The sequence below is a fragment of the Mustelus asterias genome, chromosome 8 (assembly GCF_964213995.1).
Source record: "Mustelus asterias chromosome 8, sMusAst1.hap1.1, whole genome shotgun sequence".
Classification (NCBI taxonomy): Eukaryota; Metazoa; Chordata; class Chondrichthyes; order Carcharhiniformes; family Triakidae; genus Mustelus; species Mustelus asterias.
In genome coordinates this window covers 50,187,163-50,312,063 of record NC_135808.1, presented here as the reverse complement: position 1 = coordinate 50,312,063, position 124,901 = coordinate 50,187,163, and the positions used below count along the sequence as shown (strand labels likewise).

Sequence of the window (124,901 nt, the reverse complement as noted above, 5' to 3'; positions counted from 1 at the left end):
ATGCACGACTGTAAAATTTCAACTGGGGAGAATAGTTTATTAAACATTGATCTGCGATACCCTCTTCCACCACATGTGGCTCTCGATCGCACACTTTCACCCCTCTCTCTCTCTTTCCCTTGTCAAGAGAGAGAGAAACTCTCAGCCTGCTGGTGTTTAACCCTTTACTCCCCTCTTAACTGTTTTGTTGTCCATTACATGTTTTCCGATTGGTGCCAGTGTATTCTTTCAACTGGGTCCAGTGTTTCCAGACGCCTCTGCCTTGCATATCTATACAGGCACAGGTGTATCCACTAATGATAACCTCATAGGGGCCTTTCCCTTCGGGGGCGAATCCAGGTTTTTCGGGTAAGGTTTTTACCGTAACCTTGCTGCCCGCCGGGGGTATCTCCGGAGTCTGTTCTAGTTCATTGTACTCATCGACCGCTATTTGTTTGTCCCGTACTTTTTTCCGCATATCTTTTAATTGGGAGCTTAATTCGAATACATATCGTCTAATCTTGTCCCGTAATGGGCCTACATCTGTCCCTCCGGTAATGATGGACTCGGGCAGTTGCATAGCCCTTCCGGTCATTAGCTCATATGGTATCAGCCCAGTGGTCTGATTTGTGGTGGCTCTGAGTTCCATTAATATGGCGGGTAATACTTCTGTCCATCTCTTTCCTGATTCCTGCATTGCCTTTGCCTAGGAGATCGTAAGTGTCCGATTCATACGTTCCACCATCCCCGAGCTTTGAGGGTGGTAGGGTATGTGAAATATCTGTCTTATCCCCATCAGTTGACATGTGGTTTTTACAACCTTCCCCGTAAAGTGCGTGCCTTGATCGGAGTCTATTTGCAAAGGCACCCCCCATCTTGGGATAACTTCCTCAGCTAGTATTCTGGCCACTGTAGTGGCAGTACAGTTTTTCATCGGGAATGCTTCTACCCATCTGGTGAATTGGTCAATAATTACCAAGCAGCAGGTTCTCCCGTGTGACTGCGGGAGAGGTCCTGTAAAGTCAACTTGCAGGTGTTCCCAGGGACCCTTAGGGCGAGGCTGGTGCCCCATCTTGATTTTTACGGGTCTTCCAGGGTTATACTGTGCACAGGTTATGCACCGGTGACAATATCGGGCAATGTCCCGTCCCATTCCTTTCCACCACCATTCCTTCCCCACACTGGTCACCGTGGCATCCCTCCCCACATGTGACAGCCCATGATGTAACCGCATCAGAGTATGCTGGATACATTCCGGGGCTCGGACTTTATCATTTAATCTCCATACCCCCCCCCCCCCCCCGTGCCGCTCTATCGGCTGCCTGGTTTCCCTTAAACATATACCACTCAGGACTTTGCTTATCTGGTTCCTTGTGGTGTGCTTTTACCTTCAATACTGCGGCTTCCGATGGGAGCTCGCTGGCTCCCAATAAGGTTGTTATTATCTGGCCATGTTTAATTGGAGTGCCTCCCATTGTGATAAATCCCCTTCTCCCCCAAACTGTCATATAGTCATGTATAACTCCAAACGCATATCTACTATCGGTGTGAATGTTGACCCTTTTCCCCGCAGCCTCTGTAAAATCCTGAGTCAAGGCTACCAGTTCCGCTACTTGCGCTGACATGCCTCCCTCTATTCTTCCTGCTTGAACAATTTGTAAATCCGCATTCACTGCCGCCCATCCTGTTCGTGGTGACCCATCTACATATTTCCGTGATCCATCCACAAATAGGACCATATCTGGTGCCTCCAGGGACACATCTTTTATTCTACCTTCGTCTACCTCCTCATCTACGTCCCCACAGTTGTGTGGGTCCCCTTCACCTAACATTCCTTCTGCGGGGTTCGTTCCCATGTCTCGTACAATGGTGATGGACTTAGTGGGTGGGAGAAGCACTGCCTCCCACTTTGCCCTTCTCACATTTGAGACAGACCGCAATTTTCCTGTGTTCAGCATTTCCACTAAGGTGTGTTTGGTGAGCAAAACAATATTCCCCGTCATTATGATGGGCTCACTGACCCTTACTGCCCATGCCTCTCAATCCAGTGCGGCTATACATCTGGGCAACCCGGCTACTACGGGGCCCTCCGCTGTGGAATAATAACCCACTGGCCGCTACTTGTCCCCATGGACCTGTGTAACTACTGCTGAATAAAACCCCCCCTCATTATTACAATAGATGTGAAAATCTTTATTAGCATTGGGCAGTCCAAGTCCCGGAGCTGTCATTAGTTCTGCTTTTAGTTTACGAGGTGCCTCTTCCTGTTCTGATCCCCACTCTATAACCTCAAGCGTGGGTTTCCCCCCTTTTACTAGCCTTTGTATTGGTTCGGCTAGCCTGGCAAATTCCAGTATAAAGTTGCAACTTTAGTTAAACAGTTCCAAAACCTTCCTGACCCCTCGGACGGTTACTGGTCTTGGCATTTGCTGAATGGCCGTTTTCCTGTCCAATGGCATTTCTTTGGTCCCCTGGGATATCAGGTGTCCCAAATATAACACCCGCTCTTTCCCTATTTGGGCTTTCCTGGGGCTCGCCTTTAGTCCCTGTTCTTCTAAGTGTTTCAAGACTGAGTATAGCACCGTCTGATGTTCTGCTCTAGTTTCGGAGGCTATTAAGATATCATCTACATACTGCAGAATTGTGCTCCCTTTTGGGACTTCCACCTGTTCTAATACCTTACTCATTACCCGGTGAAATATAGCCGGGCTGTTATGGAAGCCTTGCGGGAGCCTAGTCCATGTGCACTGCTTATCGCCCACGGTAAATGCAAATTTATCTTGCGAATTAGGGTCCAGGGGAATGGACGACAAACCGTTGGCGATATCCAATCCCGTGAAGATTCCATGGGATGGTGACAACCCGTTTAAAATGGTGGAGGGGCGAGGCCACGATGGGGTGTAGCTTGGGGGTCACTTTATTTGAAGCTGTATAATCAATGGTTAATCTATAGCTCCCGTCCGGTTTAGGCACCGGGCCAGGTGGGGGAGTTGGTGGTACGAGTGGTTTCCCGTAGGATCCCTCTCTTTACCAATCCCGTCGCAATTTCCTCCACTGCCTTTTTGGCTTTGGGCTTAATCGGGTTTTGCCGATGTGGTTTATGTTCTGGCCCTACCACTATTATAGGGTCAATTTTGACGAATCCAGTATCCAGTCTCGTTTCCGCCCACACACCGGGGACGGAGGCGCAGATGGCGCCAAATCCAGTACCTTCTAACTGCCAGTCACGTCCCGTTGCAGATGCTGCATGGATGGTCCCTAAATGGTTTACATATGTTCCTACCCTGTCTTTTCTCCCATCGGGGCGGGGCCAAATCAATTCACCTTTCCCACAATCTATTCAGACTTTGTATTCCTTCATTAGGTCATTTCCCTTAATAGTTCCTTCATTATTTCTACATACGTAAAATCGCATAGGTATATACAGGTTATTAATTTCTACTAGGGTGGTTTCACTTAAGTAGGCAGGGGTCTTCTGTCCGTTAACACCCCTTATATAGATCATTTTATTGGTGGTGGGCAAGGGTAGATCAGTGATAGATATGGAGGCTCCCGTGTCCACCAGCATTTCACATTGCCTTCCCCCTACTAGTGCAGACACGTAGATTCTACCCTCTTTTGTGCCCAGGCTTGTGGGGGCTGCCTCCCGTCAATTCCCTCCCTCGTCAATGAGGGGAGGGCGAAGCAGTTGACTCGGTCTGCCGTGCTTGCTCCAACAGGTGGCCTCAGTGTGGCCAACCTTATTACAAAACAGGCAGGTAGGGGCTTTTCCACTGCCCCCCTTTGGAGCTCTACAGCCTCTGGCAAAGTGACCCGGTTTCCCACAATTATAGCACGCACCCTTGGGTTTAGCCCCTCCACTGTTTGCACTAACTGTTTCCTGTTTTATTCGTGGGTATGGTTTCTCATCTGGTCCATCTCTAATTCCAGATGCCCATTCTACTAATTCACAGCTCCAGGGTCCTGGGTTCGATTCCCGGCTCGGGTCACTGTCTGTGTGGAGTTTGCACATTCTCCTCATGTCTGCGTGGGTTTCCTCCGGGTGCTCCGGTTTCCTCCCACAGTCCAAAGATGTGCGGGTTAGGTTGATTGGCCAGGTTAAAAATTGTCCCTGAGATGTGTAGTTAGAGGGATTAGCGGGTAAAATATGTGGGGGTAGGGCCTGGGTGGGAATGTGGTCGGTGCAGACTCGATGGGCCGAATGGCCTCCTTCTGCACTGTAGGGTTTCTATCATAAGCCTGGGTATTGAGAACTCCCATTTTAAGGATTTTCTGGTGAGCTGGCGATAGCCCATCTTTTAATGCTTGGAAAAAGGCTCTATCTGTTCGGGTATTCCCGAACGTTCTTGGTATACTCTACAGAGTCGTTCCCCAAATTCGGAGGCTCCTTCACCCCTTTGTTGTTTAATATTGGTAAGTCTGGACCAATTGGTTGGTGCATTACCCAAGACTCATTGGACTTCCGCCTTAAACCGAGTAAATGGCTCAATCATTGCCTCGATCTCGGCGGTTGTCTCTGTCGCGTACGTCCACCTTCCGCCTCGGTAATCCAACCGAGCTTGGTCAGCGACATTAGCCTGGACCCCACCGTCACCCAATAGTCTCCACTTATCCCACGGGCAAACAGCCCGTACCAACTCAGGGATCTGTTTTGGGGCCACTGCTGTTTGTAATATTTATTAATGATCTGGATGAGGGTATAGTTGGGTGGATTAGCAAATTTGCTGATGACACCAAAGTCGGTGGTGTGGTAGACAGTGAGGAAGGGTGTCGTAGTTTGCAGGAAGACTTAGACAGGTTGCAAAGTTGGGCCGAGAGGTGGCGGATGGAGTTTAATGCGGAGAAGTGTGAGGTAATTCACTTTGGTAGGAATAACAGATGTGTTGAGTATAGGGCTAACGGGAGGACTTTGAATAGTGTGGAGGAGCAGAGGGATCTAGGTGTATGTGTGCATAGATCCCTGAAAGTTGGGAATCAAGTAGATAAGGTTGTTAAGAAGGCATATGGTGTCTTGGCGTTTATTGGTAGGGGGATTGAATTTAGGAGTCGTAGCGTTATGTTGCAACTGTACACAACTCTGGTGCGGCCGCACTTGGAGTACTGTGTGCAGTTCTGGTCCCCACATTACAGGAAGGATGTGGAGGCTTTGGAGAGGGTGCAGAGGAGGTTTACCAGGATGTTGCCTGGTATGGAGGGGAGATCCTATGAGGAGAGGCTGAGGGATTTGGGATTGTTTTCGCTGGAAAGGCGGCGGCTAAGAGGGGATCTTATTGAAACATACAAGATGATTAGAGGTTTAGATAGGGTGGATAGTGATAGCCTTTTTCCTCTGATGGAGAAATCCAGCACGAGGGGGCATGGCTTTAAATTGAGGGGGGGTAGTTATAGAACCGATGTCAGGGGTAGGTTCTTTACCCAGAGGGTGGTGAGGGATTGGAATGCCCTGCCAGCATCAGTAGTAAATGCGCCTAGTTTGGGGGCGTTTAAGAGATCCGTAGATAGGTTCATGGACGAAAAGAAATTGGTTTAGGTTGGAGGGTCACAGTTTTTTTTTTTAAACTGGTCGGTGCAACATCGTGGGCCGAAGGGCCTGTTCTGCGCTGTAATGTTCTATGTTCTATGTTCTATGTTCTAACTGGTGTATATCCCGCAAATGTAACTGGTGTCCAACCCAAAGGGTGTCCAGTTCTGCCCAAAATTTGCGATTGTTACTCCGGGGCTGGAGCCTTCCCAGGGGTGCCAAAAATCTGTTGTCGTTCACCTGGGGTAAAGGGTTTATATCGGGCAGTGGGATGCTGTAACGTCCCGGTCCGAGTTATGGGAGCGAGATCATGGACCTCTTCCTCATCAGGGTCTCCCACTGGTGCCGTGGGTTGTACGGCCGGCCCATAGGGAAGCAAGAATCCCCCGGCAGGGTCCTCTAAAAGTTGGTTCCGCTTCTCTAATTTGCTATCGCGTGTTTCCAACATTTTAATTTTTGCTTTGTCGTCAGCCCATTTCTTACTCGAGACTGAGACCTGTCCAATTAATCCAGCCAATTGGTGAACTAAGAGAACCCCAATTTTCTTAGTTCTATCTTTCCTTTCTTTTTCCAACCACTTTCATTATTGGTCTAGCGGGTGGTCTAAATCCGATCCCCCTTTTATCATCTGTTTAATGAGTTTGTCCCTCTTAATTATATATTCAGGTATCAGGGACCCCGGGCCCCACTGTCCTTGTCCCGCCATATCATTGATAAGGTCATACTCACCACCTTGGAGTCTTCTCATCTCCTTTCTCGCTCTCTCCCTCCCAGGTTTCTCTTATCTGAGTTCGGTGATACCTGTCAGGGGTGATCAGATCCCTCCGTACCACCACTTACACAATATTTTTATTCAGCTGGCTTTCACATGAAGGCTTTTCCTTCCACTCCGGGACCACTCAGACAGTCTCTATCTATCACTCATCACTCACGTCTGAACATCACACCTCAGGCAACCCTGACACCCATTTCAAATCCGAACATCAGTGTGGGAGATTCCTGCTCTTAACAGTCAGTTTACGGCAGGGTGTCAGAGCCAATTGCCTCCTTGTCCGTATGTGCTCAGTTCAGACGTCTTTCATCAGTTCAGACACTCTCTCATCACAGATGGTCACCCAATGTATTTTGACCCACTTCATCAAGTTCAGTAACTATTCCGGTCTCCCATTCGTGGCCATTCGACTGGTCCCGTAAAGAGTCCCGGGTTTCGGCACCATTCGTCGCAGGTAAAGATACCTCTGAGTCTATTCGTAGGTCAAAATACATTGGTTTATTTGCACAATTGTGGGAGACCGTCCGATGCCTAACATGGCCTCAGATGTCTCAGCAAATACAGGCTAAACACATACATTTATGCCCCACCTTGCAAGTCCGCAGTTTCCCAGGCTCACAGGTTCCCAGGCGGTTGCACATCTTCCTGTGTGAACCTTGCTGCCTTGGTGTTTTCTTCACGGTTATCCCAAGGCCGTGAGTGTTGTTGTTCTCTGTGAGCACAGGTGGGGTATCTTACTAATGTACAAAGTTACAGTCTTCGCACAAACAAGTTAATTGGCATACAACAATTTATATACGTTCGTAGGTACTTGTATAATGTATATCGGTACAGGTTATGATGAATATATATGAAGGTATCATAATACGTCACAAAAGGCAGAGATATAGGCGTCCATTGTTACACAGCAATACATAATTAAAGAATACAAAATGGCGGATTAGCCACATTCTTGAACAGAAAAACATACAACAGCTGTGCTCTTATCTGTTCTGGAAACATGAGCATGGAAGCCCTAACGTAAACATGAGTTCTACAGTATTTCTCACACAAGCTCTAAATATCACAGAGGTCACTGTGACACTTCGAGTATTGAAGTTCATTAACCCATTCCCGACTTCATCATTGACCAGATACTGAACTGGGTGAGCCATAGGAAAACCGTGGCTACAAGAACAGGTCAGAGACTAGGAATCCTGCAGTGAGACGCTCACCTCCTGACCCCCAAGGCCTGTCCACCATCTACAAGACACAAGTGTGATGGAATACTCTCCACTTGCCTGGATGAATGCAGCTCCAACAACATTCAAGAAACTAGACACCATCAGGACAAAGCAGCCTGCTTGATTGTTACCCCTTCCACAAACCCTCCACCACCAATGAACAGTGACAGCCGTGTGTACCATCTACAAGATACACTGCAGGAACTCACCAAGTCTCCTTCAACAGCACCTTCCAAACACACAAGCACTACCACCTAGAAGGACAAGGGCAGCAGACACCTGGGACACCATCACCTGGAGATTCCCCACTGATGCGCGTTATCACACACGAGGCTTGATGCTCAGGAAATAAAGGCTTTTATTTGCTGTAACAAGGCAGCTACTAATTATATACACGATCCCAGACTGAGGGGTCCCAGACAGAGCAGAGACCTTTATACCTCTCCCAGGAGGCGGAGCCCGACTGGGATGTACCACAATAACTATAATGCAAGGTGTAACAGCCCAACCCTAACCCCTACAGCAACAAGTAGAACAACCCATCCCTAACCCCAACAGCAACATATATACATACTTGTAGTACTGGCCAGACCCTGGCTCAGTACTATCTAGTGGGAACCAATGATGGTTCACCACATTCACCCCTCCTTTGAAGACAAAGGCCGGCGGGGTACAAAAAAACAGAATAATTTGTCATCAGTCTATAAGTTCAGACGGTCAGGGGGACCGCACCGTTGTTGCGACCTCCTCAATACCGGCGATGACACCGGAGTAGGCACTTGCAGTGGCGTTCTCCTCAAGGCGACGTCCAACTGTTCCTCCACAGACTCACGGGCCGGTTGACCCTGAGTTGATGGTAATCCATGGAGTTCCGACACGCCCTGAAGTGGCGACCGTCCTCTGGACTCAGGCAAGCTGTACACGGGAGTAAAAGGGTTAAGTAATGGTCCCGATGCTGCCCGCGCCGTGTCCGGTGGGGAAACAAGAGTTATGGGGGTTGTAACAGGGGGTATGGGAGCGACAGGGGTTTCCACGTCCCCTGCTGGCGCCAGGTCTCGGATCGAGACCGTGTCCTCTCGCCCGTCAGGGTATGCCACATAGGCATACTGAGGGTTGGCGTGGAGGAGATGGACCTGTTCGACCAAAGGGTCGGACTTGCGGGCCCTTACATGTCGCCGCAGGAGGACAGGTCCTGAGTACGTCAACCAAGACGGTAATGAGGTCCCAGAGGAAGACTTCCGAGGGAATGAAAACATCCTCTCATGGGGAGTAGCATTGGTTGCCGTACACAGGAGTGAGCGTATGGAATGGAGCGCATCAGGGAGCACCTCTTGCCAACGGGAGACTGGAAGGCTTTTTGACTTCAACGCCAGTAAGACAGCCTTCCAGACTGTAGCATTCTCCCGTTCCACCTGTCCGTTACCCCTAGGGTTGTAGCTCGTGGTTCTACTAGAGGCAATCCCGTATGAGAGCAGGTATTGCCTCAAGTCATCGCTCATGAACGACGAGCCCCTGTCGCTGTGAATGTAGCTGGGGTACCCGAACAGGGTAAAAAGATCACGGAATGCCTTGATAACCGTGGCAGCGGATGTATCAGAGCAGGGAACAACAAAAGGGAACCTCGAGTACTCATCAATGATGTTGAGGAAGTACACATTTCGATCTGTTGAGGGCCCTTAAAATCGACACTCAGTCTCTCGAAGGGACGAGTGGCCTTGACTAATTGTGCCCGGTCAGGTCGGTAAAAGTGCGGTTTGCATTCCGCGCAAACCCGACAGCTTCTTGTTACGGACCTGATGTCCTCCACCGAGTAGGGCAGATTGCGGCCTTTTATAAAGTGGTAGAGCCGAGTGACCCCAGGATGGCATAGGTCATTATGGAGAGCCTGCAAACGATCCTCCTGTATACTGGCGCATGTTCCACGTGAGAGGGCATCCAAGGGCTCATTGAGTTTCCCTGGACGATACATGATGTCATAGATATAGGTGGAGAGTTCAATTCTCCACCGCAAGATCTTGTCGTTCCTGATCTTGCCCCTCAGCGTGTTATTAAACATGAACGCCACGGACCGCTGGTCCGTGATCAGGGTGAACCGTTTTCCCGCCAAGTAATGGCGCCAGTGCCTAACGGCCTCCACAATGGCCTGGGCCTCCTTTTCCACCGCGGAGTGCCGAATTTCGGGGCCTTGGAGGGTGCGGGAAAAAAAGGCGACGGGCCTGCCCGCCTGGTTAAGTGTGGCGGCCAGGGCGAAATCAGATGCATTGCTCTCCACCTGAAAGGGGATGGACTCATCAACAGCGTGCATCGTAGCTTTCGCGATGTCGGCTTTTAATTTATCAAAGGCCAATCGGGCCTCTGGTGTTAGGGGAAAAGAAGTGGACTTGATGAGCGGACAGGCTATGTCCGCGTAATTGGGAACTCACTGTGCATAATAAGAGAAGAAGCCTAAGCAACTTCTCAGTGCTTTTGCACTAGTGGGCAGGGGAAGTTCAGAGAGGGGGCGCATACGGTCTGGATCAGGGCCAATGACCCCGTTTTCCACTACGTATCCGAGGATGGCTAAACGGCGCGTACGAAACACACACTTCTCCCTGTTGTAGGTCAGATTCAGGCGAGATGCAGTGCATAGGAAATTCAGGAGATTTGTGCCGTGGTCCTGCTGGTCATAGCCGCAGATGGTGACGTTATCCAGGTACGGGAAGGTAGCCCGCAGCCCGTTCTGGTCCACCATTCGGTCCATAGCACGCTGGAAGACCGAGACCCCATTGGTGACACCAATGGGAACCCTGAGAAAGTGATACAAGCGACCATCCGCCTCAAAAGCCGTGTATTGTCGGTCCTCTGGGCGAATGGGGAGTTGGTGGCAGGCAGACTTGAGGTCTATGGTGGAGAACACCCGGTACTGCGCAATCTGATTGACCATGTCAGATATGCGCGGGAGGGGATACGCATCCAGCTGCGTGTATCTATTAATGGTCTGACTATAGTCAATGACCATCCGGGGTTTGTTCCCACTCTTGACCACCACGACCTGCGCTCTCCACGGACTAGCGCTAGGTTGTATGATCCTTTCCTTGAGGAGCCGCTGAACTTCAGATCGAATGAAGATCCGATCCTCAGCGCTGTAACACCTACTCTTAGTCGCAATGGGCTTGCAGCCTGGCACCAGATTCTGGAACAGGGAGGGTGTGGTAATCTTCAGCGTCGAGAGGCTACAGGGCACTTTGGAGGCTGCTGTTCTCCCACTGAAAGCGAAGGGAGTGACCCACCGTACTGTAGGGTTACACTCCTCAGGTGGACCATGAAGTTTAGTCCGAGAAGTATTGGCGCGCAAAGGTGCGGCAACACCAGGAGCTTGAAACGCTCGTAAACTGTGCCTTGCACCGTTAAAGTTACCACGCAACTCCCTAGCACGGTGACAGACCGGGACCTTGATGCCATAGAAATTGTCTGTTTGACAGGTTGAATCCGGAGTCCACACCGCTTCACAGCGTCTGGGTGGATAAAACTCTCAGTGCTCCCGCTGTCAAACAGACAATAAATCAAGTGGTCGTTTACCTGAATGTCCATCATAGATTTGTCAAGTCTATGAGGCTTGGCCTGGTCCAGGATGATCAACGCCACCGTTGGTTCATGAGCGCCACTGCAGGCAGCTGAAATCGACGAGGATGACCCCTGCTGGTCGTTCGCGGTCGGTGCCGACCAACATGGCCGCTCCCATAGGTCACACGTGGGTGATGGCGCCAAACTCAGCGACCCCTGGTGGTCACACATCTCCGACTCCGTCGACTGTAATGGCGTCGTCCTGGCCTCGCACGTGGACGAAACCCTCGACGATGTCGACGACGAAGAACCGGGCTCTGAGGAATCGCAGGCCGCACTGCTGTTCCGAGAAGCAGATTTAGATCGGCACGCTTTCGAATAGTGCCCCTTCTTACCGCAGGCGGAGCACAACACAACTTTAGCGGGACACCGTTGCCGAGTATGCTTCGCTCCCCCACAGAAGTAACACCGCGGGCCGCCCGGAGCTGCTGCCGTCGTCTGGCCCGAGTGTGAGCACGCCATTACGCAGCATTTCGAACCCGAGGGACGAGGAGGGATTGGCGACTGCTCCTGCCACGTTGTCTCCACGTGGTCTTCAGGATACAGTACTAGGCTTTTGGAGGCCGTCTCCAGCATCTCCGCTAGCTCGATTGCCTGGGTAAGGTCAAGGTTACCTTTCTCCAGTAGTTTGAGTCGGATGTACGATGATCCGACTCCCGCCACAAACGCATCTCGAGCGAGGTCGTTCATATTCTGCTCTGCCGACACTGCTTTGCAGTTACAGACCCTGGCTAGCTGTAGGAGCTCGTTCGCGTATTCCTCCATCGTTTCGCCAGACTACCGTCGTCGAGTGGCGAAGAGGTAACGAGCGTGTATTTCGTTGGACGGTTTAATATAATGCTTCTTAAGAAGCTCGAGGGCCTTTGTGTAGTCGGTGGCCGCACGGATCGCGAGGTAGACGGTGTCGCTTACCCTCGCATGGAGGACCCGGAGTCTGTCATCATCTGTGGTGACCGCTGCGGAGGCTGCCAGGTAGTCCTCAAAACATTTCAAACAGTGGTCGAAGGTGTTAGAGGCGCCCACCGCACGTGGATCTAGTGTAAGGCGTTCAGGCTTCAGTATCTGCTCCATACTCTCTTTTTTTTTCTTCGACGAGAGTTTATTTACAGCAAATAAAATTGATGCGCGTTAACACACACGAGGCTTGATGCTCAGGAAATAAAGGCTTTTATTTGCTGTAACAAGGCAGCTACTAATTATATACACGATCCCAGACTGAGGGGTCCCAGACAGAGCAGAGACCTTTATACCTCTCCCAGGAGGCGGAGCCCGACTGGGATGTACCACAATAACTATAATACAAGGTGTAACAGCCCAACCCTAACTCCAACAGCAACAAGTAGAACAACCCATCCCTAACCCCAACAGCAACATATATACATACTTGTAGTACTGGCCAGACCCTGGCTCAGTACTATCTAGTGGGAACCAAAGATGGTTCACCACACCAACCAACTCATTCACCATCCTGACTTGGAAATATATCGCCGTTTCTTCACTGTCACTGGGTCAAAATCCTCAAACTCCCTCCCTAACAGCATTGCGGATATACCTACAACTCATGGACTGCAGCGGTTCAAGAAGGCAGCTCACGGGCAAATAGGGATGGGTAATAAATGTTGGCCAAGCCAGCGATCCCCACATCCTGTAAAAATGAATTAAAAAGGGAAGGTCCGGAAATCTGAGCTTTGCGCACTTGAAATGGGAGACAGCGTGACTGAGGCAGCCAGAGTGGGATTGAAACTTGGCCATTTGGAACAGTGCGGTAATTCAGTGCAGAGTGGGAGGAGATGCTGTTTTCCCTTTTTGTTTTGTTTTCTTTCTTCTTGCTTCGTAACTCTTATTCTGCAGGGAGAAATCCAGAGAGTATCCTGGGAAAGTAAGTGATATGAAGACCAACCTCATGTGAGAAGTGAAGGTCAGAGTTGAATAAATTTTCTTCAATAATTTAATTGGTGATAGAAATGTCGGTCAAATGCTGGCACTTGGGAGATGTGGGAGATCCGAGAGGCTTCCAGCGTCTCGGATGACTACATCTGCAGGAAGTGCACCCAATTGCAGCTCCTCACAGACCACATGGATAGGTTGGAGCAGCAGTTGGATGCACTTAGGAGCATGAAGATGGCGGAAAGCATCATAGGCAGGAGTTTTAATGATGTGGTGACACCCAAGGTGCAGGCAGATAGATGGGTGACCGCTAGAAGGGGCAGGCATTCAGTGCAGGAATTCCCTGTGGTCGATCCCCTCTCTAACAAGTCTACCATTTTGGACATTGTTGGGGGGATGGCCTATCAGGGATAACAGCAGCAGCAGCCAGAGCAGTGGCACCATGGCTGGCTCTGTTGCTAAGCAGGGAGGGATAAAGAGCACGAGAGCAATAGTTATCGGGGACGCTATAGTTAGGGGTACGGATAGGCAATTCTGTGGACGTAAAAGAGACTCCAGGATGGTATGTTGCCTCCCTGGTGCCAGGGTCAGGATATCTTTGAACGGGCAGAGAGCATTCTGAAGGGAGAGGCTGAACAACCAGAGGTCATGGTACATATTGGTACTAACGACATAAGTAGAAAGAGTGATGAGGTCCTGCAGCAGCAGTTTAGGGAGTTAGGTAGAAAGTTAAAAAGCAGGGTCCCGAGGGTTGTAATCTCAGGATTACTCCCTGTGCCATGTGCCAGTGAAGCTAGAAATAGGAAGATAGTACAGCTCAACACGTAGAACATAGCACATAGAACATTACAGCGCAGTACAGGCCCTTCGGCCCTCGATGTTGCGCCGACCAATGAAACCAATCTAAAGCCCATCTAACCTACACTATTCCAATATCATCCATATGTTTATCCAATGACCATTTAAATGCCCTTAATGTTGGCAAGTCCACTACTGCTGCAGGCAGGGCATTCCATGCCCTTACTACTCTCTGAGTAAAGAACCTACCTCTGACATCTGTCCTATATCTATCACCCCTCAATTTAAAGCTATGTCCCCTCATGCTAGCCATCACCATCCGAGGAAAAAGGCTCTCACTATCCACCCTATCTAATCCTCTGATCATCTTGTATGCCTCTATTAAGTCACCTCTTAACCTTCTTCTCTCTAACGAGAACAACCTCTAGTCCTTCAGCCTTTCCTCATAAGACCTTCCCACCATACCAGGCAACATCCTCGTAAATCTCCTCTGCATCCTTTCCAATGCTTCCACATCCTTCCTATAATGCGGTGACCAGAACTGTACGCAATACTCCAAGTGCGGCCGCACTAGAGTTTTGTACAACTGCAACATGACCTCCTGGCTCTGAAACTCAATCCCTCTACCAATAAAAGCTAACACTCCGTACGCCTTCTTAACAACCCTATCAACCTGCGTGCCAACTTTCAGGGATCTATGCACATGGACACCCAGATCTCTCTGTTCATCCACACTACCAAGTATCTTACCATTAGCCCAGTACTCTGTAATCCTGTTACTCCTTTCAAAGTGAATCACCTCACACTTTTCCGCATTGAACTCCATTTGCCACCTCTCAGCACAGCACTGCAGCTTATCTATGTCCCTCTGTAACCTGCAACAACCTTCCGCACTGTCCACAACTCCACCAACTTTAGTGTCGTCCACAAATTTACTAACCCATCCCTCATCCAGGTCATTTATAAAAATGACAAACAGCAGTGGCCCCAAAACAGATCCTTGCGGTACACCACTAGTAACTGAACTCCAGGATGAACATTTTCCATCAACCACCACCCTCCGTCTTCTTACAGCTAGCCAATTCCTGATCCAAACCGCTAAATCACCCTCAATCCCATGCCTCCGTATCTTCTGCAATAGCTTACCGTGGGGAACCTTATCAAATGCTTTACTGAAATCCATATACACCACATCAACTGCTTTACCCTCATCCACCTCTTTGGTCACCTTCTCAAAGAACTCAACAAGGTTTGTGAGGCACGACCTATCCTTCACAAAACCGTGCTGACTATCCCTAATCAAATTATTCCTTTCTAGATAATTATAAATCCTATCTCTTATAATCCTTTCCAAAACTTTGCCCACAACAGAAGTAAGGCACTTATCTATAATTACCAGGTTTGTCTCTACTCCCCTTCTTGAACAAGGGGAAAACATTTGCTATCCTCCAGTCTTCTGGCACTATTCCTGTTGACAATGACGACATAAAGATCAAAGCCAAAGGCTCTGCAATCTCCTCCCGAGCCTCCCAGAGAATCCTGGGATAAATCCCATCCGGCGCAGGGGACTTATCTATTTTCACACTTTCCAGAATTGCTAACACCTCCTCCTTATTAACCTCAATCCCGTCCAGTCCAACAGCCTGTATCTCAGTATTCTCCTCGACAACATTGTCTTTTTCCTGCGTGAATACTGATGAAAAATATTCATTTAGCGCCTCTCCTATCTCTTCAGGCTCCACGCAGCTGAACAGCTGGTGTAGGAGGGAGAGTTTCAGATATCTGGACCATTGGGATCTCTTCCAGGACAGGTGGGACCAGTAAAAGAAGGACGGGTTGCGTCTAAACTGGAGGGGTGTAAATATTCTGGCCGGTAGGTTTGCGAGTGCCACGCGGGAGGGGGGGTGGGCGGGGGAGGGGGGGTGGGGGGGGGTGGGTGCTACTAAAACAAAGGTGAATTGACCGAAGGGGAATGAGAGAGTCGGGCCAGTAAGACTCAGTGAAAGAGGAGGCAAGGTGGGGTTGCTGATCAAAGAGGGTCTGGTGAACTGAAGAGCATTTGTTTCAATGCGAGAAGTGTAATGGGTAAGGCAGATGAACTTAGAGCTTGGATTGGAGAACCGTGGTTTGTTCTCATTGGAACGACAGAGGTTGAGGGCGACCTGATAGACGTCTACAAGATTGTGAGGGGCATGGCCAGAATGATTAGTCAGAAGCTTTTTCCCAGGGTGGAAGTGTCAATTACTCGGGGGCATAGGTTTAAGGTGCAAGGTGCAAGGTTTAAAGGAGATGTACGAGGCAACTTTTTTAAACAGAGGGTGGTGGGTGCCTGGAAATCGCTACTGGGGGATGGAGTGGAAGCAGATACGATAGTGACTTTTAAGGGTCTTGACAAATACATGAATAGAATGTGAATAGAGGGATATGGTCCCAAGAAGGGGAGGGGGTTTTAGTTCAGACGGCAGCATGGTCGGTGCAGGCTTGGAGGGCCGAAGAGTCTGTTCCTGTGCTGTAATTTTCTTTTGTTCTTTGTTCTAAATCCGGGCAGTGGATTGGGAAATAAGGCCAGGATGGGAAAGACCAGGAAGCTCACTGTAAGTTCTGAAACAGAAAGAGGTCGTGATCCCAGGAAAAGATCATGAACTTGGAATCAGGAATCTGATCACATGTGGGAAAGATGATTTGACCCATAGTCATAGTGACTATGTCACTACCTATGTCGTCAGTTACAATATGTACCACGACCTCTGGTTGTTCAGCCTCCTCCTTCAGAATGCTCCCTGCCCATTCAAAGATATCCTGGACCCTGGCACCAGGGAGGCAACATACCATCCTGGAGTCTCTTTCGCATCCACAGAATTGCCTATATGTGCCAGATAGAGAGAGGGGAAGAGTAGAGGTCAGAGCATGATAAGAAAAGGAACTGTGGGACAAGGTAGATTGTCACTAGAAGCAGAAGCCTTCCGTGTGGAAAGGTATCAATAGACGCTAATCAATTGAAAGATAAGTTGATAAAAGAAGCAAAACAAAAAGAGTTGGAGAAAATTTGAAGTTTCCACTAAAATATCAGATAGGAGACAGTCAGACTTGACTCACAGTGGATATGTACAGAAACATCTCTCCCTAACAGCACTTGAAAGGCTAAAGCTAGACTGGGAACTCGGGAATTTGAGGAGAGACTTGGGGAACAAGTTCTCAGGGTGGAATCCCCACCTGTCGGGAAAGTAAGCTTGAAGATATTTTTCGCCACTTTAGTGACATACTCCTGGAAGTGCAGATTGATATGGGACTGTGGGACATTGGTTTGCACTGGTGCCTCACAGCGCCAGGGACCTGGGTTCCATTCCGGTCTTGGGTCACCCTCTGTGCGAAGTTTGCACGTTCTTCCCATGTCTGCGTGGATTTCCCCCGGATGCTCTGGTTTCCTCCCACAGTCCGAAAATATGCAGGTTTGGTGGATTGGTCATGCTAAATTGCCCTTGGTGTCCAAAGATGTGCAGGTTTGGTCGATTAGCCATAGTAAATGTATGGGGTTATGGGGATAGGGTTAGAGGGGTGGGCCTGGATAAGATGCTCTTTCGGAGAGTCAGTGCAGACTCAATGGGCTGAATGGCCTCTTTCTGCACTGTAGGGATTCTAAGATATAAATGTGGCATTTTTGTGGGGTGAGAAATTTCAAAGGGAAATATTTTGAAGCATCTAAAGAAGCCTGTGAACTAGAAAGAAAATTGTGAAATTAAACAGGTGTTTATGGATTGAATGATGTATTATGAATAGGGGATTATGAACTATCCGCAAATCCACCAACCTTTGTGTTGTCCGCATTATGAATATGAAATGGCAGTTGGAGTTTAATCCGGACAAATGTGAGGTAATGCATTTTGGAAGGTCCAATACAGATAGGAAATATACAGTAAATGGCAGAACCCTGAAGAGTATTGATAGGCAAAGGGATCTGGGTGTACAGGTACACAGGTCACTGAAAGTGGCAATGCAGGTGGAGAAGGTAATCAAGAAGGCATACGGCATGCTGGCCTTCATCGGCTGGGGCATTGAGTTTAAAAATTGGCAAGTCATGTTGCAGCTTTATAGAACCTTAGTGAGGTCGCACTTGGAATTTCATGTTTAATTCTGGTTGCCACACTACCAGAAGGATGTGGAGGCTTTGGAGAGGGTACAGAAAAGATTTACCAGGATGTTGCCTGGTATGAAGGGCATTAGCTATGAGGAGAGGTTGGAGAAACTTGGTTTGTTCTCAGTGGAGCGACGGAGGTTGAGGGGAGACCTGATAGAAGTCTACAAGATTATGAGAGGCATGGACAGAGTTGATATTCAGAAGGTTTTTCCCAGGGTAAAAGAGTAAAATACTCGGGGGCATAGGCTTAAAGTGCGAGGGGCAAGGTTTAAAGGAGATGTACAAGGCAGATTTATTACACAGAGAGTAGTGGGTGCCTGGAACTCGTTGCCGGGGGAGGGAGTGGAAGCGGATATGGTAGTGACTTTTAAGGGGCGTCTTGACAAGTACATGAATAGGATGGGAATAGAGGGATATGGTCCCTGGAAGGGGAGGGGTTTTAGTTAAGTCGGGCGGCATGGTCGGTGCAGGCTTGGAGGGCCGAAGGGCCTGGTCCTGTGATGTAATTTTCTTTGTTCTTGGTATTTCTCTCTGAGGTTGGCCCTGTTGAAAATGGGTTGTTTCCAGATAAAAGCAGACTCTGCGATGTTAGACCATAAGACATAGGAGCGGAAGTACGGCCATTCGGCCCATCGAGTCCACTCCACCATTCAATCATGGTTGATTTCAACTCCATTTACCCGCTCTCTCCCCATAGCCCTTAATTCCTCGAGAAATCAAGAATTTATCAGTTTCTGTCTTGAAGACGCTCAACGTCTCGGCCTCCACAGCCCTCTGTGGCAATGAATTCCACAGACCCACCACTCTCTGGCTGAAGAAATTTCTCCTCATCTCTGTTCTAAAGTGACTCCCTTTTATTCTAAGGCTGTGCCCCCGCGTCCTAGTCTCCCCTGTTAATGGAAACAACTTCCCTACGTCCATCCTATCTAAGCCGTTCATTGTTCAATTGGTGTCACAAGGAGAGAGCAGCAGGAATCTTTATCATCAATGTGGGTGATTTTCTGTGGGGAGGTTTTGTTGAATTTGATCAATGGATGATCAATGAAATCAAGAAGGAATTCCAGGTTGGAAGCCAGGCTTCAGGAGCTTTTAAACACATCGGTTAAAACATGAAGCAAAAGAAGTCAGGTGTGACATTGAACCGACAATCATTTGGGAAATGTTAATCCCATCCAATAAATCGGGTCAGATCCTCACAAAAAGAGAATCCAGTGTCCAAGGAAGAAACGGATCCTTGGAGAAGTTTGATTGGACAGTTGACCTGGTTGTGTACTCAGACCAGACCTGATGCCAGTTGTGAGGTGTTGGAGCAGAGTACATGATGAAGCAGGCCAGGAGAGAGGGGAAGCTCTGAGAGCAAACAAAACATTGAAGGAACTAAACTTGGAGAAATGCACACTCAAGTTCCCAGCCCTGGGTGAACCAGATGATATGAGATTGGTAAGGAAGGATATAACCGATGTTGGGGGTGTCTAGAACCAGGGCTTACAGCCTGTGGATTAAGGACGGAGTGTTTAGGACAGAGATGAGGAGAAATTTCTTCACCCAGAGCGTGGTCAGCCTGTGGAATTTGCTACCACAGAAAGCAGTTGAGGCCAAAACGTTGTATGCTTTCAAGAAGCAGTCTGTAACTGGTGTTAACCTGGTGTTGTTAAAACTCTTACTGGTGGTCTTGAACAGGGATTAGTGCTGGGACTTCTATTGTTTGTAATATATACAAGTGACTTGGAAGAAAATATAGTTGGTCTGATTAAAAAGTTTGCAGATGATATTAAGATTGCTGGAGTTGCGGATAGTGATGAAGATTGTCAGAGAATACAGCAGGATACAGATAGGCTGGAAAATTGGGTGGAGAATTGACAGGTAGAATTTAATCCAGCCAAATGCAAGATGATGCATTTTGGTAGATGCAATTCAGGTGGGAGCTATAAAATAAATGGCAGAACCATCAGGAGCAGAGACAAACAGAGATCTGGGAGGACAGGTCCACAGATCCTTAAAAGTGGCAGCACAGGTGGAAATCTGATGAAGAAAGCATATGACGTGCTTGCCTTCATCGCCTGGAGCATCAAGGATAAAAGTTGGCAAATTATGTTCCAGTTATAGAAAACGTTGGTTAGGTCACATTGGGAATACTGTGTTCAATTCTGGTCGCCACACTACTAGAAGAACGTGGTGGCTTTCGAGGGAGGACAGACAAGGTTTACCAGTATGTTGCCTGGTACGGAGGGCATTAGCTTTGAGGTGAGATTGAATAAACTGGGACTGTTCTCCCAGGAAAGATGGAGGTTGAGGGGGACCTGATAGAAGTTTATACAATAATGAGGGGCATAGATAAGGTGAAGAGTTGGAAGCTTTTTCCCAGGGTAGAAATGACAATTACAAGGGGCACAAGTTCAGGGTCAGGGGGGAAAGGTTCAGTAGAGATGTGCAGGGGAAGTTTTTTTACACAGAGGGTGGTAGTGGCCTGGAATGCACTGCCAAGTGAGATGGTTAAGGCTGTTACATTATCCTTTGATATTTATATTGTTCATCCAATTAGATTGATGAAGACAAGTGATGATCATTGGCTCAATGATCAATGGACACAGCTGGAAGAGTTGGGTGTGGAGAAACAAAGGGGTTTTCTCTCTGCTCAGCTGGTCTGAGAATAAACTGGCTTCTGGTAAAATGAAATTTAAGATAGATGGGATTTGGAAAGTGCGGTTGTAAGTGAATTGGGGAATAGGTTTTTGAAGGGATGGATACAGAAGGGGGTAGGGTTGGGGGTGTGGAAGGAGGATGTGGCTGGGGAGTGATACAAGGAAGTGATCAGAGATGGTCTTATCTCTGATTGAAACTATGGGAGCAGTGAGACCACGTGAGATGGTTAAGGTCAAGAGGGAGGTGGTGAATATGGGGTGGAGAATTGTGATTGTGATGGTTTAATCCCAGCAACTTTCAGTTTCTTCTCTGTTTTCAATCTTGTCACTCAAGAGATTCCAGATCAAACTGATCATTTTCAAATGAATGATCATTGGCTTTGAATCCAATCTTCTGCTGATGTGTCATTGATTGACAGGCCAAGCAGCCAATCAGGACAATCACTTGGTGAAATGCAGCCAATCAGCTGATGGGGAGGTGGGACATTTCCAAAGCACTCACCAGACAGAAACTGAATATTCTTAATGTTTATTACCTTTTACACATTGACATTGACAGAAAAAACAGCCCAGCCAGAGGAAGCTGGAGAAATTCACAGGGAGAATGGAGGTTTATTAAAACACTTGTGGAGATTTTCTCAATAACATGAGAATCCTGTCCCTTTAAACAGTGACTAAAGCTTCAATTGTAACTGCAGGGTGAGCAGGAAGGAGGTCTGGTTTACTGAAGCAGACACTTCACAGGGTCACATTATTATTGTACAGCTGACACTCTTCAGCATCTTCCAGAGGTTGTACTTGTTATCACGAGTCTGCACTGTCCCCATCAAACAGTCCCAGAACAGGAACAGAGTAAAACTCCCTCTACACAGTCCCTATCAAACAGTCCCAAGCCAGGTACAGCATGAGGTTAGATACAGAGTAAAGCTCCCTCTGCATTGCTCCAATAATGTGCTTTAACCCCTGACCCTCAGAAGTGTCTCTAACCCAGTCCCGAGAAAGAAGAGAGTTGTAATTCAATGCTGACAGTGACCTTTGCCCTCCCAGCTCACCCCTGTTCTATTCCAAGTTGTGTCTCCTCTGTGGACTGTCTCTAACACTCTAGGCACATTCTGATCTCCTGACGCTCTTGCTGAGGGGCGAGGAGAGGCTGACGTGGGTGAGGGCACAGGAGAAGCGGGCGTTGGACTCCCAGTCGGAGCCAGAGAGGGTCAGCAGGCTGCTGACGCTGTAGGTGTTGTCTGAAGCTCGCAGGTAGTTGCTGGTCTGAATCCCGTTGGAAATGGCTGCACCGTCCTTCTTCCACTTCACCTCCACCTCATCGGGATAGAAGTGATTGGCAAGGCACACCAGGGTGGCAGTGCCCTTGGTCTTGACCTCCTCCGGGGAGGGGGGCAGCAGGGTCAGCGTGGGTTGTGAATTCTCACGGGCTGAAAGAGAAGAGAAGGAATTTTAATCACTGCCATTTTCAGGGTTTTCAACTTCCCGAATATTGACTGGGATCAAATCAGTGTCAATGTTTCAACATTGCACAATTCCGAAAATCTATTCCAGGGAAATTTTTTAACCAGTACGGAACAATCCCAACAAGAGAAGGGGCAGTTTTGGGTAATTTTAGAGAACAAATCTGGGTAGCTGGAAGGTGTATGAGTGGGGGAACATTTGGGTAATAATGATCATCATAAAGTTAACGATTTCGAGTAGCTATGGAAAAGAGGAAAGATCGATCAAGGGTAAATGTTTTAACTTGGGGAAAGGCCAATTTCACTCAACTGGAATTTGGCAAAATGAACCGGAAACAGCGACTTGAAGGTAAATCAGTGTCAGAGCAGTGGGAGGATATTCGAGCTGGAGATAGAGTTCAGAACAAATATGTTCAAACAAAGCAATAGCGTGGGACATTGCAAAGAGGATAACTAAGGAATGAATAGGGCTGATTAGAGAGCAACAAGGTAACTTGTGTGTGGAGGGGGAAGGCACAGAGATGGTTCTGAACGAATAATTTACATTCGATATCACAAATGAGAGGGACAAAGCTGACATTGTACTTCAGGAGGAGAGAGATTGTGAAATAATTAATGGGATAATGATAGTGTGGGAGGAGATATTAATGTTCTTATCATCTTTGAAAGTGGAAAAATTCCCAAGCCCAGGTGAAATGTATCCCAGGATGCGAAGGGAAGCAAGGGAAGAAAAAGCAGAGACTCTGACCATTATTTCCCAATCCTCTCTGGCTACAGGTGTGGTGTGGGAGGACTGGAGGACGGATAATGCTGTACCATTGTTTAAAATTAAAAGCTGATGGGGTCCGAGGGAAAGTGACAAGTTGGATTTCAAAGTAGTTCAGTGTCTGGGGGTAAAGGTTTGATTTGAAGCTGGTTGAATCATTTTGCAATGTTACTGAAACATTTGTAAAGAAGGTTACTACAAATTCAGCACTGAAATGGTTAATAGTGAGAGTATTTAAAGACACAGTGTCCCTTTAAGAGACTGTTAACCAGTCAGGAAGCTGGAACTATTGTTCAGTCTGTCTGGGGGAAACAGGTTGAGCATCAACAAACCACAGATCACACACAGATCAGGAGAACTTTATCCCAGAACATTGCAGCAGACTTGGATCAACACAGTTCACACAGGATTCTGATTGGCTGTCAGTGTAGAAGCTTCTAGATTTCATTGCAAACCTTACCGCACAGCACTTGGCTGAGTTTAAGGGTGAGGCTAGAATTAGTCCCAGTGTCCGGGGATCAGTCAGGGTCACTGTTCCAAAAGCCCCCATGAACCCTGGAGGCTGCGAGTGTGTGGACAATGGGCAAGGATCAGGAATCCACAAGCTCGAAGACAGAAATACATTTGTATAGCATCTGCCACCACCATCTCAGGAGTGGGATTTGAAGCATCATTCCGTTTCTGTGGATTCTCTGCTGCTTTCAGTTCAATGAAGAGTGCAGGAGGACATGGCAGGAGCAACAGCAGATGTACTGAAAAATGAGGTGTTAACCTGGTGAAGCTACAACACAGGACTGTGTGTCAAACAGCAGAAGCAGCAAGTGATAGACAGAGCTAAACCATCCCACAACCAATGGATCAGATCAAAGCTCTGCAGTCCTGCCATATCCAGTGAATGGTGGTGGACAATTAAACAACTCACTGGAGGAGGAGGCAACACAAATATCCCCATCCTCAATGATGGAGGAGCCCAGCCCATCAGTACAAAAGATAAGGTTGAAGCATTCACAGTAATCTTTAGCCGGAAGTGCCGAGTAGATGATCCAGCTCGACCTCCTCCGGAAGTCCTGCAGACTAGTGCTCCAGAACATTCCATGCCCCGAGCCAAGCTGTTCCAGTGCAGGTACAACACTGGCATCAACCCGGCAATGTGGAAAATTGCCTGGTTATGAATTGTCCACATCAAACAGGACAAATCCAATCCACACAATAACCATCCCATCAGTCTAATCTTGATTATTCACAATGTTATTGCTGTTACTGCTGTTTGTGATTGATATAAATGATCTGGAAGAAGGTGTAACTGGGGTGATCAGTAAGTTTGCGGACGACACGAAAATGGCTGGACTTGCAGATAGTGAGGAACATTGTCAGAGGCTACAGAAGGATATAGATAGGCTGGAAATTTGGGCAAAGAAATGGCAGATGGAGTTCAATCCAGATAAATGCGAAGTGATGCATTTTGGTAGAACTAACGTAGGGGGGAGCTATATGATAAATGGCAGAACCATAAAGGGTGTAGATATGCAGAGGGACCTGGGTGTGCAAGTCCACAGATCCTAGAAGGTGACGTCACAGGTGGAGAAGGTAGTGAATAAGGCATATGGCATGCTTGCCTTTATAGGACGGGGCATAGAGTATAAAAGTTGGGATCTGATGTTGCAGTTGTATAGAATGTTGGTTTGGCCGCATTTGTAATACTGCGCCCAGTTCTGGTCACCACACACTACCAGAAGGACATGGAGGCTTTAGAGAGAGTGCAGAGGAGGTTTACCAGGATGTTGCCTGGTATGGAAGGGCTTAGTTATGAGGAGAGATTGGGTAAACTGGGGTTGTTCTCACTGGAAAGACGGAGGATGAGGGGTGACCTAATAGAGGTGTATAAAATTATGAAAGGCACAGATAGGGTGAACGGTGGGAAGCTTTTTCCCAGATGGTTCAAACGTGGACAAAAGAGCTGAACTCCAAAGGTGAGGTGAGAGTGACTGCCCTTGACATCAAGGCAGGATTTGACCAAGTGTGGCATCAAGGAGTCCATGCAAAACTGGAGTCAATGGGAATCAGGGGGGAAAACTCTGTGCTGGCTGGAGTTATACCCAGCACATAGGAAGATGGTTGTTGTTTGGGGTTTAACTCTACAATCTATATTAATGAGCTGGATGAAGGGAATGAGAGGATTGTCGCTAAATTTGCTGATGGTAAAATGATTAGTAGGAAAGCAAGTTGTGAGGTGAATACAGAGTCTGAAAAGGGATAGAGGTAGATTCAGTGAGTGGGAAAACATTGACTGATGGAGTATAATGTGGGAAATTGTGAGGTTGTCCACTTTGGCAAGAGGATAGAGCAGAATACTAGTAAACTGGAGAGATTCTATCGAGTGATCTGTGTGTCTTTGCATCCAGGAACAGCAAAAAATTAGGAAGGCAAATGGAATGTTGTTCTTCATTCCAATGAGGATGAGTATAGAAGTAGGGATGTCTTACTCCAGCTGTACAGCACGTTGGGAAGATCACACCTGGAATATTGTGGACACTTTTGGTCTCCATTCCCAAGTAAGGATATAGTAGCATTGGAAAGAGTTCAGAGAAGATTCACGAGGCTGATTCCACTGAGTAATGGATTGTCTTATGAGGAAAGCTTGAGCAGGTTGGGCCAATACTCATTGGAGTAGAACTTATTCCACCACCTCAGCACCATCTTCACCAGGGCAATTAGGGATGGGTAATAAATGCTGGTCTGCATAGAATCACAGAAAATAGGAGATGGAGGAGGCCACTCAGCCCTTCATGCCTGCCCCATTATTCACCATGATCATGGCTGATTATCCAATCAGTATCCAGATCCTGCTTTACCTCTAAATCCTTTGATCCCATTCACCCCAAGACCTAAATCTAACTCCTTCTTGAAAACATACAATATTTTAGCCTCAACTGCTTTCTGTGGTAGTGAATTCCACAGGTTTACGCCTCTCTGGGTGAAGGAATTTCTCCTCACCTCAGTCCTAAAAGGTTTACTCCGTATCCTCAGACTGTGACCCCTGGAACCCACCACGGAACCCACCACGGACAATCCCACCATTGGGAACATCCTTCCTGCAACTACCATGTCTAGTCCTGTTACAATTTTATAGGTTTCTATGTGATTCCCCTCATCCTTCTGAACTGCAGCAAATATGATCTTAACCAAAACAATCTCTCCTCCTACATCAGTCCATTATCCCGGGAATCAGTCTGGTAAACCTTTGCTGTGCTCCCTCCGTTGCAAAAACATCCTTCCTCAAATAAGGAGACCAAAACTGCAAACAATATTCCCAGTGTGGCCTCACCAAGGCCCTGGATAACTGCAGCGATGATGTGGCGATGCCGGCATTGGACACCCCAGTCCAACGCCGGCATCTCCATATCATGGCTACCATCGACACCGCAACTGGGGCTCCAAGTGGAGAGAATCTCCAAGGAGATCGCGCATATCGACATCTTACTATAACTGCAGCAAGACAGATACGAGGAACCATTTCCCTTCATTATAGAGGCAGCAGATTTTGAGAGTCTTGAGGGAAATCTTTTCACCCAGAGGGTGTTGGGAATCTGGAACTCACTGCCTGAAAGGGTGGTGGAGGTGGGAACCCTCACAACATTTAAGATGCATTTAGATAAATTCCAAAGCAAACAAGGCAACGGACCAAGGGCTGGAAAATGGGATTGGAATAGATAGGTGCTTGGTGGCCGGCACAGACATGGACAATAGAATCCCTAAAGTGCAGGCGGAGTCCATTTGGTCAATCGAGTCTGCATCGACTCTTACCCCATAACCCCATGTATTTACCTCACTAATCCCCCGAACCTTTTAGAGCTTTATAGGTTTCTCTGAGTTCCCCCCTCATTCTTCTGAACTCCAGTGAATATAAACTTTAACTAATTCAATCTCTCCTCATACGTCAGTCCCACTATCGCAGGAATCAGTCTGGTAAACCTGGTCTGCGCTCCATGTAGAGCAAGAACATCCTTCCTCAGATAAGGAGAACAAAACTGTGCACAATATTCCCAGTGTGGCCTCACCAAGGCCCTGTATAACTGCAGCAAGACAGAATTATGAAAACGTAGAAACATAGACACAGAAACACAGAAGATAGGAGCAGGAGGAGGCCATTTGGCCCTTTGAGCCTGCTCCACTATTCATTACGATTATGGCTGATCATCCAACTCAATAGCCTAATTCTGCCTTTTCCCCATAACTTTAGATCCCATTCACCCCAAGTGCTATATCTAGCCGCCTCCTGAATACATTCAATGTTTTGGCATCAACTGCTTCCTGTGGCAATGAATTCCACAGGCTCACCACTTTTTGGGTGAAGAAATGTCTCCTCACCTCCATCCTAAATGGTCTAGCCTGAATCCTCAGACTGCGACTGGTTCTGGACTCTCCAACATCGGGAACATCCTCCCTGTATCTATCCTGTCTCATCCCGCTAGAATTTTATAAGTCTCTATGAGATACCCCCTCATTCGTCTGAACTCCAGCGAAAACAATCCTAACCTAGTCAACCTCTCCTCATACTTTTCATTTCTAGTCAGTGCGAGAGTGTGTGCGTTTCACATGTTGATTATTTTCTCAGGTATTTAGTAACTAATAAACGTATTCAAGAAAACCTGGTTAAAATAATTCCTTCTAAAAAATTAAAAGAGCGGCGGCATGTTGACACAGTGATTAGCACTGCCGCCTCACAGCCAGGGACCTGGGTTCAATTCAGGCCTCGGGTCACTGCCTGTGTAGAGTTTGCATGTTAACCTGATGTCTGTGTAGGTTTCCTCCGAGTGCTCCAGTTTCCTCCCAAAATTCAATACAGGTTAGATGGATTGGCCATGCTAAAATGCCCCGAGTGTGTTCTTTAAGTGGATTAGCAATGGTAAATGCGCAGGGTTACAGGGATAGGGTGGGGAGCCTGGGTAAGAAGCTCTTTCAGAGAGTTGGTACAGATTCGATGGACTGAACAGCCTCCTTCTGCACTGTAGAGATTCAAAGGCGAATAAAGGATTACGTGGACTGTGTAAGGTTTCCACGGGTGAAGGGATCCATTTTAAATGAACCTTGTTGTGACCAATCGAGGGCGGGGTTGAATAAAGTCAGGGATCCAGCTGATTACTCCTCACCCAGGAGCAAAACAAAATTGGGATCGGGTTCAGGAAGTTAACAAATGAGGGACCTTGTCTGAGGATTGGTCACAACGTGTACACAGCAAGATCCCACACACAGCAATGAGAACAATCAGCATTTTCAGTGATGTTGGATCCGGGATAAATATCGGACTGAACTCGTCCCAAAGAGAAAGTAACTGAGAGTCTCCCCAAAAGCCTGGAACACTGAAGCCACTGGATTGTGGGCCCTGCTGTAGCTGTTTGTCATCAGAACTTTAGCAAGAGATAAGCAGGGAGTGGAGAGAGCAGAGTGAAAGCTGGGGGAGGTGGCACCTCGGTGTCTCACTGTGCTGGTGCTGTGATCAGTTATACCAGAGAGTGTGACAGGGAGTCCGACTTCACATCAAACTCTGCCTGTGTGTGTCACACTGAGACTGACAGGAGTCTAGAGAGTGATTTCACTCCATGCTGCAGGAATGTGAGCACAGTCTGCAAACGTCCAGATCTCCTCCACACGGTGGGTAAAAGCTGCTTACTTATATCTTGCTGCTTAAAGGGGGAAATGGAAGGAAAGAAATACAGCTGGGCTCCCTGTTCCACACAATGTTCTTCAATCAACCATTTCATTGACTGCAGCTTCCTCACCAACACCTTCAACTATTCAGCATTTGTGTTTGAGAAAGTTTCAGCATTGAAAGGGTTAATAACGGAGGATTGGGCTTTACTTACTCAGTCTGAGTTTGGTTCCTTTACCGAACGTAAGGCACACTGACAGCTTCCAGTGCAGGAGCTGTACAAAAACCTCTGCTCTCTGCCTCACTCACTCACTCACTCATCTCTTCTCTCTCACTCTTTCTCTCTCACTCTTTCTCTCTCACTCTTTCTCTCTCTCTGTTTCTCTCTCTCTGTTTCTCTCAATGTCTCAGTGTTTTGTCGGGAGAGTTGAGAATTCTAATTTGAGATGATAAATCTTTCAGCTGCTCTTCATATGTGGACATGGAGAGTAAGAGGGAAACTCGAGGCCTTCAGCGAGCGGTGGACACCACAGGGACTGGAGTGTGTAGTGGACAGTGCAAATAATTTGTCCAGTTTCCTTTCTTGTCTTTATTATATATTATATAAAACTGTGGGATGTGTCAGTACAGGAGGTGGGACTGTGTGTCCTTTATTATATATTATATAAAACTGTGGGATGTGTCAGTACAGGAGGTGGGACTGTGTGTCCATTATTATATATTATATAAAACTGTGGGATGTGTCAGTACAGGAGGTGGTGCTGTGTGTCCATTATTATATATTATATAAAACTGTGGGATGTGTCAGTACAGGAGGTGGGACTGTGTGTCCATTATTATATATTATATAAAACTGTGGGATGTGTCAGTACAGGAGGTGGGACTGTGTGTCCATTATTATATATTATATAAAACTGTGGGATGTGTCAGTACAGGAGGTGGGACTGTGTGTCCATTATTATATATTATATAAAACTGTGGGATGTGTCAGTACAGGAGGTGGGACTGTGTGTCCATTATTATATATTATATAAAACTGTGGGATGTGTCAGTACAGGAGGTGGGACTGTGTGTCCATTATTATATATTATATAAAACTGTGGGATGTGTCAGTACAGGAGGTGGGACTGTGTGTCCATTATTATATATTATATAAAACTGTGGGATGTGTCAGTACAGGAGGTGGTACAATGAGATATTGTTGGAGACACTGACTGTTCCTCTCCTTTCAGCATTTTCCCTTCAATCACAAGTCAGGAGAATTGGATTGAAATGGAGAGCAGGAAAATATTCAAGGTGGAAGGAGAGAGATTTGTACCTGCGATGCAGAATGCCTGAGGCCAGAGCAGCTGGATGGCTGAAATCATGGTGTGTGGTCGTGTCCCTGTGCCTGGTTACTGATAAACTCTCCCTTCACTGGGCTCTGCTTTATAAAGCTGCAGCCTGTCAGAGTCTCACTGCCTGTTCCTCAGTTTGTAAATGGTCTGACCCAGAGAAACCACGTCAGCACCTTTCACTTCCTCTTCTTCTCTCTCCCTCCCTCAGTCTCTGTCCCTCAGTCTCTGTCCCTCAGTCTCTGCTCCCGCTCTCTCTATTCACCCTTCTCTGTTCCCCCTCTCTCTGTTCCCCCTCTCTCGGTCTCTCTCTCTTGTTGTTCCTGTCTTATTCTCCTTCTTTGCCCTCTCCTTCACTCATTCTTTCTCTCTTATCATTCTCTCCCTCTCTCTTCCTCAGTTCAGCTCTCCTTCTCCATCACTTTCTCTCCAGCACTTCTATCCATCTGTCCACTCATCTCACTCTGCCCCAGAAGAGACACCACCCTCCTGGTATCCACTCTGTCAGTCCCCTCACAACCTGATATGTTTCAATAAGATCACCTCTCATTCTTCTAAACTCCAATGGGTTCAGGCCCAGCCTGTCCAACTTTTCTTCATAAGATAACCCCTCACCCCAGGAATGTGTCGGGTGAATCTTCTCTGAACTGCTTCGAACACAATGATATCCTTTTCCAAATAAGGAGACCAAAATGTACAGTATTCCAGATGTGGTCTCACCGAGACACTGTACAGCTGCAGTAAAACTTCCCTATTTTTATATTCCATTCTCCTTGTAATAAACACCAACATTCCATTTGTCTTCCTAATCACTTGCTGTAGCTGCAGACTAACTTGTTGTGATTCATGTCCCAGGACAGCCAGATCCCTCTGTAGCACCGAGTTGTGCAATCTCTCTCCATTTCAATAGTTTCCTGCTGTTCTATTCTTCCTGCCAAAGTGGACACCTTCACATTTACGCAGTTATATTCCAAATGTTTAGCCACTCACTTCCCTTGTTTCCATCTGTTTGCAGACTCTCTATCTCCTCTTGATAACTTACTTTCCCCAACTATCTTAGTGTCAAAAAACAAAGAAAATTACAGCACAGGAACAGGCCCTTCGACCCTCTAAGCCTGCACTGACCATGCTGCTGTCATTGGGACATCAGCTCCATTCACTCCCTTCATCCAAGTCATTGATCTGGATTGTGAATAGTTGTGGTCCCAGCACTGATTGTTCCAGAATTCCACTAATTACAGCTTCCCAACCCCAAAACAATCATTTACCCCTCTCTCTGGTCTCTGTTCGCTAACCAATCCTCTATTAATGCTAATATGTTACCCACACACCATCAGCTTGTATCTTGTGTAGCAAGATTTGATGTGGCAATTTATCAAATACCTTTTGGAATTCCCTAAATATCACATCTACAAGTTCCCTTCACCCACTTTGTGAATTCCTCAAAAGTGAACAATCACACATTTATAACATAAAGAAACTGCTCCACATCGACCATGGTGTCCATGTCCTACTGGAGCCTCCAATAGGGACCAGTAAACGTGGGCTTCCTCCCCACTGAACCCTCCAATAGGGACCAGTAAACATGGGCTTCCTCCCCACTGAACCCTCCAATAGGGACCAGTAAACATGGGCTTCCTCCCCACTGAACCCTCCAATAGGGACCAGTAAACATGGGCTTCCTCCCCACTGAACCCTCCAATAGGGACCAGTAAACATGGGCCTCCTTCCCACTGGAGCATCCAATAGGGACCAGTAAACATGGGCCTCCTTCCCACTGAACCCTCCAATAGGGACCAGTAAACATGGGCTTCCTCCCCACTGGAGCCTCCAATAGGGACCAGTAGACATGGGCCTCCTTCCCACTGGAGCCTCCAGTAGCTGAGCTTCAAACTTCACATCCTCTCCATCATGTAGGCCTCTTATTTCCATCTCTACAACATTGTCCGTCTCTACACTACATCAGCCCCATGAGCGCAGAGACTCTTATCCCTGCTTCTCACTCCTCCTAACTCTATTATTCCGATATCCTCTCCCGGCTCCCTTCATCCACACTCCATAAACCCGAACTTGTCCCAAACGCAGTGAGTCCGGACCCTGTCTCACACCAAGTGTCGTTCCAACACTACCTCTGACCTCACTGACCCATCACCCCTGACCTCACTGACATGTTACCCTTGACCTCAGTGACATAGGAATATAGAATCTTGAAGCAAGAGTAGGCCATTCGGCCCTTCAAGCCTTCTTTACCATTCATTTTGATCATGGCTGATCATCGAATTTAATATCCTGATCCGGCCCCTTCCTCTCATATCCCTTGATCCCTTTCGTCCCAAGAGCTATATCTAATTTCTTCTTGAAATCAGACAAAGTTTTGGCCTCAACCCCATTCTGTCAAAGTGAATTCCACACATTCTCCACCCTCTGGGTGAAGAAATTTCTCCTCACCTCAGTTCTAAAAGGTTTACCCTTTATCCTCAAACTTCAGTGAATATAATCCTAACTAACTTAATCTCTCCTGTTACCCCTGACCTCACTGCCCTCCAATTCCCTCCATGGCCTCACTCCTCCCTACCTCTGCAGACTCACATTCCCTCCCTCACCTTCCATCTTCTAACTCTGTTCTCCTGCCCATCGCTGCTTCCTTCATCCCACCATTGACAGCAGAGCCTTCAGACGCCCAGGCCCTACTCTCTGACCTCCCACCCTTAATCCCTCCCCCTCTCCATGTCTCTCTCCCCATCAAACTCTATCCTTTCACCCAAGTCTTCAATCTCTCCTCTTAACGTTCCTCCACCCCCACCCCCTCCCACCCCTATTCCTTACTGCAGCTCTGTGAAACATCTTGGGCTGTGTTGTACACTAAGGTGCTATATAAATTCAGGTTCTGTGTGGATTTCAGTTGGGGTGAGAATTGGACACTGGTGAAGGCTCCTGCAGTCAAATATCCTGCCGACAGGTTCCAGAGTTCAACACACAGAATGGGACATTGTGTAATGTAGAACTTTTTAATAATTTATTCATTCACGGGAAGTTGGTGTCACTGGCTACACCAGCATTTATTGCCCATCCTTAATTACCCTGAGGAGATGGTGGTGAGCTGCCTTCTTGAACCGCTGCAGTCCATGAGGTGTAGGCACAACCACAGTGCTGTTAGGGAGGCAGTTCCAGGATTTTGACCCAGCGACAGTGAAGGAATGGCACTATATTTCCAAGTCAGGATGGTGAGGGACTTGGAGGGGAATCTCCGGGTGGTTGTGTTCCCAGGGATCTGCATCTTTCCAGTTAGTAGTGGTTGTGGGTTTGGAAGGTGCTGCCTCAGGAACCTTGGTGAGTTCATGCAGGGCATCTTGTAGATGGTACACACGGTTGCCACTGTTCAATAGTGCTGGAGGAATTGAATGTTAGTGGAAGGGGAATCAATCAAGCGAGGTTGCTTTGTCCTGAATGATGTTGAGCTTCTTGAGTGTTGTTGGAGCTGCACTCATCCTGGGAAGTCCAGAGTATTCCATCACACTCCTGACTTGTGCTCTGTAGATGGTGGGCAGGCTTTGGGGAGCCATGAGGTGAGTTGCTCTCCACAGAATTCCTAACCACTGACCTGCTCTTGTAACCACAGTATTTATATGGCTTTTCCTGTTCAGCTTTTGGTCAATCATAACAACCAGGATGTTAATAGTGGGGGATTCAGCGATGGTAATGACAGTTAATGTCAAGGGGAGATGTTAAAATTCTCTCTTGTTGGAGATGGTCCTTGCCTGGCACTTGCGAGGTGTGATTGTTACTTTCCACTTGTCACCCCAAGCCTGGATATTGTCCAGATCTTGCTGCATTTGGACATAGACTGCTTCAGGATCTGAGGAGTTGTGAATGGTGCTGAACATTGTGCAGTCATCAGCGAACATCCCCACTTCTGACCTTATGATGGAGGGAAGGTCATTGATGAAGCAGCTGAAGATGGTTGGGCCGAGGACACTACCCTGAGGAGCTCCTGCAGTGATGTCCTGGGGCAATCTCAGATTGAAATCCTAGAACCACAACCATCTACCATTGTGCTGGGTGTGACTCCAACCAGTGGAGTTTTCCCCTGATTTCCATGGGTTCCAGTTTTACGAGGGCTCCTTGATGCCACACTCGGTCAAATGCTGCCTTGATGTCAAGGGCAGTCACTCTCACCTCACCTCTGGGGTTCAGCTCTTTTGTCCATGTTTGAACCAAGGCTGTAATGAGGTCAGGAGCTGAGTGACCCTGGTGGAGCCCAGACTGAGTGTCACTGAGCAGGTTATTGCTGATTACAGCTGTTAGAATGTGTCATCGACAGTTCTATCAATCTCTTTGCTGATGATGCAGAGTAGACTGATGGGGCGGGAATTGGCCAGAATAGATTTGTCCTGTTTTTTGGTATACAGATCATACCTGTACAATTTTCCACATTTCCGGATAGATGCCAGTGTTGTAGCTGTACTGGAACAGCTTGGCTGGGGACAAGGGAAGTTCTGGAGCACAAGTCTTCAGGACTATTGCTGGATTATTATCGGGACCCAGAGTCATTGCAGTATCAGCCTTATCTTTTCCACTAATGTGCTGGGTTCCGCCATCATTGAGGATGGGGATATTTGTGGAGCCTCCTCCTCCAGTGAGTTGTTGAATTGTCCACCACCATTCACGGCTGGATATGGCAGGACTACAGAGTTTAGATCTGATCCATTGGTTATGGGATGGTTTAGCTCTGTCTATCACTTGCTGCTTCTGCTGTTTGACACACAGTCCTGTGTTGTAGCTTCACCAGGTTAACACCTCATTTTTCAGTACATCTGCTGTTGCTCCTGCCATGTCCTCCTGCACTCTTCATTGAACCAGGGTTGATCCCCAGGCTGGGTGGTAATGGTAGAGTGGGGGATATGCCGGGCCATGAGGTTACAGATTGTGGTTGAGTACAATTCTGCTGCTGCTGATGGCCCACAGTGCCTCATGGATGCCCAGTTTTGAGTTGCTAGATCTGTTTGAAATCTATCCCATTTAGCACGGTGGCAGTGCCACACAACACGATGGAGGGGATCCTCAATGTGAAGATGGGATTTTATCTCCACAAGGACTGTGCGGTGGTCACTCCTACCGATACTGTCATGGACAGATGCATCTGCGGCAGGCAGGTTGGTGAGGATGAGGTCGAGTATGTTTCTCCCTCTTGTTGGTTCCCTCACCACCTGCCGCAGTCCCAGTCTAGCAGCTATGTCCTTTAGGACCCGGCCAGCTCGGTGTGTGGTGGTGCTACCGAGTAACTCTTGGTGATGGACATTGAAGTCCCCACCCAGAGTACACTCTGTGCCCGAGCCACCCTCAGTGCTTCATCCAAGTGCTGTTCAACATGGAGGAGAACTGATTCATCAGCTGAGGGGGTTACGGTATTTAGTTTCCTTGTCCATGTTTGACATGTTACTGAGAGATTACATGGAGTCTGGAATGTTGTTGAGGATTCCCAGGATAACTCCCTCCTGACTGTATCCCACTGTGCCTTCTGTGCTGGGAGATTGGAGGTAGTGGACACGGTTCACCATTTTCTCCCGACTCAGTAACAAACATCCAGCTGCTCTGAGCTCCTTCTTTCACTTCCTCTGTTGGTTACGTTTCAATCTTCCGATCTGACAGTCTTTGCAGTTATTTTTGACATTGGGGATTTGTGCTGTGGCCTGAATCTCTAACAATAACTGTCCAATCAGTGAAAAGAACAGCAGCTCAGAGCAGTCAGGACTGAGGAGCCAGGCTCACTGGGAAACACATTGGGAAGATCAAAGCCATTGGTCTTCAGCTCCCGATACAAACTCCATCCCTCCCCCTGAGCACTGTCTGCTGCTCAACCAGACTCTCTACAACATTGGCCTCATCTTTGACCCCGATCTGACCTCCCCCAAATCCTCCACATCACAAAGACCAGCCTCTTCCCCCGGGAATCGGAATGAGCTGACTACACAGGAGAGTTTTCACAAACAGTGAGAGAAGAGGCAAAGACTTGGGGATAGTAGAGACAGATGGAGGAAGCTCAGTTTGAACATTTTCAATTGGCTCCCCCGCAGCCTCAACAGCTTTTTTTCAGGGAGAAAGTTCCAGATTTCCACCAGTCTCCAAGTGACGAAGTGTTTCCTGATCTCACCCCTGAAGGGCTGGGCTGGGATTTGAAGATTCAGTGACCTTGTTCATTCCAATAACATTGGCTCAATTTCCCATCATGCCTTCATCTCTACATTTGTCCATTCTCTAGCTAATAATGAATGTTTTAACTTCAATCTCAGTCAAATCATTTCATTCACCCCATTTCAGGTGTAGTGAGAGACACAGTGCAGTAAAACAGTATTGACCGTTTCCTAGTGACAGGTGTAGTGAGTGACACAGTGCAGTAAAACAGTATTGACCGTTTCCTAGTGACAGGTGTAGTGAGAGACATAGTGCAGTAAAACAGTATTGACCGTTTCCTAGTGACAGGTGTAGTGAGAGACACGGTGCAGTAAAACAGTATTGACCGTTTCCTAGTGACAGGTGTAGTGAGTGACACAGTGCAGTAAAACAGTATTGACCGTTTCCTAGTGACAGGTGTAGTGAGTGACACAGTGCAGTAAAACAGTATTGACCGTTTCCTAGTGACAGGTGTAGTGAGTGACACGGTGCAGTAAAACAGTATTGACCGTTTCCTAGTGACAGGTGTAGTGAGTGACACAGTGCAGTAAAACAGTATCGACCGTTTCCTAGTGACAGGTGTAGTGAGAGACACAGTGCAGTAAAACAGTATTGACAGTTTCCTAGTGACAGCTGTAGTGAGTGACACAGTGCAGTAAAACAGTATTGACAGTTTCCTAGTGACAGCTGTAGTGAGTGACACAGTGCAGTAAAACAGTATTGACAGTTTCCTAGTGACAGCTGTAGTGAGTGACACAGTGCAGTAAAACAGTATCGACCGTTTCCTAGTGACAGGTGTAGTGAGAGACACGGTGCAGTAAAACAGTATTGACCGTTTCCTAGTGACAGGTGTAGTGAGTGACACAGTGCAGTAAAATGGTATTAACCGTTTCCTGGTGTCAAGTGTAGTGAGTGAGAGGGAAAAATGTAGATTGGGGACTCAAAATGTCACTCACTGAATTGTTTCAAACAATTAAAAAGGTGAAAATGAATTCATTTGCTGCAAATCGCTAAAGCTTTAATCCAGGAGAGAGAGAGAGAGAGATCGTGAGAGACACAGAGAGAGAGAGAGGGAGCGAGAGCATGAGAGAGGGCAAGTGAGTGACAGACCGAGAGGGTTCCCCTCGGGGCGTTCTTGAGCAGTGACAGGCAGGGACTGAGGAAATGGGAGCTTCGGCTGTTTAGATTGTTCCTGTCGGTGGAAGTCTCCAAGATTCCTCCCACCCCCTCCACTACTACTTGTAGCTTTGTTTTGAGTCGGAAAGTTTAATGTTGTTCATATAATTGTTATCAGAATGGAAATATACATATCTTTCTATGTGTGTGTGTTTGTGTACAATGAAGAATTTGTGTGTGTGAGCTTTCATGTGTTTCCTTCCCTAATTTCTCATTTGTGTGTGAAGTTTCAGCAATTTGAAGCTTCACAATGTGGATAATGAGTTGGATTCAAGGACAATATAATGAAACAAAGCAAAGTTTGAAGTTATGAGGTTTGAGTTGAGATTTCTGTCCAGAAAGCAGAGTTTGATTGTTCTCTAAAGATACACCAGCTTTTCTCTGTGTTGAAAATGAAGCAGCTTTGCAGCAGCCTCTTGCAGACGAACACAGAGTGAACTCTTTGCAACAACTGCTTAAACTTTCAGATTGCTGAATCCATTCCCCTGAGCAGAATGGACCTTGTGTCTTTATTTTCAGAGAACCACAAATGGAACAAGATTGCCGACAGCATTAAGACTCTGAGAATTGATCTGAAGATTTTTATTCCCACAGCATGGTCATGGTTTAGAACCAGGTGGCACAGTGGGACCTGGGTTTGATTCCCGGTTTGGGTCACTGTCTGTGTGGAGTTTGCACATTGGTTTAGAACCTTTACTTTATGTTGAAAGAAAATGATTTAACCCCTTCAGGGCCAATGGTATCTTTTGCTTGGGGACAAGAGGTCTGATATGGACACACTGATCAAGGGTCTTATATAGCTGCATCATTATCCCCGGACTCCTAAACTCAGTCCCTCGATTGATGAAGGTCAGCACACTATATGCCTTCTTAACCACCTCCTCTACCTGTGAGGCCGATTTAAGAGTCCAATGGACCCGGACCCCAAGGTCCTTCTGATCCTCTACACTGCTCAGAGTCTTACCCTTGATATTATACTCCTTCATCCCATTTGACCTGCCAAAATGGATCACTACACATTTATCCGGGTTGAAGTCCATCTGCCACTTCTCCGCCCAGTCTTGCATCCTATCTATGTCACGCTGCAGCTTCTGACATCCCTCCAAACTATCCACAACACCACCAACATGTGTTGATAAACATGTGGGATTTTCAATCTGGATACAAAGTCACACACATCAAGAAAAGGGAGTTTCAGTTTTGAAAGTGGAAATTATAATTCTTACAAAGTTTAAAGATTTGAGCTTTGGGTCCTGATCGAGTTCTCAACAGGAAATGTTTATTTTAAAAGGTTTGACAACAATTGACACAAATCCAGATGCTGAAAGCTTCTGTGCTGAAGGAAGAGTTTAAAATGTGTTTGTCTCTTCCCAAAATATAAACCCGAAAGCTTGAAGTTTGTCAGAAATGTAACTTGTATCAGAGTTAAAGCAGGCAGCTCAACAACAAAACTATTCAGATCTGGAATCATTTTAAAATGTAAACATCACCAGCAACAATCTCCAGAGTTACTTTCCAGAGAAGAGAATGTTGTTTGAGGTGTTAAGAACCGCGCTGATGTTAAATGTGAGAGGATCTCAAAGCTCAGAATGGGAACATGGAACATTGGTTCTTAGTGGTGTCGATTTTCACTCTGGTATCCTGTGAGGAAAAGTGTGTGAACCAGGGAGAAATAGTCCAGTCTTTGTGTGAACAATTAATACAGAATATTCATCCAGGTAAAAGAAAAAAAACACACAAGCTCTATAATACACGACAATATATTTAACTACACTGAGGGCTAGACACACACACTATTACATGAAGCTACCCCTTTGTTCTCAATCACCTACATTTCCTGAACACTGAGATGTCCCTTTGTTCCAAAACAACATCCAATATTATGTAACTCTGTGAGCTAAATCCAGTGAATAATTACCACACACAGGTTATGTGTCAGCGTTCGGGAAAATTGTCTTCAGTTTCGTGAAGGTGAAACCTGCTGCTTCTTTTCAGGAGACTGTTTCTGCAGCTGAGTGTGTGCTGATGTTAGCTGTGTCTGTGTCTGTCTCCCCTTTTCCCCAGTCACTGTGCTATGGATATATCATTCTTTCCCTTTGATGTTACCCACCCTGTGGAATCGGCTTTGGGCATTTCCGTGTCGATTTCCTTATCCTTCCACTTTGAAGTTATCTTTTCTAAACCCCATTGCTTTCCTCAGGTACCTCAGTAAACACTTGCTTTTCTCACTGAGATGCCAATTCACATCTCAACATCTCTTCAGACATCTCCCTGATTTATTTTCTTTTATCCCAATGTCATTTGTTTATTTTCATTTTCCCCAATTCTTAACAGAGGGGAAGGTGATAAAGACACAAAACATGTTAATGTCTGGACTTCCTCAGAGTCGTGTCCTCGGCCCAACAATCTTCAGCTGCTTCATCAATGAACTTCACTCCATCATAAGGTCAGAAGTGGGGATGTTTGCTGATGACTGCACAATGTTCAGCACCATTCGCGACTCCTCAGATACTGAAGCAGTCCATGTTCAAATGCAGTAAGACCCGGACAATATCCAGGCTTGGGCTGACAAGTGGCAAGTAACATTCACGCCACACAAATGCCAGGCAATGACCATCACCAATAAGAGACACTCTAATGCCCTTTGACATTCAATGGTGTTACCATCACTGAATCCCCCACTGTCAACATCCTTGGGGTCACCATTGACCAGAAACTCAATTGGACTCACCAGATAAACACAGTGGCTACAAGAGCAGGTCAGAGGCTAGGAATACTGCGGTGAGTAACTCATCTCCTGACTCCCCAAAGCCTATTCACCATCTACAAGTCAGGAGTGTGATGGAACACTCCCCACTTGCCTGGATGGGTGCAGCTCCAACAACAATCAAGAAGGTTGACAATCCCGGACAAAGCAGCCCACTTGATTGGCACCACATCTACAAACATTCAATCCCTCCAGCACCGACACTCGGTAGCAGCAGTGTGTACTATCTACAAGATGCACTGCAGCAATACACCAAAAATCCTGAGACAGCACCTTCCAAATCCACGACCACTTCCATCTAGAAGGACAAGGGCAGCAGATACATGGGAATACCACCACCTGCAAGTTCATCTCCAAACCACTCACTGTCCTGACTTGGAAATATATCACCGTTCCTTCACAGTTGCTGGGTTAAAATCCCGGAATTCCCTCCCTAGTGGCATTGTGGGTCAACCCACAGCCCGTGGGCTGCAGTGATTCAAGAAGGCAGCTCAGCACCACCTTCTCAAGGGCAACTAGGGATGGGCAATAACTGCTGGCCAGCCAGCAATGCCATGTCCCATGAATGAATGAAAAAAAGTCAAATCGGCCTGATTTCTATTTTTAAAATATTCTGAGTGTAGGCCTGATGCCTGCTGCTGCCACTAACTTTTACAGTTTTGTATTTTACATTTTATTTCTGCCCTGCTCTGATTTTTAATATTTGAACTCATTTTGTATTTTCTCATTTGATCCACATGGATCTTAACCCAGCTGTGATTGTGCTCGGATTCATTCAGAAGAAGAATCAGGGGTGAGCTGTTTTTCCAGATTGTGTTTTCTCTCTGGACTGGCCACACAACTGCTGTTCAGACTCAATCTTTTGTTTCTCCACTTTCTCAAGTTAGAATATTAAAATAAGTTGTTTCTTGTTTATTACAGGTACTGTTCTACTGCATTCTGTGGTGTTGCCAGCGTGGGACTGGGGTAGGCACAGTAAGTAGTCTCACAACACCAGGTTAAAATCCACCAGGTTTATTTGGTAGCACGAGCTTTCGGAGCGCTGTTCCTTCATCACCTGATGAAAGAGCGGCGCTCCGAAAGCTCGTGCTATCAAATAAACCTGTTGGACTTTAACCTGGTGTTGTGAGACTACTTACCGTGCCTACCGCATTCTGTGAGCCTTGGTCTACAGACCAAGTCGCTGAGGAATCTTATCTGGTGTGCTCACCTGAAGCATCAGAAGATGAAGTTTAATTGATGGACATAACAGCTGATTGATGACAGATGTGAAGACATCATCAAGAGCTCCGTCAACAAGCTGAATATTACAAAGTCTGCTTCACATTGAGGTCCCTGTGGGAAGAACTGAGATTTGTTTTGGGACAGACAGTGTCACAGTTTTGACAAGGCTGGAATGGAGCCAGAAATCCAGGTTAAAGAGACATTGTTTCAGAGACTGAGTGCTGCAGCCAAGGTGGAATAGTCACCCAGGGACAACAGGAGGAAGGGTTGGAAACAGAAACGTTTAAACAAAAGTTTATTTATTAATGCAACAATTAGTCTTACATTAACGCTGCAATGAAGTTACTGTGAAAATCACCTCGTCGCCACACGCTGACGCCTGTTTGGGTATACTGAGGGAGAATTTAGCATGGCCAATACTCCTAACCAGCACGTCTTGCAGACAGTGGGAGGAAACCGGAGCACCCAGAGGAAACCCACACAGACACGGGGAGAACATGCAGACTCAGCACAGACTGTGACCCAAGATGAGAATCGAACCCGGTTCCCTGGCCCTGTGAGGCATCAGTGCTAATCACTGTGCCACCGTATCGCCCCTTAAGTGACTGACTGTAGTGTTCACCCATTGAGGTTACTCAGCAACTTGGGCATGTGTGTACCCAGGGGAGGGTAACGTGTACCAATTCTGGGGGAGCTGTCATGGAACAGCGCAAATTGGGGTTATCGTTTGTGTTTAAACAAACATCCGACTGTCTTCTATTCTTCAGATATATACAGAGTGCTTTCTCCTTTCAATAAAGTTATCTTTCTTCCTTTTCATACACATTATCTTTCTTATATATTCTTTTTATCATTATTCAATAAAATGGTTGTTTTAACACAAAACTTGTTCCAGTCGCTCATTCCTGTTCCGTCCAGAGTCCGGTTCTGAACCTCAGTGAGACTCTGAAAGGAACTCTCACCGCTCCTTACATGAAAACACTTTATTGGACTGGAAAGTCCCTCCAGACAAACTGAACCAGATAAGTTGTTAACTATTGTCTGTGTAAAAGGTTCTGAGCAAATGATTCAGGGTCAGAGATGGAGTGCGGGAAAAAGGACACAACATACAAACGACTGAAGAGACCTGAATTTAATAATCTGGCCATCAGCTGTGACATTGGAACCAGACAGGGGGAGATAAGCAAAGATCCAGAGTGAGAGACCTCCCCACCTCCCACACCTCCTTTGACATGAAATGGTTAATACGGCCGAAAGAGTAAGAAAACAGTTTTTTAAACGATCGAGGCAATAGAGAAACTGACTTGAAGAGAATCGTGGCCAGAAGGAATAAAAAACAAGAAATGAGAAGGAATCTGTGTTTGAGACAATTGAAGGATCTGGAAAAATAATTTTTCCCAACAACTGACCACAAGTTGGGTTCAGGTAAAGGGAGAGCTGGACAAAGGATGGGTGGGTGTATTAGTGAGCGTATTAATCAGCTACACAAAGTAGGAACACAGGATTAACACCATGATGACAGGCAGAGCTGGGAGCCTCACTGGAAGTGAAGATACTGGGCCATTGAAAGAGAGGAGAAGAAGCTACATTGTAGAGTTGTGTAGACAGCTTCAGGAATTGAGGTCTGAGCTCACACAGCAGCAGGAGGAGCAGAATGAAATGAGGGGGAGCGACTCCCCCAGGACATGCCAGAGTGAGGGATAAGGTCATGGTTAAGGGAGCACCGGAATGCCCGGGATTTACCCTCCAATGATGGCAAGGACCAGGATGTTCCAATCGGGAGCCTGGAGGTGAGCGACAATTTGACCAGCCTCGTTCTGACCTTATTGGCTGATGGGGCTACAGGAAAGTGACCAAACTTGTGCCCCCTGGGTAAGAAAAGAGTCAGGAGGAGTGTGAGTGACAGAGCAGGAAGTGAATCCAATGACAGACATACAACTTCAGGGGGACAGTAGACCAGAGGGGTTCCAACTCATTAATATGACTGACTCACAGTCTGAAGGGAGGGGATGGGACATGTTGTCTCAGGAATTGATAGATAATGTTAGGACAGATATTGAAGATATAAGATTTAGTACGGTGCCTCCACACACACATCAGACTGTGGAGAAATTCCATATTATCAATGTACAGGAAAACTGACAGGAATTAGTAGTTACACAGCCCGTGACAGGAGCTGGGAGAAACACAATCACATTTCTGATCAGTTTATCACAGGAAGATAATGACGGAACATATCAGGGGCAGAGGGATAGAAACCTCTTGAAGGGGCTTTCAAGACAGTCCAAACCTCCCCTACACACTGCTGCATTCTCACAGGAGATTGCTTTCTACCTCATAGAACCCCTACAGTGCAGAAGGAGGCCAATCGACCCAGCTAATCTGCACCGACAACAATCCTCTCCAGCCCCTATCCCCGCAACCCCATTTATTCACCCTGCTAATCCCTCTAACCTACACATCTTGGGACACTCATGGTCAATTTAGCTTGGCCAATCAATCTAACCTTTGGAGTGTTGGAGGAAACTGGAGCACCCGGAGGAAACCCACACAGACACCGGGAGAATGTGCAAACTCCACACAGTCACACCAGGCCGGAATTGAACCCAGGTCCCTGGCGCTGTGAGGCAGCAGTGCTAACCACTGAGCCATTGTGCCTCCCGAGTCATTTATTTCACACACAAACACAGAAAATGCTGGAAAATCTCAGCAGGTCTGACAGCATCTGTGGAGAGAGAGTAGAGCCAACGTTTCAAGTCTAGAGTCTTGAGGGGGAGCGACTACCCAGGAGATGCCAGAGTGAGGGATAAGGTAATGGTTCAGCGGGAACCGGAACGCCCGGGATTTGTGTCAGATTTCAGCATGCGCAGGATTTTGCTTTTATCTTAGACATTTATTTTACTGAATCTTTATTTAACCAGGTGAGTCAGTTGAGAACCAATTCTCATTTACAACAACAACCTGACCAAGAGGCTATCGCCACAGCAACAGAAATGACAAAATACAATTGATTGAAAGATTAAAAACAATCCAACACAAATTAGCAGTGACAGAGAATTGACAGTTTATTCAGTACAAGGATCAGTTAACAGAGATTTAACCTTTCAGTGAAAGGTTTCCATGGACAGGATGAGATTCCTATCCGCAGGATTAGAGACTGACATTAATCACACTTTCTGCTACAGATCCCTGACTCCTTTACGGTGACAAACTCTCATCGTGTGGGTCGGACCCTCACTGGTTATGTATTCAGTCCAAGGTGGGACAGGAGGTTAAACATCGACGCTGCCCCAGACCGAATGTCTCGGGGAGCGGTGGAGAGAACCCTGACCACAACCAGAAAGTTGATGGAACAAAGCAATCGAACAATCCCAAGGGGAAGGGGGCAGGTGAACCTGGCCACAGGAAAGACTAGGAAACTGGAGGATTCAGTGAGAAATCGAGGGGAGATGGTGAGAATGCAGAATAAATGGAGGGAAGTAGGGAGGGTGACAGCAGCTGGTGAAACTGTTACAGTTTAATAGTTAGTCTGTGTATTTGCTGTTATCAGAGACTGTTGCTATCCAAAGTGGTACAGATGCTCATTGTAATAACTGGAGGAGACTCGATTTGGAAATAACTAACTAAAGGCTTTATTGATGAGAACTATTTACAATGAAGGGTTTAACAGCACAACGATACAGGTCTACTCCCAACAACATCCTGACTCCAACTGAAGCCTCCAGCCCCAGGAATGATCACCCTCACTCCCGATTGGCCCAATATCACATCTTCACACTCCATTGGCTCCAGCTTGGTCATGTGGCCCGTGAAGGATTGCCCCTTAAAGGGGCCAGGCTCACACACTCCTTCCCCCACAACATCTTGGACTCCCTATGATAAAACACAAAGTAAAACAGTTAACACATAGGCAGAGAAACAACAATATTACAGAAGGGACACCAGGGAAATCTCTGGTCCAGAGATTTCCGGAACCTTGCGGAACGCTGCAACTCTGTCAGGGGCTCTTCAGCAGCCATCGACACGGGATCCACTGATGGGGTGGACGTGCTAACCACCTCTGGAGCTAGGCCCTGGACAGCCCCTTCCTCTGACTCACCCACCCAAGCCAGAGGCTGCCTTGGCCTCACCATGGACATGGAACTGTCTTGTTCAGAGGTTGGTACACACAAACTGGATACGGGGCCCACTTGCTCAGCTCCTGGAACTGGCTCTACTCTCTTGCGTAGGTGGCCAACATGCTCCTTAACTCTTCGGCCCTGTGTCTCCCCCAAATATGAGACTGGTCCTGTCTTCTCCACAACTCTCCCTGGTGCCCAGGTGGGTCCGCCACCCAAATTCCCTCTCAACATGAGATCGCCATCATTAAACAATCCGTCCCCTTTCTGAGAGTCACAATATTCTTTCTGAGAGGCTTGCCGAGCCTCCACCCCCACCCCCCGACAAATTTGGAGACACTAAATCTAAACAGGTACATAGGCACCGACCCATTAACAACTCTGCAGGTGTGACCTCGGCATGACCCCAGTGATGGCGTGAGGTGTAGTGTTGTAGGACAGCAAATAACTGCCCAATCGCAATGGAACGGCCATTTGAACCTGCTTCACATGAAGCGGTGAACGTCAGCATGGCTCGCTCCGCCAACCCATTCGAGGCAGGATGGTCGGGGGCTGACCTGACAGGACAAATGTCATTAAACTTGACCAAAGTCTGAAATTCATCAGCGTGAATGCTGCTCCGCTGTCTGATAGCAACGCTTCAGGAAGACCATGGATCACAAAGATCTGCCTCAGTTTATCGATGGTAAATGGAGCTGTGATGGGTCTCATGAGCTGATCGTCCAGCCACTTGGAATGGGCATCGACTAACATCAGGAACATCTGCCCAAAAAATGTCCAGCCAAATCTGCACGAAGCCGTGACCACGGACAGCCCGGACAATCCCAAGGGAGCATGTCTGCTGATGATTTGATTTGATTTGATTTATTATTGCCACATGTATTAACATACAGTGAAAAGTATTGTTTCTTGCGCGCTATACAGACAAAACATACCGTTCATAGAGAAGGAAACGAGAGAGTGCAGAATGTAGTGTTAGTCACAGCTAGGGTGTAGAGAAAGATCAACTTAATGCAAGGTAAGTCCATTCATAAGTCTGACAGCAGCAGGGAAGAAGATGTTCTTGAGTCGGTTGGTACGTGACCTCAGACTTTTGTATCTTTTTCCCGACGGAAGAAGGTGGAAGAGAGAATGTCCAGGGTACGTGGGGTCCTTAATTATGCTGACTGCTTTGCCGAGGCAGCAGGAAGTGTCGGCAGAATCAATGGATGGGAGGCTGGTTTGCGTGATGGATTGGGCTACATTCACGACCTTTTGTAGTTCCTTGCGGTCTTGGGCAGAGCAGGAGCCATACCAAGCTGTGATACAACCAGAAAGAATGCTTTCTATGGTGCATCTGTAAAAGCTGGTGGAGGTATCGCTTGCTGAGTCGGACAATTTTCTCACACTGCCCAACCGTTTGTTCAATGTCTCTGTCAATGCCAGGCCACCAGACATAACTTCTGGCCAACACTTTCATTCTGCTCTGGCCAGGTGACTCTTGGAGCAATGGCCATTGCCCAGGGGGTGGACGCTGACAGAGACCCCCCACAATAGCACCCCATCTTCGCAGGGTATCTGGTCCCTGCAATGTAAATACAGCTTCATTTGCTCTGCCTTGTCCAAGTGCCACCCGGTCAGTACCATTTTCTTGCTCTTTGCTAACACCGGCTCCCTATCTGTCCACGTCTGAGTGTGGGCTGCTGAGACAGACAGAGTGTCCAAATAATGCAGAGCCAATACTATCTCCTGTGGAACAGGCGGTGACGGTATGGTCTGTGGTAGCGGCAGGCGGCTCAATGTATCCGCATTTGAGATCTTGTTCCCGGCCTCTGCTGGAAGGTTTAGCTGTTTATTGCCAGTAGCAATGCCCATCTCTGCCCCCTGGCAGAGGCAATAGGTGGCACTGGCTTATCCTCCCGGAAAAGCCCCAACAATGGCTTACGGTCTGACACGATGGTGAAATGCCGCCCATAGACGTATTGGTGAAATTCCTCACTGTGTAGATAACTGCTCGGCTTTCTTTGTCGATTTGTGAGTACATTTTCTCAACGTCTGACAAAGTCCTCAAAGCAAATGAATTTGGCCTCTCCGTCCCATCTGCCATTCTATGGGGTAGAACTGCTCCAACTCCATATAGCATCAAAGAGTTACCCAGCACAGAAACAGGCCCTTCGGCCCACCATGTCTATGCTGACCATCCAATACCAATCTATACTAATCCCATTTACCAGCACTTGGTCCATAGTTACTCTGCCTTGGTGATTGAAGTGCTTGTCCAGATGCTTCTTAAATGTAGCGAGAGTTCCTGCCTCCACCACCCTCTCAGGCAGCGCATTCCATATTTCCACCACCCTCCGGGTGAAAAATTCTTTCAGAGTTTTAACAACACCTGGTTAAAGTCCAACAGGTTTATTTGGTCGCAAATGGCTTTAACCTGGTGTTGTTAAAACTCTTACTGTGTTTACCCCAGTCCAACGCCGGCATCTCCACATCATGAAAAATTCTTTCTCAGATCTCCTCTAAACCACTTCCTTCTCACCTTAAACCTATGCCCTCTGCTCTTAGACACCTGTGCCATGGGGAAAAGTCTCTTACGATCTACCCTATCAACACCTCTCATAATTTTGTAAACCTCTATCAGATCCCCTCTCAGCCTCCTCTGCTCCAGGGAAAACAAATCCAGCCTATCCAGTCTCTCCTCAAAGCTGAGACTTTCCATCCCAGGCAACATCCCGGTGATTCTCCTCTGCACCCTCACCAGTGCAATCACATCCTTCCGATAGTGTGGTGACCAGAACTGCGCACAATATTCCATCTGTGGCCTAACCAATGTTTTATAAAGTTGTACCAAGACCTCCCTCCTGCCATGTTCGAAGCCCCCGGACTAATGAAGGCAAGCATTCCAATTGCCTTCTTCACCACACTATCGCCCTGTGCTGCCACCTTCAGGGATCTATGGACTTTGCACCAAGGTCCCTTTTTTCCTCAATACTCCCTCGGTACCTACTGTTCATTGTGTATATCCTACCCTTATTAAATCTCCCAAAATGCATCACCTCACAAGTATCAGGACTAAATTCCATCTTTCATTGCTCTGCCCACCTTCCCCATCCCCACTGACACTTCAACAACTTGCCCGGCTTCATTCCCGAGGATTAGATCGAGCACTGGCTCATCCCGAGTCGGATTGTCGACGTACTGACGCAAAGAGCTCTCCTGGAATCACTTTACAAATTCCATCCTGTCTAATCATAGAATCATAGAATCCCTACAGTGCAGAACTAGGCCATTCAGCCCATCGAGCCTGCGCCAACAACAATCCCACCCAGGCCCTGTCCCCGTGACCCCATGTATTTACCCTGTTAGTCCCTCTGACGCTAAGGAGCAATTTAGCATGGCCAATCAATCTAACCTGCACATCGTTAGACTGTGGGAGGAAACCAGAGCACCCGGAGGAAACCCACTCAGACACGGGGAGAACATGCAAACTCCACACAGGCACCCGATGCTGGAATTGATGTCATATACATGGATTTTAGTAAGGCGTTTGATAAGGTCCCCCATGGTCGGCTTATGATGAAAGTGAGGAGGTGTGGGATAGAGGGAAAGTTGGCCGATTGGATAGGTAACTGGCTGTCTGATCGAAGACAGAGGGTGGTGGTGGATGGAAAATTTTCCGATTGGAGGCAGGTTGCTAGCGGAGTGCCACAGGGATCAGTGCTTGGCCCTCTGCTCTTTGTGATTTTTATTAATGACTTCGAGGAGGGGGCTGAAGGGTGGATCAGTAAATTAGCTGATGACACCAAGATTGGTGGAGTAGTGGATGAGGTGGAGGGCTGTTGTAGGCTGCAAAGAGATATAGATAAGATGCAGAGCTGGGCTGAAAAATGGCAAATGGAGTTTAACCCTGACAAATGCGAGGTGATTCATTTTGGTAGGACAAATTTAAATGTGGATTACAGGGTCAAAGATAGGGTTCTGAAGAATGTGGAGGAACAGAGAGATCTTGGGGTTCATATCCATAGATCTCTGAAGGTTGCCACTCAAGTGGATAGAGCCGTGAAGAAGGCCTATAGTGTGTTGGCGTTCATTAACAGGGGGTTTGAGTTTAAGAGCCGTGGGGTTATGATGCAACTGTACAGGACCTTGGTGAGACCACATTTGGAATATTGTGTGCAGTTCTGGTCACCTCACTACAAGAAGGTTGTGGAGACACTGGAAAGAGTGCAAAGGAGATTTACCAGGATGCTGCCTGGTTTGGAGGGTAGGTCTTATGAGGAAAGGTTGAGGGAACTTGGGCTTTTCTCTTTGGAGCGGAGGAGGTTGAGAGGAGCCTTGATGAGGTTTATAAGATGATGAGGGGGATAGATAGAGTGAACGTTCAAAGACTATTTCCTCGGGTGAATGGAACGGTAACTAGGGGGCATAACTATAGGGTTCATGGTGGGAGATATAGGAAGGATGTCCGAGGTAGGTTTTTTACTCAGAGTGGTTGGGGTGTGGAATGGACTGCCTGCAGGGATAGTGGAGTCAGAAACTTTAGGAACATTTAAGAAGCTATTGGATAGGCACATGGAGTACTTCGGGATGATAGGGAGGAAATAGCTTGATCTGGGTTTCAGACAAAGCTCGGCACAACATCGTGGGCCGAAGGGCCTGTTCTGTGCTGTACTGTTCTATGTGGGGCGGCACGGTAGCACAGTGGTTAGCACTGCTGCTTCACAGCTCCAGGGTCCTGGGTTCGATTCCCGGCTCGGGTCACTGTCTGTGTGGAGTTTGCACATTCTCCTCGTGTCTGCGTGGGTTTCCTCCGGGTGCTCCGGTTTCCTCCCACAGTCCAAAGATGTGCGGGTTAGGTTGATTGGCCAGGTTAAAAAATTGCCCCTTAGAGTCCTGGGATGTGTAGGTTAGAGGGATTAGCAGGTAAAATATGTGGGGATAGGGCCTGGGTGGGATAGTGGTCGGTGCAGACTCGATGGGCCGAATGGCCTCCTTCTGCACTGTAGGGTTTCTATGATTTCTATGATTCTATGTTCTAAGAATAGTGATGTCCCCAGGGGTCTGTGCTGAAGCCTCAGCTTTTCACTATATTTGTCAATGACTTGGATGAAGCAATAGAGAGACACATATCCAAGATTACTGAGCACACTAAGTTAGGCAGCTTAGAGGAGGTTACAGAGATAGGGAGGGTGCAAGATAGGGAGGGATTTGAGAGGCAGGATGTTTATGTTAAAATCGGGGCATGGCTGGACCGGGGGTCAGTGTAGGTCAGTGAACACAGGGGGTGACGGGTGAACGGGATTTGGTGTGAGTTCAGATCCGGGCAGCAGAGTTCTGGGTGAGCTGATGATAACGGAGGTGGTGGGTGTGAGGTCGGACAGGACAGCATTGGAATAGTAACGTTCAGAGGTAACAAAGACACAGATGAGATTTTCAGCAGAGGATGATGTGAGGCAGGGGGTACTCGGGAGATGTTACTGAGGTGGAACTAGGTGGTCTTAGTGATGGAGTGGATGATGTGGTGGGAAACTCATCTCAGGGTCAAATAGGACACCATGGCTGTGGAGTGTGTGGTTCAGTGTCAGACACTCCAATGGGGAAGGGATGGAATCAGTGTTGAGGGAACAGAGTTTGTGATGGGGTCTGAAGACAATGGAAGATAGAGTTCAATGTGGAGAATGTGAAAACATCCACTTTGGATCTAAGAAAGAGAGAGCAGAGTAATCTTTGTGATGTGGAGGATTTGGAGGGTCAGATCGGCGTCAAAGATGAGGCCAATGTTGTAGAGAGTCTGGTTGAGCAGCAGACAGTGCTCAGGGGGAGGGATGGAGTTTGTATCGGGAGCTGAAGACCAATGGCTTTGATCTTCCCAATGTGTTTCCCAGTGAGCCTGGCTCCTCAGTCCTGACTGCTCTGAGCTGCTGTTCTTTTCACTGATTGGACAGTTATTGTTAGAGATTCAGACCACAGCACAAATCCCCAATGTCAAAAATAACTGCAAAGACTGTCAGATCGGAAGATTGAAACGTAACCAACAGAGGAAGTGAAAGAAGGAGCTCAGAGCAGCTGGATGTTTGTTACTGAGACGGGAGAAAATGGTGAACCGTGTCCACTACCTCCAATCTCCCAGCACAGAAGGCACAGTGGGATACAGTCAGGAGGGAGTTATCCAGGGAATCCTCAACAACATTCCAGACTCCATGTAGTCTCTCGGTAACATGTCAAACATGGACAAGGAAACCTCCCCTGGTTACCACATACCGTCCACCCTCAGCTGGTGAATCAGTTCTCCTCCATGTTGAACAGCACTTGGATGAAGCACTGAGGGTGGCTCGGGCACAGAATGTACTCTGGGTGGGGACTTCAATGTCCATCACCAAGAGTTACTCGGTAGCACCACCACACACCGAGCTGGCCGGGTCCTAAAGGACATAGCTGCTAGACTGGGACTGCGGCAGGTGGGGAGGGAACCAACAAGAGGGAGAAACATAGAGCCATAGAACATTACAGCACAGAAACAGGCCTTTTGGCCCTTCTTGGCTGTGCCAAACCATTTTTCTGCCTCGTCCCACTGACCTGCACCTGGACCATATCCCTCCACACCCCTCTCATGTTTTTCTTAAATGTTAAAAGTGAGTCCGCATTCACCACTTCATGTGGCAGCTCATTCCACACTCCCACCACTCTCTGTGTGAAGACGCCCCCCCCTAATATTCCCTTTAAACTTTTCCCCCTTCACCCTTAACCCATGTCCTCGAGTTTTTTTCTCCCCTAGCCTCAGTGGAAAAAGCCTGCTTGCATTCACTCTATCTATACCCATCATAATTTTATACACCTCGATCAAATCTCCCCTCATTCTTCTACGCTCCAGGGAACAAAGTCCGAACCTATTCAACCTTTCTCTGTAACTCAGTTTCTCAAGTCCCGGCAACATCCTTGTAAACCTTCTCTGCACTCTTTCAACCTTATTAATATCCTTCCTGTAATTAGGTGACCAAAACTACACACAATACTCTAAATTCGGCCTCACCAATGTCTTATACAACCTCACCATAACATTCCAACTCTCATACTCAATACTTTGATTTATAAAGGCCAATGTACCAAAAGCACTCTTTACGACCCTATCTACCTGTGACACCACTTTTAGGGAATTATGTATCTATACTTGTACATACTTGACCTCATCTTCACCAACCTGCCTGCCGCAGATGCATCTGTCCATGACAGTATCGGTAGGAGTGACCACTGCACAGTCCTTGTGGAGATAAAATCCCATCTTCACATTGAGGGTACCCTCCATCGTGTTGTGTGGCACTGCCACCGTGCTAAATGGGATAGATTTCAAACAGATCTAGCAACTCAAAACTGGGCATCCATGAGGCACTGTGGGCCATCAGCAGCAGCAGAATTGTACTCAACCACAATCTGTAACCTCATGGCCCGGCATATCCCCCACTCTACCATTACCACCAAGTAGGGTGGCCATTTCCAAATTTCCAAAAAGGAGGACAAAGATGGCAGCCGCGCATGCGCACTGCTGCATATCGCATCCAATTAAGATGGCGGCCGTTAATGCGGAGCTGAACATTGGAGCTGTGGCCTGGCTCGGTGCAAATATGACATCGGGAAACTCTTTTTCGGGGTTTGGACTTGTACAACATGCTTATAAAGCCTTCTTCATCATCCTCCAGATTTATCGCTCCCTGATCTCCGCCATTTTCCTCTTACCGTTTGTCAATACAAGAGATAAACCCTGATCTGCCTCCCCATGACTCGCACTGCGCAGGCTTAAATCGACGCACAGCTCCACCTTCCCTCATTCGATCCAATTGGCAGTCCCACTCCTCTTCCTATTGGCCCGGTGCTGTCATCAATCAGTACCCGGGCATTGTGACCCAAAAAAGGAGGACAAATTAGCGTCCGGCTCGAGGTGGCGCCGGATGGAGGACAGAGTGCTCAAAAGCCGGACTGTCCGGCCTAAAGCCGGACATCTGGCCTCCCTACCACCAAGCCAGGGAATCAACCCTGATTCAATGAAGAGTGCAGGAGGGCATGCCAGGAGCAACAGCAGATAAATTGTAAAATGAGGTGTTAACCTGGTGAAGCTTCAACACAGGACTGTGTGTCAAACAGTAGAAGCAGCACGTGATAGAACTAAACCATCCCACAACCAATGGATCAGGGCAAAGCTCTGCCGTGAATGTTGGTGGACACCATTAATTAAACAACTCACTGGAGGAGGAGGCTTCATAAATATCCCCATTCTCAGTGATGGAGGAATCCAGCACATCAGTGCAAAAGATAAGGCATGGGATACAAGGAGAAGTGGCTAGATGGGTGGAGAACTGGCTTGGCCATAGGAGACAGAGGGTAGTGGTCGAAGGGTCTTTTTCTGGCTGGAGGTCTGTGACCAGTGGTGTTCCGCAGGGCTCTGTACTGGGACCTCTGCTATTTGTGATATATATAAATGATTTGGAAGAAGGTGTAACTGGTGTAATCAGCAAGTTTGCGGATGACACGAAGATGGCTGGAATTGCGGATAGCGAAGAGCATTGTCGGGCAATACAGCAGGATATAGATAGGCTGGAAAATTGGGCGGAGAGGTGGCAGATGGAGTTTAATCCGGATAAATGCGAAGTGATGCATTTTGGAAGAAATAATGTAGGGAGGAGTTATATAATAAATGGCAGAGTCATCAGGAGTATAGAAACACAGAGGGACCTAGGTGTGCAAGTCCACAAATCCTTGAAGGTGGCAACACAGGTGGAGAAGGTGGTGAAGAAGGCATATGGTATGCTTGCCTTTATAGGACGGGGTATAGAGTATAAAAGCTGGAGTCTGATGATGCAGCTGTATAGAACGCTGGTTAGGCCACATTTGGAGTACTGCGTCCAGTTCTGGTCGCCGCACTACCAGAAGGACGTGGAGGCATTGGAGAGAGTGCAGAGAAGGTTTGCCAGGATGTTGCCTGGTATGGAGGGTCTTAGCTATGAGGAGAGATTGGGTAGACTGGGGTTGTTCTCCTTGGAAAGACGGAGAATGAGGGGAGATCTAATAGAGGTATACAAGATTATGAAGGGTATAGATAGGGTGAACAGTGGGAAGCTTTTTCCCAGGTCGGAGGTGACGATCACGAGGGGTCACGGGCTCAAGCTGAGAGGGGCGAAGTATAACTCAGACATCAGAGGGATGTTTTTTACACAGAGGGTGGTGGGGGCCTGGAATGCGCTGCCAAGTAGGGTGGTGGAGGCAGGCACGCTGACATCGTTTAAGACTTACCTGGATAGTCACATGAGCAGCCTGGGAATGGAGGGATACAAACGATTGGTCTAGTTGGACCAAGGAGCAGCACAGGCTTGGAGGGCCGAAGGGCCTGTTTCCTGTGCTGTACTGTTCTTTGTTCTTTGTTCTTGTTCTTTGATACATTTACAAATGGATACTGCAAAAACTCTGGATCCTGACAATATTCCAGCAATAGTCGTGAAGACGTGTGCTCCAGAACTTGCCGCGCCCTGAGCCAAGCTGTTCCAGTACAGCTACAACACTGGCATCTACCCGGCAATGTGGAAAATTGCCCAGGTATGTCCTGTATACCAAAAAACAGGACAAATCTATTCTGGCCACTTACCGCCCCATCAGGCTACTCTCAATCATCAGTAAAGTGATTTAATTTGTCGACAGTTCTATCAAGCGGCACTTACTAGCAACAACCTGCTCACTGATGTTCAGTTTGGGTTCCGCCAGGGTCACTCAGCTCCTGACCTCATTACAGCCTTGGTTCAAACATGGACAAAAGAGCTGAACCCCAGAGGTGAGGTGAGAGTGACTGCCCTTGACACCAAGGCAGCATTTGACCGAGTGTGGCATCAAGGAGCCCAGCAAAACTGGAGCCAATGGGAATCAGGGGAAAACTCTCCACTGGCTGGAGTCACACCCAGCACAAAGGAAGATGGTTGTGGTTATTGGATTTTAAAGTTTAAGTGTCAGTATTAGTGTCACAAATAGGCTTACATTAACACTGCAATGAAGTTACTGTGAAAATCCTGTAGTTGCCACACTTGGCGGCGCCTGTTCGGGTACACCGAGGGAGAATTTAGCATGCACCTAAACCAGCACGTCCTTTGGACTGTTGGAGGAAACCGGAGCTCCCGGAGGAAACCCACACAGACACAGGGAGAACATGCAGATTCCATACAGACGGTGACCCAAGAGGAATCAAACCCGGGTCCCTGGCGCTGCGCCACCCAATATGATGAGAAGATGGTTGTGGTTATAGGATTTCTATCTGAGATTGCCTTGGGACATCACTGCAGGAGTTCCTCAGGGTAGTGTCTGAGACACAACCATCTTCAGCTGCTTCATTAATAACCTTCAGAAGTGGGGATGTTCACTGACGATTGCACAATGCTCAGCACCATTCACAACTCCTCAGATATTGAAGCAGGAACATTCGTGCCACACAAGTGCCACGGAATCACCATCTCCAACAAGAGAGAATTTTAACATCTCCCCTTGACATTCAATGTCATTACCATTGCTGAATCCCCCACTGTAAAATCCTGTTGGATATGATTGACCAGAAACTCAACTGGACCAGCCTATAAATACTGTGGCTACAAGAGCAGGTCAGTGGATAGGAATCCTGCGGTGAGTAACTCACATCCTGACTCTCCAAAGCCTGTCCACCATCTACAAGGCACAAGTCCGGAGTGTGATGGAATACTCTCCACTTGTCTGGATGAGTAGAGCTCCCAGCAACACTCAAGAAGCTCAACACCATCCAGGACAAAGTAGCCCCGCTTGATTAGCATCACATTCGCAAACGTTAAATCCCTCCACCACTGTCAAACAGTGGCAGCAATGTGTAGCATCTATAAGGTACCCTGCATAAATTCACCAAGGTTCCAGAGGCAGCACCTTCCAAACACATGAGCACTGCCATCTGGAAAGACAAAAGCAGCAGATCAACACCACCAAGAGGTTTCCCTCCAAGCCACACGCCATTCTGACTTGGAAATACATCACCGTTTCTTCACTGTCGCTGGGTCAAAATCCTGGAACTCCCTCCCTAACAGCACTGTGGGTGTATGTACACCTCATGGACTGAGTTCAAGAAGGCAGCTTATCACCACCTTCTCAAGGGCAATTAGGGATGGGCAATAAATGCTGGTATAACCAGTGACACCCACACCCCGTCAATGAATACATTTTGAATAATTCCTACTTTATGCAATGTCTCATTCTGTGTGTTGAAATCTGGATCCCGTCAGCAGGATATTTGACTGCAGAAGCCTTCAATACCGTGTGCAATTATGTCCCCAACCAAAATCCACATAAAACCTGAATTTATATAGCACCTTAATGTATGAAACATTCAAAGATGTTTCAAAGAGCAGCAGTAAGAGGAATGGGGGAGGGCACGGGGCACATTACGAAGAGAGATCGAAGGCTTGGGTGAAAGGGTGGAGTTTGATGGAGGGAGAGACTTGGAGAGGGGAGGGATTAAGGGTGGGAGGTCAGAGAGCAAGGCCTGAGCGTCTGAAGACTCTGCTGTCAGTGGTGGGATGAAGGAAGCAGCGATGGGCAGGAGAACAGAGTCAGCAGATGGAAGGCGAGGGAGGGAATGTGAGTCTGCAGCAGGACGCAGAGGTAGGGAGGAGTGAGTCCATGGAGAGAATTGAAGGGCAATGAGGTCAGGGGTCATAGGTCAGTGAGGTCAGGGGTAGTGTTGGAATGACACTTTGTGTGAGACAGGGTCCGGACCCACTGCATTTGGGACAAGTTGGAGTTTATGGAGCATGGATGAAGGGAGCCAGAAGAGGATATTGGAATATTGGAGTTAGGGGGTGGGACAAATGGGCTAAGGTTACTGTGCTCACGGGACTGGTGTAGTGTAGAGACGGAAAATGTTGTGGAGATGGAAATAAGAGGCTTACGTGATGGAGAGGATGTGGAGTTTGAAGCTCAGCTACTGGAGGCTCCAGTGGGAAGGAGGCCCATGTTTACTGGTCCCTATTGGAGGCTCCAGTGGGAAGGAGGCCCATGTTTACTGGTCCCTACTGGAGGCTCCAGTGGGAAGGAGGCCCATGTTTACTGACAGTGAGGAAGGTTATCTCCAATTGCAGCGGGATCTTGTTCAATTGGGCTGACGAATGGCAGATGGAGTTTAATTTAGACAAATGCGAGGTGAAGCATTCTGGTAGATTGAACCAGGACAGGACTTACTCAGTTAATGGTAGGGTGTTGGGGAGAGTTACAGAACAAAGAGATCTAGGGGTACATGTTCATAGCTCCTTGAAAGTGGAGTCACAGGTGGACAGAGTGGTGAAGAAGGCATTCAGCATGCTTGGTTTCATCGGTCAGAACATTGAATACAGGAGTTGGGACGTCTTGTTGAAGTTGTACAAGACATTGGTAAGGCCACACTTGGAATACTGTGTGCAATTCTGGTCACCCTATTATAGAAAGGATATTATTAAACTAGAAAGAGTGCAGGGAAGATTTATGAGGATGCTACCGGGACTTGATGGATTGAGTTATAAGGAGAAGCTGAATAGACTGGGACTTTTTTCTCTGGAGTGTAGGAGGTTGAGGGGTGACCTTATAGAGGTCTATAAAATAATGAGGGGCATAGACAAGGTAGATAGTCAAAATCTTTTCCCAAAGGTAGGGGAATCTAAAACTAGAGGGCATAGATTTAAGGTGAGAGGGGAGAGGTACAAAAGTGTCCAGAGGGGCAATTTTTTCACACAGAGGGTGATGAGTGTCTGGAACAAGCTGCCAGAGGTAGTAGTAGAGGCGGGTACAATTTTATCTTTTAAAAAGCATTTAGATAGTTACATGGGTACGATGGGTATAAAGGGATATGGGCCAAATACAGCAATTGGGATTAGTTTAGGGGTTGTAAAACAAAAAGGGCGGCATGGACAAGTTGGGCCGCAGGGCCTGTTTCCATGCTGTAAACCTCTATGATCCCTACTGGAGGCTCCAGTGGGAAGGAGGCCCATGTTTACTGGTCCCTACTGGAGGCTCCAGTGGGAAGGAGGCCCATGTTTACTGGTCCCTATTGGAGGCTCCAGTGGGAAGGAGGCCCATGTTTACTGGTCCCTATTGGAGGCTCCAGTGGGAAGGAGGCCCATGTTTACTGGTCCCTACTGGAGGCTCCAGTGGGATGGAGGCCCATGTTTACTGGTCCCTATTGGAGGCACCAGTGGGACATGGACACCATGGTGGATGTAAAGTAAAAGCAAAGTTTATTTATTAGTCACAAGTAGGCTTACGTTCACACTGCAATGAAGTTACTGTGAAAATTCCCGAGTCACCAAACTCCAGCGACTGTTCAGGTACACTGAGGGAGAAGTTGGCATGGCGAATTCACCTAACCTGTACATCCTTCGTCTGTGACAGGAAACCGGAGCATCCAGAGGAATCCCACGCAGACACAGGGAGAAGGTGTAAACTCCACACAGACAGTGACACAAGCTGGGAATTGAAACCGGGTCCCCGGCGCTATGAGGCAGCAGTGCTGACCACTGTACCACCCGAGGAGCAGTTTCTTTATGCTAAATGTGTGATTGTCCACCTTTGAGGAAGTCACAAAGTGGATAAAGAGGAACTTGTAGATGTGATGTACACAGAATTCCAAAAGGTATTTAATATATGACCACATCAAATGTTACCACACAAGATACGAGCTCATGGTGTGTGGGCAATATATTAGCATTGATAGAGGATTGGTTAGCTAACTAACAGAAACCAGAAAGAGGGGATAAATGATTGTTTTGGGGTTGGCAAGGTGTAATTAGTGGAATTCTGGAACAATCAGTGCTGGGACCACAACTATTCACAATCCATATCAATGACTTGGATGAAGGGAGTGAATGGAGCTGATGTCCCAATGACACTAAGATAGGTGGGAAAGTAAGTTATCAAGAGGAGGTAGAGAGTCTGCAAAGGGATAGGGACAGAGGAAGTGAGTGGCTAAACATTTGGAGTATATCCTGGGTAAATGTGAAGGTGTCCACTTTGGCAGGAAGAATAGAACAGCAGTAAACTATTGAAATGGAGAGAGATTGCACAACTCGGTGCTACAGAGGGATCTGGCTGTCCTGGGACATGAATCACAACAAGTTAGTCTGCAGCTACAGCAAGTGATTAGGAAGAGAAATGGAATGTTGGTGTTTCTTACAAGGAGAATGGAATATAAAAATAGGGAAGTTTTACTGCAGCTGTACAGGGTCTCGGTGAGACCACATCTGGAATACTGTGTACAGTTTAGGTCTCCTTATTTGGAAAAGGATATCATTGTGTTGGAAGCAGTTCAGAGAAGATTCACTCGACACATTCCTGGGGTGAGGGGTTATCTTGTGAAGAAAAGTTGGACAGGTTGGACCCATTGGAGTTTAGAAGGATGGGAGGTGATCTTATTGAATCATATCAGATTGTGAGGGGACTGACAGAGTGGATACCAGGAGGGTGGTGTCTCTTCTGGGGAAATGAATAGACAGAGGGACAACTGAGAAAGAAAGTGAGAGAGGAAGAGAGACGGAAAGAGCGGTAGGGAAAGAGAGATAGCAGAAATGGTGCAAGGCAAGGAGAGAAAGACAGGGAGACAGACAGAGAGGGGCAGAGACTGATGGACAGATACAGAGAGAGTGAGAGAGACAGAGACTGAGGGAGGGAGAGAGAAGAAGAGGAAGTGAAAGGTGCTGACGTGGTTTCTCTGGGTCAGACCATTTACAAACTGAGGAACAGGCAGTGAGACTCTGACAGGCTGCAGCTTTATAAAGCAGAGCCCAGTGAAGGGAGAGTTTATCAGTAACCAGGCACAGGGACACGACCACACACCATGATTTCAGCCATCCAGCTGCTCTGGCCTCTGGCATTCTGCATCGCAGGTACAAATCTCTCTCCTTCCACCTTTAATATTTTCCTGCTCTCCATTTCAATCCAATTCTCCTGACTTGTGATTGAAGGGAAAATACTGAAAGGAGAGGAACAGTCAGTGTCTCCAACAATATCTCATTGTACAGCGTCTTTCTGTGACAGTTCTTACTTCACTCTGTTTCTCTATTACCCCTCAGGTATCAGTGGAGACATCATCATGACCCAGTCTCCCCCGGTGCTGTCAGTGAGCCTGGGCCAGACCGCCACCATCACCTGTACGGCCAGTCAATCTGTTAGCAATTACGTGAATTGGTACCAACAGCGAGAAGGACAGAAACCGGCTCTGCTGATCTATAATGCAGCAACTCGATTCACAGGAATATCCGACCGATTCAGTGGGAGTCAATCTGGGACAAGATTCACCCTGACAATCAGCAATGTACAGAATGAGGATGTCGCTGATTATTACTGTCTGCAACATAGCAGCTACCCCTACACAGTGATACAGAGCCTTACAAAAACCCCCCCACACACAGCACCACCTCCTGTACTGACACATCCCACAGTTTTATATAATATATAATAATGGACACACAGTCCCACCTCCTGTACTGACACATCGCACAGTTTTATATAATATATAATAATGGACACACAGTCCCACCTCCTGTACTGACACATCCCACAGTTTTATATAATATATAATAATGGACACACAGTCCCACCTCCTGTACTGACACATCCCACAGTTTTATATAATATATAATAAAGACAAGAAAGGAAACTGGACAAATTATTTGCACTGTCCACTACACACTCCAGTCCCTGTGGTGTCCACCGCTCGCTGAAGGCCTCGAGTTTCCCTCTTACTCTCCATGTCCACATATGAAGAGCAGCTGAAAGATTCATCATCTCAAATTAGAATTCTCAACTCTCCCGACAAAACACTGAGACATTGAGAGAAACAGAGAGAGAGAAACAGAGAGAGAGAAACAGAGAGAGAGAAAGAGTGAGAAAGAGTGAGAGAGAAAGAGTGAGAGAGAAAGAGTGAGAAAGAGTGAGAGAGAAACAGAGAGAGAGAAACAGAGAGAGAGAAAGAGTGAGAGAGAAAGAGTGAGAAAGAGTGAGAGAGAAAGAGTGAGAGAGAAGAGATGAGTGAGTGAGTGAGTGAGGCAGAGAGCAGAGGTTTTTGTACAGCTCCTGCACTGGAAGCTGTCAGTGTGCCTTACGTTCGGTAAAGGAACCAAACTCAGACTGAGTAAGTAAAGCCCAATCCTCCGTTATTAACCCTTTCAATGCTGAAACTTTCTCAAACACAAATGCTGAATAGTTGAAGGTGTTGGTGAGGAAGCTGCAGTCAATGAAATGGTTGATTGAAGAACATTGTGTGGAATAGGGAGCCCAGCTGTATTTCTTTCCTTCCATTCCCCCCTTTAAGCAGCAAGATATAAGTAAGCAGCTTTTACCCACCGTGTGGAGGAGATCTGGACGTTTGCAGACTGTGCTCACATTCCTGCAGCATGGAGTGAAATCACTCTCTAGGCTCCTGTCAGTCTCAGTGTGACACACACAGGCAGAGTTTGATGTGAAGTCGGACTCCCTGTCACACTCTCTGATATAACTGATCACAGCACCAGCACAGTGAGACACCGAGGTGCCACCTCCCCCAGCTTTCACTCTGCCCTCTCCACTCCCTGCTTATCTCTTGCTAAAGTTCTGATGACAAACAGCTACAGCAGGGCCCACAATCCAGTGGCTTCAGTGTTCCAGGCTTTTGGGGAGACTCTCAGTTACTTTCTCTCTGGGACGAGTTCAATCCGATATTTATCCTGGATCCAACATCACTGAAAATGCTGATTGTTCGCATTGCTGTGTGTGGGATCTTGCTGTGTACATGTTGTGACCAGTCCTCAGACAAGATCCCTCGTTTGTTAACTTCCTGAATGGGATCCCCATTTTGTTTTGCTCCTGGGTGAGGAGTAATCAGCTGGAACCCCGCACTCGATTGGTCACAACAGGGTTCATTTAAAATGGATCCCTTCACCCGTGGAAACCTTACACAGTCCACGTATTCCTTTATTAGCCATTGAATCTCTACAGTGCAGAAGGAGGCTATTCAGTCCATCGAATCTGTACCAACTCTCTGAAAGAGCTTCTTACCCAGGCTCCCCACCCTATCCCTGTAACCCTGCGCATTTACCATTGCTAACCCACCTAAAGAACACACTAGGGGCATTTTAGCATGGCCAATCCATCTAACCTGCAGATCTTTGGACTGTGGGAGGAATATGGAGCACCCGGAAAAATGTCTCAACTCACATTCTGTCACACAGCACCAGTACACACAGCTCAGGTGTGCAGTTGGATTTTTAACCCGTTTCCCTGTTGTTTCCTGAAATGGGGTGGCACGGTAGCACAGTGGTTAGCACTGCTGCTTCACAGCTCCAAGGACCTGGGTTCGATTCCCGGCTTGGGTCACTGTCTGTGTTGAGTTTGCACATTCTCCTCGTGTCTGCGTGGGTTTCCTCCGGGTGCTCCGGTTTCCTCCCAAAGTCCAAAGATGTGCGGGTTAGGTTGATTGGCCATGCTAAAAAAAATTGCCCTTAGTGTCCTGGGATGCATAGGTTAGAGGGATTTGTGGGTAAAATATCGAGGGATATGGGGGTAGGGCCTGGGTGGGATTGTGGTCGGTGCAGACCCGATGGGCCGAATGGCCTCCTTCTGTGCTGTAGGGTTCTGAGATTTCTGAGATTTCTTTCACCCCTGAGTCAGTTTACTTTGAACTCAGACCATTTCCGCATTCTGAGGTATAACTCAACAGGAGATGGGTTTTGGATGTCTGCTGAGATGTGATAATCAGTCTCCATTGTCACCGTAACAATAGGAGATCAAAGTTGAGGCTTCGGCATTTTTTCGATCTGCATTTCTATTTCCTGTTTGAAGAAGCCCCTGACACCTTTCAGGTGTGACATTTCATCTTCTCTCGGGACTAGTCAGTCAAATACAACCCACATCGGAATTTTCCAGAAGCTGGTCACTTTACATTCTCGGCCATCTTGGCTCAGTCAGAGTGTCAAAGAGTTTTACATCACAGAAAAAGGCCCTTCAGCCCATCCTGTCTCTGCCGGCATTCAAGCACCCAACTATTCTAATCCCATTTTCCAGCACTTGGTCCGTAGCCTTGTATGCTTTGGAATTTCAAATGCTCATCTAAATACTTCTTAAATGTTATGAGGGTTCCTGTGTCTCCCACCACTTCAGGCAGTGAGTTCCAGATTCCCAACAGCCTCTGAGTGAAAAAGTTTTTCCTCCAATCCCTCAAAATCTTCTGCTTCTGAGATTAAATCTATGCTCCCTGGTTTTTGAATCTGCTGCTAAAAGGGGAAAAGTTTCTTCGTATCTGCTTTATGTCTTCATAATTCTGACCTGCTGCAGTTATACAGGGCCTTGGTGAGGCCGCACTGGGAATATTGTGCGCAGTTTCGGTCTCCCTATCTCAGGAAGGATATTTTTGCTCTAGAGGGAGTGCAGAGAAGGTATCCCAGACTGATTCCTGTTATAATGGGACTGATGTATGAGGAGACATTGAGTTGGTTAAGACTTATATTCACTGGAGTTCAGAGGCAACTCATGGAGACCTATAAAATTCTAACAGGTGAGGGGGATTAGTGAGGTAAATACATGGGGTTATGGGGTAAGAGTCGATGCAGACTCGATGGGCCGAATGGCCTCCGCCTGCACTTCAGGGATTCTATTGTCCATGTCTGTGCCGGCCACCAAGCACCTATCTATTCCAATCCCATTTTCCAGCATTTGGTCCGTTGCCTTGTATGCTTTGGAATTTCAAGCGCTCATCTAAATGTTTCTTAAATGTTGTGAGTGCTCCCACCTCCACCACCCTTTCAGGCAGTGAGATCCAGATTCCCAGCACCCTTTGGGTGAAAAGATTTCCCTCAAGTCCCTCAAAATCTGCTGCCTCTGTGATTAAGGGGAAAAGTTTCCTCATATCTACCCTATCTCTGTCCCTCGTAATTCTGTCTTTCTGCAGTTATACAGGGCCTTGGTGAGGCCACACTGGGAATAATGTGTACAGTTTTACTCTCCTTTTCTGAGGAAGGATGTTTTTACGACAGAGGGAGTGCAGCAAAGGTTTACTGGAATGATTTCTGCGACAGTGGGATTGATGTAGGTGGAGAGATTGCGTTGGTTAAGATTATATATTTTATAAAGTTTATTTATTAGTCACAAATAGGCTGACATTCACACTGCAATGAAGTCACTGTGAAAATCCCCATGTGGCCACATTCCGGCGCCTGTTCGGGTATACTGAGAGAGACTTTAGCTTGGCCAATTCACCTAACCTGCACACCTTTTGGACTGTGGGAGGAAACCGGAGCACCTGGAGGAAACCCACACAGACATGGGGAGAATGTGCAAACTCCACACAGACAGTGACCCAAGCCGGGAATCGAACCTAGCCCCCTGGCACTGTGAGGCAGCAGTGCTAACCACTGTGCCACCGTGCTGCCCCCACTGCAGTTCAGAAGAATGATGGGGGATCACATAAAAATCAATAAAATTCCAACAGGACTAGACAGGGTAGATACAGGAAGCATGTTCCCAGTGCTGGGAGCGTCCAGTTTGAGGGGGTCACAGTCTGAGGATATGGGGTAAACCTTTTAGGACTGAGGTGAGGAGAAATTCCTTCACCCAGAGAGGCGTAAACCTGTGGAATTCACTACCACAGAAAGCAGTTGAGGCCAAAATATTGTACGTTTTCAAGAAGGAGTTAGATTTAACTCTTGGGGTGAATAGGATCAAAGGATTTGGTGGGGAAGGCATGATCATGATGAATAGTGGCACAGGCTCAAAGGGCCGAATGGCCTCCTCCTCTTCCTATTTTCTGTGATTCTATGCAGACCAGCATTTATTACCCATCCCTAATTGCCCTGGTGAAGATGGTGCTGAGGTGGTGGAATAAGTTCTACTCCAATGAGTATTGGCCCAACCTGCTCAAGCTTTCCTCATAAGACAATCCATTACTCAGTGGAATCAGCCTCGTGAACCATCTCTGAACTCTTTCCAATGCTACTATATCCTTCCTTAAGTATGGAGACCCTAAGTGTCCACAATATTCCAGGTGTGATGTTCTCAAGGTGCTGTACAGCTGCAGCAAAACATCCCTACTTTTATACTCATCCTCATTGCAATGAAGAGCAACATTCCATTTGCCTTCCTAATTCCTTGCTATTATTGGATGCAAAGACATCCAGATCACTCGATAGAATCTCTCCAGTTAACTAGTATTCTGTTCAATCCTCCTGCCAAAGTGGACAATCTCACATTTTCCCACATTATACTCCATCTGTCAATGTTTTCCCACTCACTGAACCTATCTCTATCCCTTTTCAGACTCTGTATCCTCCTCACAACTTGTATTTCTACTTTTCATTTTATCATCAGCACGTTTAGTGACATTCCTCTCATTCCCTTCATCCAGCTCATTAATATAGATTGTAGAGTTAAACCCCAAACAACAACCATCTTCCTTTGTGCTGGGTATAACTCCAACCAGCGGAGAGTTTAACCCTGATTTCCATTGGCTCCAGTTTTGCGAGGGCTCCTTGATGCTACACTTGCTCAAATGCTGCCTTGATGTCAAGGGCAGTCACTCTCACCTCACCTCTGGAGTTCAGCTCTTTTGTCCATGTTTGAACCAAGGCTGTAATGAGGTCAGGAGCTGAGTGACCCTGGCGGAACACTAACTGAGTGTCAGTGAGCAGATTATTGCTGAGTAAGTGCTGCTTGGTAATCGCTCTGGATATGTTCAGATCACATTGCTGATGATCGAGAGTAGACTGATGGGGCGGTTATCGTGCGGATTGGATTTGTCCTGTTTTTTGTGCACAGCTCATAACCGGGTAATTTATCACAATGTTGGGTTGATGCCAGTGTTGTAGATGTACTGGAACAGCTTGGCTAGGGACGCTGGAAGTTCTGGAGCACACGTCTTCAGGACCTCCAGAGGAGTTCGAGATGGATCATCCACGTGGCACTTCTGGCTGAAGATTGCTGCAAATGCTTCAGCCTTATCTTTTGCACTGATGTTCTGGGTTCCTCCGTCATTGAGGATGGGGATATTTGTGGAGCTCCTCCTCCAGTGAGTTGTTTAATTGTCCACCACCATTCACGGCTGGATGTGGCAGGACTGCAGAGTTTTGATTTGATCCATTGTTTGTGGGATGGTTTAGCTCTGTCTATCACTTGCTGCTTCTGCTGTTTGACACACAGTCCTGTGTTGTAGCTTCACCAGGTTAACACCTCATTTTTCAGTATGTCTGCTGTTGCTCCTGCCATGTCCTCCTGCACTCTTCATTGAACTGAAAGCAGCAGAGAATCCACAGAAACAGACTGATGTTTGTCTGATTTGTCTGTGTGTTTATTAGATGTGACTGAGCAGATAGCAAGAGTTTCAGCAGCAACAAAGACATTTCTCTAGTTCACCTCCCACTTTCCGCATCCACTTCCAAAATCCTCATGGGGAAAGGGCTCAGCACCTGTCAGCGACTGGTTAAATGTCCCCCCTCTAGACTACAGGCCTCCCACAATCTGCTCTCCATCTCTCTCCTGAAGACACTCTCTCTGGCTGGGGAACAGCTCCACCCTCCCCAAGTGGTCTCATTCCTCATTTTTCAGTATGTCTGCTGTTGCTCCTGCCATGTCCTCCTGCACTCTTCATTCAACTGAAAGCAGCAGAGAATCCACAGAAACAGAATGATACCTCAAATCCCACATCATCCAGGCTGAGATCCAGTGCAGTATTGAGCGAGTGCTGCACTGTCAGAGGTGCCGTCTTTCAGGTGAGACAAACTGATATCTGTCCTCTCAGGGGGTGTGAAAGATTCCATGGTACCATTGGAAGAAGAGCAGGGGAGTTCACCCCGATGTACTGTTCAATATTTATCCCTCAATCAACATCACTACAAATCTGCTTATCTGTTCATTCTCACTCTGCTCCCTGGGATCTTGCTGTGCACAATGAGCTGTAAAACACTTTGGGACATTCTGAGGTGGTGACAGGTGCTATAGAAATGTAATTCTGTCTTTGAGGTTGGAGATTCCTGATCCTAACCCTCACTCATTATTCACACACTCACATCCTCCAGAGTTCATGGGGTCATTCGGAGCAGTGACCCTGTCTGACCCCTGGACACTGAGACTAATTCTAACCTCACCCTTGACCTCAGCCAAGTGCTGGGGGTAAGGTTTGAAATGAAATCTGGAAGCTTCTACACTGACAGCCAATCAGAATCCTGTGTGAAGTGTGTTGATCCAAGTCTGCTGCAATGTTCTGGGATAAAGTTCTCCTGATCTGTGTGTGATCTGAGGTTTGTTGATGCTCAACCTGTTTCCCCCAGACAGACTGAACAATAGTTCCAGCTTCCTGACTGGTTAACAGTCTCTTAAAGGGACACTGTGTCTTTAAATACTCTCATTATTAACCATTTCAGTGCTGAATTTGTTGTAACTTTCTTTATATATGCAAAATGATTTAACCAGCTTCAAATCAAACCTTTACCCCCAGACACTGAACTAATTTGAAATCGAACGTGCCACTTTCCCTTGAATCCCATCAGCCTGTAATTTTAAACAGCATTATCCGTCCTCCAGTCCTCCCACACCACACCTGTAGCCAGAGAGGATTGGGAAATAATGGTCAGAGTCTCTGCTTTTTCTTCCCGTGCTTCCCTTCGCATCCTGGGATACATTTCACCCGGGCCTGGGAATTTCTCCACTTTCAAAGATGATAAGCACATTAATATCTCCTCCCACACTATCATTATCCCATTGATTATTTCACAATCCCTCTCCTCCTGAACTACAATGTTAGCTTTATCCCTCTCATTTGTGATATCTGATGTAAATTATTCATGAAGAACCATCACCGTGTCTTCTCCCTCCACACACAAGTTACCTTGTTGCTCTCTGACCTGCCCTATTCATTCCTTAGTTATCCTCTTTGCAATGTCCCACGCTATTGCTTTGTGTGAACATATTTGTTCTGAACTCCATCTCCAGCTCGAATATCCTCCCACTGCTCTGACACTGATTTACCTTCAAGTCGCTGTTTCCTCTCCATTTTGGCAAATCCCAGTTTCGTGAAATTGGCCTTTTCCCAATTTAAAACGTTTACTCTTGATCGATCTTTCCCCTTTTCCGTAACTACTCTAAATCTAACTGTATTATGATCACTATTACCCAAATGCTCTCCCACTGATACACCTTCCACATGCCGAGATTCATTCTATAAAACTGCCCAAAACTGCCCCTTCGCTTGTTGGGATTGTTCCGTGCTGGTTAAAAAATTTCCCCCGGAATGGATTTTCAGAATTCTGCAACATCGAAACATTGACACTGATTTGATCCCAGTCAATATTCGGGAAGTTGAAAGCCTGTAAATGGCAGTGATTAAAATTCCTTCTCTTCTCTTTCAGCCCGTGAGAATTCGCAACCCACGCTGACCCTGCTGCCCCCCTCCCCGGAGGAGGTCAAGACCAAGGGCACTGCCACCCTGGTGTGCCTTGCCAATCACTTCTATCCCGATGAGGTGGAGGTGAAGTGGAAGAAGGACGGTGCAGCCATTTCCAACGGGATTCAGACCAGCAACTACCTGCGAGCTTCAGACAACACCTACAGCGTCAGCAGCCTGCTGACCCTCTCTGGCTCCGACTGGGAGTCCAACGCCCGCTTCTCCTGTGCCCTCACACACGTCAGCCTCTCCTCGCCCCTCAGCAAGAGCGTCAGTAGATCAGAATGTGCCTAGAGTGTTAGAGACAGTCCACAGAGGAGGCACAACTTGGAATAGAACAGGGGTGAGCTGGGAGGGCAAAGGTCATTATCAGCATTGAATTACAACTCTCTTCCTCCTCGGGACTGGGTCTGAGACACTTCTGAGGGTCAGGGGTTAAAGCACGTTATTGGTATAGTGTAGAGGGAGCTTTACTTTGTATTTAACCCTGTGGTGTTACTGTCCTGGGAGAGTTTGATGGGGACAGTGCAGACTCGTGATAACAAGTACAACCTCTGGAAGATGCTGAAGAGTGTCAGCTGTACAATAATAATGTGACCCTGTGAAGTGTCTGCTTCAGTAAACCAGACCTCCTTCCTGCTCACCCTGCAGTTACAATTGAAGCTTTAGTCACTGTTTAAAGGGACAGGATTCTCATGTTATTGAGAAAATCTCCACAAGTGTTTTAATAAACCTCCATTCTCCCTGTGAATTTCTCCAGCTTCCTCTGGCTGGGCTGTTTTTTCTGTCAATGTCAATGTGTAAAAGGTAATAAACATTAAGAATATTCCGTTTCTGTCTGGTGAGTGCTTTGGAAACGTCCCACCTCCCCATCGGCTGATTGGCTGCATTTCACCAAGTGATTGTCCTGATTGGCTGCTTGGTCTGTCAATCAATGACACATCTGCAGAAGATTGGATTCAAAGCCAATGATCATTCATTTGAAAATGATCAGTTTGATCTGGAATCTCTTGAGTGACAAGATTGAAAACAGAAAAGAAACTGAAAGTTGCTGGGATTAAACCATCACAATCACAATTCTCCACCCCATATTCACCACCTCCCCCTTGACCTTAACAATCTCACGTGGTCTCACTGCTCCCAGAGTTTCAATCAGAGATAAGACCATCTCTGATCACTTCCTTGTATCACTCCCCAGCCACATCCTCCTTCCACACCCCCAACCCTACCCCCTTCTGTATCCATCCCTGCAAAAACCTATTCCCCAATCCACTTACAACCGCACTTTCCAATTCCCATCTATCTTAAATTTCATTTTACCAGAAGCCAGTTGATTCTCAGACCAGCTCTGTGGGGAGGCAACCCCTTTGTTTCTCCTCACCCAACTCTTCCAGCTGTGTCCATTCACTTACAACCGCACTTTCCAAATCCCAACTATCGAGTCTCTGGCCCTCCGATCACCACAACATTTCTGCAGCGACTGATTGGCTCCCCCTCACCCCCACCTTTGATATCCTAATCCCCAATAAAACCATGATTCCCTCTCCCCCCGGCCGTTCCCCCTGCTCCGGCCTCATCTCCACTCACTTCATCCCAGGGACACAGACTTGAAAGGATCTGGTGGACAACTGGTTCATCCATCCACTGGCTGATCTGGCTGGAGCACTTCAAACACTTCCGGCTCCTACTCTCATCTGCTAAAACTGCTGACTATTCCAGGATCATCCTGGAATGAGAAGATAAGCTCCGCCTTCTTTACCCAACTGCAGACCAACTTCTTAAACCCCTCTCCCCTGTCCCCTCCCCCCTCACCTCCAGCAACAAGTGTGAGGATCTCACCGAGGTCTTTGTGACTAAGATTGAGACAATCCAATCAGCTGCCTCTGCCACGTCCCTTCCTTCCTCTAACCATCTGGACAAACATCCTCTAATTCTACCCCCCCCTGCCCCCCCGCCCCCCACCACCCCCCCCCCACCTCCCCCGCCCGAGCCCTGAACTCACATCTTTCTCTAGTTTCTCTCCAATCCCCCCTCATGGCTTCTCTGAGCTCATCTTGTCCATGAGAGCTACCTGCTGTTCTCGGTCCATCTGCTGCTGAAAAAGCCTTTGTTCCTCTAGACGTGACTATCCCAATACACTCCTTGCTGCTCTCCCACATTCCACCCTCCGCACACATCAGCTCATCCCAAACTCTGCTGTCCCAGTCTGAACTCACACCAAGTCCCGTTCCCCTATCACCCCCTGTGCTCACTGGCCTACACTGGCTCCTGATCAAGCAATGTCTTGATTTTAAACTTCTCATCCTTGTTTTCAAATCCCTCCATGTCCTCACTCCCTCCCTCTCTCTGGAATCTCCTCTAGCCCCACAACCCTTCGAGATATCTGTGTTCCTCTAATCCTGGCCTCTTGTACATTCCTGATCATAATGGGCCCTATTTTACCATTGCGTCGCGCCCGTTTTTGGGTGGGAAAACGTGGTAAAGTCGGGTGTGAGGCCATTAACGCGATCCGCGCCCGCGTCCGCGCAGATGGCTACTTTACCGACCCGGGAATGGTGGCGATCCGCTTCGCACCCGAAATGGGGGCAACGGTGATTTAAATGTATTTGCATGTATTTCAATTGAATTAATGAACTGCCCGCCCACCTTTATCAGCATTTCCCCCTTTACCGCCACGTTCACCGACCCGGAATCGCGCCGAAACGGACATGCTGAATAAAAGTCTGAATCGGGCGCTCCAGCTGCTGAAGAGCGAGTTCAGAGCTTCCAGCGGCTCCCTGACTCAGATCGGTGGTGGGGGGGAGGAGGGAGGCAGGTCAGAACATTCTCTGGTTGGGGGGGTGGGGGGGAGGGGAGTGAGGCCAGATCGTTGTCTGGTTGGGGGTGGGGAGGGGGCGCAGGAGGAGGACATGGGTCAGATGTATCTCTGGTGGGGAGTGGGGGGCGGGGTGGGGGGGAGGGAGGCCCGATCGTTGTCTGGTTTGGCGGGGGGGACGGGGGGGTGGAAGGAGGAGGAGGCGGGTCAGATGTATCTCTGGTGGGGAGATGGGGAGGGGGTGGAGGGAGGCCCGATCGTTGTCTGGTGGTGGGGAGGGCGGGGAGGGCTGATCATTGTCTGGTGGGGAGGGAGGAGGAGGCGGGTCAGATGTTCCTCTGGGTGGGGGGAGTGAGGCCCGATCATTCTCTGAGATGGGGGGGGGAGGAGGGAGGCGGGTAAGATGTGTCTCTGGTGAAGGGGGGGGGAGGCCCGATCGCTCACTGGTCAGGGGGGGGCACTGGTCAGGGGGGGGCACAGATGGATCTCTGGTGGGGCAGGGGAGGGGGGCAGGGGAGTCCGCTGCCACTCTGCGGGTGATCGGTGGGGGGGGGAAGGGGGCAGGAGTCACGATCGGTCTGGGTAGTGGGGGGGGGCGTTGATAAGGGGGACAGTGATGTCTGTGGGGGCCATCGCTCCCGCTTTTCGCTCCCGAGCCACTTTCTCCGCTTTCTGCGGTCCGGGAGCGATCTGACTTGGGCACACTTTTTCACATTTGTTTCCAACTGCGCATGCGCAGTTCAGAGCTCCGATCGTTTCGGGTGCGCTACGCCCCGCCCACACCGCGAATGGAACCCGCGGTTTTTTTAATCAAGCTGGGTGTGTATGGGGGGCGCCTGAAAGCAGATTTCTCAGTCGGATCTGAATTGCGCCCAGATTCGGCACTTGGAATGAAAATGGTAAAATCAGGCCCAATGTCTCCACCATTGGTGGCCAAGCCTTCAGCTGCCTGGGTTCCAAGCTCTGGAATTCCCTCCATAACCCCCTCCACCTCTCCAACTCACTTTGATCCTTTCAAACTCTCATTGTCCACCTCTTTATCTCATCTTTGGTTGGTCTGAGCTCCTGACCCAGAACTTCCAATCTCCGGATGGTCGTATCCCGGATCTATATGGGGAATTCCCCTGAGTCTGGAACTCTCTGAATCTCGGACTGAAATCTGGAGAATTCAGATGTTTCTGACTTACTGCCCAGAATTGTTACCCAGGAAAAGTTAGAACGATTCAGAGCAGTTCCAACACCGGGGTCAGTGTAAAACTGAAACATGTCCCCTGTCTGACCCCCTCAGCTTCCTGAATACCCACCTGACCGATTGGCAGCACCAAAAAACACCAACCACCCCGTGACCTGACCTGCCCTTCACAATATCCCCCAATCTCAAACTCACCCAAAGCCACAATGCATCCGAACCCTCACCCACCCCCGTGCCCTCTTACCCCCCCTTACCCCCTAAAGCATTTGCCTCATCAATCACAGGAGGCACCACACACACACACACACACACACAATTCCTAGCTCATCAACAACAGGTGGCATCACACACACACTCACATACGAACACACACACACACGAAAACACACACGCACACACACACCCACAGACGTACACACACAAAACACACACACACACGAAAACACACACACACACGAAAACACACACACGAAAACACACACACACACGAAAACACACACACGAAAACACACACACACACACAATTCCCAGCTCATCAAATATGGGAGGCATCACACACACACCACACACACAACTGCCAATATAATACAACTTGTATTCACGTGCTTCACAAGAACAATCTGAGACCGAGCCCCATGGGGAGATGAAAGGGATTATTTTACATTTCACTTCATTTTTAGAGAGTACAAGCACTGGCAGAGCGAACAGTAAGGAGTTAAATGATAACTTACCCACATGTGAGCACAGTAAGAGAATTAAAACAACTATGATTTTAAGACATAGAAGTTGATATTCTAAATGTATTTCAAGTATTTTACTGTGATTGTACACTTTGGCCAATGCAAGGTACTGAAAGGTATGGTGGGAAAGGTAAAATGTTTCGAGCCAAAGGCCTGGGAACCCATTAGTTTGCAAACTCATATCTGGGAGATCCCGATGAGGGAACACATTGTGCAACATAATGTTTAAATCAATTCACAGCCCAGACATAGAATAGACATGACCCTGGATGCAGCAACACATGTCTATTCAGCTTGGCAGTGAGCTGGTAGGAACCTCCACTTTGACCCTTACGGTAGCATCTACCGCATCCAGGCAACAGGGAAATAGCTTTAGCCAACAAGTGAGTAATGTCCGGTTGTAATGGACGAATGAGAAACCATCATGCTGGAAAGTACTAAGTGGTTAGCTGAGGCATTTGGCAATAATTTATGTTAACATATGGACATTAAATGAAATTAATTTTAAACTAATGTAAGGCGGAGAATCAGATTAAGAAAATGTATAACAGTTCTGTTTTTACTGATAACGTCAGAACTGGCCTGAGAGGTCCCGATATTGTGTATCTGGAGCTGATAAAGGGATAGGGAATAAAGGAATTCCTCCCTTTCCTCCGTGCGTGGGAATGTGTGAACAGACCCAGCACTTGCTCAAATTCAATTGTGATGCATAGAGATAAGACATATACACAAAGGTGTTCATACAATAGACAGAGTCATCGTCACAGAGATGTTCACTGTGTCCCATCCCCAAATTCTCATAATTCCATCTATACTTTCCCACTATAGCTAACAGGGCCAGGGTCGTGAGAAGTAACATGAAAAACATCTTATCACTTACTAATAACCCGCGCGACCGTTATACAACGGTCCAAAGGCTACCGCCCGCGCGAAACACCGCGCACCAGTTCAGCTTGCTTGGAGGTTGGTTATTGTCTGTACATTCCTGCAATGGGAGGATATCACATAATTTCCCAATTAGTTTCAGCATATTCTTTCAACTGAGTTTAATGACCTTTCCCCCTTATGTCTATGCAGGCACAGGTATCTTCACTAATTATAACTTCATACGGCCCATCCCATTTTAGTACAAACCCTGATTTGTCAGGTACTGTTTTCACTCGGACGTCCCGCTGTTGGGATGTCAGGGAGCATTTCAAGCTCTCTCTCTGTGTCTCTTATCTCCTAATTGTCTTTTACCAATTTACGCATCCCTTTTAGTTGGGTGCTTAGTTCCAAAACATATCTCCTGATTTTATCTTTTAGTGGACCTACATCAGTCCCACCTGTTATGGTGCTTTCTAGTAATTGCATCGCCTGTCCTGTCATTAGCTCATAAGGGGTTAATCCGGTTGTTTGGTTTGTGGCAACCCTTAATCTCATTAGTATGGTGGGCAATACCTTTGGCCACAAAAGCCAGTGCATTATACATTTAACTACATACCCCCCTTGCATAGAGAGCTTAGTGTACTTAAAATCATATACTATACAGCTCCGATCTTTGTATGATGTATCTTACATTATATCTAATATGATCATTTGTTTGAGCAGAAATGATCCCTCTATAGACAGATTATCTCATGAGGTAAACAACAGTGTTACGTGGTCACTGAGCCAGACACAGCTCTTTAAAAACACAGATAACCGAATGAGCTATCTGTTGTGTCCAGTCGAATGCTGCAAGATTTTTGAGTCTGGTTGTAAGGCCAGTCACCAACTCTTTCTCTCTCTCTCTCTCTTTCCCTTGTAATCCGGTTTCACTTCCTCTCATGTTAATGTTAATTGTGCAAATTATTACAAATTATGGCAAAGAATGGTTAAATGTTTGGAATAAATAGCCTTTTCTTCCACAGAATTATGTTGTATCAATACACAATATATATCAACATATAAAATTGGTTAAGGCTCTCCAGGATTTGATTCTCTTGGGTATATCCAAACCCTCTTAATTTAAGTCGTTTTTATTTTTGAACTGCTCCAGATCAGAATCCCTGCATTTTAGAACAATAACAAGCACAATACATATAACAATAACAATTGTTACTTGATTAGAAATGTTTTGGTTTGATTCCAAGCTGGCTAGGTTTTAAGCTTTGCAGTGTTTTTACATCTGGAAAACCTTGAACAATAGATGGCACACGCAATTCCAACGGCAGTAAATAATTTTACAGAACTATCATCAATGTGAGATGGTTTAAATTATGTAATTTGTTGCATGTTATCGGAACATCACAAATTTCATATTATTAATCATGTCATTTAAAAATAACTAACTGGTAACACAAGTTCCAACAATTCATGGTGTTCAAAAATACTCAAGGACAACATCTTTATTTGTATTAACAACTGAGGTTAATCTCCTGCTGTAACTTGGGGTAATCAGAACTACGATTAAACATAGAACATAGAACAGTACAGCACAGAACAGGCCCTTTGGCCCACAATGTTGTGCCGAGCTTTATCTGAAACCAAGATCAAGCTATCCCACTCCCCATCATCCTGGTGTGCTCCATGTGCCTATCCAATAACCGCTTAAATGTTCCTAAAGTGTCTGACTCCACTGTCACTGCAGGCAGTCCATTCCACACCCCAACCACTCTCTGCGTAAAGAACCTACCTCTGATATCCTTCCTATATCTCCCACCATGAACCCTATAGTTATGCCCCCTTGTAATAGCTCCATCCACCCGAGGAAATAGTCTTTGAACGTTCACTCTATCTATCCCCTTCATCATTTTACAAACCTCTATTAAGTCTCCGCTCAGCCTCCTCCGCTCCAGAGAGAACAGCCCGAGCTCCCTCAACCTTTCCTCATAAGACCTACCCTCCAAACCAGGCAGCATCCTGGTAAATCTCCTCTGCACTCTTTCCAGCGCTTCCACATCCTTCTTATAGTGAGGTGACCAGAACTGCACACAATATTCCAAATGTGGTCTCACCAAGGTCCTGTACAGTTGCAGCATAACCCCACGGCTCTTAAACTCCAACCCCCTGTTAATAAAAGCTAACACACTATAGGCCTTCTTCACAGCTCTATCCACTTGAGTGGCAACCTTTAGAGATCTGTGGATATGGACCCCAAGATCTCTCTGTTCCTCCACATTCTTCAGAACCCTACCTTTGACCCTGTAATCCACATTTAAATTAGTCCTAGAAAAATGAATCACCTCACATTTATCAGGGTTAAACTCCATTTGCCATTTTTCAGCCCAGCTTTGCATCCTATCTACGTCTCTTTGCAGCCTACAACAGCCCTCCACCTCATCCACTACTCCACCAATCTTGGTGTCATCAGCAAATTTACTGATCCACCCTTCAGCCCCCTCCTCTAAGTCATTAATAAAAATCGCAAAGAGCAGAGGGCCAAGCACTGATCCCTTCGGCACTCCGCTAGCAACCTGCTTCCAGTCCGAAAATTTTCCATCCACCACCACCCTCTGTCTTCGATCAGATAGCCAGTTACCTATCCAATCGGCCAACTTTCCCTCTATCCCACACCTCCTTACTTTCATCATAAGGCGACCATGGGGGACCTTATCAAACGCCTTACTAAAATCCATGTATATGACATCACTCGGCCATTTCCTCCCTGCCTGACAGGGACATACCTATCAAGGACACCCAGTATTTGTTCCTTCAAAAAGTTCCACTTTTCATTAGTGCCTTTCCCTGACAGTTTCTGTTCCCATCTTATGCCCCCTAATTCTTGCCTAATCGCATCATAATTACCTCTCCCCCAATTGTAAACCTTGCCCTGCCATATGGCCCTATCCCTCTCCATTGCAATAACAAAAGACACCGAATTGTTGGTCACTATCTCCAAAGTGCTCTCCCACAACCAAATCTAACACTTGGCCTGGTTCATTTCCCAGCACCAAATCCAATGTGGCCTCACCTCTTGTCGGCCTATCCACATATTGTGTCAGGAATTCATTTCACTGATTTGATACACTTTAAACTGACTCAGAGACAGTATATTCATCTTATTCTTTTGTTCCTGCTTTTCTTTGTTTTCACAAAGTTACCTTTCTTTTAACGTCTCAACTACACTCTTATAATTTCAACTTCAAGACAAGGAAAGAGCACATGGTCCTTCCAAGGTTTAACTCCTTTCTCAACATTAAAACATTCAAGCGAACACCAACAAAACATTCACGCAATCACGTTGTTAAACACACAGATACACATGGAAGCTTCCAACATTTATTCAGACTTAACATCTTAAACTGGGATGAAAATAAAACATTGAAGTAAACTGAATGTTGATTAACAGTCACTTTTATTCTGCTGTTTTCCAAACTGTAATTCAACTCAAAACAGAAGTAAATTCAAGAAATCTCATCACTTTAATTTCGAACAGTTTGTAACAAACACTTTCCCAGCATTTTCTTATCTCAATTATATGGATTTGCCAATTTGGTATTATAGGCGGGCACTCCCTTTTAGCCTGTCTGGCATTTAATACAGTTTCATGGTTGATCCGTGTAACACATTTTAATTAGAATGCATTATGGCCGTATAATGATTCCCAGCATTACACACACACACTCCCATTCTACCTTCTGTAACTCCCTTCTCTCTTAAGTTTTGACTCTATATCTTAAGATTACTGCAAGTCTTATAACATGAATTTCCTGTGGCGGAAAGGATGGATTAGTTCTCTGCTCGTTTCAGCAGAGAGCCGGAGGGGTAAGTTCCCTCAGCTGAACATAAACAAGTGATTAATCATCACTTCAAATACGCAGGAATAATTCTTTCCATTTATCTTTTCATTGTCAATTCTATCAAGAGTACATTTTGTAACAAAAGCCTGATCCAAAAAATCCATTTATTTTTGTCACTTTTTAAATATCTCTACTTATTAAGACGTTTACACTTTCTTACAGATTCTCCGGTTTAAGCTCAAGATGAGCGCATAATTAATTATTTCTCTTAAATGGTTAGCTCTCCTTACAACTCTTCAGCTGTAATGTAATGCACGACTGTAAAATTTCAACTGGGGAGAATAGTTTATTAAACATTGATCTACGATACCCTCTTCCACCACATGTGGCTCTCGATCGCACACTTTCACCCCTCTCTCTCTCTGTCTCTTTCCCTTGTCAAGAGAGAGAGAAACTCTCAGCCTGCTGGTGTTTAACCCTTTACTCCCCTCTTAACTGTTTTGTTGTCCATTACATGTTTTCCGATTGGTGCCAGTGTATTCTTTCAACTGGGCCCAGTGTTTCCAGACACCTCTGCCTTGCATACCTATACAGGCACAGGTGTCTCCACTAATGATAAACTCATAGGGGCCTTTCCCTTCGGGGGCGAATCCAGGTTTTTCGGGTAAGGTTTTTACCGTAACCTTGCTGCCTGCCGGGGGTATCTCCGGGGTCTGTTCTAGTTCATTGTACTCATCTACCGCTATTTGTTTGTCCCGTACTTTTTTCCGCATATCTTTTAATTGGGAGCTTAATTCTAATACATATCGCCTAATCTTGTCCCGTAATGGGCCTCCATCTGTCCCTCCGGTAATGATGGACTCGGGCAGTTGCATAGCCCTTCCGGGCATTAGCTCATATGGTGTCAGCCCAGTGGTCCGATTTGTGGTGGCTCTGAGTTCCATTAATATGGCGGGTAATACTTCTGTCCATCTCTTTCCTGATTCCTGCATGGCCTTTGCCTAGGACATCGTAAGTGTCCTATTCATATGTTCCACCATCCCCGAGCTTTGAGGGTGGTAGGGTATGTGAAATATCTGTCTTATCCCCATCAGTTGACATGTGGTTTTTACAACCTTCCCCGTAAAGTGCGTGCCTTGAACGGAGTCTATTTGCAAAGGCACCCCCCATCTTGGGATAACTTCCTCAGCTAGTATTCTGGCCACTGTAGTGGCAGTACAATTTTTCGTCGGGAATGCTTCTACCCATCTGGTGAATTGGTCAATAATTACCAAGCAGCAGGTTCTCCCGTGTGACTGCGGGAGAGGTCCTGTAAAGTCAACTTGCAGGTGTTCCCAGGGACCCTGAGGGCGAGGCTGGTGCCCCATCCTGATTTTTACGGGTCTTCCAGGGTTATACTGTGCACAGGTTATGCACCGGTGACAATATCGGGCAATGTCCCCTCCCATTCCTTTCCACCACCATTCCTTCCCCACACTGGTCACCGTGGCATCCCTCCCCACATGCGACAGCCCATGATGTAACCACATCAGAGTATGCTGGATACATTCTGGGGCTCGGACTTTATCATTTAATCTCCATCCACCCCTCCTCCATCAGGTGTAGCTCCTTTTGAGTTTTCCCCCTCAGACGTTCTTCTTCAGGGGTATCAGCATGGAGCTGTGAGATGTCTATCGGGGTTTCGATTTTACTCGAGGCAGCTGGCAAGGCCGGCACTTCCCCTGTTTCCAAGGCAGCTCGTGCCGCTCTATCGGCTGCCTGGTTTCCCTTAAACATATACCACTCAGGACTTTGCTTATCTGGTTCCTTGTGGTGTGCTTTACCTTCAATACTGCGGCTTCCGATGGGAGCTCGCTGGCTCCCAATAAGGTTGTTATTATCTGGCCATGTTTAATTGGAGTGCCTCCCATTGTGATAAATCCCCTTCTCCCCCAAACTGTCATATAGTCATGTATAATTCCAAACGCATATCTACTATCGGTGTGAATGTTGACCCTTTTCCCCGCAGCCTCTGTAAAAGCCTGAGTCAAGGATACCAGTTCCGCTACTTGCGCTGACATGCCTCCCTCTATTCTTCCTGCTAGAACAATTTGTAAATCCGCATTCACTACCGCCCATCCTGTTCGTGGTGACCCATCGACACATTTCCGTGATCCATCCACAAATAGGACCATATCTGGTGCCTGCAGGGACACATCTTTTATTCTACCTTCGTCTACCTCCTCATCTACGTCCCCACAGGTGTGTGGGTCCCCTTCACCTAACATTCCTTCTGCGGGGTTCGTTCCCATGTCTCGTACAATGGTGATGGACTTAGTGGGTGGGAGAAGCACTGCCTCCCACTTCGCCCTTCTCACATTTGAGACAGACCGCAATTTTCCTGTGTTCAGCATTTCCACTAAGGTATGTTTGGTGAGCAAAACAATATTCCCCGTCATTATGATGGGCTCACTGACCCTTACTGCCCATGCCGCTCAATCCAGTGCGGCTATACATCTGGGCAACCCGACTACTGCGGGGCCCTCCGCTGTGGAATAATAACCCACTGGTCGCTGCTTGTCCCCATGGACCTGTGTAACTACTGCCGAATAAACCCCCCCTCATTATTACAATAGATGTGAAAATCTTTATTAGCGTTGGGCAGTCCAAGTCCCGGAGCTGTCATTAGTTCTGCTTTTAGTTTACGAGATGCCTCTTCCTGTTCTGATCCCCACTCTATAACCTCAAGAGTGGGTTTCCCCCCTTTTACTAGCCTTTGTATTGGTTCGGCGAGCCTGGCAAATTCCAGTATAAAGTTGCGACTGTAGTTAAACAGTCCCAAAACCTTCCTGACCCCTCGGACGGTTACTGGTCTTGGCATTTGCTGAATGGCCGTTTTCCTGTCCAATGGCATTTCTTTGGTCCCCTGGGATATCAGGTGTCCCAAATATAACACCTGCTCTTTCCCGATTTGGGCTTTCCTGGGGCTCGCCTTTAGTCCCTGTTCTTCTAAGTGTTTCAAGACTGAGTATAGCACCGTCTGATGTTCTGCTCTAGTTTCGGAGGCTATTAAGATATCATCTACATACTGCAGAATTGTGCTCCCTTTTGGGACTTCCACCTGTTCTAATATCTTACTCATTACCCGGTGAAATATAGCCGGGCTGTTATGGAAGCCTTGCGGGAGCCGAGTCCATGTGCACTGCTTATCGCCCACGGTAAATGCAAATTTATCTTGCGAATTAGGGTCCAGGGGAATGGACGACAAACCGTTGGCGATATCCAATCTCGTGAAGATTCCATGGGATGGTGACAACCCGTTTAAAATGGTGGAGGGGCGAGGCCACGATGGGGTGTAGCTTCGGGGTCACTTTATTTAAAGCTGTATAATCAATGGTTAATCTATAGCTCCCGTCCGGTTTAGACACCGGGCCAGGTGGGGGAGTTGGTGGCACGAGTGGTTTCCCGTAGGATCCCTCTCTTTACCAATCCCGTCGCAATTTCCTCCACTGCCTTTTTGCCTTTGGGCTTAATCGGGTTTTGCCGATGTGGTTTATGTTCTGGCCCTACCACTATTATAGGGTCAATTTTGACGAATCCAGTATCCAGTTTCGTTTCCGCCCACACACCGGGGACGGAGGCGCAGATGGCGCCAAATCCGGTACCTTCTAACTGCCAGTCACGTCCCGTTGCAGATGCTGCATGGATGGTCCCTAAATGGTTTACATATGTTCCTACCCTGTCTTTTCTCCCATTGGGGCGGGGCCAAATCAATTCACCTTTCCCTTAATCTATTCAGACTTTGTATTCCTTCATTAGGTCATTTCCCATAATAGTTCCTTCATTATTTCTACATACGTAAAATCGCATAGGTATATACAGGTTATTAATTTCTACTAGGGTGGTTTCACTTAAGTAGGCAGGGGTCTTCTGTCCGTTAACACCCCTTATATAGATCAGTTTATTGGTGGTGGGCAAGGGTAGATCAGTGATAGATATGGAGGCTCCCGTGTCCACCAGCATTTCACATTGTCTTCCCCCGACTAGTGCAGACACGTAGATTCTACCCTCTTTTGTGCCCAGGCTTGTGGGGGCTGCCTCCCGTCAATTCCCTCCCTCGTCAATGAGGGGAGGGCGAAGCAGTTGACTCGGTCTGCCGTGCTTGCTCCAACAGGTGGCCTCAGTGTGGCCAACCTTATTACAAAACAGGCAGGTAGGGGCTTTTCCACTGCCCCCCTTTGGAGCTCTACAGCCTCTGGCAAAGTGACCCGGTTTCCCACAATTATAGCACGCACCCTTGTGTTTAGCCCCCCCACTGTTTGCACTAACTGTTTCCTGTTTTATTCGTGGGTATGGTTTCTCATCTGGTCCATCTCTAATTCCAGATGCCCATTCTACTAATTCATTATCAGCCTGGGTATTGAGAACTCCCATTTTAAGGATTTTCTGGTGAGCTGGCGATAGCCCATCTTTAAATGCTTGGAAAAAGGCTCTATCTGTTCGGGTGTTCCCGAACGTTCTTGGTATACTCTAAAGAGTCGCTCCCCAAATTCGGAGGCTCCTTCACCCCTTTGTTGTTTAATATTGGTAAGTCTGGACCAATTGGTTGGTGCATTACCCAAGACTCATTGGACTTCCGCCTTAAACCGAGTAAATGGCTCAATCATTGCCTCGATCTCGGCGGTTGTCTCTGTCGCGTACGTCCACCTTCCGCCTCGGTAATCCAACCGAGCTTGGTCGGCGACATTAGCCTGGACCCCACCGTCACCCATTAGTCTCCACTTATCCCGCGGGCAAACAGCCCGTACCAACTGGTGTATATCCCGCAAATGTAACTGATGTCCAACCCAAAGGGTGTCCAGTTCTGCCCAAAATTTGCTATTGTTACTCCTTGGCTGGAGCCTTCCCAGGGGTGCCAAAATCTGTCGTCTTTCACCTGGGGTAAAGGGTTTATATCGGGCAGTGGGATGCTGTAACGTCCCGGCCCGAGTTATGGGAGCGAGATCATGGACCTCTTCCTCATCAGGGTCTCCCACTGGTGCCGTGGGTTGTACGGCCGGCCCATAGGGAAGCAAGAATCCCCCGGCAGGGTCCTCTAAAAGTTGATTCTGTTTCTCCAATTTGCTATTGCGTGTTTCCAACATTTTAATTTTTGCTTTGTCGTCAGCCCATTTCTCACTCAAGACTGAGACCTGTCCAATTAATCCAGCCAATTGGTGAACTAAGAGAACCCCAATTTTCTTAGTTCTGTCTTTCTTTTCTTTTTCCAACCACTTTCGTTGTTGGTCTAGTGGGTGGTCTAAATCCCATCCCCCTTTTATCATCTGTTCAATGAGTTTGTCCCTCTTAATTATATATTCAGGTATCAGGGACCCCGGGCCCCACTGTCCTTGTCCCGCCATATCATTGATAAGGTCATACTCACCACCTTGGAGTCTTCTAATCTCCTTTCTCGCTCTCTCCCTCCCAGGTTTCTCTTATCTGAGTTCGGTGATACCTGTCAGGGGTGATCAGATCCCTCCGTACCACCACTTACACAATATTTTTATTCAGCTGGCTTTCACATGAAGGTTTTTCCTTCCACTCCGGGACCACTCAGACAGTCTCTATCGATCACTCATCACTCACGCCTGAACATCACACCTCAGGCAACCCTGACACCCATTTCAAATCCGAACATCAGCGTGGGAGATTCCTCCTCTTAACAGTCAGTTTACGGCAGGGTGTCAGAGCCAATTGCCTCCTTGTCCGTATGTGCTCAGTTCAGACGTCTTTCATCAGTTCAGACACTCTCTCATCACAGATGGTCACCCAATGTATTTTGACCCACTTCATCAAGTTCAGTAACTATTCCGGTCTCCCATTCGTGGCCATTCGACTGGTCCCGTAAACAGTCCCGGGTTTCGGCACCATTTGTCGCAGGTAAAGATACCTCTGAGTCTATTCGTAGGTCAAAATACTTTGGTTTATTTGCACAATTGTGGGAGACCGTCCGATGCCTAACATGGCCTCAGATGTCTCAGCAAATACAGGCTAAACACGTACATTTATACCCCACCTTGCACGTCCGCAGGTTCCCAGGCTCACAGGTTCCCAGGCGGTTGCACATCTTCCTGTGTGAACCTTGCTGCCTTGGTGTTTTCTTCACGGTTATCCCAAGGCCGTGAGTGTTGTTGTTCTCTGTGAGCACAGGTGGGGTATCTTACTAACGTACAAAGTTACAGTCTTCACACAAACAAGTTAAATGGCATACAACAATTTATATACGTTCGTAGGTACTTGTATAATGTAATCGGTACAGGTTATGATGAATATATATGAAGGTATCATAATACGTCACAAAAGGCAGAGATATAGGCGTCCATTGTTACACAGCAATACATAATTAAAGAATACAAAATGGCGGATTAGCCACATTCTTGAACAGAAATACATACAACAGCTGTGCTCTTATCTGTTCTGGAAACATGAGCATGGAAACCCGAACGTAAACATGAGTTCTACAGTATTTCTCACACAAGCTCTAAATATCACAGAGGTCACTGTGACACTTCGAGTATTGAAGTTCATTAACCCATTCCTGACTTCATCATTGACCAGATACTGAACTGGGTGAGCCATAGGAAAACCGTGGCTGCAAGAACAGGTCAGAGACTAGGAATCCTGCAGTGAGACGCTCACCTCCTGACCCCCAAGGCCTGTCCACCATCTACAAGACACAAGTGTGATGGAATACTCTCCACTTGCCTGGATGAATGCAGCTCCAACAACATTCTAGAAGCTTGACACCATCAGGACAAAGCAGCCTGCTTGATTGTTACCCCTTCCACAAACCCTCCATCACCAATGAACAGTGACAGCCGTGTGTACCATCTACAAGATACACTGCAGGAACTCACCAAGTCTCCTTCAACAGCACCTTCCAAACACACAAGCACTACCACCTAGAAGGACAAGGGCAGCAGACACCTGGGACACCATCACCTGGAGATTCCCCACCAACACATTCACCATCCTGACTTGGAAATATATCGCCCTTTCTTCACTGTCACTGGGTCAAAATCCTCAAACTCCCTCCCTAACAGCATTGTGGATGTACCTACACCTCATGGACAGCAGCAGTTCAAGAAGGCAGCTCACGGGCAAATAGGGATGGGTAATAAATGTTGGCCAAGCCAGCGATCCCCACATCCTGTAAAAATGAATTAAAAAGGGAAGGTCCGGAAATCAGAGCTTTGCGCACTTGAAATGGGAGACAGCGTGACTGAGGCAGCCAGAGTGGGATTGAAACTTGGCCATTTGGAACAGTGCGGTAATTCAGTGCAGAGTGGGAGGAGATGCTGTTTTCCCTTTTTGTTTTGTTTTCTTTCTTCTTGCTTCGTAACTGTTATTCTGCAGGGAGAAATCCAGAGAGTATCCTGGGAAAGTAAGTGATATGAAGACCAACCTCATGTGAGAAGTGAAGGTCAGAGTTTAATAAATTTTCTTCAATAATTTAATTGGTGATAGAAATGTCGGTCAAATGCTGGCACTTGGGAGATGTGGGAGATCCGTGAGGCTTCCAGCGTCTCGGAAGACTACATCTGCAGGAAGTGCACCCAATTGCAGCTCCTCACAGACCACATGGATAGGTTGGAGCAGCAGTTGGATGCACTTAGGAGCATGAAGATGGCGGAAAGCATCATAGGCAGGAGTTTTAATGATGTGGTGACACCCAAGGTGCAGGCAGATAGATGGGTGACCGCTAGAAGGGGCAGGCATTCAGTGCAGGAATTCCCTGTGGTCGATCCCCTCTCTAACAAGTCTACCATTTTGGACATTGTTGGGGGGATGGCCTATCAGGGATAACAGCAGCAGCAGCCAGAGCAGTGGCACCATGGCTGGCTCTGTTGTTAAGCAGGGAGGGATAAAGAACACGAGAGCAATAGTTATCGGGGACGCTATAGTTAGGGGTACGGATAGGCAATTCTGTGGACGTAAAAGAGACTCCAGGATGGTATGTTGCCTCCCTGGTGCCAGGGTCAGGATATCTTTGAACGGGAGAGAGCATTCTGAAGGAAGAGGCTGAACAACCAGAGGTTGTGGTACATATTGGTACTAACGACATCGGCAGGAAGAGTGATGAGGTCCTGCAGCAGCAGTTTAGGGAGTTAGGTAGAAAGTTAAAAAGCAGGGTCCCGAGGGTTGTAATCTCAGGATTACTCCCTGTGCCATGTGCCAGTGAAGCTAGAAATAGGAAGATAGTACAGCTCAACACGTAGAACATAGAACATAGAACATTACAGCGCAGTACAGGCCCTTCGGCCCTCGATGTTGCGCCGACCAATGAAACCAATCTAAAGCCCATCTGACCTACACTATTCCAATATCATCCATATGTTTATCCAATGACCATTTAAATGCCCTTAATGTTGGCAAGTCCACTACTGCTGCAGGCAGGGCATTCCATGCCCTTACTACTCTCTGAGTAAAGAACCTACCTCTGACATCTGTCCTATATCTATCACCCCTCAATTTAAAGCTATGTCCCCTCATGCTAGCCATCACCATCCGAGGAAAAAGGCTCTCACCATCCACCCTATCTAATCCTCTGATCATCTTGTACGCCTCTATTAAGTCACCTCTTAACCTTCTTCTCTCTAACGAGAACAACCTCAAGTCCCTCAGCCTTTCCTCATAAGACCTTCCCACCATACCAGGCAACATACTCGTAAATCTCCTCTGCACCCTTTCCAATGCTTCCACATCCTTCCTATAATGCGGTGACCAGAACTGTACGCAATACTCCAAGTGCGGCCGCACCAGAGTTTTGTACAGCTGCAACATGACCTCCTGGCTCTGAAACTCAATCCCTCTACCAATAAAAGCTAACACTCCGTACGCCTTCTTAACAACCCTATCAACCTGGGTGCCAACTTTCAGGGATCTATGCACATGGACACCCAGATCTCTCTGTTCATCCACACTACCAAGTATCTTACCATTAGCCCAGTACTCTGTAATCCTGTTACTCCTTTCAAAGTGAATCACCTCACACTTTTCCGCATTGAACTCCATTTGCCACCTCTCAGCCCAGCACTGCAGCTTATCTATGTCCCTCTGTAACCTGCAACAACCTTCCGCACTGTCCACAACTCCACCAACTTTAGTGTCATCCACAAATTTACTAACCCATCCCTCATCCAGGTCATTTATAAAAATGACAAACAGCAGTGGCCCCAAAACAGATCCTTGCGGTACACCACTAGTAACTGAACTCCAGGATGAACATTTTCCATCAACCACCACCCTCTGTCTTCTTACAGCTAGCCAATTCCTGATCCAAACCGCTAAATCACCCTCAATCCCATGCCTCCGTATCTTCTGCAATAGCTTACCGTGGGGAACCTTATCAAATGCTTTACGGAAATCCATATACACTACATCAACTGCGTTACCCTCACCCACCTCTTTGGTCACCTTCTCAAAGAACTCAACAAGGTTTGTGAGGCATGACCTACCCTTCACAAAACCGTGCTGACTATCCCTAATCAAATTATTCCTTTCTAGATGATTATAAATCCTATCTCTTATAATCCTTTCCAAAACTTTGCCCACAGCAGAAGTAACGTTCACTGATCTATAATTACCAGGTTTGTCTCTACTCCCCTTCTTGAACAAGGGGACAACATTTGCTGTCCTCCAGTCTTCTGGCACTATTCCTGTAGACAATGACGACATAAAGATCAAAGCCAAAGGCTCTGCAATCTCCTCCCGAGCCTCCCAGAGAATCCTGGGATAAATCCCATCCGGCGCATGGGACGTATCTATTTTCACACTTTCCAGAATTGCTAACACCCCCTCCTTATTAACCTCAATCCCGTCCAGTCCAACAGCCTGTATCTCAGTATTCTCCTCAACACCATTGTCTTTTTCCTGCGTGAATACTGATGAAAAATATTCATTTAGCGCCTCTCCGATCTCTTCAGGCTCCACGCAGCTGAACAGCTGGTGTAGGAGGGAGAGTTTCAAATATCTGGACCATTGGGATCTCTTCCAGGACAGGTGTGACCAGTACAAGAAGGATGGGTTGCGTCTAAACTGGAGGGGTGTAAATATTCTGGCCGGTAGGTTTGCGAGTGCAACGCGGGAGGGCGGGGGGCGGGGGGGGGGGGGGGGGGGGGGGGGGGGGGTACTAAAGCAAAGGTGAATTGACCGAAGGGGAATGAGAGAGTCGGGCCAGTAAGACTCAGTGAAAGAGGAGGCAGGGTGGGGTTGCTGATCAAAGAGGGTCTGGTGAACTGAAGAGCATTTGTTTCAATGCGAGAAGTGTAACGGGTAAGGCAGATGAACTTAGAGCTTGGATTGGAGAACCGTGGTTTGTTCTCATTGGAACGACAGAGGTTGAGGACGACCTAATAGAAGTCTACAAGATTGTGAGGGGCATGGACAGAATGATTAGTCAGAAGCTTTTTCCCAGGGTAGAGGAATCAATTACTAGGGGGCATAGATTTAAGGTGCAAGGTGCAAGGTTTAAAGGAGATGTACGAGGCAACTTTTTTAAACAGAGGGTGGTGGGTGCCTGGAACTCGCTACTGGGGGATGGAGTGGAAGCAGATACGATAGTGACTTTTAAGGGTCTTGACAAATACATGAATAGAATGGGAATAGAGGGATATGGTCCCAAGAAGGGGAGGGGGTTTTAGTTCAGTCGGGCAGCATGGTCGGTGCAGGCTTGGAGGGCCGAAGAGTCTGTTCCTGTGCTGTAATTTTCTTTTGTTCTTTGTTCTAAATCCGGGCAGTGGATTGGGAAATAAGGCCAGGATGGGAAAGACCAGGAAGCTCACTGTAAGTTCTGAAACAGAAAGAGGTCGTGATCCCAGGAAAAGATCATGAACTTGGAATCAGGAATCTGATCACATGTGGGAAAGATGATTTGACCCATAGTCATAGTGACTATGTCACTACCTATGTCGTCAGTTACAATATGTACCACGACCTCTGGTTGTTCAGCCTCCTCCTTCAGAATGCTCCCTGCCCATTCAAAGATATCCTGGACCCTGGCACCAGGGAGGCAACATACCATCCTGGAGTCTCTTTCGCATCCACAGAATTGCCTATATGTGTCAGATAGAGAGAGGGGAAGAGTAGAGGTCAGAGCATGATAAGAAAAGGAACTGTGGGACAAGGTAGAATGTCACTAGAAGCAGAAGCCTTCCGTGTGGAAAGGTTTTAATAGTTGCTAATCAATTGAAAGATAAGTTGATAAAGGAAGCAAAACAATAGGAGTTGGAGAGAATTTGAAGTTTCCACTAAAATATCAGATAGGAGACAGTCAGACTTGACTCACAGTGGATATGTACAGAAACATCTCTCCCTAACAGCACTTGAAAGGCTAAAGCTAGACTGGGAACTCGGGAATTTGAGGAGAGACTTGGGGATCAAGTTCTCAGGGTGGAATCCCCAACTGTCGGGAAAGTAAGCTTGAAGATATTTTTCGCCACTTTAGTGACATACTCCTGGAAGTGCAGATTGATATGGGACTGTGGGACATTGGTTTGCACTGGTGCCTCACAGCGCCAGGGACCTGGGTTCCATTCCAGTCTTGGGTCACCCTCTGTGCGAAGTTTGCACGTTCTTCCCATGTCTGCGTGGATTTCCCCCGGATGCTCTGGTTTCCTCCCACAGTCCGAAAATATGCAGGTTTGGTGGATTGGTCATGCTAAATTGCCCTTGGTGTCCAAAGATGTGCAGGTTTGGTCGATTAGCCATCGTAAATGTATGGGGTTATGGGGATAGGGTTAGAGGGGTGGGCCTGGATAAGATGCTCTTTCGGAGAGTCAGTGTAGACTCAATGGGCTGAATGGCCTCTTTCTGCACTGTAGGGATTCTAAGATATAAATGCGGCATTTTTGTGGGGTGAGAAATTTCAAAGGGAAATATTTTGAAGCATCTAAAGAAGCCTGTTAACGAGAAGGAAAATTGTGAAATTAAACAGGTGTTTATGGATTGAATGATGTATTATGAATAGGGGATTATGAACTATCCGCAAATCCACCAACCTTTGTGTTGTCCGCATTATGAATATGAGATGGCAGTTGGAGTTTAATCCGGACAAATGTGAGGTAATGCATTTTGGAAGGTCTAATACAGGCAGGAAATATACAGTAAATGGCAGAACCCTTAAGAGTATTGATAGGCAAAGGGATCTGGGTGTACAGGTACACAGGTCACGGAAAGTGGCAATGCAGGTGGAGAAGGTAATCAAGAAGGCATACGGCATGCTTGCCTTCATCGGCCGGGATACTGAGTTTAAAAATTGGCAAGTCATATTGCAGCTTTATAGAACCTTAGTTAGGCTGCACTTGGAATTTCGTGTTCAAATCTGGTTACCACACTACCAGAAGGATGTGGAGGCTTTGGAGAGGGTACAGAAAAGATTTACCAGGATGTTGCCTGATATGGAGGGTATTAGCTATGAGGAGAGGTTGGAGAAACTTGGTTTGCTCTCACTGGAGCGACGGAGGTTGAGGGGAGACCTGATAGAAGTCTACAAGATTATGAGGGGCATGGACAGAGTTGATATTCAGAAGGTTTTTCCCAGGGTAAAAGAGTAAATTACTAGGGGGCATAGGTTTAAAGTGCGAGGGGCAAGGTTTAAAGGAGATGTACGAGGCAGATTTATTACACAGAGAGTAGTGGGTGCCTGGAACCCGTTGCCGGGGGAGGTAGTGGAAGCGGATACGGTAGTGACTTTTAAGGGGCGTCTTGACAAGTACATGAATGCGATGGGAATAGAGGGATATGATCCCCGGAAGGGGAGGGGTTTTAGTTAAGTCGGGCGGCATGGTCGGTGCGGGCTTGGAGGGCCGAAGGGCCTGGTCCTGTGATGTAATTTCTTTGTTCTTGGTATTTCTCTCTGAGGTCGGCCCTGTTGAAAATGGGTTGTTTCCAGATGAAAGCTGACTCTGCGATGTTCTATTGGTGTCACAAGGAGAGAGCAGCAGGAATCTTTATCATCAATGTGGGTGATTTTCTGTGGGGAGGTTTTGTTGAATTTGATCAATGGATGATCAATGAAATCAAGAAGGAATTCCAGGTTGGAAGCCAGGCTTCAGGAGCTTTTAAACACATCGGTTAAAACATGAAGCAAAAGAAGTCAGGTGTGACATTGAACCGACAATCATTTGGGAAATGTTAATCCCATCCAATAAATCGGGTCAGATCCTCACAAAAAGAGGATCCAGTGTCCAAGGAAGAAACGGATCCTTGGAGAAGTTTAATTGGACAGTTGACCTGGTTGTGTACTCAGACCAGACCTGATGCCAGTTGTGAGGTGTTGGAGCAGAGTACATGATGAAGCATGGCAGGAGAGAGGGGAAGCTCTGAGAGCAAACAAAACATTGAAGGAACTAAAGTTGGAGAAATGCACACTCAAGTTCCCAGCCCTGGGTGAACCAGATGATATGAGATTGGTAAGATGCAGGAAGGATATACCCGATGGTGTCTAGAACCAGGGCTTATAGTCTGTGGATTAAGGATGGAGCGTTTAGGACAGAGATGAGGAGAAATTTCTTCACCCAGAGCCTGCTCAGCCTGTGGAATTTGCTACCACAGAAAGCAGTTGAGGCCAAAACGTTGCATGCTTTCAAGAAGCAGTCTGTAACTGGTGGTCTTGAACAGGGATTAGTGCTGGGATTCTATTGTTTGTAATATATACAAGTGACTTGGAAGAAAATATAGTTGGTCTGATTAACAAGTTTGCAGATGATATTAAGATTGCTGGAGTTGCGGATAGCGATGAAGATTGTCAGAGAATACAGCAGGACACAGATAGGCTGGAAAATTGGGTGGAGAATTGACAGGTAGAATTTAATCCAGCCAAATGCAAGATGATGCATTTTGGTAGATGCAATTCAGGTGGGAGCTATAAAATAAATGGCAGAACCATCAGGAGCAGAGACACACAGAGAGATCTGGGAGTACAGGTACACAGATCCTTAAAAGTGGCAGCACAGGTGGAAAAGCTGATGAAGAAAGTATATGACGTGCTTGCCTTCATCGGCTGGGGCATCGAGGATAAAAGTTGGCAAATTATGTTCCAGTTATAGAAAACGTTGGTTAGGTCACATTGGGAATACTCTGTTCAATTCTGGTTGCCACACTACTGGAAGTTCATGGTGGCTTTCGAGGGAGGACAGACAAGGTTTACCAGTATGTTGCCTGGTATGGAGGGCATTAGCTTTGAGGAGAGATTGAATAAACTGGGACTGTTCTCCCAGGAAAGATGGAGGTTGAGGGGGACCTGATAGAAGTTTATACAATAATGAGGGGCATAGATAAGGTGAAGAGTTGGAAGCTTTTTCCCAGGGTAGAAATGACAATTACAAGGGGCACAAGTTCAGGGTCAGGGGGGAAAGGTTCAGAAGAGATGTGCAGGGGAAGTATTTTTACACAGAGGGTGGTGGTGGCCTGGAATGCACTGCCAAGTGAGATGGTTAAGGCAGTTACGTTAGCGATATTTAAGACTTTCCTAGATAGAAACATGAACAGGTTGGGTATAGAGGGATACAGGGGCTTGGTCTCGATAGGACAATGTGATCGGCGCAGGCTTGGTGGGCTGAAGGGCCTGTTCCTGTGCTGTATTGTTCTTTGTTCAGTTAGATAAAGCATTTGAGTTGGAGGGAATCAAAGGATCAAAGGATACACGGGAAGGCTGTTGAGTTGGATGATCAGCCATGATCATAACGAATGGTGGAGCAGGCTCGAAGGGCCGAGTGGCCCCCTCCTCCTCCTAGTTTCCATGTTTCTATGTAAGATTTAGTGATGCTTCACATGCCAATCTTCTGGGTCGGTTTTTGAGCAGCGCAGGGTTCATCAGATTCTTAGTGGGAAAGCATACTAAATGTTACCCTTTGGTTTGAGAATCCAAGAAGAGTAAAAGAGTTGTGAAAAGCACTCTGTGATCTCTGTGGGATAATGTCCTCTCCAAGATAATGCAGCTGAAAAAGGCCAAGAATAGATTTCGTTCACAGAAACACAATGTTCAAGAGAAGGGAGATCTCCAAGATACAAAGACTTAACACAAGTCACTAATTATCAAACTGCTTTACAGATAAACATGCCTGTTCCTAGAAATTACTAATTATGTTGGGATGTTATAAAGGAAAAAGACATGTTTTGCTTTGTGTCAATGCAGGATTTATGATGGTTTTGGTTCATTTAAATGTGTTCTCTTTAAAGAAAGCGGGCTGAAGATGTTACCCTTTCTCAACAGTTTGAGGACCACAGCATATTGCCTTGTCCAACACCAGTATCCTGAAATGGAAAGAATTCAAATTCCTCCCAGTGCCATAATGGGATTTGAACCCATACCTCCCAGAAAAACCCTCAGTATTAACAGTCCTGTAACATGATTACTGTGCTCCCATCCCTCCCTGTTTCCAAACTGGCATTTTCACCAACTCAGCCCTTATCAATGCGCCAGCAATTGCATCCTTTGATATTTATATTGTTCATCCAATTAGATTGATAAAGACAAGTGATGATCATTGGCTCAATGATCAATGGACACAGCTGGAAGAGTTGGGTGTGGAGAAACAAAGGGGTTGTCTCTCTGCTCAGCTGGTCTGAGAATCAACTGGCTTCTGGTAAAATGAAATTTAAGATAGATGGGAAATGGAAAGTGCGGTTGTAAGTGAATTGGGGAATAGGTTTTTGCAGGGATGGATACAGAAGGGGGTAGGGTTGGGGGTGTGGAAGGAGGATGTGGCTGGGGAGTGGTACAAGGAAGTGATCAGAGATGGTCTGATCTCTGATTGAAACTATGGGAGCAGTGAGACCACGTGAGATGGTTAAGGTCAAGAGGGAGGTGGTGAATATGGGGTGGAGAATTGTGATTGTGATGGTTTAATCCCAGCAACTTTTAGTTTCTTTTCTGTTTTCCATCTTGTCACTCAAGAGATTCCAGATCAAACTGATCATTTTCAAATGAATGATCATTGGCTTTGAATCCAATCTTCTGCTGGTGTCATTGATTGACAGGCCCAGCAGCCAATCAGGACAATCACTTGGTGAAATGCAGCCAATTAGCTGATGGGGAGGTGGGACATTTCCAAAGCACTCACCAGACAGAAACTGAATATTCTTAACGTTTATTACCTTTTACACATTGACATTGACAGAAAAAACAGCCCAGCCAGAGGAAGCTGGAGAAATTCACAGGGAGAATGGAGGTTTATTAAAACACTTGTGGAGATTTTCTCAATAACATGAGAATCCTGTCCCTTTAAACAGTGACTAAAGCTTCAATTGTAACTGCAGGGTGAGCAGGAAGGAGGTCTGGTTTACTGAAGCAGACACTTCACAGGGTCACATTATTATTGTACAGCTGACACTCTTCAGCATCTTCCAGAGGTTATACTTGTTATCACGAGTCTGCACTGTCCCCATCAAACAGTCCTTGGACAGGAACAGAGTAAAACTCCCTCTACACAGTCCCTATCAAACAGTCCCAAGCCAGGTACAGCATGGGGTTAGATACAGAGTAAAGCTCCCTCTACACTGCCCCAATAATGTGCTTTAATCCCTGACCCTCAGAAGTGACTGAGGCCCAGTCCCGAGAAGGAAGAGAGTTGTAACTCAGTGCTGACAATGACCTTTGCCCTCCCAGCTCACCCCTGTTCTATTCCAAGTTGTGTCTCCTCTGTGGACTGTCTCTAACACTCTAGGCACATTCTGATCTCCTGACGCTCTTGCTGAGGGGCGAGGAGAGGCTCACGTGGGTGAGGGCACAGGAGAAGCGGGCGTTGGACTCCCAGTCGGAGCCAGAGAGGGTCAGCAGGCTGCTGACGCTGTAGGTGTTGTCTGAAGCTCGCAGGTAGTTGCTGGTCTGAATCCCGTTGGAAATGGCTGCACCGTCCTTCTTCCACTTCACCTCCACCTCATCGGGATAGAAGTGATCGGCAAGGCACACCAGGGTGGCAGTGCCCTTGGTCTTGACCTCCTCCGGGGAGGGGGGCAGCAGGGTCAGCGTGGGTTGTGAATTCTCACGGGCTGAAAGAGAAGAGAAGGAATTTTAATCACTGTCATTTTCAGGGTTTTCAACTTCCCGAATATAAACTGGGATCAAATCAGTGTCAATGTTTCAACATTGCACAATTCCGACAATCTATTCCAGGGAACTGTTTTAACCAGGACGGAACAATCCCAACAAGAGAAGGGGCAGTTTGGGGTAATTTTAGAGAACAAATCTGGGTAGCTGGAAGGTGTATGAGTGGGGGAACATTTGGGTAATAATGATCATCATAAAGTTAACGATTTAGAGTAGTTATGGAAAAGAGGAAAGATCGATCAAGTGTAAAAGTTTTAAATTAGGAAAAGGCCAATTTCACTCAACTGGAATTTGGCAAAATGAACCGGAAACAGCGACTTGAAGGTAAATCAGTGTCAGAGCAGTGGGAGGATATTCGAGCTGGAGATAGAGTTCAGAACAAATACATTCAAACAAAGCAATAGCGTGGGACATTGCAAAGAGGATAACTAAGGAATGAATAGGGCAGGTTAGAGAGCAACAAGGTAACTTGTGTGCAGAGGGGGAAGGCACAGAGATGGTTCTGAACGAACAATTTACATTAGATATCACAAATGAGAGGGACAAAGCTGACATTGTAGTTCAGGAGGAGAGAGATTGTGAAATAATTAATTGGATAATGATAGTGAGAGAGGAGGTATTAATGTGTTTATCATCTTTGAAAGTGGAAAAATTCCCAGGCCCGGGTGAAATGTATCCCAGGATGCGAAGGGAAGCAAGGGAAGAAAAAGCAGAGACTCTGACCATTATTTCCCAATCCTCTCTGGCTACAGGTGTGGTGTGGGAGGACTGGAGGACGGATAATGCTGTACCATTGTTTAAAATTAAAAGCTGATGGGGTCCGAGGGAAAGTGACAAGTTGGATTTCAAAGTAGTTCAGTGTCTGGGGTAAAGGTTTGATTTGAAGCTGGTTGAATCATTTTGCAATGTGACTAAAACATTTGTAATGAAGGTGACTACAAATTCAGCACTGAAATGGTTAATAGTGAGAGTATTTAAAGACACAGTGTCCCTTTAAGAGACTGTTAACCAGTCAGGAAGCTGGAATTATTGTTCAGTCTGTCTGGGGGAAACAGGTTGAGCTTCAACAAACCTCAGATCACACACAGATCAGGAGAACTTTATCCCAGAACATTGCAGCAGACTTGGATCAACACAGTTCACACAGCATTCTGATTGGCTGTCAGTGTAGAAGCTTCTAAATTTCATTTCAAACCTTACCGCACAGCACTGGGCTGAGTTTAAGGGTGAGGCTAGAATTAGTCCCAGTGTCCAGGGATCAGTAAAGGTCACTGTTCCGAATGCCCCCATGAACCCTGGAGGCTGCGAGTGTGTGGACAATGGGCAAGGATCAGGAATCCCCAAGCTCAAAGACAGAATTACATTTCTATAGCATCTGCCATGACCGTCTCAGGAGTGGGATTTGAAGCATCATTCCATTTCTGTGGATTCTCTGCTGCTTTCAGTTCAATGAAGAGTGCAGGAGGACATGGCAGGAGCAACAGCAGACATACTGAAAAATGAGGTGTTAACCTGGTGAAGCTACAACACTGGACTGTGTGCCAAACAGCAGAAGCAGCAAGTGACAGACAGAGCTAAACCATCCCACAAACAATGGATCAGATCAAAGCTCTGCAGTCCTGCCAAATCCAGATCACAAAGGTACCAGTGCAGGTACAACACTGGCATCAACTTGGCAATGTGGAAAATTGCCTGGTTATGAATTGTCCACATCATTAGAGAGAGTGCAGAGGAGGGTTACCAGGATGTTGCCTGGTATGGAAGGGTTTAGTTATGAGGAGAGATTGGGTAAACTGGGGTTGTTCTCACTGGAAAGATGGAGGATGAGGGGTGACCTAATAGAGGTGTATAAAATTATGAAAGGCACAGATAGGGTGAACGGGGGAAGTTTTTTCCCAGATCGGTGGTGACGTTCACGAGGGGTCATAGGTTCAAGGTGAGCAGAGGGGGGGGGAGATTTAACACGGATATCAGAAGGACATATTTTACACAGAGGGTGGTGGGGGCCTGGAATGTGCTGCCGGGCAAGGTGGTGGAGGCGGACACACTGGGAACGTTTAAGACTTATCTAGATAGCCACATGAATGGAGTGGGAATGGAGGGATACAAAAGAATGGTCTAGTTTGGACCAGGGAGCGGCGCGGGCTTGGAGGGCCGAAGGGCCTGTTCCTGTGCTGTATTGTTCTTTGTTCTTTGTGATCTGAATATATCTGCAGCGATAACGAACAGCACTTTCTCTGCAATAACCTGCCCATTGACCCTGAGTCTGGGTTCCACCAGGGTCACTCAGCTCCCAACCTCATTACAGCCTTGGTTCAAACATGGACAAAAGAGCTGAACTCCAGAGGTGAGGTGAGAGTGACTGCCCTTGACATCAAGGCAGGATTTGACCAAGTGTGGCATCAAGGAGTCCAAGCAAAACTGGAGTCAGCGGGATTCAGGGGGAAACTCTCCGCTGGCTGGAGTCATACCCAGCACATAGGAAGATGGTTGTTGTTTGGGGTTTAACTCTACAATCTATATTAATGAGCTGGATGAAGGGAATGAGAGGATTGTCGCTAAATTTGCTGATGATAAAATGATTAGTAGGAAAGCAAGTTGTGAGGTGAATACAGAGTCTGAAAAGGGATAGAGATAGGTTCAGTGAGTGGGAAAACATTGACTGATGGAGTATAATGTGGGAAAGTGTGAGGTTGTCCACTTTGGCAAGAGGATAGAGCAGAATACTAGTAAACTGGAGAGATTCTATCGAGTGATCTGTGTGTCTTTGCACCCAGGAACAGCAAGAAATTAGGAATGTTGTTCTTCATTCCAGTGAGGATGAGTATAGAAGTAGGGATGTCTTACTCCAGCTGTACAGCACGTTGGGAAGATCACACCTGGAATATTGTGGACACTTTTGGTCTCCATTCCCAAGTAAGGATATAGTAGCATTGGAAAGAGTTCAGAGAAGGTTCATGAGGCTGATTCCACTGAGTAATGGATTGTCTTATGAGGAAAGCTTGAGCAGGTTGGGCCGATACTCATTGGAGTAGAACTTATTCCACCACCTCAGCACCATCTTCACCGGGACAATTTGGGATGGGTAAAAAATGCTGGTCTGCATAGAATCACAGAAAATAGGAGATGGAGGAGGCCACTCAGCCCTTCACGCCTGCCCCACTATTCATCATGATCATGGCTGATTATCCAATCAGTATCCAGATCCTGCTTTACCTCTAAATCCTTTAATCCCATTCACCCCAAGAGCTAAATCTAACTCCTTCTTGAAAACATACAATATTTTGGCCTCAACTGCTTTCTGTGGTAGTGAATTCCACAGGTTTACCCCTCTCTGGGTGAAGGAATTTCTCCTCACCTCAGTCCTAAAAGGTTTACTCCGTATCCTCAGACTGTGACCCCTGGAACCCACCACGGAACCCACCACGGACAGTCCCACCATTGGGAACATCCTTCCTGCAACTACCATGTCTAGTCCTGTTACAATTTTATAGGTTTCTATGTGATTCCCCTCATCCTTCTGAACTGCAGCAAATATGATCTTAACCAAAACAATCTCTCCTCCTATATCAGTCCATTATCCCAGGAATCAGTCTGGTAAACCTTTGCTGTGCTCCCTCTGTTGCAAAAACATCCTTCCTCAGATAAGGAGACCAAAACTGCAAACAATATTCCCAGTGTGGCCTCACCAAGGCCCTGGATAACTGCAGCAATGATGTGGAGATGCCGGCATTGGACACCCCAGTCCAACGCCGGCATCTCCATATCATGGCTACCATCGACACCGCAAACTGCGGCTCCAAGTGGAGAGAATCTCCAAGGAGATCGCGCATATCGACATCTTACTATAACTGCAGCAAGACAGATACGAGGAACCATTTCCCTTCATTATAGAGGCAGCACATTTTGAGAGTCTTGAGGGAAATCTTTTCACCCAGAGGGTGTTGGGAATCTGGATCTCACGGCCTGAAAGGGTGGTGGAGGTGGGAACCCTCACCATTTAAGATGCATTTAGATAAATTCCAAAGCAAACAAGGCAACGGACCAAGTGCTGGAAAATGGGATTGGAATAGATAGGTGCTTGGTGGCCGGCACAGACATGGACAATAGAATCCCTAAAGTGCAGGCGGAGGCCATTCGGTCCATCGAGTCTGCATCGACTCTTACCCCATAACCCCATGTATTTACCTCACTAATCCCCCTCACCTGTTAGAGCTTTATAGGTTTCTCTGAGTTCCCCCCTCATTCTTCTGAACTCCAGTGAATATAAACTTTAACTAATTCAATCTCTCCTCATAGGTCAGTCCCACTATCGCAGGAATCAGTCTGGTAAACCTGGTCTGCACTCCATGTAAAGCAATAACATCCTTCCTCAGGGATAAGGAGAACAAAACTGTGCACAATATTCCCAGTGTGGCCTCACCAAGGCCCTGTATAACTGCAGCAAGACAGAATTATGAAGACGTAGAAACATAGACACAGAAACATAGAAGATAGGAGCAGGAGGAGGCCATTTGGCCCTTTGAGCCTGCTCCACTATTCATTACGATCTTGGCTGATCATCCAACTCAATAGCCTAATCCTGCTTTTTCCCCATAACCTTTGATCCCATTTGCCCCAAGTGCTATATCCAGCTGCCTCCTGAATTCATTCAATGTTTTGGCATCAACTGCTTCCTGTGGTCATGAATTCCACAGGCTCACCACTTTTTGGGTGAAGAAATGTCTCCTCACCTCCATCCTAAATGGTCTAGCCTGAATCCTCAGACTGCAACTGGTTCTGGACTCTCCAACATCGGGAACATCCTTCCTGTATCTATCCTGTCTCATCCCGTTAGAATTTTATAAGTCTCTATGAGATACCCCCTCATTCGTCTGAACTCCAGCGAAAACAATCCTAACCTAGTCAACCTCTCCTCATACTTTTCATTTCTAGTCAGTGCGAGAGTGTGTGCGTTTCACATGTTTATTATTTTCTCAGGTATTTAGTAACTAATAAACTTATTCAAGAAAACCTGGTTAAAATAACTCCTTCTAAAAAATTAAAAGAGGGGCGGCATGTTGACACAGTGATTAGCACGGCCGCCTCACAGCCAGGGACCTGGGTTCAATTCAGGCCTCGGGTCACTGCCTGTGCAGAGTTTGCATGTTAACCTGATGTCTGTGTGGGTTTCCTCCGAGCGCTCCAGTTTCCTCCCAAAATTCAATACAGGTTAGATGGATTGGCCGTGCTAAAATGCCCCGAGTGTGTTCTTTAGGTGGATTAGCAATGGTAAATGCGCAGGGTTACAGGGAGAGGGTGGGGAGCCTGGGTAAGAAGCTCTTTCAGAGAGTTGGGACAGATTCGATGGACTGAATAGCCTCCTTCTGCACTGTAGAGATTCAATGGCTAATAAAGGACTACGTGGACTGTGTAAGGTTTCCACGGGTGAAGGGATCCATTTTAAATGAACCTTGTTGTGACCAATCGAGGGCGGGGTTGAATAAAGTCAGGGATCCAGCTGATTACTCCTCACCCAGGAGCAAAACAAAATTGGGATCCAGTTCAGGACGTTAACAAATGAGGGACCTTGTCTGAGGACTGGTCACAACATGTACGCAGCAAGATCCCACACACAGCAATGAGAACAATCAGCATTTTCAGTGATATTGGATCCGGGATAAATATTGGACTGAACTCGTCCCAGAGAGAAAGTAACTGAGAGTCTCCCCAAAAGCCTGGAACACTGAAGCCACTGGATTGTGGGCCCTGCTGTAGCTGTTTGTCATCAGAACTTTAGCAAGAGATAAGCAGGGAGTGGAGAGAGCAGAGTGAAAGCTGGGGGAGGTGGCACCTCGGTGTCTCACTGTGCTGGTGCTGTGATCAGTTATATCAGAGAGTGTGACAGGGAGTCCGACTTCACATCAAACTCTGCCTGTGTGTGTCACACTGAGACTGACAGGAGTCTAGAGAGTGATTTCACTCCATGCTGCAGGAATGTGAGCACAGTCTGCAAACGTCCAGATCTCCTCCACACGGTGGGTAAAAGCTGCTTACTTATATCTTGCTGCTTAAAGGGGGGAATGGAAGGAAAGAAATACAGCTGGGCTCCCTGTTCCACACAATGTTCTTCAATCAACCATTTCATTGACTGCAGCTTCCTCACCAACACCTTCAACTATTCAGCATTTGTGTTTGAGAAAGTTTCAGCATTGAAAGGGTTAATAACGGAGGATTGGGCTTTACTTACTCAGTCTGAGTTTGGTTCCTTTACCGAACGTAAGGCACACTGACAGCTTCTAGTGCAGGAGCTGTACAAAAACCTCTGCTCTCTGCCTCACTCACTCACTCACTCATCTGTTCTCTCTCACTCTTTCTCTCTCTCTGTTTCTCTCTCTCTGTTTCTCTCTCTCTGTTTCTCTCTCACTCTTTCTCTCTCTCTGTTTCTCTCTCTCTGTTTCTCTCAATGTCTCAGTGTTTTGTCGGGAGAGTTGAGAATTCTAATTTGAGATGATAAATCTTTCAGCTGCTCTTCATATGTGGACATGGAGAGTAAGAGGGAAACTCGAGGCCTTCAGCGAGCGGTGGACACCACAGGGACTGGAGTGTGTAGTGGACAGTGCAAATAATTTGTCCAGTTTCCTTTCTTGTCTTTATTATATATTAAATAAAACTGTGGGATGTGTCAGTACAGGAGGTGGGACTGTGTGTCCATTATTATATATTATATAAAACTGTGGGATGTGTCAGTACAGGAGGTGGGACTGTGTGTCCATTATTATATATTATATAAAACTGTGGGATGTGTCAGTACAGGAGGTGGGACTGTGTGTCCATTATTATATATTATATAAAACTGTGGGATGTGTCAGTACAGGAGGTGGGACTGTGTGTCCATTATTATATATGATATAAAACTGTGGGATGTGTCAGTACAGGAGGTGGTGCTGTGTGTCCATTATTATATATTATATAAAACTGTGGGATGTGTCAGTACAGGAGGTGGGACTGTGTGTCCATTATTATATATTATATAAAACTGTGGGATGTGTCAGTACAGGAGGTGGTGCTGTGTGTCCATTATTATATATTATATAAAACTGTGGGATGTGTCAGTACAGGAGGTGGGACTGTGTGTCCATTATTATATATGATATAAAACTGTGGGATGTGTCAGTACAGGAGGAGGTGCTGTGTGTCCATTATTATATATTATATAAAACTGTGGGATGTGTCAGTACAGGAGGTGGGACTGTGTGTTCATTATTATATATTATATAAAACTGTGGGATGTGTCAGTACAGGAGGTGGGACTGTGTGTCCATTATTATATATTATATAAAACTGTGGGATGTGTCAGTACAGGAGGAGGTGCTGTGTGTCCATTATTATATATTATATAAAACTGTGGGATGTGTCAGTACAGGAGGTGGGACTGTGTGTCCATTATTATATATTATATAAAACTGTGGGATGTGTCAGTACAGGAGGTGGTGCTGTGTGTCCATTATTATATATTATATAAAACTGTGGGATGTGTCAGTACAGGAGGTGGGACTGTGTGTCCATGATTATATGTTATATAAAACTGTGGGATGTGTCAGTACAGGAGGTGGTGCTGTGTGTCCATTATTATATATTATATAAAACTGTGGGATGTGTCAGTACAGGAGGTGGGACTGTGTGTCCATTATTATATATTATATAAAACTGTGGGATGTGTCAGTACAGGAGGTGGGACTGTGTGTCCATTATTATATATTATATAAAACTGTGGGATGTGTCAGTACAGGAGGTGGGACTGTGTGTCCATTATTATATATTATATAAAACTGTGGGATGTGTCAGTACAGGAGGTGGGACTGTGTGTCCATTATTATATATTATATAAAACTGTGGGATGTGTCAGTACAGGAGGTGGGACTGTGTGTCCATTATTATATATTATATAAAACTGTGGGATGTGTCAGTACAGGAGGTGGGACTGTGTGTCCATTATTATATATTATATAAAACTGTGGGATGTGTCAGTACAGGAGGTGGGACTGTGTGTCCATTATTATATATGATATAAAACTGTGGAATGTGTCAGTACAGGAGGTGGGGCTGTGTGTCCATTATTATATATTATATAAAACTGTGGGATGTGTCAGTACAGGAGGTGGGACTGTGTGTCCATTATTATATATTATATAAAACTGTGGGATGTGTCAGTACAGGAGGTGGGACTGTGTGTTCATTATTATATATTATATAAAACTGTGGGATGTGTCAGTACAGGAGGTGGGACTGTGTGTCCATTATTATATATTATATAAAACTGTGGGATGTGTCAGTACAGGAGGAGGTGCTGTGTGTCCATTATTATATATTATATAAAACTGTGGGATGTGTCAGTACAGGAGGTGGGACTGTGTGTTCATTATTATATATTATATAAAACTGTGGGATGTGTCAGTACAGGAGGTGGGACTGTGTGTCCATTATTATATATTATATAAAACTGTGGGATGTGTCAGTACAGGAGGTGGGACTGTGTGTCCATGATTATATGTTATATAAAACTGTGGGATGTGTCAGTACAGGAGGTGGTGCTGTGTGTCCATTATTATATATTATATAAAACTGTGGGATGTGTCAGTACAGGAGGTGGGACTGTGTGTCCATTATTATATATTATATAAAACTGTGGGATGTGTCAGTACAGGAGGTGGGACTGTGTGTCCATTATTATATATTATATAAAACTGTGGGATGTGTCAGTACAGGAGGTGGGACTGTGTGTCCATTATTATATATTATATAAAACTGTGGGATGTGTCAGTACAGGAGGTGGGACTGTGTGTCCATTATTATATATTATATAAAACTGTGGGATGTGTCAGTACAGGAGGTGGGACTGTGTGTCCATTATTATATATTATATAAAACTGTGGGATGTGTCAGTACAGGAGGTGGGACTGTGTGTCCATTATTATATATTATATAAAACTGTGGGATGTGTCAGTACAGGAGGTGGGACTGTGTGTCCATTATTATATATGATATAAAACTGTGGAATGTGTCAGTACAGGAGGTGGGGCTGTGTGTCCATTATTATATATTATATAAAACTGTGGGATGTGTCAGTACAGGAGGTGGGACTGTGTGTCCATTATTATATATTATATAAAAATGTGGGATGTGTCAGTACAGGAGGTGGGACTGTGTGTCCATTATTATATATTATATAAAACTGTGGGATGTGTCAGTACAGGAGGTGGTGCTGTGTGTCCATGATTATATGTTATATAAAACAGTGGGATGTGTCAGTCCAGGAGGTGGGACTGTGTGTCCATTATTATATATTATATAAAACTGTGGGATGTGTCAGTACAGGAGGTGGGACTGTGTGTCCATTATTATATATTATATAAAACTGTGGGATGTGTCAGTACAGGAGGTGGGACTGTGTGTCCATTATTATATATTATATAAAACTGTGGGATGTGTCAGTACAGGAGGTGGGACTGTGTGTCCATTATTATATATTATATAAAACTGTGGGATGTGTCAGTACAGGAGGTGGGACTGTGTGTCCATTATTATATATTATATAAAACTGTGGGATGTGTCAGTACAGGAGGTGGGACTGTGTGTCCATTATTATATATTATATAAAACTGTGGGATGTGTCAGTACAGGAGGTGGGACTGTGTGTCCATTATTATATATTATATAAAACTGTGGAATGTGTCAGTACAGGAGGTGGGACTGTGTGTCCATTATTATATATTATATAAAACTGTGGGATGTGTCAGTACAGGAGGTGGGACTGTGTGTCCATTATTATATATTATATAAAACTGTGGGATGTGTCAGTACAGGAGGTGGTGCTGTGTGTCCATTATTATATATTATATAAAACTGTGGGATGTGTCAGTACAGGAGGTGGGACTGTGTGTCCATTATTATATATTATATAAAACTGTGGGATCTGTCAGTACAGGAGGTGGGACTGTGTGTCCATTATTATATATTATATAAAACTGTGGGATGTGTCAGTACAGGAAGTGGTGCTGTGTGTCCATTATTATATATTATATAAAACTGTGAGATGTGTCAGTACAGGAGGTGGGACTGTGTGTCCATTATTATATATTATATAAAACTGTGGGATGTGTCAGTACAGGAGGTGGGATTGTGTGTCCATTATTATATATTATATAAAACTGTGCGATGTGTCAGTACAGGAGGTGGTGCTGTGTGTGTTGGGGTTTTTGTAAGGCTCTGTATCACTGTGTAGGGGTAGCTATTACGTTGGATGCAATAATAATCAGCGACATCCTCATTCTGTACATTGCTGATTGTCAGGGTGAATCTTGTCCCAGATTGACTCCCACTGAATCGGTTGGATATTCCTGTGAATCGATTTGATGCATCATAGATCAGCAGAGCCGGTTTCTGTCCTTCTCGCTGTTGAAACCAGTCACAATCATTGCTAATGCCTTGACTGGCTGTACAGGTGATGGTGGCGGTCTGGCCCAGGCTCACTGACAGCACCGGGGGAGACTGGGTCATGATGATGTCTCCACTGATACCTGAGGGGTAATAGAGAAACAGAGTGAAGTAAGAACTGTCACAGAAAGACGCTGTACAATGAGATATTGTTGGAGACACTGACTGTTCCTCTCCTTTCAGCATTTTCCCTTCAATCACAAGTCAGGAGAATTGGATTGAAATGGAGAGCAGGAAAATATTCAAGGTGGAAGGAGAGAGATTTGTACCTGCGATGCAGAATGCCAGAGGCCAGAGCAGCTGGATGGCTGAAATCATGGTGTGTGGTCGTGTCCCTGTGCCTGGTTACTGATAAACTCTCCCTTCACTGGGCTCTGCTTTATAAAGCTGCAGCCTGTCAGAGTCTCACTGCCTGTTCCTCAGTTTGTAAATGGTCTGACCCAGAGAAACCACGTCAGCACCTTTCACTTCCTCTTCTTCTCTCTCCCTCTCTCAGTCTCTGTCTCCCTCACTCTCTTGATATCTGCCCCTCAGTCTCTGCCCTCTCACTGACTCAGTTTCTGTCTCTCTCAGTCACTATGTCTCTCTGTCTCTCGATATTTGTCCCTCAGTCTCAGTCTGCTCGTTCTCTCCATATCTATCCCTCAATGTTTGCCCCTCACTCTCTCCCTCTGTCTGTCTCCCTGTCTTTCTCTCTTTTCCATGCTCCATGTCTGCTCTCTCTCTCTCTCTCCCTCTCTTTCTGTCTCTGTTTCTCTCTCACTTTCTCTCCCTCTTGTCACTCTGTCTGAGGCACCATCCTCCTGGTATCCACTCTGTCAGTCCCCTCACAATCTGATATGTTTCAATAAGATCACCTCTCATTCTTCTAAACTCCAATGGGTTCAGGCCCAGCCTGTCCAACTTTTCTTCAGAAGGTAACCCTTCACCCCAGGAATGTGTCGAGTGAATCTTCTCTGAACTGCTTCTAACACAATGATATCCTTTTCCAAATAAGGAGACCAAAACTGTACACAGTATTCCAGATGTGGTCTCACCGAGACCCTGTACAGCTGCAGTAAAACTTCCCTATTTTTATATTCCATTCTCCTTGTAAGAAACACCAACATTCCATTTGTCTTCCTAATCACTTGCTGTAGCTGCAGACTAACTTGTTGTGATTCATGTCCCAGGACAGCCAGATCCCTCTGTAGCACCGAGTTGTGCAATCTCTCTCCATTTCAATAGTTTACTGCTGTTCTATTCTTCCTGCCAAAGTGGACACCTTCACATTTACCCAGGATATACTCCAGATGTTTAGCCATTCACTTCCCCTGTCCCTATCCCTTTGCAGACTCTCTATCTCCTCTTGATAACTTACTTTCCCACCTATCTTAGTGTCATTGGGACATCAGCTCCATTCACTCCCTTCATCCAAGTCATTGATATGGATTGTGAATAGTTGTGGTCCCAGCACTGATTGTTCCAGAATTCCACTAATTACAGCTTCCCAACCCCAAAACAATCATTTATCTCCTCTCTCTGGTTTATGTTAGCTAACCAATCCTCTATCAGTACTAATATGTTACCCACACATCATGAGCTTGTATCTTGTGCTGTAACATTTGATGTTTTTAAAGTTTGTTTCTTTATTAGTTACAAGTAGGCTTGCATTAACACTGCAATGAAGTTACTGTGAAAATCCCCTCGTCACCACACTGCAGCACCTGTTTGGGTACACAGAGGTAGAATTTAGCATGGCCAATCCAGCTAACCAGCATTTCTTTGGGCTATGGGAAGAAACCAGAGCACCCGGAAGAAACCCATGCAGACACAGGGAGAGCGTGCAGATTCTGCACAGACAGTGACCCAAGCCAGGAGTCGAACTCGGGTCTCTGGCGCTGTGAGGCAGCAGTGCTAACCACTGTGCCATTGTGCTGCCCAACACTAAACTTTAATCTATAAAATAAATAAATAAAGACCCTCCAATAGGGACCAGTAAACATTGGTGTCACACCAAGTGTCGTTCCAACAATCCTCCTGACCTCATTGACCTGTCACCCTTGACCTCACTGCCCTGCAATTCCCTCCATGACCTCACTCCTCCCTACCTCTGCGTCCTGCTGCAAACTCACATTCCCTCCTTCACTTTCCATCTGCTGGCTCTGCTCCCCGGCCCATCGCTGCTTCCTTCATCCCACCACTGACAGCAGAGCCTTCAGACGCCCAGGCCCTGCTCTCTGACCTCCCACCCTTAATCCCTCCCCCTTTCCATGTCTCTCTCCCCATCAAACTCCATTCTTTCACTCAAGCCTTGATCTCTCTTCCTAAAGTTCCCCCAGCCCCTCCCCCATTCCTCTTACTGCTGCTCTAAGAAAAATCTTGGGCTGTGTTGTACAATAAGGTGCTATATAAATTCAGATTCTGTGTGAATTTCAGGTGGGGCCGGAATTGGACCCAGTGGTGAAGGTTCCTGCAGTCAAATATCCTGCTGACAGGATCCAGACTTCAACACACACAATGGGGCATCGAGTAATGTGGGAATTTTTAAAAGTTTATTCGTTTATGGGGTGTGCGTGTCACTGGCGATGCCAGCATTTATTACCATTTCTTAATTGTCCTTGAGGAAGTGGTGGTGAGCTGCCTTCTTGAACCGCTGTAGACCATGTGGTGTAGGTACACCCTCAGTGCTGTTAGAGAGGTTAGCACTGCTGCCTCACAGCGCCAGGGACCTGTGTTCGATTTCCGGCTTGGGTCACTGTCTGGGTGGAGTTTGCACGTTTCTCCCCGTATTTGCATGGGTTTCCTCCGGGTGCTCCGGTTTCCTTCCACAGCCCAAAGAAATGCTGGTTAGCTGGATTTTTACCCAGCAACAGCGAAGGAACGGTGATATATTTCCAAATCAGGATGTTGAGTGACTTGGAGGGGAATCTCCAGGTGGTGGTGTTCCCAGGGATCTGCTGCTTTTGCCTTTCCAGATGAACTGGTCAGTGGTTTAGAAGGTGCTGCCTCAGGAAACTTGGTGAATTCATGCAGGGCATCTTGTAGATGGTACACACGGCTGCCAATGTTTGAAGGGGTAGCGCGGTAGCACAGTGGTTAGCATTGCTGCTTCACAGCTCCAGGGACCTGGGTTCGATTCCCGGCTTGGGTCACTGTCTGTGTGGAGTTTGCACATTCTCCTCGTGTCTGCGTGGGTTTCCTCCAGGTGCTCCGGTTTCCTCCCACAGTCCAAAGATGTGCAGGTTAGGTTGATTGGCCATGCTAAAAATTGCCCCTTAGGGTCCTGAGATGCGTAGGTTAGAGGGATTAGTGGGTAAAATATGTAGGGATATAGGGGTATGGCCTGGGTGGGATTGTGGTCGGTGCAGACTTGATGGGCCGAATGGCCTCTTTCTGTACTGTAGAATCATCATAGAAACCCTACAGTGCAGAAGGAGGCCATTCGGCCCATCGAGTCTGCACCGACCACAATCCCACCCAGGCTCTACCCCCACATATTTACCCGCTAATCTACACATCCCAGGACTCTAAGGGGCAATTTTTAACCTGGCCAATCAACCTAACCTGCACATCTTTGGATTGTGGGAGGAAACCGGAGCACCCGGAGGAAACCCACGCAGACACGAGGAGAATGTGCAAACTCCACACAGACAGTGACCCGAGCCGGGAATCGAACCCGGGACCCTGGAGCTGTGAAGCAGCAGTGCTAACCACTGTGCTACCGTGCCGCCCCATAGGGTTTCTATGATTTTCTAAGGTGGTGGAATGTTTGTGGAAGGGGTGCCAATCAAGCAGAGCTCCTTTGTTCTGGATGATGTCAAGCTTCTTGAGAGTTCTTGGAGAGTTCCAGGCAAGTGGAGAGTATTCCATCACATAACTGACTTGTGCATTGTAGATGGTGGACAGGCTCTGGGAAGTCAGGAGGTGAGTTACTCTTCACAGTATTCCTAACCACTGACCTATTGTTGTATCACAGTATTTATATGGCTAGCCCAGTTAAGTTTCTAGTCAATCGTAACCACAAAATGTTTAAAGTGGGAGATTTAGTGAGGTAATACCATTGAATGTCAAGGGGAGATGTTAAAATTCTCTCTAGTTGGAGATGGTCATTGCTTGGCACTTCCGTGGTCTTATTGTTACTTGCCAGTTGTCAGCCCAAACCTGGATATTGTCCAAGTCTTGCTGCATTTGGACATAGACCTCTTCAGTACTGGAGAAGATGTGAATGGTGAGGGGTGCTGAACATTGTGCAATCATTGGTGAACATTCCCACTTCTGACCTTATGATGGAGGGAAGGTCATTGACGAAGCAGCTGAAGATGATTGGGCTTAGGAGGAACTCCTGCAGTGATGTCCCACGGCAATCTCTGATTGAAATCCTATAACCACAACCATCTTCCTTTGTGCTGGGGATGACTCCAACTAGCCACACTCGCTCAAATGCAGCTTTGATGTCAAGGACTGTCGCTCTCACCTTGCCTCTGGAATTCAGCTCTTTTGTCCATGTTTGAACCAAGGGTGTAATGAGCTGAGTGACCCAGTTTGGCAGAACCCAAACTGAGTGAGCAGGTTATTGCTGAGTAAGTGCGGCTCGATAGCACTGTCAACAAATTAAATCACTTCACTGATGATTGAGAGTAGATTGATGGGGCGGTAAGAGGCCAGAATAGATTTGTCCTGTTTTTTGGTACACAGGACATATCTGGGCAATTGTCCACATTGCCGGATAAATGCCAGTGTTGTAGCTGTACTGGAACAACTTGGCGAGGGGCGTGGCAAGTTCTGGATCACAAGTCTTCAGGACTATTGCTGGATTATTGTCAGGACGCAGATACGTTCCAGTATCCAGTTGTAAATGTATCAGCCATATATTTTGCACTGATGTGATTGCCTCCTCCCTCATTGAGGATGGGGATATTTGTGTTGCCTCCTCCTCCAGTGAGTTGTTTAATTGTCCACCACCATTCACGGCTGGATGTGGCAGGACTGCAGAGCTTAGATCTGATCCATTGTTTGTGGGATGGTTTAGCTCTGTCTGTCACTTGCTGCTTCTGCTGTTTGACACACAGTCCTGTGTTGTAGCTTCACCAGGTTAACACCTCATTTTTCAGTTTATTTGCTGTTGCTCCTGCCATGTCCTCCTGCGCTCTTCATTGAACCAGGGTTGATCCCCAGGCTGGGTGGTAATGGTAGAGTGGGGGATATGCCGGGCCATGAGGTTACAGATTGTGGTTGAGTACAATTCTGCTGCTGCTGATGGCCCACAGTGCCTCATGGATGCCAGTTTTGAGTTGCTCGATCAGTTTGAAATCGATCCCATTTAGCACGGTGGCAGTGCCACACAACACGATGGAGGGTATCCTCAATGTGAAGATGGGATTTTATCTCCACAAGGACTGTGCGGTGGTCACTCCTACCGATACTGTCATGGACAGATGCATCTGCGGCAGGCAGGTTGGTGAGGATGAGGTCGAGTATGTTTCTCCCTCTTGTTGGTTCCCTCACCACCTGCCGCAGTCCCAGTCTAGCAGCTATGTCCTTTAGGACCCGGCCAGCTCGGTGTGTGGTGGTGCTACCGAGTAACATTTGGACATTGAAATCCCCACCCAGAGTGTCCTTGCCACCCTCAGTGCTTCATCCAAGTGCTGTTCAACATGGAGGAGAACTGATTCATCAGCTGAGGGGGGGATGGTATGTGGTAACCAGAGGAGGTTTCCTTGTCCGTGTTTGACATGGTACCGAGAGACTACATGGAGTCTGGAATGTTGTTGAGGATTCCCAGGATAACTCCCTCCTGACTGTATCCCACTGTGCCTTCTGTGCTGGAAGATTGGAGGTAGTGGACACGGTTCACCATTTTCTCCCGTCTCAGTAACAAACATCCAGCTGCTCTGAGCTCCTTCTTTCACTTCCTCTGTTGGTTACGTTTCAATCTTCCGATCTGACAGTCTTTGCAGTTATTTTTGACACTGGGGATTTGTGCTGTGGTCTGAATCTCTAACAATAACTGTCCAATCAGTGAAAAGAACAGCAGCTCAGAGCAGTCAGGACTGAGGAGCCAGGCTCACTGGGAAACACATTGGGAAGATCAAAGCCATTGGTCTTCAGCTCCCGATACAAACTCCATCCCTCCCCCTGAGCACTGTCTGCTGCTCAACCAGACTCTCTACAACATTGGCCTCATCTTTGACCCAATCTGATCTCCCCCAAATCCTCCACACCACAAAGACCAGACTCTTCCCCCGGGAATTACATGAAGCTACCCCTTTGTTTTCAATCACCTACGTTTCCTGAACACTGAGATGTCCCTTTGTTCCAAAAAAAATCCAATATTATGTAACTCTGTGAGCTAAATCCAGTGAATAATTACCACACACAGGTTATGTGTCAGCGTTCGGGAAAACTGTCTTCAGTTTCAGTGAAGGTGAAACCTGCTGCTTCTTTTCAGGAGACTGTTTCTGCAGCTGAGTGTGTGCTGATGTTAGCTGTGTCTGTGTCTGTCTCCCCTTTCCCCCAGTCACTTTGCTATGGATATATCATTCTTTCCCTTTGATGTTACCCACCCTGTGGAATCGGCTTTGGGCATTTCCGTGTCGATTTCCTTATCCCTCCACTTTGAAGTTATCTTTTCTAAACCCCATTGCTTTCCTCAGTTACCTCAGTAAACACTTGCTTTTCTCACTGAGATGCCAATTCACATCTCAACATCTCTTCAGACATCTCCCTGTTTCATTTTCTTTTTTCCCAATGTCATTTGTTTATTTTCATTTTCCCCAATTCTTAACAGAGGGGAAGGTGATAAAGACACAAAACATGTTAATGTCTGGACTTCCTCAGAGTCGTGTCCTCGGCCCAACAATCTTCAGCTGCTTCATCAATGAACTTCCCTCCATCATAAGGGCTGACAAGTGGCAAGTAACATTCACGCCACACAAATGCCAGGCAATGACCATCACCAATAAGAGACACTCTAATGCCCTTTGACATTCAATGGTGTTACCATCACTGAATCCCCCACTGTCAACATCCTTGGGGTCACCATTGACCAGAAACTCAACTGGACTCACCACAGAAACACAGTGGCTGCAGGAGAAGGTCAGAGGCAAGGAATACTGCGGTGAGTAACTCATCTCCTGACTCCCCAAAGCCTATTCACCATCTACAAGTCAGGAGTGTGATGGAACACTCCCCACTTGCCTGGGTGGGTGCAGCTCCAACAACAATCAAGAAGCTTGACAATCCCGGACAAAGCAGCCCACTTGATTGGCACCACATCTACAAACATTCAATCCCTTCAGCACCGACACTCGGTAGCAGCAGTGTGTACTATCTACAAGATGCACTGCAGTAATTCACCAAAAATCCTTAGACAGCACCTTCCAAGCCCACGACCACTTCCATCTAGAAGGACAAGGGCAGCAGATACATGGGAACACCGCCACCTGCAAGTTAATCTCCAAGGCACTCACTGACCTGACTTGGAAATATATCACCGTTCCTTCACAGTTGCTGGGTTAAAATCCTGGAATTCCCTCCCTAGTGGCATTGTGGGTCAACCCACAGCCCGTGGGCTGCAGTGATTCAAGAAAGCAGCTCAGCACCACCTTCTCAAGGGCAACTAGGGATGGGCAATAACTGCTGGCCAGCCAGCAATGCCATGTCCCATGAATGAATGAAAAAAAGTCAAATAGGCCTGATTTCTAATTCAAAAATATTCTGAGTCTCGGCCTGAGGCCTGCTGCTGCCACTAACTTTTACAATTTTGTATTTTACATTTTATTTCTGCTCTGCTTTGAGTTTTAATATTTGAACTCAGTTTGTATTTTCTCACCTGATCCACACTGATCTTAACCCAGCTGTGATTGTGCTCTGATTCATTCAGAAGAAGAATCAGGGGTGAGCTGTTTTTCCAGATCGTGTTTTCTCTCTGGACTGGCCACACAACTGCTGTTCAGACTCAATCTTTTGTTTCTCCACTTTCTCAAGCTAGAATATTAAAATAAGTTGTTTCTTGTTTATTACAGGTACTGTTCTACCGCATTCTGTGGTGTTGCCGGTGTTGGACTGGGGTAGGCACAGTAAGTAGTCTCACAACACCAGATTAATGTCCAACAGGTTTATTTGGTAGCACGAGCTTTTGGAGCGCTGCTCCTTCATCACCTGATGCATTCTGTGAGCCTTGGTCTACAGACCAAGTCGCTGAGGAATCTTATCTGGAGTGCTCACCTGAAGCATCAGAAGATGACGTTTAATTGATGGACATAACAGCTGATTGATGACAGATGTGAAGACATCATCAAGAGCTCCATCAACAAGCTGAATATTACAAAGTCTGCTTCACATTGAGGTCCCTGTGGGAAGAACTGAGATTTGTTTTGGGACAGACAGTGTCACAGTCTTCACAAGACTGGAATGGAGCCAGAAATCCAGGTTAAAGAGACATTGTTTCAGAGACTGAGTGCTGCAGCCAAGGTGGAATAGTCACCCAGGGACAACAGGAGGAAGGGTTAGAAACAGAAACGTTTAAACAAAATTTTATCTATTAATGCAACAATTAGTCTTACATTAACGCTGCAATGAAGTTACTGTGAAAATCACCTCGTTGCCACACTCTGATGCCTGTTTGGGTACACTGAGGGAGAATTTAGCATGGCCAATACTCCTAACCAGCACGTCTTGCAGACAGTGGGAGGAAACCGGAGCACCCGGAGGAAACCCACACAGACACGGGGAGAACATGCAGACTCAGCACAGACTGTGACCCAAGATGAGAATCGAACCCGGTTCCCTGGCCCTGTGAGGCATCAGTGCTAATCACTGTGCCACCGTATCGCCCCTTAAGTGACTGACTGTAGTGTTCACCCATTGAGGTTACTCAGCAACTTGGGCATGTGTGTACCCAGGGGAGGGTAACGTGTACCAATTCTGGGGGAGCTGTCATGGAACAGAGCAAATTGGGGTTATCGTTTGTGTTTAAACAAACATCCGACTGTCTTCTATTCTTCAGATATATACAGAGTGCTTTCTCCTTTCAATAAAGTTATCTTTCTTCCTTTTCATACACATTATCTTTCTTATATATTCTTTTTATCATTATTCAATAAAATGGTTGTTTTAACACAATACTTGTTCCAGTCGCTCATTCCTGTTACGGCCAGAGTCCGGTTCTGAACCTCAGTGAGACTCTGAAAGGAACTCTCACCGCTCCTTACATGAAAACACTTTATTGGACTGGAAAGTCCCTCCAGACAAACTGAACCAGATCAGTTGCTAACTATTGTCTGTGTAAAAGGTTCTGAGCAAATGATTCAGGGTCAGAGATGGAGTGCGGGAAAAAGGACACAACATACAAACTACTGAAGAGACCTGAATTTAATAATCTGGCCATCAGCTGTGACATTGGAACCAGACAGGGGGAGATAAGCAAAGGTCCAGAGTGAGAGACCTCCCCCCCCTCACACCGCCTTTGACATGAAATGGTTAATATGGCCGAAAGAGTAAGAAAACAGTTTTTTAAACGATCGAGGCAATAGAGAAACTGACTTGAAGAGAATCGTGGCCAGAAGGAATAAAAAACAAGAAATGAGAAGGAATCTGTGTTTGAGACAATTGAAGGGTCTGGAAAAATAATTTTTCCCAACAACTGACCACAAGTTGGGTTCAGGTAAAGGGAGAGCTGGACAAAGGATGGGTGGGTGTATTAGTGAGTGTATTAATCAGCTACACAAAGTAGGAACACAGGATTAACACCATGATGACAGGTAGAGCTGGGAACCTCACTGGAAGTGAAGATACTGGGCCATTGAAAGAGAGGAGAAAAAGCTACATTGTAGAGTTGTGTAGACAGCTTCAGGAATTGAGGTCTGAGCTCACACAGCAGCAGGAGGAGCAGAATGAAATGAGGGGGAGCGACTCCCCCAGGTCATGCCAGAGTGAGGGATAAGGTCATGGTTAAGGGAGCACCGGAATGCCCGGGATTTACCCTCCAACGATGGCAAGTACCAGGATGTTCCAATAGGGAGCCTGGAGGTGAGCGACAATTTGACCAGCCTCGTCCTGACCTTATTGGCTGATGGGGCTACAGAAAAGTGACCACACTTGTGCCCCCTGGGTAAGAAAAGAGTCAGGAGGAGTGTGAGTGACAGAGCAGGAAGTGAATCCAATGACAGACATACAACTTCAGGGGGACAGTAGACCAGAGGGCTTCCAACTCATTAATATGACTGACTCACAGTCTGAAGGGAGGGGATGGGACATGTTGTCTCAGGAATTGATAGATAATGTTAGGACAGATATTGAAGATATAAGATTTAGTACGGTGCCTCCACACACATATCAAACTGTGGAGAAATTCCATATTATCAATGTACAGGAAAACTGACAGGAATTAGTAGTTACACAGCCCATGACAGGAGCTGGGAGAAACACAATCACATTTCTGATCAGTTTATCACAGGAAGATAATGACGGAACATATCAGGGGCAGAGGGATAGAAACCTCTTGAAGGGGCTTTCAAGACAGTCCAAACCTCCCCTACACACTGCTGCATTCTCACAGGGGATTGCTTTCTACCTCATAGAACCCCGACAGTGCAGAAGGAGGCCAATCGACCCAGCTAATCTGCACCGACAACAATCCTCCCCAGCCCCTATCCCCGCAACCCCATTTATTCACCCTGCTAATCCCTCTAACCTACACATCTTGGGACACTCATGGTCAATTTAGCTTGGCCAACCAATCTAACCTTTGGAGTGTTGGAGGATACTGGAGCACCCGGAGGAAACCCACACAGACACCGGGAGAATGTGCAAACTCCACACAGTCACACCAGGCCGGAATTGAACCCAGGTCCCTGGCGCTGTGAGGCAGCAGTGCTAACCCCTGAGCCATTGTGTCTCCCGAGTCATTAAGTTCACACACAAACACAGAAAATGCTGGAAAATCTCAGCAGGTCTGACAGCATCTGTGGAGAGAGAGCAGAGTCAACGTTTCAAGTCTAGAGTCTTGAGGGGGAGCGACTACCCAGGAGATGCCAGAGTGAGGGATAAGGTAATGGTTCAGCGGGAACCGGAACGCCCGGGATTTGTTTCAGATTTCAGCAGACGCAGTATTTTGCTTTTATCTCAGACATTTATTTTACTGAATCTTTATTTAACCAGGTGAGTCAGTTGAGAACCAATTCTCATTTACAACAACAACCTGACCAAGAGGCTATCGCCACAGCAACAGAAATGACAAAATACAATTGATTGAAAGATTAAAAACAATCCAACACAAATTAGCAGTGACAGAGAATTGACAGTTTATTCAGTACAGGATCAGTTAACAGAGATTTAACCTTTCAGTGAAAGGCTTCCATGGACAGGATGAGATTCCTATCCGCAGGATTAGAGACTGACATTAATCACACTTTCTGCTACAGATCCCTGACTCCTTTACGGTGACAAACTCTCATCGTGTGGGTCGGACCCTCACTGGTTATGTATTCAGTCCAAGGTGGGACAGGATGTTAAACATCGACGCTGCCCCAGACCGAATGTCTCGGGGAGCGGTGGAGAGAACCCTGACCACAACCAGAAAGTTGATGGAACAAAGCAATCGAACAATCCCAAGGGGAAGGGGGCAGGTGAACCTGGCCACAGGAAAGACTAGGAAACTGGAGGATTCAGCGAGAAATCGAGGGGAGATGGTGAGAATGCAGAATAAATGGAGGGAAGTAGGGAGGGTGACAGCAGCTGGTGAAACTGTTACAGTTTAATAGTTAGTCTGTGTATTTGCTGTTATCAGAGAGCTGTTGCTATCCAAAGTGGTGCAGATGCTCATTGTAATAACTGGAGGAGACTCGATTTGGAAATAACTAACTAAAGGCTTTATTGATGAGAACTATTTACAATGAAGGGTTTAACAGCACAACGATACAGGTCTACTCCCAACAACATCCTGACTCCAACTGAAGCCTCCAGCCCCAGGAATGATCACCCTCACTCCCGATTGGCCCAATATCACATCTTCACACTCCATTGGCTCCAGCTTGGTCATGTGGCCCGTGAAGGATTGCCCCTTAAAGGGGCCAGGCTCACACACTCCTTGCCCCACAACATCTTGGACTCCCTATGATAAAACACAAAGTAAAACAGTTAACACATAGGCAGAGAAACAACAATATTACAGAAGGGACACCAGGGAAAGACAGTTCATAATGTCAGCTGGTCCAGAGATTTCCGGAACCTTGCGGAACGCTGCAACTCTGTCAGGGGCTCTTCAGCAGCCATCGACACGGGATCCACTGATGGGGTGGACGTGCTAACCACCTCTGGAGCTAGGCCCTGGACAGCCCCTTCCTCTGACTCACCCACCCAAGCCAGAGGCTGCCTTGGCCTCACCATGGACATGGAGCTGTCTTGTTCAGAGGCTGGTACACACAAACTGGATACAGGGTCCAATTGCTCAGCTCCTGGAACTGGCTCTACTTTCTTGCGTAGGTGGCCAACATGCTCCTTAACTCAACGGCCCTGTGTCTCCCCCAAATATGAGACTGGTCCCGTCTTCTCCACAACTCTGCCTGGTACCCAGGTGGGTCCGCCACCCAAATTCCCTCTCAACATGAGATCGCCATCATTAAACAATCCGTCCCCTTTCTGAGAGTCACAATATTCTTTCTGAGAGGCTTGCCGAGCCTCCACCCTCCCCGACAAATTTGGGAACATTAAATCTAAACAGGTACACAGGCACCGACCCATTAACAACTCTGCAGGTGTGACCTCGGCATGACCCCAGTGATGGCGTGAGGTGTAGTGTTATAGGACAGCAAATAACTGCCCAATCACAATGGAACGGCCATTTGAACCTGCTTCACATGAAGCGGTGAACGTCAGCATGGCTCGCTCCACCAACCCATTCGAGGCAAGATGGTCGGGGGCTGACCTGACAGGACAAATGTCATTAAACTTGACCAAAGTCTGAAATTCATCAGCGTGAATGCTGCTCCGCTGTCTGATAGCAACGCTTCAGGAAGACCATGGATCACAAAGATCTGCCTCAGTTTATCGATGGTAAATGGAGCTGTGATGGGCCTCATGAGCTGATCGTCCAGCCACTTGGAATGGGCATCGACTAACATCAGGAACATCTGCCCAGAAAATGTCCAGCCAAATCTGCACGAAGCCGTGACCACGGACAGCCCGGACAATCCCAAGGGAGCATGTCTGCTGATGATTTGATTTGATTTGATTTGATTTATTATTGCCACATGTATTAACATACAGTGAAAAGTATTGTTTCTTGCGCGCTATACAGACAAAACATACCGTTCATAGAGAAGGAAACGAGAGAGTGCAGAATGTAGTGTTAGTCACAGCTAGGGTGTAGAGAAAGATCAACTTAATGCAAGGTAAGTCCATTCATAAGTCTGACAGCAGCAAGGAAGAAGATGTTCTTGAGTCGGTTGGTACGTGACCTCAGACTTTTGTATCTTTTTCCCGACGGAAGAAGGTGGAAGAGAGAATGTCCAGGGTACGTGGGGTCCTTAATTATGCTGACTGCTTTGCCGAGGCAGCAGGAAGTGTCGGCAGAATCAATGGATGGGAGGCTGGTTTGCGTGATGGATTGGGCTACATTCACGACCTTTTGTAGTTCCTTGCGGTCTTGGGCAGAGCAGGAGCCATACCAAGCTGTGATACAACCAGAAAGAATGCTTTCTATGGTGCATCTGTAAAAGCTGGTGGAGGTAACGCTTGCTGAGTCGGACAACTCTCTCACACTGCCCAACCGTTTGTTCAATGTCTCTGTCAATGCCAGGCCACCAGACATAACTTCTGGCCAACACTTTCATTCTGCTCTGGCCAGGTGACTCTTGGAGCAGTGGCCATTGCCCAGGGGGTGGACGCTGACAGAGACCCCCCACAATAGCACCCCATCTTCGCAGGGTATCTGGTCCCTGCAATGTAAATACAGCTTCATTTGCTCTGCCTTGTCCAAGTGCCACCCGGTCAGTACCATTTTCTTGCCCTTTGCTAACACCGGCTCCCTATCTGTCCACGTCTGAGTGTGGGCTGCTGAGACAGGCAGGGTGACCAAATAATGCAGAGCCAATACTATCTCCTGTGGAACAGGCGGTGACGGTATGGTCTGTGGTAGCGGCAGGCGGCTCAATGTATCCGCATTTGCGATCTTGTTCCCGGCCTCTGCTGGAAGGTTTAGCTGTTTATTGCCAGTAGCAATGCCCATCTCTGCCCCTGGCAGAGACAATAGGTGGCACTGGCTTATCCTCCCGGAAAAGCCCCAACAATGGCTTACGGTCTGACACGATGGTGAAATGCCGCCCATAGACGTATTGGTGAAATTCCTCACTGTGTAGATAACTGCTCGGCTTTCTTTGTCGATTTGTGAGTACATTTTCTCAACGTCTGACAAAGTCCTCAAAGCAAATGAATTTAGCCTCTCCGTCCCATCTGCCATTCTATGGGATAGAACTGCTCCAACTCCATATAGCATCAAAGAGTTACACAGCACAGAAACAGGCCCTTCGGCCCACCATGTCTATGCTGACCATCCAATACCAATCTATACTAATCCCATTTACCAGCACTTGGTCCATAGTTACTCTGCCTTGGTGATTGAAGTGCTTGTCCAGATGCTTCTTAAATGTAGCGAGAGTTCCTGCCTCCACCACCCTCTCAGGCAGCGCATTCCATATTTCCACCACCCTCTGGGTGAAAAATTCTTTCAGAGTTTTAACAACACCAGGTTAAAGTGCAACAGGTTTATTTGGTCGCAAATGGCTTTAACCTGGTGTTGTTAAAACTCTTACTGTGTTTACCCCAGTCCAACGCCGGCATCTCCACATCATGAAAAATTCTTTCTCAGATCTCCTCTAAACCACTTCCTTCTCACCTTAAACCTATGCCCTCTGCTCTTAGACACCTGTGCCATGGGGAAAAGTCTCTTACGATCTACCCTATCAACACCTCTCATAATTTTGTAAACCTCTATCAGATCCCCTCTCAGCCTCCTCTGCTCCAGGGAAAACAAATCCAGCCTATCCAGTCTCTCCTCAAAGCTGAGACTTTCCATCCCAGGCAACATCCCGGTGATTCTCCTCTGCACCCTCACCAGTGCAATCACATCCTTCCGATAGTGTGGTGACCAGAACTGCGCACAATATTCCATCTGTGGCCTAACCAATGTTTTATAAAGTTGTACCAAGACCTCCCTCCTGCCATGTTCGAAGCCCCCGGACTAATGAAGGCAAGCATTCCAATTGCCTTCTTCACCACACTATCGCCCTGTGCTGCCACCTTCAGGGATCTATGGACTTTGCACCAAGGTCCCTTTTTTCCTCAATACTCCCTCGGTACCTACTGTTCATTGTGTATATCCTACCCTTATTAAATCTCCCAAAATGCATCACCTCACAAGTATCAGGACTAAATTCCATCTTTCATTGCTCTGCCCACCTTCCCCATCCCCACTGACACTTCAACAACTTGCCCGGCTTCATTCCCGAGGATTAGATCGAGCACTGGCTCATCCCGAGTCGGATTGTCGACGTACTGACGCAAAGAGCTCTCCTGGAATCACTTTACAAATTCCATCCTGTCTAATCATAGAATCATAGAATCCCTACAGTGCAGAACTAGGCCATTCAGCCCATCGAGCCTGCGCCAACAACAATCCCACCCAGGCCCTGTCCCCGTGACCCCATGTATTTACCCTGTTAGTCCCTCTGACGCTAAGGAGCAATTTAGCATGGCCAATCAATCTAACCTGCACATCGTTAGACTGTGGGAGGAAACCAGAGCACCCGGAGGAAACCCACTCAGACACGGGGAGAACATGCAAACTCCACACAGGCACCCGATGCTGGAATTGACCCTGGATCCCTGCCGCGGTGAGGCAGCAGCGCTAACCACTCTGCCACCGTGACACCCCTTTCACACTAAGGTGATTCTAGTTAATATTGGTGAGGTTGAAATCCCCGACTACCACAGACCTATTCCTCTCACACCTCACTCTGTGATTTGCCTACATATCTGTTCCTCTATCTCCCTCTGAGTGTTGGGAGGCCTGTAGAATAATCCCAGTACAGTGATCGCCCTTTATATTTCTCAGCTCCACCCATATGGCCTCATTTGAAGAGCGTTCCAATACATCGTTCCTCATTATTGCAGTCTCTTTAATCTCTTACATCCTCTCTTACATCTCCCTCAATCACGCCTGAAACTTCTATACCCTGGAATGTCGAGTTGCCCGTCCTGCCCTTCTTTCAACCATGTCTCAGTGATTGTAACAATCTCATATTTCCACGTGCTGACCAACTCTCTAAGTTCATCTGCCTGACCAGACAGGCTCCTTGTATTAAAATAGATGCAGTTTAGCCTTCCAATCCTCCCATGTGCCTTATCATGCCCAAATCTTCTCTGCTGCTGGACTGACTGAGTTTTCCTTTTATATCTGACTGAACCTCGCTCCCAACTGTACATCTACAGTGTGTCCCATCCCCCTGCAAAGTATGAGGAGGCATCAAAAGTGATTCCGAATGGTTTGCTCGGGTCAAAGTGCACGAGCAATGATGATGATTGTGAAGCTGGTTTGACTTTTACTAAAGTTTCTTTCTGCGCTTCTCCCCAATTCCATCGCTGATGTTTGTTTAGAAGCTGGTGTGGGGAGGGGGGGACCAGAATTGTTGCTGAGTTCAGCAGGAACCTTCCAGTTGAGGAAGCCATTGGGAGGCTGGCAATCAGGGAGTGGGGTGTTGGGCCAGCCATTGGGAGGCTGGGGAATGGGGGGTGGGGGTGGGAGTGTCGGGGATGGTGATCGGGGGAAGGGGGAATTAGGTTGGGGAAGCCATCGTGAGGCAGGGATGTGGGAGGATGCCAGCCCCACGGGTGGGATTAGGCCCCGCCCACTGGTGTAAATCCCTGGCGGATTTTGTGAAGCACCGAGTGCCGGAAATTCAACTGACTGAGTACGCCCAGAAAACGGCAGGAAAATCTCCCATTTTCCCTCCTCAACGGCACATTGTTTTTCAGGAAATTTGCCCCCATCTTTTGGAGAAAGTGATGGACACACTGTACATTGGACATGACCCACTAATAACACTCCGTCTACCTTCAACTCATTGTTTAACCTCCAGTCCACCTCCTGTTCCAATCCAGATGTTTCAGTCAAGGAGCCAGATAGGTCTATAACACAGGAGGAGGCCATTCAGCCCCTCATGTCTGTACTAGCTGTTTTACGAGAGTCATTCACAACTAACAGCTCAGTTTAATGTGTGTTGTGGGAAAATGACTGGAATGTTTTATGAGAGACAGAACGAGTGAGAAACATGAACTGATCAGAGAGAGTCAACACTGATTTCAAGAGAGTCAGACATGTTCAACTCAGCCGCTTACATTTGTTAATGAGCCACTAATGTGTTCGATAAAGGAATGTCTCTGGAGGTTGTGAATAAAAACGGAAGTGCATAGAATTTGAGGAAAGCTTTTGCCATGGATAAGGAATTGGTTCGGAGATAGGAGACAGAGAGTAGGGATAATGTGTGTGTATTCCAATCAGCAAGCTGTGAATAGTGATGTCATGATGTGGAGATGCCGGCGTTGGACAGCATCTCCACATCATAATAGTGCATAATAGCACATAATTATGAAGAAAGTAAGGATGTGTGGGATAGAGGGAAGTTTTGCCGATTGGCGAAGTAACTGGCCATCTCATAGAAGACAGAGGGTGGTGGTGGATGGAAAATTTGCAGACTGGAAACCGGTTACCAGCGGAGTGCCACAGGGATCAGTGCTGGGTCCTCTGCTATTTGTCATTTTTATAAATGACTTGGAGGATGGGGCTGAAGGGTGGATCAGTAAATTTGCTGATGACACCATGATTGGTGGAGTAGTGGATGAGGTGGAGGGCTGTTGTAGGCTGCAAAGAGACATAGATAGGATGCAGAGCTGGGCTGAAAAATGGCAAATGGCGTTTAACCAGACAAATGCGAGGTGATTCATTTTGGTAGGACTAATTTAAATGTGGATTACAGGGTCAAAGGTAGGGTTCTGAAGAATGTGGAGGAACAGAGAGATCTTGGGGTTCATATCCATAGATCTCTGAAGGTTGCCACTCAAGTGGATAGAGCCGTGAAGAAGGCCTATAGTGTGTTGGCGTTCATTAACAGGGGGTTTGAGTTTAAGAGCCGTGGGGTTATGATGCAACTGTACAGGACCTTGGTGAGACCACATTTGGAATATTGTGTGCAGTTCTGGTCACCTCACTACAAGAAGGTTGTGGAGACACTGGAAAGAGTGCAAAGGAGATTTACCAGGATGCTGCCTGGTTTGGAGGGTAGGTCTTATGAGGAAAGGTTGAGGGAACTTGGGCTTTTCTCTTTGGAGCGGAGGAGGTTGAGAGGAGCCTTGATGAGGTTTATAAGATGATGAGGGGGATAGATAGAGTGAACGTTCAAAGACTATTTCCTCGGGTGAATGGAACGGTAACTAGGGGGCATAACTATAGGGTTCATGGTGGGAGATATAGGAAGGATGTCCGAGGTAGGTTTTTTACTCAGAGTGGTTGGGGTGTGGAATGGACTGCCTACAGGGATAGTGGAGTCAGAAACTTTAGGAACATTTAAGAAGCTATTGGATAGGCACATGGAGTACTTCGGGATGATAGGGAGGAAATAGCTTGATCTGGGTTTCAGACAAAGCTCGGCACAACATCGTGGGCCGAAGGGCCTGTTCTGTGCTGTACTGTTCTATGTTCTAAGAATAGTGATGTCCCCAGGGGTCTGTGCTGAAGCCTCAGCTTTTCACTATATTTGTCAATGACTTGGATGAAGCAATAGAGAGACACATATCCAAGATTACTGAGCACACTAAGTTAGGCAGCTTAGAGGAGGTTACAGAGATAGGGAGGGTGCAGGATAGGGAGGGATTTGAGAGGCAGGATGTTTATGTTAAAATCGGGGCATGGCTGGACCGGGGGTCAGTGTAGGTCAGTGAACACAGGGGGTGACGGGTGAACGGGATTTGGTGTGAGTTCAGATCCGGGCAGCAGAGTTCTGGGTGAGCTGATGATAACGGAGGGTGGTGGGTGTGAGGTCGGACAGGACAGCATTGGAATAGTAACGTTCAGAGGTAACAAAGACACAGATGAGATTTTCAGCAGAGGATGATGTGAGGCAGGGGGTACTCGGGAGATGTTACTGAGGTGGAACTAGGTGGTCTTAGTGATGGAGTGGATGATGTGGTGGGAAACTCATCTCAGGGTCAAATAGGACACCATGGCTGTGGAGTGTGTG

The 124,901-nt window shown here is 46.8% G+C and overlaps 1 long non-coding RNA gene, 1 pseudogene and 2 gene segments (V, D, J or C); 1 reads left to right on the top strand and 3 right to left on the bottom strand.

Annotated features, from left to right (window-relative positions):
* Positions 1-21,073: 21,073 nt before the first annotated feature.
* LOC144497729 (immunoglobulin kappa constant pseudogene) lies at positions 21,074-31,705 on the bottom strand (annotated as a pseudogene). The gene is made up of 3 exons (XR_013498565.1): positions 31,508-31,705; positions 28,654-28,699; positions 21,074-21,990 (listed from the first exon to the last, which is right to left on the bottom strand). The product of XR_013498565.1 is annotated as an immunoglobulin kappa constant pseudogene (transcript).
* Positions 31,706-44,719: 13,014 nt separating this feature from the next.
* LOC144497137 (uncharacterized) lies at positions 44,720-61,740 on the bottom strand. The gene is made up of 2 exons (XR_013498516.1): positions 61,571-61,740; positions 44,720-44,984 (listed from the first exon to the last, which is right to left on the bottom strand). It is a non-coding gene; the product is annotated as an uncharacterized LOC144497137 (long non-coding RNA).
* LOC144497133 (Ig kappa chain V region Mem5-like) lies at positions 59,968-69,459 on the top strand. The segment is given in 4 exon segments: positions 59,968-60,111; positions 60,298-60,595; positions 61,327-61,358; positions 68,596-69,459. Coding segments are annotated over 4 exon segments (708 nt in total).
* Positions 69,460-94,183: 24,724 nt separating this feature from the next.
* Positions 94,184-106,036, bottom strand: LOC144497135 (Ig kappa chain V region Mem5-like). The segment is given in 4 exon segments: positions 94,184-95,093; positions 101,381-101,429; positions 105,409-105,710; positions 105,897-106,036. Coding segments are annotated over 4 exon segments (729 nt in total).
* Positions 106,037-124,901: the final 18,865 nt, after the last annotated feature.